This window comes from Paramormyrops kingsleyae, chromosome 19, assembly GCF_048594095.1.
Source record: "Paramormyrops kingsleyae isolate MSU_618 chromosome 19, PKINGS_0.4, whole genome shotgun sequence".
NCBI classification, from domain to species: Eukaryota; Metazoa; Chordata; class Actinopteri; order Osteoglossiformes; family Mormyridae; genus Paramormyrops; species Paramormyrops kingsleyae.
The window spans coordinates 3,447,721-3,591,899 of NC_132815.1; the positions used below are offsets into that span (position 1 = coordinate 3,447,721).

At 45.8% G+C, this 144,179-nt stretch overlaps 1 protein-coding gene and 2 long non-coding RNA genes across 4 annotated transcripts; 1 reads left to right on the plus strand and 2 right to left on the minus strand.

Annotated features, from left to right (window-relative positions):
• Positions 1–39,199: 39,199 nt before the first annotated feature.
• On the minus strand, positions 39,200–101,244 carry epha7 (eph receptor A7). Of its 2 annotated transcripts, none has more exons than XM_023810188.2 (17): positions 101,060–101,244; positions 99,154–99,218; positions 96,646–97,315; positions 81,827–81,982; positions 75,745–76,080; positions 52,651–52,775; positions 51,564–51,732; positions 50,739–50,847; positions 49,411–49,466; positions 47,315–47,428; positions 46,551–46,736; positions 45,931–45,992; positions 45,520–45,729; positions 45,096–45,245; positions 43,842–44,035; positions 43,072–43,227; positions 39,200–42,578 (listed from the first exon to the last, which is right to left on the minus strand). In XM_023810188.2, the coding sequence occupies exons 1-17, from the start codon at positions 101,151–101,153 to the stop codon at positions 42,464–42,466; spliced, it is 2,967 nt and encodes a 988-aa protein (XP_023665956.1). In that variant the 5' UTR covers positions 101,154–101,244; the 3' UTR covers positions 39,200–42,463. The 2 variants fall into 2 exon arrangements, with proteins under 2 accessions (XP_023665956.1, XP_023665955.1); XM_023810187.2 differs by having other exon boundaries at positions 47,315–47,440.
• On the plus strand, positions 87,360–88,305 carry LOC111843014 (uncharacterized). Its single transcript, XR_002838043.2, has 2 exons — positions 87,360–87,684; positions 87,795–88,305. It is a non-coding gene; the product is annotated as an uncharacterized lncRNA (long non-coding RNA).
• A 13,313-nt stretch (positions 101,245–114,557) lies between the features above and the next one.
• LOC111843013 (uncharacterized) lies at positions 114,558–115,903 on the minus strand. Its single transcript, XR_002838042.2, has 3 exons — positions 115,436–115,903; positions 115,192–115,283; positions 114,558–114,989 (listed from the first exon to the last, which is right to left on the minus strand). It is a non-coding gene; the product is annotated as an uncharacterized lncRNA (long non-coding RNA).
• Between the last annotated feature and the right edge of the window lie 28,276 nt (positions 115,904–144,179).

Genomic DNA, 144,179 nt, shown 5'->3' on the forward strand with positions numbered 1-144,179 from the left:
ACTATGCGAATATTATTTTCACCCACAATTCGATAAGCAGATTATCTGCCTAAAATAGTAATGAGATTAATTTAGCAACCTGTATAAATGCAGTGCATGCTTATACTTATTAAATTCGGTTAACGGAGCATGCCACATGCTACTGTTTTGGTAAATCATGGACGTGATAACCACTGAAGTGGTGATGAAGAAACGGACAGCTCAGCAATAACAACTTTTAAAAGAGGAGATACTGTGGTTACACAAGGTAGAAGACGTTGGTGGCGTGGCAATACTTTTTGCAGATTAAAGTCTGTCACATTTTTTTTTCATTTCATTTTTATTTTACTTCACAAATTACTTTCTTTTACTTAGTGTCCGTTTGTTTCAGTTTTAGCTTACAATAACAACACTAGTTCCAACAAGCCCAACGCGCATGAACACACACACACATGCACACGCACATGTAGGGTAAACATACACACATACACACACTCGCAACGTCAATCAACATAGAATAAGCTCAGACATTTTCACAAACACTTAATCAATGGAAATTCTACATTAGGAGGCAGACAACTTTATGGCTTTAATAATGACTGTATTTAGCAGCTAGAAGGACAAAAGATATTTGAAAGCCTTTATCCAGGTCCATTATCCATAAAAGGGCCTGCATCATAACGCTAATGCTGTGATATGAAATGAATTGAAGCATTTTAGAAATCATAAAGTTAATCAATTTAAAATAATAATTTGAAAAAACGATGCATCGATTTAAAATATCAATGTCAGCCCATTTTCAGCATTGGCATTGTCGACTAGTCACAACAGCCCTACTGCATACACATGTACACTCATTTACATGTATGTAAGAATTTTATTGCCTTGTAAATAGTCTGTACGGTTAGCGAACTACCTCGATGCTTTTGATGTAGCTAATTTTAAGTTTCTAATGGAATAATATAGATTTGCTGTAAGATTTCTTGAGCGTGAGCGTGAAAGTCTGAATGCGTGAGTGTAATACTGGATTCATGAGAGCTGGCAAACTCTGAACTTGTTGGATTTAAGGTAGTCTGTGTTAAATGTAAGTGAACAAAGATAAAATCTATCTAGCCAGACTAACTTAAATCCGACAATTTATCCGCCTAAGCAAGAAATCCTGCTTTGCGAAACAGGCCCCCTGTCTAAATCCAGATGATTTTCCAAGAACCTGCGGCCGGGTTTTTGTCTCCATGTCACACACCCAAGTTTGCTTTTCTCCACCCTCACTGAAACTGCAGATTTATTTTAAGGCGGCGTTAGTCGTGTCCCTGATAAATCGCAGCAAACCTACTGCCCCCCCCCCCCCCAGGTCACGTTTCTGTGTGCTGTCTTCTCCCGACATGCTATAACTATGACATATATTATTATTATTAATAATAATAATAATAATAATAAAACATCAACAGCAACGACAACAATAATAATAATGACAACAAAACACCAACAATACTGCTACTAATAATTATAATAATGATGACAACATCAACAAAAAACATTAGCAACAAGGAAAGTAATAATGAAAACAACAACAATAATGACAATATCAAAACAACAATATTCATACTACTACTACTACTACTAATAATAATAATAATAATAATAATAAAGTCATTACCTCAGTCTACAAATCACAGCAGTAAACCGGACTAGAAAGACACTTATCTGAAGCAGAATACAGGAGTTATTTTCACCTTATTCTTAACTTAGGGAAAATTATTCAGGCGTCATAAGCATAGCAAAATAATTCCTTCTCTGTCTTGAGGAACTTCCCGGTTTTCCGAATATTCCGATTCTCCATGTGTGATCTTGAAAGCATCCTGGCCCATGGACTGACAGGTCTCCCCCAATGGCTCCTGTCTGTTAGTTCTGCATCGCTGCCCCCCCCCCCCCCCCCCACCCGCGTGGGGCCCCGTGCTTCACAGGGAACTGCACTAATTTTTGAGTTCAGCCCTGTTCCACCTCCAGTTCGCCCGATTAACACAACCTGGCCGTAACACGGCTGCAAAAGCTTCAGATTCGTAGAGTTCCAGGCCTCACTCGTACCTTGGTCCTCGCTATCATGTGGCGAGAGCTTTCACTGGCCACACGAGCAGCTCAGCATCGACGTGTGGAGGCCTGGTGTTTATACTCACGGTTTGTGCTGTAGAAAAATCCCCAGAAGCTGTTGCTGCTATTGAATATAAGCTCTACTGTCATTATTTCTGAGTAACGTCTAGTGAGTCATCAAAAATATGTGCAGCATTTACTCTACTGGTCTGAGAGACATTTTGCTGCTATATTAACTGATGTACAAATATACTCAGCTGAAATGTATTTAATAGTAAAATTCCATATATTGACAAAGAGACACAAAGGAGACAAATAACTAAAACCAAAATAAATATATTTATACTAACTGAATGCGTTCTTCCGTCATTGACCCAAATCCCAAATCACTATCTAATCAATCATTTAGCGGACACAAACATAACATTATGATCCATATTCTGACCTGGTTTGTGGCCTACTGTATTCCCCAGTGGTTTTTGGGAGGGGGGGGGGGTGGCTTGGATTTCCTCTTCAACCTGCTACCAGGCTGACCTACTTGAATGCACTCAAATGTCCGGCAAAATTCTAACGGTGGCCCGTTTACATCGATACCATCAGCATCCCATGCGATGTCGTCCCTCGAGGTACACAGGCCTCAATATTAGGTCTGAGCGAAACTTCCTCCTCTGCAAAGCTAAGAACGCAATTGCAATATGCAAGGGTATAACTATGGAGGGGAGGACAGGCTGTACTTGCGGATCTCAGTGTTACGGTTTGGTAGCTATAGAGGAGAGGACAGGCTGGACGTGCAGATTTCAGTGTTATGCTTTGGTAGCTATAGAGGGGAGGACAGGCTGTACGTGCGGATCTCAGTGTTACGGTTTGGTAGCTATAGAGGGGAGGACAGGCTGGACGTGCAGATCTCAGTGTTACGTTTTGGTAGCTATAGAGGGGAGGACAGGCTGGACGTGCAGATCTCAGTGTTACGCTTTGGTAGCTATTGAGGGGAGGACAGGCTGTATGTGTGGATCTCAGAGTTACGGTTTGGTAGCTATAGAGGGGAGGACAGGCTGTACGTGCGGATCTCAGTGTTACGCTTTGGTAGCTATAGAGGGGAGGACAGGCTGTACGTGCGGATCTCAGTGTTACGTTTTGGTAGCTATAGAGGGGAGGACAGGCTGTACGTGCAGATCTCAGAGTTACGTTTTGGTAGCTATAGAGGGGAGGACAGGCTGTACGTGCGGATCTCAGAGTTACGGTTTGGTAGCTATAGAGGGGAGGACAGGCTGGACGTGCGGATCTCAGTGTTACGTTTTGGTAGCTATAGAGGGGAGGACAGGCTGTACGTGCGGATCTCAGTGTTACGGTTTGGTAGCTATAGAGGGGAGGACAGGCTGGACGTGCGGATCTCAGTGTTACGGTTTGGTAGCTATAGAGGGGAGGACAGGCTGGACGTGTGGATCTCAGTTTTGCGGTTTGGAATAGTAGCAACTGCAGTGTCTCGATAATAATCAACATATAAGCTAATTTAAAACCAAGAAGAAAACTCTTTATTTGTTTCTCCCAAAAAGGAACCATGAAGGAACATATCAACATGTTCATGTTAGACGGCTGCTTTTCTCATCTGAAGAACATATACTTGTTTATAAAAACATGATACAATGTGCACCTTAGCTGCTGACTAGTTCGTCTTGGTTTATTTAGAGCCAGATACTTTAAGTGCAGATCTGAATGGTTACGGATTAATATCACTTACACGCCTATAAAATCATAACCAATCGCAGCCTTTTTGAAATCTCAGTTCTCTTTATTTAAGAAATTGCCGGGAGACACGAATGATCATATCTAACATCTTTTTGACATATATTTTTTGAAGGACCATTGTAAGATGTTTTTAGCTAAAAACGCTAGAAAATATTTGCTATTTTACCTGTACATCTCATGCCTCTTATGTCCCAGATCTCATTGACATGTAACGGAAATCCCACACTTATTTTCTCGGTTTTTATGCTGTAATGTCAATGCGGGGTGTTGTTTTGATTAGGATCTCACTCTGAAATCAAAGAAGCTTTGCCCCTATCGCCTCCATATTTACATTTTCGGCTGTAGCAGTTACGCTGGTTGCCACTTTTACAACTTTCATGCACTTAACCTAGGAGTGTCCTTCTGGGTATCTGGAGCGGAAGAACGTGCATCACGACCCCATGTTCTGACAAAAGCTAGGAGTTCTGTAGCCCAGCTGCAGATGGCAACAGTAATTGCAGACCATAATAATAGTATAACTCCTAACTCATATGTCAGATCCTGCGAAGGAGAATTTAGCAAAATCACACTACATGTCTATCATATCTAATTGCTTAGATATTGCATCCTGTCTGGGTACCATGAGAAGAGAAAACCTCTAAATTCAGTTGTCTGTTGCTCGTTCACTTCACATGCATCATTTCTGCTTAGGTCACAGAGAAGTTAGAACAATGGAATAGTCACAACGCACCGGATCTGACAAACTCCAGCAGGACCAGTTACCTGAGGGATATCCAGGGGTGGGGATACAGAGGCAACCTGAAATCTGATTGGCTGCCGGAGTCCCTCCTCCCTGTCACTCACCGGTTAAAAACATACGATTGGCTAATGACAAGGTTGACAATGAGTTATGGTCTGTCTAATGGCCTTACATTGGTTTAAGGCACTTCATTCTTAGTACCCACTACCCATTCCAAGACCCCAAAAGCTTTACAGGAATTTCTATAAAATGATTTCTATAAAATCTTCCATTCATTTCAGATTATATACATATTTATAATGTCATCTTCCAAATGTTCTTCTTGTTTTTTTTATTATTACATTTTTAAATGTGTTTTGTAGTTTGGAGCAAGTATAGCTTCTAGAGTGCAGATGTGGATGATGATAACTATTATGGGATTTCAGACTCAGCTCAACACGAACTGCTTTTGATTTCAGTACCAAACCTTTTTATTTGCTGTATATTTTTTATATTTTTTGACTTTTAAGACATGCCAATATTTTGTTGATTTGTCAATTTTTTTTTATGATTATGGCAGATTAAAAATACACTGGAATTTCATGTGAAAATAGTTTAAAAATCACATAATTGAATGTAATGTCTTGTAAACAAATAATAAATTTTTATTACATATGTATATATATTTATCTCCTCTCTTCACTAATCCTGGTCAGGGTCACAAGGTAAGAAAAATGTATAAATGCTATAAATACTATTCTACTAAATTATGATGTTTCTTTTTAATTATGTCATTCATTATCAGTTTAGCTATAGAAAATTTTAAATCCAACACAACAGCTGCACTGAAATCAGCTGTTGTGATTGTGTAGAATCGGGCTGAACTCAAGAAGTGCAAATAAGATTCAGTTACAAATTGTAGCCACAAGTCAGGATCTCTTTGTCAATCAGTTCCGTGAAGGTGTATGTTCATATCTGTCCTGGCAACTCATAGAAACCAGCGTGAAATTCTTTGCGAAACATAATCTGCGTTAGCTTTGCTGTTCACTCAGCAGTATTTATGTCATATGGTGACCTACATTCTAAATGCTTTGTTCTAACATTTTTCAATATTTGTCAGTTAGGTGCAACGCAATCCATGGCGAGGTTTTCATCACCTAATTACACATGTAGATTGCGACACACTTAATTCATAAACTGTGAAATTAACCTCCTGCACAACATGTGATATTCATTTTAAGTACACTTTATCTCATGCACTTGAACCAATCAAAGTTACAATTGATGATTGTTGGGTCTACTGAATTAGATGCACTTGATAGCAGACAGAAGATGTAATTGAGCTCAAGAGCAAATTCCTTCTCCTCATTTATGGAAGTGTACCCTCTTAAGAACATTTTTGAAATAGCTCCAAAAAGGATTTTAAAGGAAACAAGAGTCATTCCTTGCGGCAAGCTTCGGGTTCTGAGTCAACTAGTGAAGTGATAGGTGTTGTCTAATTGTTCAGGATCACACAGCACTGAAAAGCTTTGTCTCTGGGATATTTGCTTTATTTTCTCCTGACTCAATGGCTCTTCTGTTTTTGATGATGCTGTGTAATAATAAAGTCAGATTGAATGTCAACATCTTTCTTTTTGCGGGGGAATAATCACATCGCTGGAAGCTATGGCTTCATAAAGCGCAGTAAGGCTAGATCTGTGAGACAGACTGAAGTGGAAGTGCAGTACGTCTCCTGTATATCTGTAGTAAAGCACACACAGGTCTATACCATTACTGCGTAAAAACAAAAGCAAACATTAACCACATCAGAGTGAAATGACTTTCAGATTGAAATTTTAATAAAAACGGTACATATTTTTTCCCAGTCTGATAGGATAGTAAGATATCACTACATTATATAAAAAAAAAAAAGATTGGAAGACCTTACGCTATATTCTGTAGAGCTACAGAATACATTACAGCTTACATTCAGCAAAAGTAACAAAAACACATCTTGAGGTTACAGGTTATATACAACTGCTTATTTGCAAGTTGCACCTCATTAGTTTGTACTGTGTACATTTAGTAGCTAAACAAATCAGAGACAGAAAATTTGGTGAGTGATCAAAATCAAAGGAGACACTTTGCTAATTGTGTCACAGGTTCAGCTAAACTATTAAAACGAAAACCTCCACACTTATATAATTATGGCGATTAGGAACAAGTCCAGGTGAAATTAACTAATGTCGCTCCGCTGACGCAGTTTCAAATCCGCTCCTCAAGTTCCTCTTAATTGTTTTTGTAAAAGCTGATGATTGTGGATTTACCTGCAGTACAGTAAGGAGTAAAAGACTGATATTAAGCATCGCTGGCATTCAGAGTTAAGACGTACCTCGTGCGGGAGGATCAGAACGCTCCGGTAGTGTTATAAATTTTGCAATTCAGGCATGGGGTGGAATAATGATCAGAGCATCAGGCTCCAGCTCCAGAAAAATGGGTGTGACTGTGACATATGCAAATAATTCCGTTTTTACCGAGAAACATCAGAACGTTTCAGTTGCCAGCACAGATCCCTGGCCTCAACATCTCCGAGATGAAGTAGAATGCAGAATTAGGGCAAGGCCAAGACGGCTCCATCAGCGGTGGAGCTCGATAATGCTTTAAAGGGGAAGTGGAATACAATGCCGGCAGCCTTTCTGGAATGAGCCGGCAGGCTCATGTGACACTTTGAAGCAAGGCCAAGCGCAGGCCAACATGCAATACATTTTTACTCATAACTGTCTCCTTGGACTTTGGGTGAGCTGGTGCACATTAAAATACAGATGCCTGATTTATTCAGATTGTACACACAAAACCGCTAACCTCGCTGCATTAATGTTGCTACAAACAGGCTTGGAGGTATATTATTCATACCGTATCACCCTGGAATGGCACTGAGTGGGCAGCAATGCTGCCGTGTTTCTGGTGGGGGGGGGTTTGGACCCCACATACAAGCCTGCATGTCCCCCCCTGACTTGTGTGGGTTTCCTCCTCTACTCTAATTGGGGTCTATGAATTCCCTATACGGAGTCTTTGTGCGTGTAAGTGCCGCCCTACAGACTGGCACGCCATTCTTGTTGTGTCTGCCTGTGATGGGCTGCAGGCTGTCATGACGCTGTCCAGCATAAGCCATTGGAAGATGGATGGATATCGACTCAAAAAAAGTTAAGCACCCAGACAGAGCGGTGGAAATGAAATTAATCTGCACGTGGTCAAAGGTCATGTGATGGTATTACAATGATTATAATATGAGATCAAACTAACAACAGAGTTGGCAGTATGGGCACACTGCTGGTCCCAGGTCAGTAGGGTATGGCACCTCCCCGGGCCTGGATACATGCGGCGATACGGTGCGTAAAGGACCCTGGACATCCTGCAGATTGGCACTGGGTCTGAGTTAATGTCTGAGCAGATCCCACACATGTTCGATTGGAGAAAGATCGGGGGACCTGGCTGGCCGCAGGAGGACCTCAACATGACACAGGCAGCCCATAGACACACATGCCATGTGTGGACGGGCGTTGTCTTGTTGAAAGACTGTACCAGGGTGCTGTCTCAGGAGGGGTAAGACAAGTTACTATCAAAAAGTAGCTAGCTTTTGATTTTTTTGAACAACGTATATTATAAATAACTGAATAAGTGTCTGAGGAATGTTTTAAGTAAAATATTTAGTGTTTAAAACAATGCAATACAATTATGATTTCAAAGAGTATTGTTTTATTACACACAACACTCAAATATCTGACTGTTTGTCAAAAGTGCAAAATTGCAACAAATACAACATTGCAAGAACAAAATATACATCCAACGTAAATTGCATGTAGAACATTTTCTCAAAAATACCGATTGTGAGATGGTTGCATTTTGGCAAGAAAATACATTGAACAACCGCTCACATGTGGCACTGGCAGGGAAAGAACTATCTGGTGTAGTTGCAGTAGACTGAAACCTCATCCAAAACATTAACTCCAAAGGGTCAAAATGTTATAATTTGTAATGTTACAAAAGCCTCAACTGAAGAGTAAGAACGCTTGGAAAATGTTAAGTATTTTAGTTGAACTGGCATAGTTAGTCACTGTTATTGTTATACCACTCAAGCAAAACAGGAATGGTTTCACACCATCAGTCGAGAATTGAGGTGCAGTGTCCTTCTAATAAGAGCAGGCAATAACAAAATGTATAGGCAACTCAATTTGTTCTCTTAACTAAACTGAAGCAGAAGTGCCTGACCTGTTAATTCGACACAAGAGAAGTTTCTCAAAACGACTGTCGGAAAGACGGTTGCGTTTTGCCACTTCTGTACGTCAGTGAACCGTTAGCCGCAAGATGCGTGATTAAAAAACAGGTGGCGGTAATGGCAAAAAATGAGTTTGTAATCTAACAAGAAGAATATCCTTGCATCGCGCTGATTCGCGCAGCTACACCGCTACTTGCTGCAAAGAGTAGTTAGCTACTGGAAAAGCTACACTGTTTAAAAAGCAACTGAGCTACTGCCAAGCTACTGAAAAATGTAGTTAAGTTAGTAGCGGCGCTACTTGTAGTTATAACTACTCCCCAACACTGGACACCACTCGTCATCAGTCCAACGCAGCCTACATATGGCATGGTGAACCCATAGTCGGGCTGATGCCAGTTGTCGAGACACGGTGCATGATGACATGGGGTGATGTAGAGAGTCCAATACCTGTGTCCGAATGGCAGGTGCAGATGTCATGGGGTTCTGTAATGCTTGCCGCACAATACGACGATCCTCCCTTGGTGTGGTCCGTCTTGGGCGACCGGAACCTTCACAATGTCTGTGGGTGCCCTCACATGCCCATTGGTTACAACATCGGGCAACTGTGACATCTGCCCCACATACTGGGCAATTGCGTGATGCGACCACCCGGCCTCATGCAAACCCACAATGCAACCCCTGTCAAACTCCGTCAAGTGCAGGTGATGCTGTCTAAGGCATCCTCGAGGCATCCTCTGTGTCTGGTGATTAGACGTAGTAGCTTCTTGCAAATCAAATCATCACTGGACTGCATGCGTACCAAATAACATCCAAATCATTACTTCTGGGGGCTTAATTTATTTTTTGGCACTGAGTGTATTTCACAGCATTAATTTCTTTGCTGTACTTGCTTTGTACAATGACATTAAAGGCTTTCTGGTTAGTGTCAGTATGAGCAGCTCTCTCCATTTCCAGTTCTGTGAAGTTCATAACCACCAACAATTGATTAATCTTGCATTCGATTATGTCTCGGAAGTCGGAAATTCCGAGGTGCATGACATCACATCCGACAATCTCCCGTTCGAGCTACCACGCTGTTGTGTGCTGTTGCTTTATATTTTAGCAGATTTGGAGTGAGATTCTTTTTTCTGAGAGACATACAAACAAGAAACACGAACTAGTCAAACCACATTAAAAGCTTTATAAAGTATTTTAGTAGATCCATAGCGATATTCTTTTTTCGAGAGGCAAACTACAAACAAAAGACACTAACAAGTCTGGTAAAAATCTGATATTGCATGCTAGGGTACTGTTTACAGTCATGATATGGTATTATCTAAATTGACCACGTGCAATTACATTTATAGCTATTAATACATTTAACAAAATAAGGGTTTTAAAATATTTCTAAAATAGAATTACTAGTGTTGACTGTGTAAGCCGCCATGTTGAAATGACGTCAGAGAAGAATCTCCGACAACAAAATTCTGTCCGACATCAACCTCAGAAAGGAGGCGTGTTTCCGTCGGGAAGTGACGTGTTTTGTGATGTTTTTATCCGAGTTCCGACTCGGAGAGAGATAATCGAAGGCAGGATTAATATCCCCCCTCCGAGCGATGGCAACGGGCAGAAGGTGCCACCCAGTTATGATGAAGTTCTGGCCAGCGACAGTATTTTTGTTCCCCTATTTCTGCTAAATCATGTGATTTCAGCTGCACAAAAGTAATGCTTGTCATCTTACATACGTAAGGTCTGCCATCCAGTTGTACTATAACAATCCAATGTTTTCCTTCAGTTATTACTACTATTTCAGACATGCAGCAACAACCGAAAAATACTGAGCTCTTGCGAGCAGAAGAGAAGGCAGGAACGCAGCCCTGCATCAGTCAGATGTTAAGCCAGGGAAACGACACATGTACATATTTCTGGATGAGACAGATGACAGACGCAGGATTTCTCTAATGATTACAGAATTTATGCTGTGAGTCACTAACAATCTTCTACTTACGGTCTTTTTACCCAAATCGTTTCTGGAGCAGACTTTAAACGCCTCAAACCCGATCCTGCCAACCTCATTACTGTCCTGTGATCGTACCCCGATATTAACTGGCGTGTTTTCTACATGCACTCCAAAGGGCTTGTGAAATCAGCCTGAGGTACAGTATGTGCTGATGGACTCGCTTTCGGAGAAGGGATGCGAGAGTTCCGTTTCAGATGCCGCTGATGGGCGCCTGCATTCGTCCTGTGAACTGAGCAAACCGTGGCATCAAATGCGAGCAGTAAGAAGGAGAGTTCCATGGTGTCCTTTCTGAAGATGTGTGTAAATGATTGACACATAACTCTTACTCACCATGAACCGAAAGGTGCGTCTTTTAAAGACAGGCCACGGCCCAGCGTCTGAGGTGATGGTACTGTTCAGAATGCGATGCAATAGCATGCCAGAGATGCTGCTATATTTTCCACAGATGCATGATTTTTCCTTTTGCAGCTGGTATGGGCATAATCATAGAGACAGTCTGATATCCCCAGGCAATCCCAATAGCAATTTTCAAACTGATACAGTAGGTCATTAACAGCCTCGTCCACAGGGTCTGTCGCATGCACATTACCGTGACTTACTGCAAAGCCCCAAATCCAGACCATTGACATTCAGGCCCTCACTCTTTGCCTTTGTTGCACACAAAAACTCATTCTGATTCATTTTAGCTTCTTGATCTAGGGCTGTGTTTGTGTCATATTGTGAAATTAATAATTAATACAAAATAGCCCTGTGATTCACTTATCAGATGGAAAGCGTACACAGTCTCTGGGCTGGATGAATAGAACCTGAGCTCTCCTTTGGGAATCCAGCTGGTACAAGCAGAAGGTGAAGAAAGAAATTAATTGTAATTTTCCCTGAAATTATTCCATGTGCACCTTTATGCTCTTGAATTACACAATAATATTTTTCAACCAAAACATGGGCTGCGCGAGCATTAACAAAGGCATTGTGAACCCATTATTGTTGCTGTATTTCTATGTTACACTGGGGCTTCTTGTTGTCCAGATTAATCACAGGTGTTTTGAAAAGAATTGCTGGTTTTATCTATTTTTTTGGGGAAAAATAAATAGTTTGGCTTGAGGACGCCAGTGGCCCCTCGGAGACGCTGCGCACCACTTAACGATTTGTGGCATCCCACTCAGCCGGCCCCTTCCGTTTCAGCAGGTGTGTCTGGGTGCAGCGCGAACTTCTTGTCATATGACTAGTGATGGCGAGTGTGTCCCTAAATGGCCATGCCTTCTCCTGGACCCGACGGGGCGTGCGATCATCGGGCGTGCCAGCGATGACGCCGTGAGCAGGCAATCCGCACGCCAAACGGCGTCTCCAGGCAGCCGCTGTCACGGGCCTCGTGCGGACTGGGCACCACTCCTAGCTGCCAGTTTGACATCCCCACCATAAATGATTGGCTTTCCTAAAAGATACGAGGCATGTGTCGGGCTACCAAGGTGGGGGGGGGGGGGGGGGCACGGAGCCTGGCGATGGAGCAGCAGCGAGCGTGTACACGTCCTCACCAGGATCATCCGCTTCCTTTCCTCATCCTCCATCAATAAAGATGTTAGAACGGACTTCATATCTGCTATTATGTGATAAGTGAATGGGAAGTTAGGTAAAGGGATCACAAACTCCAGTTGCGATGTACGTTTGGAGCAGGTCTTCGCCACACGGTAATGTTTCCTACCACATGGACTGACCACATGGTAATGTATCTTAGATGGATACATTTTATGTAAGTGCTGAATGCTGATCTTTGGATGAGTCTGACTTTAATCAGTCTAAATGAAACGGTGCTTTATTTTCCATGTGCATAACCCTCCTTTTCGCATATCCCATCATGCTCTCCTTTGAGACGTGCGCATGCAGGCTAGTGCAATGGCGGCTCCAGGCAAGGGCAAAGTGGGTGGCATCTTCTGAGGGGGCCAACCCAAGCCCCCCCCCCGGTTTTACCGCTGCCACCAGCTGCCATTTAACAGTTTTTGGGGTTGGTGTGTCTGCCTCTGTAGGATGCCGACTGGGCTATGACCACGAGAGCAACATTTAGAGTATGAACACAGGGATGTGACACCTCCTGGGATGTGAGTATTCCGCCGAGGCTGGGACCCGAACCAGCAACCTTCCGATCACAGGCACTAACCTGATGAGCAACACCAGGAGCCGCCATTAGCTTGTAGCACCATAATGCTATTTTATTTTTCTGCATGCATTATTATATTTAAAATATAGTTATTCTTTACAGTCATTCATTGGTATTGTAGTCTGAAGAAAATGTCCGACTAAGAATTGCATCGTACTCTGTAGACCAGGCAATAAAACTTAGAAACTTTCTACTTCCATCAGCATTTGAACCCATAGAGAAATAATTATTCAGACTAGTCTAATATTTATACCCAGACAATGTTTAGCAGCACCAAAGCACAGCTTTGCAAAACACATAATTGGTAAAATAATTAAGGTATTATACTTAACATCACAAATCTGCTCCTGACATACCAATGAGCTAAAAATGCAACTATTACACTTTATGTTAATCCATAAAACTAATAAACATGTATTAAAACACATTTGGAAACTGACTAGGGTGATAATAGGATTAATGCAGCTGAAATGTATTAATGTTCAACTTTCCAGACCATAGTACCATAAACTAGATTAGATTGAAATGTGCCAAGAAACAATAAATATAGAAAATGTACATGCAGAATGTAAATCAGTGTGTGACATATACATACAGTTATATATATATATATATGAATGGTGTGTATTGGCAGTCAAAGACTTAAAAGGCATATTCAAGAGGCTCTGGGTATCTGACCACTAGCTTTCATTTTACGGCTGATTATTTTTACTTCCAGCCAACTTATAATCCGCAGATATGGCATCCGGTGATGCCTAAGCATTTGGCTAACCTCTTCATGGCCTAAGAATCTCAGCCAATCCTGATTCAGTTGGCAGGGTATCTTGTGCAACTGGTCGTCTCAAATGACAAACAACTGGATTTGTTTACCGATGCTGAAAGTAGTGTTTGTCAGTACAAAATTGGGCTACTTGAAAATGTTTTGCAATATGCTAAAATGAAGTAATAACAGCAACTTGACATTTATATGCTCTCTATAGCTATAGTTACACTTTTTCGAACTGACATTTTTTGATCATCGTTCAAGATTTGCTCGCCTTGATTGAGCAGCTAAAACTCCTGACTCATGTATGTTCTGCAACGGAATGTTCCAGACTCCAGCACATTAATATATTTGCATTTGTGGGGGGTCGTCCCTGAAACCAAACGGAATACTGATGAAGCCTAATTCAACATTTAAAACATGAAATTTGAGACTACGTTTAGTTCATTTCCACTTCACAACGAATGCAAATTATATCTAAGGTTGTTCTGTGCTAGAACTGGTTTACGAAAAACTGCAAGCAAATCAAAATAGCTAGCTGTGGTTGGGTTCCCGTCCGGGTATGCTGCTCACTACCTGCCGAGGAGATACTCGTGACGGCGAAGAGGCTCGTCTTCCTGAAGTCGGCTCACGGGCGTCCAATGGGCTGTGATTCTCGCCTTCTGGGGCCAGAACGGGCCTGAAGTCATAATTCACTTTTATGGCCCGTTTTAGAGTGTGCATTTCTGGATCTGCAAAGTGATTCGGGTCCATTCTTGGGTCCAAGACAATTACAACAGCAAGCCATGCATATCAGTTGCGCTCACATCATAGAAAATTTAGCCATGAAATTATAAGTAATCTTCAATGGTTATATATATATTTTTTTGATATCTTACAAATAACATACTGAGAACCGTTAAATGAAGCATCTGTAGCTCTTTATATTTACCGATTAACGTGTGTTTTTATTGATATTTATGTTTCCATTTATTTTAAAGGCTCAAATCAAGGAGGTTAAAAAATAAATGCCGGCGTTTTTAATTTGACTTTAAGTGGATGCAGCACGTTCCTTTCATGTAGCTCACCATCGAATGTGGCATCGCCGTGCAAAACAGCCCTATTGTGTTGGCCATTGTTCAGCTCCGTTTCCACCCAAAATTAACAGCGACTCTGAAAGCCTCCGTGTTTCCATGACAAAGATGTGAGATCTACCATTTGGTGCCACACAACATTATATTGAAATAGAGCGACCGTTGAGTCCCACTCATTTTAAAAAAGCAACACTTAAAGGGGCGAGCTAATTATCACATATTATTCAGAGTGAATCAAAGACTTTGAAAACCCATGTCGTGAGTCATAAATAATTTTTCTGAGCTAATAAATCTGAGAGCTGAAGCCCATTCTTGCACAGTTGGGTTTCTGCTTTGATTTTCTTGAAAAAGTTAAAAATAATAATAATAATAAAATTAAATAAATAATTGACATCTCACCTTTCACACAAATATCCCATCAAGACTTTTGCCGCACTGCAAGGTAAATTTTTTGTTTGCCTCATAAAGTAAAACAATCTGCTTAAATAGGTTATACTGCAAGGTGACGTTTCGTGCTTTTGTCTGATTCTTACATTCAGTTCAGAAGATCGAGAAGGAAAAGTGAACATTCAGTTGATTTGATAGATTAGCCGTTACGTATTCAACTCATTTGCAAATCTGGAGGTAGTTTGCTACTTTGTGCATCATTTGATCGTAAAAAAAAAAAAATTATACAAAGAAAAACAAAAACACCCCATAATCGTTCTGCTGGAGTAACAAGTGACTATCTGAGCTTTAACAGCGATACCTTGAGCCATGCATTGCAGTGCTCTTTAATTTCACTTCCCCAACAACTACATTCATTCATGTGGAGGACACTCCCTGCAGATGTAATTGGGCTCAAGGAGATTCTCGGACTGAGACACCATGGATGCGGCAGAAACAGAGGCAGTCTCAAGGTCTGCATTGCCCCGGTCAATGGAAACATAAGTACTGCCTAATTAGGATTAATATCTCACTCATAGGAGCGTAAAATGAAAACATCAACTCCCCAGGGGCATGAACTGGATTTGAAAAGTAAAGAAAGCTGTCTGACTCTTTGAAGCTAACCCAGAAGAATTAAAAAAAAAACGATAAACACTAAGTGCCATTGCTATCATAGCCAGTGGTGGACGCCAATCGCTGACTAGGAGAGAGACATCTGTACCGGTAATTAGTAGCAATTGATATTCTACATAATGAGGTAGATCAGAAGAATAATAATCTCTTCCCATGGTGAGGTACAGTCCAGGGCCGCTGGAGGAGCTGGCCATCCGTGCCAAGCTCGCCGTACCGTGCCCTCGCCCATCTGACCGGATCCCCGGGCTGCCGTGCCGAGATGCCGGGCGACCGCCGTGGCTGCGGGTGGCGACAGCAGGCGAGAGCAAACAAACAGGCAGAGCGGGCGGCCGCACCCCGACCCCTTCAGCCGATTCCAGCCTCCGTTTGTACAGCCGCGCGTAACCTGGGAGACGGGCCTGGCACGGGCTACGTGGCGGCTGGGCAAGGCGCCGGCCCCCTTGCCCGTCGGCCACAGGGCCGCCGCCTGCCTGTCCTCGCTGCTGTGGCGCGGGTACCCATCCAGGTGGAGAAACGCCAGGGCCTCGTTCAAAAAAAAATGAAAATAAACGAGAAGCGGCTTAATGACATTTTCGAGCGAACTTCAGACTGCGAGAAGCAAAAACTAAGCTTTTTCCTGTAAAATGGCCACGACATCACAATCGGAGATGGATTATTCTCAATTTATATTTACTCGCTCTCATTAGCGGAGGATGCAGAAAAGCTCCTCTTACGGCTTTAAAGGTGCGCCCAGGCTCGCTCAGGGCCTCTGCTAAAGAGAGATTTCATCTGAGCGCGTGCAGCAGTCCTGTCAGGAGCAGCGGTGCTTCACCGCAAGGCAATGCTGGGAACTGACAGCAGAGAGACGGGGCTGCCTCGCCGCAAGGCAGTGCTGGGAACTGACAGCAGGTGGGCGGTGCCTCGCCTCGAGGCAGTCCTGGGAACTGACAGCAGGTGGGCGGTGCCTCGCCGCGAGGCAGTGCTGGGAACTGACAGCAGGTGGGCGGTGCCTCGCCGCGAGGCAGTGCTGGGAACTGACAGCAGGTGGGCGGTGCTTCGCCGCGAGGCAGTGCTGGGAACTGACAGCAGAGAGACGGGGCTGCCTCGCCGCGAGGCAGTGCTGGGAACTGACAGCAGGTGGGCGGTGCCTCGCCTCGAGGCAGTGCTGGGAACTGACAGCAGGTGGGCGGTGCCTCGCCTCGAGGCAGTGCTGGGAACTGACAGCAGGTGGGCGGTGCTTCGCCGCGAGGCAGTGCTGGGAACTGACAGCAGGTGGGCGGTGCCTCGCCGCGAGGGAGTGCTGGGAACTGACAGCAGGTGGGCGGTGCCTCGCCGCGAGGCAGTGCTGGGAAATGACAGCAGGTGGGCGGTGCTTCGCCGCGAGGCAGTGCTGGGAACTGACAGCAGAGAGACGGGGCTGCCTCGCCGCGAGGCAGTGCTGGGAACTGACAGCAGGTGGGCGGTGCCTCTGCAGCTGACACAGAGAGACGGGGCTGCCTCGCTCTCCACCACGCACCTCTGGGGGCGGCTGCACTGGAATGTTAGCTGGGCCATCAGCCACACGGCGCCGAATTAATCGCCGTCGCCCGGTGCAGAAGTTAATTGTGGCAGCGTGACAGAGGCATAAGCAGCCCTCTCGGCCTCCTCATGGGGGGGCATCTTCCATTTCAACACTACAAAGGTTTAAATACGACCAGCACTCGCTGTCGTTTCGACTCTGCATCACTGTCGCTCCATAGCAGTCTGACGCAGGGGATGAAGTCTGATGTTAGGTTGGTTATTTATTAGGGTGATTAAGAAGTGTTTACTTTCAGCAATTGCAGTGAATGCAAAAGATACACTAGGCTTGGCTTTTTGGGATCCCTGTTAAGGGAGAGGGTCTCAGCGAGGGTCTCAGTGTGGATATTAAATGTTGTCAATATGAGGACGCCGGCTAATTGGCTACAGGGCATTTCCTGTTCGACTAATGGTGACGGAAAGTCCCTCCTCATCCTTAGGTCACAAAAAAAAAAAAACAAATGGAGGAAGTGTACAGCAGCTTCAGTTGCTGTTTTCATGGATTCTAGTTATTTCCTTTAACATGTTAGTTACATCTTGCAGACTTTGATTTTATTGCGCTTTTATTTTTTATGCAATTTGCATTTCTGTTCCAAAAACAGACAAAGTGTAATAGTTTAATGAATGACTGTAGCGTGACTTATCCGAGTGCAAAGGCATTTCTTCATTCCGACATATAATCAGGATTGGTGTTCAGTCCGCGGCTGGGTTGCCATGGCCGAAGAAAGAGACCTTGGGGCCTGCAAAAATAATTTAATTGTATATTGTGCATTTGATACAGCGGCATTAGTCTTAATTACAAATGGAATCAGTTGAATAACAGCCAAGAAAATATGTATGAGGTTGTGCCTGATAAGTTTGTATCTTCAGAAATAGTCAGAAGTTTTTCCGGAGTTTTCTGTACACCGTGCCCGGTACCACAATCCGCACTCGCATCCTGTGCAATCATCTGCATCCCATCATGCACCGCTCCCCCCTGCCGGCAGGCGTGTCCGTCACCACGACAATGTGCTGGCCCATGGGGCACAGGTCTGGAGTGCAGAGATAAAGTTATCCATCTTCCTTGGCCTTTCCAGTCACAGGAGCCGAACCCCGCAGAGCATTTGAGGGGGTGTCCGGGGAGGGGCCCCAGTAACAGCACTTACCCGCCGTGCATGGAAGCACATTCATTTGAGTAGCTCCGTGGGAAGGAGTTAAGGAGCAGTAGTGCAACCTATTAGAAATCAGTGAAGCGGACGTATGTTGTGGGCAAACAGCCTTGCTACGTGTTGAGGCACGGTGAGTGTCAGTCAGAAATGCTGCGCTGATTTGCTGTTTTCCTGTCTGCTCTTGAGTTTTCAGGTGTAATTAGGAGCTTAATTATAATCCTAAGTAGGCAACTATAATATTTAATTCATGTAATGACGCTGGGACAACAAGTGACGAGGCGCCGCGTATCTAACACTGTACGAAGCACGCTTGTATTTAGGCTGCAACTATATTTGCAAAAGGAGTTTATGTACAAAACAGAGAATTGGGAACTCATAGACACATTAGAAATGGGTTCCTGTGGAGGGTGTCGGAGTAGCTTCCTGCAGTGAGCTACACAGGCATGCCGACTGAAAACAGTCACCTTCAAAGAATTCGAGTATATCTTCTGTGATAATTAGGACAGAAATTTGTAAAAATCAGCCCTGGACGGACGCATTTCCTGCTGGAGCTTCTGTGAAACAGCATTAGCATCACCTGGCTTCCATTGCTGAGGAGAGTATTGATGTGTCATTTCCAGGTAGAAAACATACCCGTCGCTTTAAATTTTAAGTAGTATGTGGTAAAACCTCAGCATCTTATCGTCACGTGGGGTAACTTGCCCGGCAGTGATTCAGATTATATTCACGTTTCCATTCACTTATTTAGCAGATGCTTTTACCCAAAGCGACGTGCCAGTGGGGATGATCGCCAGCGTAAAGCTGTCAAGCTGTAACAGCAGCTGGGCTCCACTCCAGCAAGTGACCAGTGACAAGTGGAGGTCGACATCGGAGCAAGAGCTATTCCATATGTTAGAAAACATGGTAAGAGCAGTTCAGATCCAGGCCACATGGTTTCTGGGTACTTACAAGACAAGTGTAAACTACAAGAGCATCCAGTGTTGCTAAGAGACCACAGCCAGTGACGATGGAGGAGCTCAGTGGTTGGATGAGTTGCTTGAGGTATTCCCTCAAGATGGGTCTTGAGGCATTTCTTGAAGGAGTGAGACGGACTCTGCTGACCGACCGTGGACGTGTATCTCCTTCCACCATGGAGGAACCACACACAAGTAACGTCTGCAGTGGGACGTACTTTCACATGGGGGTTCATGAGGCTTGCTGGCCGACGAGGGAGAGACGGAATATCGGCCTGAGTGACTCACTCGGTGTAGGTAGGTGCTATTCTATTAACGGCAAGGACTTGGAGCAAGTACCTACGGGAGGCCAGTGTAGGGAGACAAGAAGGACTGCAACATGAGAGCAGTTCCTGTAGTCTAGTGGCGAGATGACAAGTGCCTGGACCAGGAGCCGAGTCTGGTGTAAGCCTGTGCTTAAAGCTCTTGTTTCTGGTGGTGACATCCATGCTCAGATTACCTTAAAGACCTGAAAGAGCAAAAATATTTGCAGGTAACCTGTACAAATAAGTAACGTCTAACAAGACGTATGGAGCCGAGACAAGTGACATTCTTGTTATGCTGTGTCACATACCCCAGAGGAACATGCCGATTCCGTCCCCAGAAAGTAAAGCAGATCGGTGGTTTATTTTTACTAATTTCCTGAAGCAGGGGTCATGCGTGCTGGATGTGTGTTACCGTGGAGACAGGCAGAGGTCAGGGAATCAGATCTGAGGAGGGAAGCGTAACACGTCAAACAGCCATAGCCAGGGGGCAAGTGTGAAGTGAAAGGCATTAATCACAGTACGTGGATAATATTTCAGGCCTTTTCTAATGTCTAACATCTGTGCTGGCTTAGGATCTTCAAGCGTATAACACAATTCCACTGCTTTCTCTCCATGAAAATAGATGACATCACCTGCGCATCAGCACGAGCCAAAGATTATAGGTGAGATCAGGCATCCCAATGAAATATTTCCAGAAGGGAGATCCGCATTGATTAGCGCATTTTTGCGACACGCAGATCAGTGGTCGATAGTCGTCTTTGCGTTGTTATTCAGCTCGAATAATTGCGACTCCTGCTCACTCATAATGGTTTGCTGGGTAATGCATTGGGTGATGTTTCTTTGAAGGAAGAAATATGTTGTTTTACTGAGCAAAATCCTGCACCTGCAGTGCTGCAAGTCTGCTGGAGCCATCCTTGCGTCCTCCGTGAGACGGACCAGGCCCGGGCTGGGCCTGCAGGCACCTGCCTCCGCCCCGCGTATCCTTGAGTGCCCCCGCTTTCCTCCGATTCCAAAGGCCCCCGCACTCGCCTGTCTGGGAAGGGAATCAGGCAGATCCAGGGCAGCCCTTTAAAAGGCCCTACCTCAGCATCACTAGAGGGTCGCTTTATAGAAAACAGCAGCCCGATATAAGATAGGCAGCCTTTGTTTTATTCAGGGGACGCGCTTATCACTGAGGGTCGGTCTTCCTTTCTGAGATACGGGCCCCCGCACACAGACACACGTTGGCAGGCGTCCACCCCCCACTGGGACACAGCCGACCTGGAGTCAGCGATACGGCTGTTATCCTGAGATAAGTGCGGGATGCTTTTTGGGGAGGTGCGGCCCGGCAGCGGGACACGGGCGGCAGCGGGAGATGCGGGCGTCCCTGAGGGCCTCGCCCGTGTGGCGGCGGCTCCTAGTGGAGCCGTCAGCGGCTGCAGTGGAGGCAGCAGAGGCCGTGGGAGTTGCTGGCTGACCCACTTTTTCTGCGTGGCAGTCGAACTGGTGATGCTTTCCTCGACCCCCCCGCCTAAGCCCAGAGCCCTGCTGAGAGAGCCCCCCCTCCCCAACTGAGAGAGAGAGAGAGAGAGAAAGAGAGAGAGAGGCGGCAATGTCAGGTAGATGATAGACAGGGCACCTGGAACCTTCTGGAAGCCGCTGGAGGATGTTGTCTCCACCCACAGCTGGATGCTAGTGGAGTCAGTGCAGCCATGGCAGCCGGCTGCGTGGTGAGGCCCGGCTGCGTGGTGAGGCCCAGCTGCATGGTGCAGCCGACTGTGTGGTGAGGCCCGGCTGCGTGGTGAGGCCCGGCTGCGTGGTGAGGTCCAGCTGCGTGGTGAGGCCCGGCTGCGTGGTGAGGCCCAGCTGCATGGTGCAGCCGGCTGCGTGGTGAGGCCCGGCTGCGTGGTGAGGCCCGGCTGCGTGGTGAGGCCCAGCTGCGTGGTGAGGCCCAGCTGCATGGTGCTGCCGGCTGCGTGGTGAGGCCCGGCTGCGTGGTGAGGCCCGGCTGCGTGGTGAAGCCCGGCTGCATGGTGCTGCCGGCTGCGTGGTGAGGCCCGGCTGCATGATGAGGCCCAGCTGCATGGTGCAGCCGGCTGCATGGTGAGGCCCGGCTGCGTGGGCGGACAGACGCGATCGAATTCACAGAGCCGCTCACTCCTGCGTGAGGCGCCTCTGGGTCCAGCCAGAGAAAAGTGATAATTAATGATACTACATGTTTCTCATTTAAATTCTAATTCAACAGATATGGCGGAAAACAAAACTGCCTAATTGAAAATCTAAAAGCAATAAGGAAGCGTCATGTTATCCTAATGGCTATTTTGCTCGTTAAGAAAAGAAAGAAGCAGTGCTTCTGAGAACAAAGGCTCGCTTTCTGAGTGAGGCAGAGCCCGCAAACATGCACACATACAGCGTCTCCCAAGTCGTGTCTGAGGAACAAGCAGCAGCGCGCCGGCCTGCAGGAGGATGGGACGCTTAAATAAAACAGTCCAGCGCAATAAATACACAGCATGAGACATGAATCACTGCTTCGTGAGGACGCATGGGTCCCATCAGTCTCTGAGTACGCATACAGGGGAAATGTGAATGTCGTGTGTATTTCTCAGTATCTAAAATTACATTTCATGATATATAGCTATAAAATATTGATATTTCTATTCTGAGTGTGTCTGTGTATATATATATATATATATATATATATATATATATATATATATATATATATATACACAATGTAAATATATCAAATAAATGTGTGTGTGTGTTAGGTTTATATTATATAAACCTGTTATTTTAACATTGTGGGGCCCCGAAGAATGCAATCAAAAAGTGAAAATGCCAAAATTCTCGTCTTTTGTTTGGTTACTTATGGTTAAGCTTAGGGCTGGGTTGGGGTTAAGGTCGTCATGTTGTGATTAGAGTTTTCCCCATAGAAATGAATGGAGAGTCCCCACAAAGATATAATTACAAACCTGTGTGTGAGTGTGTATAAAGCACTATTTAGAGGTGTATATATTTTAAGATGTTTTTTTATTAAATCATCGTTTTGAATTTGGCCTTAGTGAAGTAATTAGCAGCAAAAAACAAAACAATGATGCAAAACAGAAAAAAACAATCCTAGAATGGCAACAGAGAGAGGAGAGAAGGAATGGATCTAGTTCACTGTGGCTTAACACGCTGATTTTAATCATCCCAAAGTCTCCACCGAGACCAGGAGCCCCACAGGGGAAGTGAAGTGGCACAATTACCAGCTCCTTGAAGAGCCAAAACCTCCACCTGCGCCGCTCTGCACCTCCAGGAACCCATTCAGATCCAGTCAATATCAACTTTCTGAGAGAGGTGAAGGTGTGCTTCACTAAAAAGCGTGCAGGCTTGTTATCCTGGGACCAGGCGCTCCCCGGGCCTCCCTACCGGCCGCCGGCACCTGGGCTCCTTTGGTGACCTCACCTGATGTCAGGAGGAGACCTGCGGGGGGAGGGGCTGGGCTTTATCCGCATGTGAATGAAGAGATCTGCGATGGGGAGCACGGCAAGGGGGGGCCTGTCAGCAGGCACCTATTGTCCCCGTCTTTTATCTGGAGGGGTGGAGAGAGAGGAGGCCTTCTTTGAAATGCGGGCCAGTCCCGCAAAGTGGCTCGCAGAGGAATGTGGCTGCGATCCAGCCTAAGCCTTTGATGTGTTCATTCAAAAGCCCCCCCACCCCCTCCCCGAAGGTCCCAACCCAACACCATACTACACACAAACAGGCGCAGTCAGTCAGTCCTTAGGATGGGGTGCGGTCCCAGCACTCGGGCCCGTAACGCCCCCCCCCCCATAATGAGCTGGGATCCCATTCTGTCACATTAACACTCTTTTATTGCCACGGTGCAGCTAATAGAGCTGTGATGACGCCACACCTGCCGCAGTCGGGTGGGGGGGGCGGGGGGTGAAAAAGCCCCTATGAAATCTCCCAGAGGGCCCTGGGCTGTCTGTGGGCAAGAGTGTGCCTGACAGATAAAGCATGTGACAATGACACATTGCTGTGGGACAACAATAAAAAATGACTAGAATTTTAAAGCATAATCTCTCTCTTCCTCACTCTTTCTCACTTGTTCCTCACTCTTGAATTTTACATAAGAGGCTGAGAGGGAGAGCTGGTGCGATGCTGGGGGAGTCAGAGAGACACCCTGGGCATTATTCTCGTACTATTGTTTTTGTTTTTAACACCAAGAAGCAGTAATGCTGTTTGTTATGTACTGTACGTCCCGGGACATTGCCTGACCCCTCCCCCAGAAATGTCACGGCTGATCTGCCTTACTTCACATTCTTCACTGTCTCTACTGTATGGGATCTACCCGGAGTCATCCGCTAGGATCCACCAATCATCCGCTAGGATCCACCAATCATCCGCAAGGATCCACCAATCATCCGCGAGGATCCGCCGCTCGACCAAAGGTCAATCCACTGTCTCTGTTGCTCAGAATTACGATGTTACTCCGAAAAAAAGTTTTCTTCACTTACCCGTTGCACTTGAAAATAAAGAACCAATTAAAAAAAACCTTCATCCTTAATTGTCCCTTAAATTTCAGGCAGCTTATTTAAGTAAGTCATAATTTAAGTGTTGCAAGATGCATAAGGGAATAAAAACTCAATTTGACGGGGCATTTTAAGTGTATTTCAACCTTCTTGTCTGTTTAATGTTGATATATATATATATGTGTGTGTGTGTGTGTGTGTGTAAAACTCTTTTTATTTCATTCTTCAAAGAAGTAATCAATTTGGAATTTATGTAATCCCAGACTCACACTGTGAGCAGAAATGTCAACTTGCATAATTATTGTGACTGAAGCAGAGATAGCAAAGGCACATTGTTTCACTTTGCCGGCTTAATATGTGTGCTTTGCAAATCTTTCCATTTGCCGCACATCACGGAAGATGTGAACGCACAGAATATTTAAGACTGATTGAGCATTTGGGAACGTGAGCGGCTTGAGCTGTAATACTCTAATTCTGTTAAAAAAGGACGCCTCAAAAATCGACAACTAAAGAGGTAGATTTAAATAAAAATTCAATACATTATCTTGACTTGAAGAGTTTTTGGGTTTGTATTTTTTTAATCTGTGTTTCCATTTGGCTTGGTACACCACAGTATTGTAAGCTCTAGCTCTGAATATGATTTGTGCAATGACTTAATTTGATTTCCCAGTCATGCTGGCTGACTTGCTTAAGTAGGCCGGTATGGAAGCTATTGAACCACATTATATGTTTCTGGGAAATCTATATTTTCTCTTCATGAGCCCTGTTATTGGGCCACACTGACACATCTGTTCTGCCTCGAACAAGTGGCAGCTCCCCCCATTTGACGACTGTTTGCTTTTCAACAATAAACAGAAATTTCATATGGGAAGAACATACATCATGCAGATTCTAAAATAGCTACCAAGACGTGATCTAAAAATACACAATGTAATTTGCTCATTGATGAGAATGCGAGGCACACGCTGCTTAACTTTGGGGTCAGTTCCCACCTTAAGTAATGTTTTGCTCATTTATTTAAATTTGCTCGACACAAAGATGATGATATAGTTTGTGGCCTTTGCAGATTTCTGTAATTAAAAGTATATATTATATATTTATATACACACCTATTTAGAAAGATGTTTGCTGCACTGTAGCGCAATTGGGTATGCGTGTTTCTTTGTGTAAGGTATATTTAATGTTTTTTTGTGGTGTGTTTGTATGTGCATGATGTGTTCAAGGCGCTGCTGCATGCCTTTGAGTGCAGCTGTACAGTGTATTTCTGTGTGAGTGAACATGTGTCTCATGTTTAAGATATTTTTGTATGTGTGTATATATGGTGTGTTTGAGGAATTGTATGTTTGTGCGGGTGTGTTCATGGTGTGTTTAGGGTATTTTGCGGGTGTCTGCGTGCTGTGTTTGGGGTATTCCTCCTTACTTGTGCGGGTGTCTGCGTGCTGTGTTTGGGCTATTCCTCCTTATTTGTGCGGGTGTCTGTGTGCTGTGTTTGGGCTATTCCTCCTTATTTGTGCGGGTGTCTGTGTGCTGTGTTTGGGCTATTCCTCCTTATTTGTGCGGGTGTCTGTGTGCTGTGTTTGGGCTATTCCTCCTTATTTGTGCGGGTGTCTGTGTGCTGTGTTTGGGGTATTCCTCCTTATTTGTGCGGGTGTCTGTGTGCTGTGTTTGGGCTATTCCTCCTTATTTGTGCGGGTGTCTGTGTGCTGTGTTTGGGGTATTCCTCCTTATTTGTGCGGGTTTCTGTGTGCTGTGTTTGGGCTATTCCTCCTTATTTGTGCGGGTGTCTGTGTGCTGTGTTTGGGGTATTCCTCCTTATTTGTGCGGGTTTCTGTGTGCTGTGTTTGGGCTATTCCTCCTTATTTGTGTGGGTTTCTGTGTGCTGTGTTTGGGCTATTCCTCCTTATTTGTGCGGGTGTCTGTGTGCTGTGTTTGGGGTATTCCTCCTTATTTGTGCGGGTGTCTGTGTGCTGTGTTTGGGGTATTCCTCCTTATTTGTGCGGGTGTCTGTGTGCTGTGTTTGGGGTATTCCTCCTTATTTGTGCGGGTGTCTGTGTGCTGTGTTTGGGGTATTCCTCCTTATTTGTGCGGGTGTCTGTGTGCTGTGTTTGGGGTATTCCTCCTTATTTGTGCGGGTGTCTGTGTGCTGTGTTTGGGGTATTCCTCCTTATTTGTGCGGGTTTCTGTGTGCTGTGTTTGGGCTATTCCTCCTTATTTGTGCGGGTGTCTGTGTGCTGTGTTTGGGGTATTCCTCCTTATTTGTGCGGGTTTCTGTGTGCTGTGTTTGGGCTATTCCTCCTTATTTGTGCGGGTTTCTGTGTGCTGTGTTTGAGGTATTCCTCCTTATTTGTGCGGGTTTCTGTGTGCTGTGTTTGGGCTATTCTTCCTTATTTGTGTGGGTTTCTGTGTGCTGTGTTTGGGCTATTCCTCCTTATTTGTGCGGGTGTCTGTGTGCTGTGTTTGGGGTATCCCACCTCATGACAGCCTTGCTGTTTACCCGTGTTGTCCCGCGACGCCGCACTGCAGAGAGAGCTCTCGACTTTTCCGAGACCCGGATTATAAGCCTAGGGGGCCTTTAAATCTCTAAACCCCAATTACACTGCTACCAGTTGATTTATGGCTTTATATTTAATGACACATTAAAATGCAATTAGCATCTGTATCCAGAACAAACTGTGCCCATCCCTGAAAGGTTCCCCCAGTACAAATGACAGGCTTCCCTCTCATAACCACTACCTGGTGATGGCACAGCTCAGTGAAACAAGCATACATTTAATGCATACTCATATATTTACATGCATTCAATTATGCTTAAAAAACTAAGCAAAAAAACTTAAAAAAAATATGTTATACATCAATTTCTTATACAACACACAAATAATACAAAAAGGACTACTTTTACGCTGTTTGTTTTCGCAGCTGTTGTGTTTCCATTTCACGTCCATAACATACACAGAGGTAAAAACAAGCTGTGTATTAAAACGATATCCACAGCTGACCTGTAGTCAGCAAACAAAAGATTCCTTCCCCTCAAAATGATTGTAATCTCCACACACTGGGAATACAGTAATAGCACGGTGACCTCGCACCGCCTGCACGGTGAGGCGCCGTTCCGCATACTAATTAAGGGCCGCTGTATTTCCTTTTAACAGCCTGGCGAATCGGCTACATCAGGGGCACGTGCGCGCTTGTTAATTCTGGGTCCTGCGGCGGAGTTTAACAGTTCTTAGAAGATGGCAGAAAAATCCATCGGCCTATCAGAGATGATGGTTCTTCCAGCAGAGGGCCAGTCCTGGAGAGTGCGGAAGGCGGCCCTGGAAACACAGCACACACAGGCACACGTCAAGGGCAAATTAGCAAATTCTATCTGCATGTCTTTGGGTTCTGGAAGGAGAGCCGCACAAACACAGAGCGAGCATGCAAATTCCATGCAGACAGTGTTGGGGACAGATTGGAATAGAACAGTGATACTTAAATTAATCCCCATGGGGAAATTCTCTTTTCACACACCTTACGCTCCATGAGACACATATGCAGGTGAGAGCAAACTTAGGGGGCTCCAGCCAGCACGGGGGACCCCTGGAGTTGGGGGTTAGGGGCCTAGAGCAAGGGTCCACAGACATGTGACTATTTCAACGAGGCCAGGGCTTGAACCAGCAACCTTCCAATCAGAGGCACAGACGCTTAGCCCGCTTAGCCACATATGCGATGCCATCCCATAATACCGGAGTGAGGCCTCATTGTCAGGCACTTAGCCATGGTGCCATCCAGTGATCAGGCGGTTTCCGGTTGCACAATCTTTTCAGGGGGGTTGGGTTTGTGTCATCAGACGGCGTAGTCAATAGGACAGAAGGGCTGATTAGTCTTTGGTTGCTCATCAGTACACGTCTAGCCTGGGAATGAATGAATGAGTGACCAGATTGATTGGCCTGTGCTCTCTTTCACTGTGGGGGATGGTGTCCTGATTAAAGGAATGATTACGCCAGAAACGTCGTTCCGATGACGGGGGAACGTTCATAATAAATTAGACGATGAACCGTTTCAGTCTTTTGCATTTATAAGACTAGGAAATAATCTGTCACTAGTAAATTTTAGTTTGCAAACTAATATTTTAAAACATACAAGTATATTCAATATTATATTATACACAATATTATGTCTATAGTAAACAGCTTCCTTGTGGGCAAAAATGCTAGTTGATGCATATAAAGGATCCCACTGTACAGCATAATCTGCACTTTGCGCTGTAACATTTTAACATTCCTTTAGAGCTTTTGGAAATGCTGTAGATGTCACATATTGGAAAATGTTAGATATCAGCAACCCCTGTAAAACTCAAGGGGACTTTGTGGAGGCCGATTGAACACAACGTCCAGCAACTTGTCCGACAAACACCCGAGCAGCGCAGCCCACACAAGGAACGCCTGCTGCCAACACCTGCGTTTAACCAATGAACACCACAGCTGATCAGTGGCAATTCATCGGTTAGCAATTAAGCCTTTGAACTGGAAGCAGCAAAAACATTCTACAATGACTGAAAATGAAAATGTAAACATGATTCCTGTGGGTGCCTTTGCACAACAAGATATAATGCATTCTAGATTTGAAGGGTGTCCTTACAAAGAAGTACTGTGAATTTGGGGCTTAATTGTCTATATGCATTTCATTGCTACAGACCCATTGCTATGTGACCCAGCCGGTTCTAAGATCTTGAGGCCCACTGCATGGTTCTCCAGTTTGGTACTGTGCTACAATACTCAGTTTGTGCGTGCTTCTGTCCTGTGGAAATGCGGAACGCATGAGGTGCAATGGTAACGCATCACAAATCAAAAGCAGCCATGGGATACAGATCAGGAAGAATGAGGGCATCAGAGTGGAAGCGCTGGAACCGTCCACAGTGTCTGTCTGGCCGCACAGGACGACCCGCATTGGGACGGAGGCATCAGCTGAAGTGACACGCGGGAGCCAATTGATCTCACTCCCGCGGCCACTGTGATCTCCCTCGTGGAACTTGACAAAAGGTCACCGGTGTCTTCCGTCTGGAGCGTCACGCCCAATGATTTGCTGCTTGAGTCAGGAACATGGTGGTGGGGGGGGGAGGGGGGTCACTTCACATCAGAGGATGCGCTCGTGAAGCCAGGAAACATTCCATTGATAATCAATTTGCTTTCTGGAGTTTCTATCGATTCCTTCGGCACCATAAACCAATTAACACAGGTAGGGCATATGAGTGCTGGGGAATACCGACTGCATGCAAATTTCAGAGATGTATTTCAGCATGATGCAATTTGTCTGGACCATATGTCACAGAGCTGTCAAGCCTTCGTAACATACAAGGAGGGATATTATTCCAGTTGTGGAGTTTGCACTGTTCGCAAAACAACAAAAACCGAAAGGGTACCGCCTCCCTATGCATATTTTAATGATCCATGAAGAAAATGACCTAGAAATCAGCTAAGAGGGGAGCATCCTTTCGCGCACATCGACGCCATCGAGGCGGACAAACAAATTAGATTCTGAGTGGAGAATGTGGTGCCAGCGAAGGCAGAATCCCGTCTCGAGAAATGCTTATTTTTTCTGAGGCACCATTTTTAGCAAATAAATCACAGAGCCTTTCTGCAGTTTAAACTACTTTTTGAAAAAGACGAGGTGTAGGAAGAGCAGCTCCCTCATTTCTCCCTCCACTGTTTCATTTGTTTGCTCCACTCTTTATGGTTCATTTAGGAATTTCCAGGCTGTTTGTTATTAATATGTGACAATAGTCTGTGTAAATGTGTGCTCTCTTCACTCCACCGATAACATTAAGCTCCCGCGATAATATCATGAGAAACTTCTTGCCATTACAAAACCCACTCATCAGTTACACAAATTGCCTCTTGCCTGATGATGTATATGACAGAGCTACTCGCGACCTGCTCCACTTCATGCGAAATGCCACTGAGGAGCAGCGCAGAGTGTTTACCTTTTACATTAGTGTCACACATAAATCACGCCAGACCGCCTTCCTTTCCCACACGGAGGGTACGATCTATGTCACGTTGTGCTAATATGTCCGATCATCTTCTATAAGGCCCTCAGACGCTTCATAGCAAACAAATTGCTCTACCCTAATGATGTAAGCTGACTTATAAGCCGTGTTGGCTGTCGACTCTTTATAAACAAATGTTTGAAACTCTCAAGCCACAATTTAAAACCTGTTTTAAACAGTTTAAGTCTGTTAAAAGTCTGTTAAATTAAAAGGGTTGGGAGAAAAAAAAAAATCGTTTACATCCACTAAAGTGAGCAACCAGACTTTGGTCCATACATTTTTTAAGATGACCCTTTGTGTAAACATACCTGACAACTTCCAGAGCGATCTCCATGTTCTGGAAAGCTGTTAGCTATATTTCAAGAGCCGCTATGAACTGCATAATGATTTAATATTAATATTGGGGTATTATGCGGAGTGCTGAGTATTTGTTCATAGCTGGGGAGGAGCTGCTTCTCCTTCAGCATTCTGTGACTGTAGGACAGGCCCTCGCTGATGGGACTCTTAGACAGGTGTAATATTTACAGCTTTAATGCTGATTATCCAGGCCAATAACGGCTGGTCATAGAGCTGTGCTCACGCCTTCATTGTTGGGCATCGTGTTAATATTTCATGCCTATAATCTTTTTCACTTTATAATACATATCAATTCATCTTACAGATCTGAAGTGTCGCCGTGAAAATTGTCATTAACCAGTGCTCCCATTCTAACCCAGACTCCAGTCCAAATAGTATGAAACAGCTTGAAATTAAAAGTCTATTCCCTTTATTCAAATTCCTCTCAGTACAGAGCTTCCGGTCATGTTAACTGATGGATAAAGATATTTTATAAGACAACTGGATTCATTTTGATGGCTAAAATGCATCTTGTACTCTCTGCCCACACACACACACACACACACACACACATACAGAGTCATGTAATCTTTTTGTGGATCACTCATTCACACACACACACGCACACACACACACACACACACACACACACACACACACGGTTTATCAACAGATGTGGCCTACAGCTGACAGCTGCATTAGTCGTTAAAATAAAGCAGGCGCTTACGAAGACGGCTACATATCTAGTAAACAATTACACGATGAATTAATTCCGGAGACTAATTTAATAATCAGCTTTTCTTGGCAGCTACATATATTCACAAAACTAATCATGGTCACGTTCGAAAATGGGAAATTAATTCATTCATATATTTATATATAGAACAAAATCGGCAAAGAAATAGAACAAACATTTAAATCATATTAAGCATAAACTGTCACTTCGAGCCTCAGAGCACCGACTAAAACGTGCATAAATCTTGGGCATATCTGCATTGAATAGAATTAAACAGGAATGTTAGGAGGCATTAAAAGGCACATTTAAGAGAAATGAGATGCATTAGATGTTAAGTCTTTTGCTATTTCACTGTACAGTTAGCATTCTTGGTTTACGTAGTTAACCCTTCGAGGCAGACAGCTCGGGACACTGGATCATGCTTTGCCTTTTCACGCGGCCTTATTTTCAGACGATCCAGTTTAGTGTCTTTCCCTTGGGCCCAATAGCGAGCCACCCCCGTTGGGATTTTCAGTTACAGTCCCACCCCCTAACAAGCGTAAGCTCAGCAGAACCGAGCAGCCTTCGGTGGGGGGGCTGTGCCATGCCAGGATCGCCATGCCGCGTAGCGCCTGCCGTGCCCTGTGTCTGGTCAGCTTCTGCCCATTCCTGCCTTTCTTTTAAGACCATGATGAATGTCCCCCAGTGGAAGATTTAGCCTGACCTGCGGTAGAGACCTAGCTCCTTACCGCCATGTAATACTCTGAAGGTCATGGTTAGCTAACCCAGTTAGCTGTGAATACACCTCAAGGTTGAGAGGGAACACGTGCCCCCATACATCACGGTGGCTGTGCTGCTTCCTCGAAGGCAGAGACGCCGGTGCGACAGCAGCGATTCGCATAAAACAATGCACTACAACAATCGATCGCTCACTAGGGGAAGAGCGAAAGCTCTCGCAACACCATGACCGGATAAAACCCGAGTCGCCAGGCGTCCCTGCTAATTTGCTCATAGGAAAATCACCAGAGCCATAACAGACGGAAGCACATAGCGAACCTGCCGTCTGAATTATCAGAACGCTGTGTTTCGTTTTCCATCCCTCCTGGGACTTTTCGTTTCCTTTTTTTGTTCCCATAATGCAGCGACGCTGCCATTAGAGATCCATCAGCGGAGCGCTGTGCCGAAATCGATACGGCTCCATTAGAGGCGTCCTCGCAGGGTGGGCTCTGGGCCGGCATTCGCTCATCCCGTCTGGTGGCAGCGGTCCCGGGTGCAGCGCCCCTAATTCATCAGCTCCAGAGCCGCGGGGACTCGCCAGGTGTGCCCCCCTGCGCACCCCCGCCCGCGGGTACCTCGTTTATTTCGGCGGGCGGGAGCTTCTGCAGACGTGGGTCTCGCTGACGCCAGGAGAGGTCAGAATCGCCAGCTTCTCTGGAGTCACGCGTTTGGTAAGAGGCCAATTAATCCGTCGTCAGTACAAGAACGCCGCAATGATTCTGGCTCACCGAACTGCAATTTAATTTAACGTGTTTTTCATGGTGGCCGCTGTCTGCCTTGGCTTTTAATTTAGGGAGTCGATAGGTTCATAAAACATAATCATATTATCCCAGGTAATCAATGAAGGGGGGACTTCCACTGAAATCAGGAGACATGACATTTTGTAACAGTGTTTAGTGCTACGCTGGAACAATTTGGAATAAAATGACTGAGCTGAAGAGCTCAAAATGCCTACCAGAAAGAGCGGGATTCGTCTGCTTTTATGTAGCGCTGGATAAATCAGGTACCGGGGTGCGTGGCGTGTTTGTGCGGACGCCTGCCCCCCCCCAAGCCTCCCCGGCCTTCCAGCTGTTCATTTTCATGAAGAATGCCCCACGTCAGTGGCGAGAGCCGCAGATAATAGCGTCGTGAGGCCTGCACATATTTCCTCCTCATGCACACTGTACTGCATCCTCTCATTCCCAAACCTCCCCCAGCTCCAAACCCACCTGTGGTCAGGGGCTTAAGGCGTCTCTGACATACTTCAAGCCTGCTCTCCGCTCACACCTTCAGCGCCCTGGCAACCCACTCAGCCTTAAATACTCCAGCCTTCAGTACATTGCAGGGGCAGGTCTGGACAGGATTTAATGTTTTGTGTCATTTTCTCCCATTTTCTCTGGAAGTGAGTCATCTTGTAAGCAGACAAGCTGTTTTGGACATCTGTTTGTATCTCAGGTTTCCCAAAATGCTGTTTTTTCTTCTCACTGGACCTTCTTTGCGAAATGAAAACATTCTAATTAAATCAGCAAATAATGTTCAATCCATATCGAAAGTCACCTACTGTTTGATTGCCTTGCTCTCCAAGTGGGGATTGTTCTTGTTCCATAGCTGTAAATGCTCTTACAAAATGCTATACTAAACTGCAAAACCAAATCTGAGACAAACAAATCAAAATTTACTATATCTTTTAGAGGTGACTTTGGAAAAAAAAAAGAGCTGAAAAGCATTTCCATCCATCATTTTTTCAATCACCCTTCCAGGTCAAGGGTGTGGCTAGGCGGTGGGAGGGGGTGGCTAGGCGGTGGGAGGGGGTGGAGCCTCACAAATTTGGGAGCACAAATTTGCCCAATTACAACTGTTATTTGACTGCAGAGGGAAACCCTGAACGAACCCCTGCGACATGGGGAGGATAGTGGGAATTACATAAAATTGTTCTGAGGGCAGAAGGGTTTTCCCTTGATTGGTTCAGAGATATTACCATTCAGAGTGCAGAGGAGGTGGGTCCAAGCAAGTTGAGGACATCTGATTGGTGGGTCCTGATTGTTGAGGAGTCCCACCTCCTCAACAATCTGATTATTTTTCCTTCTGCCCTCAGAAAGTTTTTGTGCAAGCAAAACTCCCAGGGGCCCTGGGGAGAACATGCAAACTCGATACATGCAGCACCAGGATTCAAAGCCCTAACCCAGGATGTGTGCATCAATAATGCTACCCACACAACCATCATACTTCACACCAAAACTTTTTCATCAAAGTACTGCTATCCATACAGTGTTTCATGTTACAACATCAGGTCTCAGAAAATACCAGTATGCTGGTGTAGAGAAATGATACACTGATACATATCGCTGAGTTAATGGCTTCGTGTGTGTAGATATTGATATTCTAGTCAATATTCAAACTTATAGGAACTGGAAAAATACAATGGATTGGCCAAGAGACAGCCTGCAGCTCATTATTCATGTTGTCTTCAAAACTTTAATTCAGAGTTTAACATATCCTCACAAGCTCAAAGTTGAAAGCACAGTGCATTTTCATTCCCAGAAACACCTTCTGGGTATTTCATGCGCACTAATCTCAGTTTAGTATCCGTGTTCGAATGAGGAAAAGGGCTTGATATAAATTCTTATATAAACCTGACCTGACCCAGTAGGTGCTGGTGAATTATATCAATAACCAAAATTCAATTTTGTTACACCGGTTTTCAAAGGCCCACATGTGCACAGTGACTGGTTTTCTGCTATTTAAACACGGGATTGTGTTACAGTTAAAGAGCAGGAATGCAGATGCCTGGAGGCGGAAACGTGCACGCCCGCTTATCGTAAGGTCGAGCGTGCAACGCTGCAGCTCAGCCGGGCGTGAGCTTGGCAACATTCCTTAAAGGTGTAGCCCAAATCGAGAACCTGCGACAAGAGCTGACAAGAGAACATGACAACGGCTTGCTGTTAACTCCCTTTGTTTTCCCCATTTCTGTTTTCTATTGGAGGATCACAGCCCATCGTCTGTGAAATAACGCCGCGATTACCGATGTCTGTATAAGCGTGGATGATGGCGGCCATTTGCAGCGGCAGGTAGCCTGTGGGCGCTTCATTAGCAGTGCGGCACATGGACAATTTGCCGCGGTATTTGGCTGGGCTCCCGTTACACCGACCCATCGCTTGTTCTCTGGGGGCAGGGAGGCCGAGATTCAGCTCACCACAGTGTGTCTTCGCCGAAAAACCATCAGCGTCCCCCGAAGAGACATTTTCCAGGCTGTGAAAATGATCACCTGTCCGGGGGAGGGGACCCTGCAGAGGAGGACAGATGCTTTACAGCCACCTTGACGCTTAATGTCGGAAGGCAGCAGTACTTTGGTCATAAAATGGCTCAATGTCACTCTAAGACAATAAAAACTAAGCCAATATCCAAAAGTGTCAAGTATGATAAAGATGATATATGTTGAAATAGTACAAAATAGGGGAGGCCGCTGCAGACTGTGATCTTGTGTGACATGTACTACGTGACATACAGCCCACACACATGTGACTGGCAGGTGGGATATGGAAATTCCTCCCCATTTATAGTCTTATCACATGGACCACATGTATGTGTGGAAACTGGCCCTGATAAGTCGACTGGGGACGGCTGTTCAGTGGCCATTGCAGCTCATGTATAATGTAATGTGGGGAAATAGTTCCCAAGTCAGAGCTTCCTCAATGTAAATCCACAGCTAGTGGTTCCGTAATGATGTGCGTTCCCCGCGTGTCTGACTTCACCCCCCCCGCCCCCCCCCCCCACTCCTTTATATAGGTGAACTTCCTGTCTGGGTGCTTTCTCATTATCAGCAAGACCACTAATCTGTACGGTGTAAGGCGATTTCTCCGCGCAGAGAGCGTGACGTCCGGGGCCCGATCACAGGACTCTCCTGGGCGCCATCTTGTCACCCTGTAGGCTGAAAACCATGACGTTTCTAACCCTTCTCACCTCTTCATGCCGACTTGCAGATTATTCGCCAAACTGAGAGGCAGGAAGTTCCCTGCGAAATGGATTTTGGGAGCTGGACGGCGTTTCTGCGCGATGCTGGAACATTCCAGCAAGGCTTCTCGGCGGTTTTTCGATCCGTATGCTGCAGCGCTCGACGCAGCCGCCCCACAACCAACTGAGCGGCTAAGCTTTAATAATTCAGACATCAAACATCTGACTTAGGTCCTGTGTGCCTTTCATCAAAAAGAGATTTTTTTAAATGAAGAAGTCGAAGAAGGAAAAATGAAATATTGCACAAGGTGTCAATATAGATTTGAGCGACAAATGTGAGCCTTCATTATTTATGAATTTCCCTCGTGCAAACGAGCTCAGTTATTCTGTTAAAAAGGTTATTTCCCCTTTTCCGAGATAAACCAATGATTCTTATTTAAAACATGTTTGCTAAACCAGAAATAATTGGAACAAAAAAAGAAAAAAAAAACTTTCCATATTTTCACTGAGCTGGCAGAATCTCTAAAATTGTAAACCAATAGCAGTTCCCTCAGCTATTCATTTGTTCACTATCCAGAAACATGACATCACCTTTGAAAACTATGAACAGTCCTTTTCTAAGGCAGTTTGGAGTTACTGAAAACCTTTTATTGAAATCCATTAAGCAAAGAATATAAATCTGAAGTCTACAAATTTATTTTGCACATAAAACGCATACCTTCGACATTTATAATCTTTGTCATCAGCTGTGTTTTACTGCATGGATTTTTTTTATGGATGAATAAAATTAATTTTTACCCCTGCAAACATTGTATTTAACTGCTGGATTTAAATATAAATCTTTGCATATATTTGATTCAAGAATAATGTAATAAATAGTGAGAGAAACAGGTATAAGTGGGAATCTGGGGGCACACGCATACTTGACAGAGGCAGCGCATTAACACATCTGCTTTGGACGTTTATAGAGCGTGTGCCTAACATAGACAGAAAGCAGATGTTTTCAAGCTGCCTTTTTTGACAAATGCATGAAACGAGAGGGGATATTATGACCAGTGTTCTCTGCCACCTGCAGTAATGCTGCTGACATTGTAGGCGTGTCTATTAATACCGGCATCCACAGGCATTACCCTGCGACGTGCTCTTCGGCTTTTCTTCCATGAAGTCCTACATCTTCTCGGTGTGCCGATCGCACAGGCTCGGGTACACTACACGCGCACACACACACGCGCACACACACACTCACACACAGGCCTCTGTCATTACTCTTGGAATCGGTGGTGACACACGGCGCGTAACACAAATGTTTACTTTCCTACGCCTGCCTTTGATTTAGTCCAGACCGGCGCGATGAGCTCCGCAAGCTCCCACACTCCATAGTGCTTTTTCAGGGCTGAGAACTGCAGCCGTATTTTTGGAAATAACAAGGCTTTATCGGATTGGTGTAGATCATTATTATTGTCCTGCTTCCTCTTCCTCTTCTTATTAATTATATCCTGCATAAATTGATACAAATTGAATCTCACAAGTTACAGACTCTGCTATTTACCTGAGACCCACACTTGGTTGCCCTGTATAGTACCGTAAGTGTAACAGGATGTGATTACAAACTCACCTAAACATAAAGACGCACTGTGATGTTTTGATTCTGACAGCTATGCCGTAGGACTCTTTTTATTCCGCTAGTCTGCATTGCTTCCTCAAAAGGCTACAAATCATTGGTCATTCTGTTTTTTCTCTTCCTTTTTTTAAGATGCAGAGGTTAGGATAATGAGAGGGGAATCCCGCACAGGATTACTATACGATTACTACATAATCACCTCTCCTGATCTTCTCTGTCGCCAGCGCAGCCTGGGAAACGTAAGCAAGTACATGTTAGAAGCAGCTGGTCTTAACTTGCTCCAGTGAGTAGAACTGCGCTATTGGAGTGTGATTATGAACAAAGTGCTCTAATTGGAGATATTTTTAAACACTGCCTCCCTTTTCCCTGAGTGTGGGGGGCATATGGTCATATATAATTTTGTGTATTCTAATGTATATATATATATATATATATATATAGTGCAGCAGGAAAAAAACTTGTGATTATTGAAATATGTAACACAAAATACCCTGTGACAATGTGAATACATAATTTCACATATGGTTACACTGCAAACTAACAATTATATTATGAATTTATTATATATATACATATTTTATGTTGTGGGCAATAATAATAATAATAATAATGATTATGATGATGCATTCAATTACTTACTTATGAGCAAATCCACAGGACGGTTTTGGCTGTACAGGTCAGTCCAGGTCCGTACCCATTATTGTGTCCACTGCCGTATTTTTAGGACACCTTTCCTCACGTCGAACGGCGCCGCAGCCCGACGGCTTCCTCCCTGTTCCATTTCTGCATGAACGGAAGTGCCGGCGACATGAGGACCCGTTAGAAAAGGGTCACCTCTCTCCTTCTCTGACATCCTGTCCCCGTGCCACCTACTACAGCTGCTTTTCCTCCTAATCCCCCATGTGTTGCCTTCTTCCCACCTGCGATAAGCTCTTTGTGGAACCTCAATCACCTCGGATTAAAAGAGAAGGTGACAAGCAAACTGTTTCATTCTAGACGTGGGATGCTACTTAGTCCCACTGCGGAGCTCAGACAGGCCGCCATTTTAGTGTCATATATATTATTATTATTCTCATTTAATTTTATTGGCACTGGAATGAGACTGTTGAGATTAATAACATAAATATTAGAATATCTGGAGAGTTATAGCCTCTATAAATCCATTAAATCTACCCAAGTTTTTTGTTTAATTCCCAGATGATGTAACTTAATTAGATACATTTAAGTTGATAATATCTGATAATGTCTTTTTAATGACACCCATCCTGTCCCTCTTATTTTCTCAGTCCACACACAACTGAAGTATGTATGACTCTTTTTTTCCAGAATAACTCTGCTATTTTAGTGACATGCTATTGAGTGATTTACCAGCAAGCAAACCTGTTTACCAGAATTAGACTATAATGATTCAAATCGGCAAAAATGCAGCTCACAAGAGTCCAATGAGAAGCGAAAGGCATCGTCACCACTTCCCAAATCATACATTTATAGCATTATTTGAGTGACAGACTCCAGTGAAAAAACAATGTTTCTGTAGAGTTTGTATTATATTTTCAAAAATATATGTACAGTCTATTACAAAGATTACAAAGCAAAAAAGAAAAAAAATGTCTATGTAACACGAAATTGTCTAGGTAAAGGATTTTACAGTTCAGCTGTTGGGGAAAAATACTTTTGACCAGTGAATATCTCAATACTCTCGTCACAGTAAAAATAAATAATAAATTGACAATTCATATTACTGTACATAAACTAAATGAGACAATGAACTGAAATACATATTTGAATGGAAAACCTATAAGCCATCTTTGGTCCTAAATGAGAAATTATGTACAACTGAAATCAGTGGGGTGATATAATCTTCTGCAAGTGAGATAGAAAAATATAGTGCATTTTCAATGTATTCAGAGCTCACTACAGAGTAATGTGTGTAAAAAACAGACAATATAAATAAAATGTACAAGTTTTACAATGGAACATATACAAAGTATTTCTCTGATCGCAAGGATCTTTCTCACACAATCAACAGTGCTTTACTCTTTGGAATCACCAGCCACTATTGTAAGGGGATGTCCACATCTCTCATTTTTAGTAGTTTTACTTGTCTTGGGGGGGGGAGGGGGGGGAGAGTTCACCTTATTTTTTGTGGCCTGTCTCTACCTTCTGTCAAAACCCAAACCCTGGAGGGCAGTTGGCGTCCCGCCCGGGCCTGTTTAAGGATCCATCCCTTTTTGAGGCGTGCAGAGGGATGGAGACGACTGGCTGCAGCACCTCGTCCGTAACGTTTGTGCTGACCGGGGTGTTTATGCTGGTATTCAATTTAGAAGGCTGGCAGAGCACCAGATGGTAAGGTTTAAGGCAAGGACAGAAGGAGAGGATCTACAGCCGGCTCCACGTTCCAGAGCATGGCGGCACGCAGGCACCCAGCTGGCCGGTGGGTCGGCGGCGCCACACGCAGCGTGCGCGGGCTGCTGTGGTTCAGAGATTATGCCCGGCCACGGGTCACATTCGGAGCTCATCGTCACACGGGGCGAATACAAACAAACACGCTGGCTTCAGCTACCTCAAAGCCAGCGACGGTCTAACGCGCCGATACAAAGCGGATGGGAGGCACCTCACGCTAAGACATTTTCGGAGATTCTGGAGGTCGACTCGGGAAGCAGATATTTGTTAGCATGAAACCACGATAGATTTATGAGGTAGTCAGTTGGATTACTTCAGGGCAGACTACCTCTCTATTCTGAGCTGTTCGACATCGAGACTGTTAGATGACAGTCTCAGTCCCATACAACAGACGTAACAATGCACCACTGCCTCAACAGTGTTGGTGTCTTCCGCAATTGGAGAGGAATGTCTCACTTCATCATAACCCCCTTAAACCACTCCAACTGGAAAGACCTTTTTTAATAATGAAGAGCAAAGCAAAGAAAAAAAAAAAAGAGCTGAAGAGGGTTCAACACGGTAACACATTCATTGGTTGCAGGAAACCAGAGGATGGCAGCGCCAATGGATTGTCGGTGAACACCTGGTTGCAGAGTCTGTTTTTCATGTTGCCCTGTTATGCATAAGTTCGGGTGGTGGTGGGGGGGTGGGCTTAAAATATTTATGTATGTTGTAAAATGCAAATGCCTGGGTAGATTGAGCAGATACACTTAAATAAACAATCAAAAGTATCTCTCCAGGCGGTCCGCTGCTTGAGAAAGGTCATCGTGCATTCTCTCTCTCATCAGTGGCTGAGACTTTTCACCCAAACACCAGCAACGTTTCTATAAAACCTAGAACCTAGAACCTTGACATTTCAAAGATGACATATTTTATCTGGAGATATTATTGCTCTGTTTGGTCGAGTGACCCGCTAGTATACAAACAATGTTTATCACTACAACCTCTAGATGAAAGTACATATTTATTTTTATTATTTTATTCAAGTTCTAGGAAGGATACCACAATAACAGAGGAGAAACCCAGCATACTGTCGTATCAGTCCGTCAAAGTAAGACATCAGGCACATTCAACCGCAAAGAGTTTACTTATAGTGATACCGAAAAAAGACCATTTAAGGCGTTACAGCTTCCGACAAAACCTACACAACATTTTCCACGTATCAGAACTGAGACAGAATGGAAAAATGTCATGAAGGAAATAACAAAACGTATGACTGCTTTATTTACTGTTCACCTTGCTTTTTTTAAGGGTATCACCATCTCTAAAGCCTTTGCGTTAGATTGAATCACCCCTATTTGCCTTAGTACAATCTTTCCATAGTGCTATCTGAGGATCCTTATCATTTATTAAAATTCAGGATGTAAAATATCCTGTAGACAAAATAAATATAAGTAGTAAATGAAGTTTTACGAATGTCTTAATCTCTATGTTTGATATTCATAAATCAAATTTGTCATTTTCGGCATGTTTTCATTTTTTTTTTTTCAGTCGTTAGGTTTAATCATTGTTTTGCTCTTGGCACGTGAACATTAAAAAAAAAAAAAAGATGATTTCATCAAAACTATGACCATCAAATAAACCCACTATAAAACACTTCCATAAAGCAGGAAACGGCTCTGTGAACTTTATTCCTAACACAGCTGAACTGTGGTGCAAAAATATCACCCTTAAGTGAAACCGGGGCAGCAGCACCAAGCTGCACGTCATGTGCCCCCCCGCGGGAGGGGGGTGGGGGGCATCCCTACACACCGCCCATAGTACCTACATCACTAGGCTGCTCAAGCGCCACGTTTAGCCCGGATCCGTATTGGATGGTAGACTTTACCCTGTCGTCAGTTCCAAATTAAGAGGAAACAAAAAAAAAAGACTCAAGGGGAAGAAGGAAAAAAGACAAGAGATTATGGTTTCATACCATTTAACCGTGGTGGAAATACGAAGAAAACGAAAATGAATATAGCAGTGAAATCACCACTGTAGGGAAAACTAGAGTTTCTTCATGGAGGGAAAAAATAAGGTTTTAGTGAAATCCATACTGGTGGCAACCAGAAAAAATAAAAATTACAAAGTTAATAAATGAACAATGTAAAAGCCATAAAATCATTTCCATTGCTCTGCCTCTTTTCTGAAATACAAGGAAGAGTTCTTCAGAGCTCTGAAAAAAATGAAGCGTCCAGGTAGTATCTTCTCAGGCCGTAACCGACAGAAAGTTATACCCTTCTCGTCGACAGCCGTGAGACATGACCGTGTTATTCCGCAAATCCAAGAGTGACAGGAAATGACATGTTTTGGATGACTGTCCGCAGGTAGACCCAGGCATTGTTCTGGATGGGGGGAGGGGGGGTCTATGTCACACCTGGACCCCGGTGCCGTGGAGGTGCAGCATCTGTGCCCGCATAGTCTGTATGCTGCTCATGATCTTCTTTTGATGGCCCACTAAGGTGATTCCCAAGCTCATCACATCCCTAGCAGAGACAGAAACAGCCATAAATCACGGCACTGGACCATGGAGAGCCAAAGCAACGAGGAGTTACAGCCAGGGGCATTTTCATTACATGAAAAAAGGAAGGGAAATAAAACCAGTAGCAAATACTTATTAAATTCACTACTAGTAGCTATAGTTATGCAATATGAGGTAACAGACAGCTATGCTGAACTCCCGTGGGAAAAGTTGTTTTTTTGTCTTTGTTTGTTTTTGTTTTTTTTTTTTTTTTTTAGTGACTGAATTTAAACTACTGAAATTAATTGTCAGACTAAACAACTATTGCAATGGTTTGACACAGTAAATTGCATCAACAAAACCTCTGACATGACATTTCGATATGATGCTTAAATAGCACCTTTGTCGAATCAAAGGGGAGCCGCTAATTAGCACTAATTAGCGGAATGTCTGCTGTTGTTACCAAGAGCCCGACCTCTGCATGGCGGAGAGGGCGGGGACTCGGCCGGCTTTCTTACTCGATACTCATCCTCGCTACGGACTCCAGCGAGCTGTAGCCAGCCGCTGTGAAGCTGTCTTTGTATCTCTCCATCTTGATGGCCTCCAGCCAATCCCCCACCGAGCGGAAAGTGGTGAAGTCTGGTGTGCTCTGATCTAAAAGGGGACTAATCGGTCTGGAAGACAGGGGGGGGGTGAATGTCATTGCCGTGAAAGATATGACCAGGAAAAATGTCCGTGCTAAATCAAATTGAGCTCACAATAAAAAAATTGCAAGTTAGTCTGTCTATTTAAAAGGTTAGTCACACTGTCAATGTGTGCGAAACAATGGTGCAACTCAACAATCACAATGCCAATACCTAGCTGAACCAAATGTAATGCAAAAAATAATACAGCATTTTCTGTCTTATACATGCATTTGTGATAAGGCACAGTTTTATCGACGCTGCCTTGTTTTTGTGTTAACTGCTAGAGCAACCACGCGGCTTTCGGATGAGGCCCGAAATCTCTCGCACGCATTGTACTGTGATCCACTCCAACAGATTTCATCTGATGGATGTCACAGTAGAGTCCCGAGTTCCTCCAGAACTTTGAAGTCATGGGAACTCATTATATAGATTGATTTTTAAGCCTAGAAATTGACTATAAAACTGTGGAAGATGTTTAAATATGTATAAAGATGCATAAATGATGAGCAGCTGCCGTGGACAAAAGTACAGGAGCGGTTGTGGGCCCCCGCTCTCCGGCGTGAGGTTACAGCGAGGTGTTCCTGTGCCGGAACAGCCCTTACCTTGTGCAGGTTCCCACAGGGGTTTTTAGCGTGTTGGGGTTCCGGATCATTTTATCCAGGATGCCCACTATCTGGTCAAACTTGGGCCGCTCGTTTCGGTCTTTCTGCCAGCAGTCCAGCATCAGCTGGTGAAGCCCTGGGGGGCAGTCCATGGGGGCAGGCAGGCGATAGCCTTCCTCAATTGCCTTTATTACCTGGGGGGCCGGGAGGCGAAGGAGCACCAGTCAGTATAAATCACCCCCGGCTCTCTTTAGCCCTTCTTTTCATCCCCCCCACCTCGCCACCCCTAAAGCAGGTTCGCAGTTCGACTATTGCCCTTTTAGTATTTTGATTGCAGTCAAAGATTTTTATATAAAATGGTCCCCACAATGTCAAAATAACAGGTTTTTATCACAGTGTAGGGACCCTTGGTAATATACACACAAAAAAATTCAAATCTCATGAATTTTCTTATTGGAAGGAGGTTCTAAGGAGGGTTGGTATTGCACAGGAGATGTTAGTAATTCCTCCAGCATCCCGCGGATTACAGAGCACCTCCTTCTCTCACTACGAGCTCATCGGATATTCCTGTCAAGCAACAGCAAATACGCGTCGCTGTGAGGGGGGGCAGCCAAAACACAACTATTCAGGAAGTGTAAATATTTCCTTTCCCGCATCCCCAAAGGCAAATGACTGCCCACCATCACAGAGGGCGAAAAAATGTCCGACTTTGACGCCTGTCAAGAAGTAGAACATGTTCTGCACGCTGCTGAGGTCACGTGGCCTCGAGTTTTTTTGCATTTGGCACATGCAATCACGTAAGTGTGTCTCGCTGAGGCACTAATCATAAATCTGAGTCTATGTACGCCCATCTGTATGCGTGTGTGTGTGCCAGTATAATAATGTGCAGATGCACTAAGCTGGTTTCCCTCCCAGCTTGCCATTCCGCCGGTGAAATTCCACTTTTATTATCAACATGATGAACAGCTTTGTCATGTTCATCTGTTCCAATTTTGCCAAAACAAAAAACAGCTCCTACTACTGTGTCAGGATATATTTGACTGAGTGAAAATTTCAAGCTGAAGTGAAGATAAATTTGGTCAACTTTTTCATAACTCACTGCTTTAAAACTATAATTTAACCGAATAATTATTTATTCCCAGAGCAACAGTTCCCTAAATTATTAAAATCCTTTCATATGACTTTCATATGTTTTTGTACCAAACCAAAACCAAAACAAAAAGCAAAACAAAAAAACACAAATCAGCTACTCACATCCTGATTGGACATGTCCCAGTAAGGTCTCTCCCCATAGGACATGACTTCCCACATGACAATCCCATAACTCCAGACATCACTAGCGGATGTGAATTTGCGGTACTGGATAGCTTCTGTCGCTGTCCACCGGACTGGTATTTTTCCACCCTGTTCAGTAAAATTCAGGTCAGTTGCTGAAGTAACTCTCAAATTCATTATATCCGGATTCGTCCCTTAAAATAACTAGATTTCTATAATAAGAAAGACTTAAAATATTAAAAACACAATAATCAGTTTTAAATAAGAAACAGAAGTACTAATTGAAATTGCATCGACTGGGTTCAGGTGTGTATAGAACTAAAGGTCCATTTAGCATGAAATCCCGTAGCTGTACTTTTATTAGTGGCAGCTGAAATACTTTGTCTGGATGTGTCTCGCTCACCGTAGTCGTGTATACGGCTTCAGGATCATCGTCGATCACTCTCGACAGTCCGAAGTCAGATACTTTGCATACAAGATTACTGTTGACGAGGATGTTGCGTGCAGCCAGATCGCGATGCACGTATCCCATGTCGGAGAGGTAGCGCATGCCAGCGGCGATGCCCCTCAGCATGCCCACCAGCTGGATGACCGTGAACTGGCCGTCGTGTTTCTGTGGGGTGGGGCACGACAGTTCAGGCAGGTTGACGTCATCGGGGGGAACTGAGGGGGAGCTTGGCCGAATCGGCCGCCACGTTCCCCGCCACGTGTGGCCAAGAAACATGTCCTTCAGCGAGGCGACACGCTCCAGTCCAACGATATTATTCACAGAATCACTCACACAAAGAAAGGGAAGAAAGAAAGAGACACTCACCCTAAGAAATGCATCTAATGAACCATTCTCCATATATTCAATCACAATCATCACGGGTTTTCCTGGGAAAAAGAGAGAGAGAGAGAGAGAGAGAGAGAGACGACAGATTTTATGAAACGGCACATAAATATTCATAAGGCAGATTTTTATGTTTGTCGGAATGTTGCATCATTTCCCTGCGTCGCATGTCTGTCTGCCACATGCATGTGCACACGCGTGTAACCTGCACCACGGTGCCAGAAAAGCGCAAACATAATGCTGTTAAGCTACCATGCATGCAGTCCCCCGTATTTCCTGTGGCGCTGAGAAACAATGAGCTCTTAACACAAACGATTATAGAAAAAAGCTGCACTGAGGCTCTTTCATGTTTTACCCTTTTCTAATCCAAGTTTTAAAAATCAGACCAAAGTTTCCACTTTGCCCCCTGCGGGTGCGTGACCTCAGATGGCTGCTGCGTTTCCCGAGGCCCTGATGCATGTGAGCTTTGCGCCGTGGTCGTAAATAAGCGAAGAAGAGGGAGGGGAAAAAATTAGGAGGGAGACCTTTGGGCTCTCGGCTAGGGGTCCTGTGGAGATCGATGGCGTCTTTGTTATTTCCCGGCGGGGGAGGTGGATGCTCACCGCGGGTCACGACGCCCTCCAGGTGCACTACGTTGGGATGGTCAAACTGGCCCATGATGCTGGCCTCGCACAGGAAGTCCCGCCTCTGCTTCTCAGTGTAGCCCACTTTCAAGGTCTTAATGGCCACGGCCGTATCGCGCTTTCCCGGCAGCTTCAGCCGGCCGCTGCAGACCTCTCCGAACTCGCCTGGAAGAAACAGCGTCCTCGGTGACCCAGAGCAGAGCCACTGCTCCGCCGCGAACAAATAGCACGCTGTCTAGCATGATGTTTCAGCTGTGATCCGTAAGAGGATACAGGGCTGGTGAGTGGCTAACGGGCTCACATAGAGGGGAGCCCACCTCAGTAGGCTTCCCTTCCAGTTTATAGATACAACGACAAGCTCTTTCACTACCCATGATTATACAACAGGCATTTACCAGACAGCTTTTTTTCTTTCAGAACATATCAACTGAAAGCCCCACCCTCTATGTGACAGAACCACTGGAACATCCATCCATCCATCCATCCATTTTCTGTAACCGTTTATCTTTTTCAAGGTTGTGGGGGGGGGGAGCCAATCCCGGAAGCTACTGGCGCAAGGCAAGGAATAACCCAGGATGGGGGGCCAACCCACTGCATTGAATCATCCATAAATAAACAAGGATGCAGGGTCTGCATTACTGCCATTCGCTGTGATGCACACGACTATATATACTGTATATATATATTTATATTTATATTATATATTTGTATATACAGAATATATAGCGGACTTGGGGCTTTACCTGCTCCGATCACCCGCTCGATCTTGATGCAGGAAGCATCCAGCTCCTTGGCGAATTGATGGACGGCTCGGTTCGGGTCCTCGTAGGTCTCGGGGTCGATGTAAGTTTTGGTGCCTGGAAATTTAACTGTAGAAGGGTAAGAGGATTACTGTTGCGATTAGGTATGCACACAAAGCGGGGGGAGCTAGAGGGGCAGGCAGGATTACCGACGCTGGCTACTGGGAAGGCATTACTAAACAGCAGGAGCGATAAAACGGCACCCGGGCGCGGGGAAGAAAAAAGAAAGAGACACTTCTTTAAAAAACCGAGGCGAACGTACGATACCGCTTCCCTTTGCCTTGTAAGTGAGTTGATAGAGTTACCGTCAGCTTGAAGCGGCCCGTATCGGCAGCCACAGAATACAGCTTTTATGAAGACCACTTAACAAATAAAGGAACACTCTCCACACGCTGGTGAATCAGGGCCGTGAGAAAACAGAGGCTGTCGGAGGCCTCGTGTCTCGAAATGGGGATCGCACGTTCGTGCGCTGACTCAGACACGCCGGCTCATTTATCTGTCCCATCTGCGTTTGCGGGCGTGACGTCAGGTCATGTCACTGTCACACTGTCCTTCAGTTACAGCTGAGAGCGCTGTGACGGAATGTTCACTTCTGAATACTTACAGTTTTTGAAACCACTAACTACAATTATTGGGCAAAATTATATGAAAATATATAATTTCAGAACGATTAATAGTTTTTTTTCCCTCTGAAACTAACAGAAAGATAATCCTGTACCCAGATGTATTTGCACTTAAGTCACCACTATTAAGAATTATATCATGCTTTGGAATTGGTCTTCTAGTGACCTAATCTGTCTATATTTTACTAATTATAAAACTGGAGTCAAAATCATGTATGTGGTATTAATGACTTTAAACATACCAAAAATACGAATTTATGAGATTAAATCATTAATCTGCCCCAGGGCAAATGGTGCTGATGGAGCTGCATCGAGGCCCAATTGGGGCCCGGATGAGGCCTGCTTTGGGCCCGGATGAGGCCTGCTTTGGGCCCGGATGAGACCTGCTTTGGGCCTGGATGAGGCCAGGTTGGGGCCTGGATGAGGCCCTGATGAGGCCTGCTTTGGTCCTGGATGAGGCCAGGTTGGGGCCTGGATGAGGCCTGCTTTGGGCCCGGATGAGGCCCGGATGAGGCCTGCTTTGGGCCCGGATGAGACCTGCTTTGGGCCTGGATGAGGCCAGGTTGGGGCCTGCTTTGGGCCCAAATGAGGCCTGCTTTGGGCCCGGATGAGGCCTGCTTTGGGCCCGGATGAGGCCCTGATGGGGCCTGCTTTGGGCCCGGATGAGGCCTGCTTTGGGCCCGAATGGGGCCTGCTTTGAGCCCGGATGAGGCCAGGTTGGGGCCTGGATGAGGTCCATCTGGCAGTAGGAACACAAATGCCTGGAGTTTTCCTCTCCCCATCTCCATAACCACCTCGTCTGTCTGAGCCGTCACCGGATCCGACAACCGCTGGCTTACTGGCTCCTTCACTGGGCCTATGGGTTGCATTTACGTCTCGGGGGTGAGGGGGGGGGGTGCTGTGCAATTCCCCCTGCCAGGCCCCTCTCTCGCCCGTCATCCAGCCTTGTCTCCAAGCGCCAGGCCTGGTTTGGCCGATGACCCCTCCCTTCCACAGCGGCACCGTGCCCGTGGCGTGGATCGTTGAGGGCTCGCCAGGAAAGTGCCCGCCAGGGTATCTCAGGGGGCATCATTAAGGCCGACGTGAGACACTTAATGGTGACGGGGCAGAGGTGGGAAAGGCCACAGGGCTAGTGATCCCCGTCACCTCCACCCAGAGCCTCCGGAGGGGGCTTGGCCCCCCCCACAGTATACCTGCCCTCCATGGACACGGCTATTTAAAAAAAAAAAAAATACTCCCCCTTTTTAACCTAAATAGATGATTTACTAAATGGGATATTTCTATTTATTTGATTTTTTTTATCGATCTGTCTGACTGTGTTTATGTCCCTCCCGCTTAAGAGGCGAATGGCTTCTCAGCAAAAGACGCGTCAAAGTAACCAGATGGGGGGGGGGGGGGAGGCACAGCGACACTCACACTGGAAGTAAAGCTCTTCGTCCCCCTCCTGGTCGGCCTTGCTGTACCCGCAGTGCCTGCACAGGGAGACATGGGCCACTCAGCCATACACGCTTTTTTGACAGGAAGAACAACAACATGAATTAAAAGGTAAGCAGAAGGAGATGTTTGGTATAGGGACGTCTGATAGTTATCCGGGGAGCGAGGGGTTCGCCAGTCCTAGCACTGCGGCCTGCCCACATAGGTCCACTAGCAGGCAGTGGTGTGCTGGTGGCTTGGGGGGGTATACTGCTATACCATATAACTGTGTATACGCACTTATCCTGTGAAGGATACGCATTTCTGCCAATTTTTAGGTTGGTTGGTGTTCAGTAAATCCATTTTTTTAGAGCTGGGAATATTCTGTATACCTGCATACATCCACCACTACACCTCTGCCAGCAACACCACAGTCGCATGTTTTTGTCGTTTTTGTTTGTTTGTTTTCTTCCTTTTTAAATGACGGTTTGTCCGAAATGGCTCAGAAGTCAGAAATGTTCTGGACCCCGGGGCAAACCATTTACTACGCACAGCTGTTCCCGGTTACTAAGTAGCGACCCCAGATGCCATCTTTGGGGGGATAGCGGGCAGGGAGGAGGAGCAAGCGAGGTGCAGGCGGGCATGCAGATGCGGCATGGAGGGGGGGTGAAGCGGCTCGTGCCGGCAGATGAATTGCACATATGGACATACATCAACATGCTGGGGTCCCCCTTTCATAAAGACTTTGCAGGAACCATGCTGTTTCTAGGACGATTCTAGAATTTTTTAAGGTAGGGGGCATAACAGGGGCAATAATTCATATGGAGGTGCCAACCTTATCATTACCCAATGATATGCTTTGAATCGGTGAGTGACAGGGTAATGGCACTCCGGTGGCCAATCAGCTTTCAGCTGGGGGCAGTACCCCTGTGGCCACACCCCCTGTGCAGTTTATGCTAATAGCTACCCTTGGAAGGACAATTCTTGAGGAAATAGTCCATGGCGGATGAAAGATATGGATATTATGGTCCATAAGGAAAAAGATTTTTTTATCCAAATGTGAGCCTTTTAGAGCTTTATAGGCTCCCAGGTAGCACAAAATCCACACATAAGCAAACCTGTGGAGCGCAAAATGCTCTCAAAAGTGCACATGCAAAAGTGAGTCTGACCCCTAGGTGTGAAACAAGTGTGATGCATCATGGCGGCATGCCACAGACGAATGGTGTGCGTGCGGACTCCACGGCTATGGAAGCCTGTGGGTGACAATAAAGGCTAATTGACAAACAGCGACTCACAGGAGCGGAGAGTCAACAGGGCCCGCGAGAGCGTACCTTCTCCCAATGATGAAGCCAAAGACCATGAAAACCAGGATGATAGTCCCGGCCACGGCCACCACAGCAATGATGATGACCGGGTTCTGTTCGCTGGAGACAACAGTGGCTGCAGGGAGGGACACAGCAAGAGGACACGGCGTGATTCTGATTGGCTCAGCTAGACTAGGTCCTCCCACCAGATCCGTCCAGCTAGCACCAATATGAAGGCTACGTGCGGATGAAAAATAAGTGATGCTGCACTTGACTACGGAGCAATAACTCGTTTTTTGTCCTTCCAGCGAGGACGGGTGGTCTATTTTTATGGTAAGGACCTCTGCGTGTATCGTTCCGCAGTGTTAAAATGTAGGCTTAATAGTCCCAGGTGAAAATGCCGGTGCCCTTCATTTGAAACAATGACACATTTAGGTTAGTCTTTTTTCCTGCTCATTTTATGCTTATTTAGCAGTGAAAATTATTAGCCTTGGCACAACTTCTAGAGCTGCAGCAATAAAAATGTCCGCTTTCTTAAGTCAATAAAGGAACGGCTGTTGTATTAGCACAAGCTCGGTCCCTCGATGCTGTTTTAACTACAAGAATGTCAAATAGTGGTTGGCGTCACGACAATGCCGGCACCACTTCCTTACCGGAGGTATTGTTTTTACAACAATAAAACTGCCGACAACCGATTTCGATACAACTGCTTGTTACCTTTGGTCCAGGGTGGTTATCTTCGCTTTACAGAGCGGTTAAACGGCCTCATCGAGTGCTGAGAGGACTCAAAGCCAACGCCATTGATCACCAGGTAAAAGACTAAAAAGAGCCCCCCCTCCCTGCTGATGGTACCTGTGGCCTCCTCCTTTGTGGTGACCTCCAGCCTTGGGCCGTACGTGCCGTAGCCCGCAGCCGTGAAGGCCCGGATCTGAAACACGTACGCCGTGCTGGGCTTCAGGTTGTTAACCGTGGCGGACGTCGACTTCGATTTCACCGTTGAGTAAATGCGATCCTTCTGATCCTTAACGCAGCGAAAACACATACAAGAAACGTTAACAGATCATCAAGTCTGTATAAATGGAGAGAAATGTCAAATCTTAAGGTCACTTTTTCTCCAGTGAAGAAGAATGGTCTGCGGGCTCGACAGCGGACCGTCAAATGCACAGCTGCCTGTGAACGCGAATGCTGCACTGCAACAGCAGCAAGGATGCGACCACTGCGGGCGGCTCTGAATGCGTTTGGGTCCCGCGTGCCTCGCGCCACGTTGGCGATCTCTAATGGAATGCCAAAGCTTGTTTGGGGGAAAGTCAGGTTCGTTCCCAATTTTACGGCTTGACAGGACCCACGCGGAATGTGACGTACCGCCGGGAACTACCTGGGGGGAGGGGGGGTGTCTCGGAACTTGTAGCTGATAAGAATCTGTGCGTGGGCCCCCACAGTGCAGGGTTCAATTTTGTGCGCTAATCCACTTTCCCGCCTCCGTGCTCAAACCAGGGAGCAACCGCTGGGAGACACAGAGGAGCTCTTAGGGGTCACGGCCGTGGGGGGGGGCGGGGGGCTGCTGAGCTACTGAGGTCCCGTGGGTGTGATGCTCCATCGAAACGAGATGCACGTCTTACGCTATAGGGCCTAAGCAGAAGGCCAGTGGCATAGAACCTGTCATAGACGCTCATTTTGCCAAGATTTCATATCAGCTCATTTTCAGCCTTTCTCTCACACCTGCATGCTGTTGGAATCTTTTATTTATTGGCAAGAACTTACGTACGAGTACTTTACATATGAGGAATTTTCATGCAAAACAATCAAGGGCAATCAAGACAATCAATATAATATAATTACATGAGGAAATAAAAGGCATGTGCTGAGCGCTGAAAATGCGCTTAGTGCAATGCAGCCGCAGGTCGGTGGGGTGGGGATTCCTGGAAGAGCAGCCCCTCACCTTCTCGTAGTACTTGATCTCGTACTCGGTGATGACGCCGTTGGGCTGCTCAGGCTCCTGCCACGACAGCTGCACGCTGCGCTGCTGGACCCACTCCTTGATGACCTCGCTGACCTGCGAGGGCGCTGTGGAGCAGGACGAGTAGCCAAATAAGCCGACGGATGATGGAAGCCGGACGCTCAGCCGCGGGACAGGCTCCGCCCACACAGAACCTCCCAACGAATAATCACGCGCGGCCTCCCACATGTTTGTCTTCCATAATGGAAATTTCAATTACAGTGCAAACAGCGGAAGATGGCATTATCCAACTCGGTGTAACACCAGAATGGCTGGCTTATGAATGACAATTAGGCAAATTAATTTAAATTAAGTCAGTGGAACCAGCAGCACTTACACTCCTGGCGATAAAGGCAGCCAGAATGCTTTTATGAAGGGGTACCTGTAACTATAACATTAGCTTAGCATACACCAATTAGCCATCACCCTTAACGGTCACATTAAAAAAAGACTCTGCTGCACTCTCCACCATACATGTGTATGGTGTAGAGAGAACCGCTTCTCCCCAGCAGGCTGACACAGGATGGCAGGAACAGTAATTAATCTTGCGGCTTTCATTGTTAAATTAAACACAACATCCACGACGCTCTAAGCGCCCGACCGGAGTCTCGCAGCGTGCCGTCACGTGCACGCTCTTCGTCGCGATCCCTTCTAAAATAAGCGACGCATTCGAGTCGGAGAAAGCATCTGCTCGCAATGGAATGTGCATGATATGAATGGAGAGCTCATGGAGGAGCCCCACGCATTCCTGGGGAATGCGACGAGTAATCAAGGTGTTTGCCGCTGCCTCCATCTCTAAATGTTTCTGTTCTCTCTCATTAGGGGAGTTTAAAATGAATATTAAAAGCACTCTGATGCCAAAGGAAGCCTTTTCCCGGCGTATGGGATGTAATCACTGTGTGAAAGCAAACTGAGAGATCCCACCCCAGGGAGAACAATATTACTCAGGAAATATTTTTTGAGTGGGATGTGGGGGGGCATATGAATATTAAACATGTGTTGTTTGGGGAAATTAAATATTCATATATGCCAGAATGCATGTAGCCAAAAAAGCGAAGCCATTTCATTAAACCAAACATTTGAAACTGATTAACATTTACAATGAAGATATATGGAGGATTTATTTACACCCACCAGTCAAAAGTTTTTGCACACATTGCGATTTTCTACATTTCCGTTACTCACTTAACGTTTACTAAAAATACACTCCATATTCTTTGCCAACAAATAAATTTACAGTATGTTCACAGTTTGAGTTCCTTTAATTAGCAAAGAAATGTCGTATCTTTGATTCATCAAAGTGTCCTCCTCTAGAAGTGATAACAGCAGATAAAATGTGAGGCATTCTGTCTACAAGGGACATTAACTGCTGTGATTCATGGGATGAAACAGATAACTAACGCATTTAAAGTTAAAGGACGGCCTAGACTGTCACTCTGCCAGTTATCTGAGTGTCAGACATGCACTCTTACACATTCTTTCCATCTTATACGGGAAACTTGCTTAATTTGACTTACATTTTCATTTATAATTGTTCACTCAACTTTCCAAAGCTTAACAAGAATAAAAATCTGCAGTTTATGAAATAAATAGAAAAATCGTGAAAACCCATAGTGTGCCTCAGCTTTTGACTGGTAGTGTGTGTGTGCATCTTTATGCTTCTAGCAGAGCCTGGCTTCAGCTGCACACGTCCAAAGGAGCGGCACAGGGAAATGGGAAACCGGCCCCCACAAGAACGCCCATCTGACCAGCTCCAAGGGTCTCTGTCTGAAAGAAAATAATTCACCCCACCCCCCAAACTCCAAGACCCCACCCCCTCAACCCCCACGCTGTAATCCTGCAAAAAACTGGAAACTGAAGAACTGCATTCTCCTGGAACATTAGGAAAACAGAACCCACCCAGCCCCCGGCCCCTGAATTTGATGTTGAATCGCTCCAAATGCAGACCCCACGCTAACGACTCGCCGTGGATTAGCGTGCCACCAGCAGCTGCCCCCGGTGCCCCACGCTCATATGAGTGTCAGGGCACCGCGGCGAGTACGAGACAAACCGCGGTTTTTTAAATGTCCCCCCCTACGGTAATCCAGCTAAAAGGACCTTAAAGGGAAGCCCCCCCGGCTCCAGCGGGCCGATACCCCTTCGGTCACGCTCGATGGTCCAGGGCGCTGATCCCACCAAGTAACTCAATCAGCCCAGAACCTTCCTCCCCGATTTAAGGGCCACATCGCCTCAGGGTCTCGCCCGCTCTGCCACAGCTGTCTCTCTCCAGCGCCGCCAACAGTTTAGGGACCTGACAGTGAATTGTGACTCAATAAAACTGTCACAAAACTGTCATCGAACTAATGCTAATGAGCTAAGTGTCACCTTTTTTTTTTATTACTCTGAAGCCATTGCTCATTTTCCGGAATTTGTCAAGTGTCACTACCTTACATAAATGCAGATATCAAGTTAAATACGTGGAGCACCGGGCGGGCGGTAAACAGAGAGGCCATCGGACCGGCTCTGGGCCGGCTTCCTCTTCCTGGTCCTCGTCTGGCGTCTGCTTAAGCCTGCTCAGGCTGGGCCGGGCCGTGCGGCGAGTGTCAATTACCCGCCGGAGATTCCTGCGATGCATGTGCCGAGTTGCAATTTAAAGTGGCATTTGTACATATGAAAACACTTGTAGGACGGTAATTGGATCCTTTTGCGGCTTCGCTGTCAGTCACTCGGCCACATTGGCAGTTTGTTTGTGGAGTCAAATGTCTCCCTGAAGGTATCAAAGCCTTCGGAGGGAAGAAGAACAATAATGTGTGTGGGGACCCCCCCCCCCCCAGGAATAAAAATAAGGAGGGAGAATGACACGAGCGGGCTGGAAATGCCTCATGCGAGCGTCTCTGCCGTGCAATTACCCGCCTCTGTTTGCAGGACGTCCCCCCGCCTTGCCGCCTGCGGGCCCCCCCCGACTCGTGCCAGCCGCCTGTCCGCCCCGTGACGCCCCCTCACCTGCCTCCCGCTCCCTCTCTCGCTCATGTCCGCCTGACGCCCCTCCCTGAGCACGCCGGGCCACTCGGCCACGGCGACGGAGCCGTACGCTTTGACTCCGCCTCCCCGGCTCCATCTCGGCCCCCCCCCCCCCAGTGGATTGTTCAGCGAGCGGCTGGTAACAGCCATTAATGACGCACTTAACAACGCGAAGGCCAGCCCTGACCAGCCACTTAAAGACTTTTAGCATACCTGAGGGGCTTAGCGTAGCAGAAAATTGCGTAATTGTTATGGCTTTCTCAAAGTGACTGTTTGGGAACACATTTAACAATCATTGCACAATATTAAAGAGCGTATTAGTGACCTTAATGCCATCTCCCACAAAGTTTATTCTTTCTGAAGCCTCTCTCGATCAACGCCAACATGTGAAAGCAACACGAATCCATAATGGATACAGGGATTCTTAAACCATTGTCCTCCTTGCTCGTTTGGGTGGATCCAACTCCACACTGACCTGATCTGGAAAAAAATGCAGGTCCATCTTTAAGGTCCCACATCCATCCGTCCATCGCATTAATTACATTAAACACCCTCTTATAGAGGGGGCCTTAGATTGACTTTGTTTGTCATTTAGAAATGTAATGTGTGTATGGCTCAGAAATACAAGACATATTATTTACTTCTTTGTGAAATTTTGAGACAAGATGGTCAGTAGGAAAGTGCTGCTAAATTCTGACAAAAAAAACTGGAAAGCGATATTTCACTAGCACAATACAACTGGAACTCTTGAAGACAACAACTTTACTTATTATTTCCTCCTGACAGATTTTCCATTTCTTCTTCTGTTGCAACCAGAACCCGAATTTACGATCGATTACTCTGGGACCTGCTGGTTTTTAATATGTATTCTTAACAGCTTTTCCAGCACGATATAAAACAAACATCCGGCGGAGCACTAATGACTCATTGCGTAACGGAAATTCCCAGATCTGACATCATGTTAAAAATCCCGCTCCGTCGCAGAGGGGTGAGGTGTCATCCGCAGCGGGTTCGGATGCTGCCGTTCACTCCGAGCTCTGCTGCCGTAGCTGTCCATTCCTAGTGTGGGTCTGGGTCTGGGGGGGCAGAGAGATGGTCGGGGCCACTTCAGGCCCCGCATGGAGGAGAAGGTTTATTCAATCACCTCGCTGGCAAATGGGAAGCCTGTGTGCCGCAGGCGGGGGCCAAGTGACTCAGAAAATAACAGAGCGATCGATGATGGCTCCGGACTCTCAGGAACGGGTGGAGGTGGGGGGGGAGGGGGGGTGTTCGGCTGTGACAGGGGCCTCGCTCATCCGATGACGGCCTCCTCACGAGATGTGCCCCCCCCCCCCCGAAGGCATTGGCACCTCCGGTTAAATTCAGCCGGAGCGAGTCCGAAAGCAGCCGCGGCAGGCATAAACGGCCCAGGCAGATAAATAATGCCTTTATCTTTAAGAGGATCAAAGCCGCTGATTTAATATGGATGAAGCAGCCGTGAGGTTCTTGCTCAGAAAGTTATCTTTTGTGGAGACGGTCTCCAGCTCCCTGCCACAATCTCACACAGGATGGTGGGTGTGTCTGCACCTTGGCAAGAGTTCTCACCAGTATCTCCTAATAAAAATACCAAACAAAGACAAATAGCTAATTCAGGTATACAAACATGCAATTATCATATCTACCTGAATCTCATATATATATATATATAGGGCTCTGAAAACCTTCACAGGGCGCGGAAAGGGGTCAAAAAGTCACAACTTGAAAGCAATTAGCTGGGAATTGTTTGGAGGAACGACGGGCCTTTCATGTTCCAGCTGCGGGCCAGAAGCGTCTGCGCTGACAGCAGGAATACTAACAACTGCCTGACAGCCAGAGACTGGCAGCTCGTCTCTGTGCCCAAAACGACAATTTCATATCATTGTCTCGCCCCTCAAAGTCCTCGTAAAAACTCCACATCATGCATGCACTCCAATTCTCTGAATCAACACCATGATATCAAAACCAATTTCCTGTGCCTTGAATGTGCTGTCACTGGTGTAACCTACGGAGCTAAATAAAGGACATTATTACATTAAAATGTATTCAATTTCCAAAAAAAAGTCTACATTTACTTTTGCTCCCTCATTTCACCCCCGCCATAGAAATATCCATATTATGAAAAAACGCGAAGAAAAAACACACAATATAATCCAGCGGTGCTTCGAGCAGATCTAGAAGAGTGACTCTGCTGGTGTCTGCCATTCACTTGGGGGGGGGGGGGGCTCCTGCACATCTCACGGGGGTCATACACTGTGTACGTCTTTATCGCATCCAGACACGGCAATTCGATTTGAACCCGTGTCTGCACATGCACCAGGAGCCCTCAGTGATCTGCTTAAGGCATCCCCCAAGGGCCGTGAGACTCCATTACATAATTGCCCCGTCAGTAGGGTTCCCATGTATGACTGATCGCTTGACTGCTCTGAGTTGGTGTCCAGATCTGGCCCCCCTGGGCGGAAAGCCATCATCCATGAGCGGCTCTGTACCCACGCCGTGCACCTTGCGGATGGGCCTAAACAGACACGTGCGGTTCACCAGGTCACATGATGCATTCTCCACATGCCATGCTTGCCCTGTTACCCTGGAAACCTGTGATGACCACACTGTATTTACAGCTATATCTGTATAATGTAACACCAGTATGGCAATCAGCAAAACAACAGATAAGAAGGGATCGGAAATGACTTCTTCATACAAAGTGATTTTTCTAACTTTTTGTCTTTTTCTTACCATCATAACCTGTCCAACAGAATCTGAAAGATGTTCTTTGGCCATAACATTCAAGCTGCTGCCAGGTTAATTGGATCCAAGTCTGCATCAGTAAAAGTGACGTCGCCAAACTATATCAAGGAGTCCCTTTCTTCATCACGCTGTCTTGTCAAATTGAGGGATCGCAATTATCTGCCTCGCTGATAAACAGCAATGCTGGCTCATAGAATGGGTCTGCAGAGAATGGCAGACGTGGTGCCTGCGATGTGCTGGAACGCCAGACAGGAGTACTGAACATATAAGCTTCTTTTTCAGCAGAACGTGGTGTCATGCTCAGCTTGTACCCGCAGTGTTACCATTTTCTAGCTTTAATATAACAACAACAACAACAAACAAAAAAATAAATGACGCAGTAATTATCGGTGCTTGTGAAAGCCTGGTGTGTCCCGCATGGACTTAATTTACACCAGGCCGCAGATTTTGTCCTTTGCTGATATCAAAGCCAATACATAATAAGGGTCTATATCCTTAAACAGCTACTATACTATACAGGGTTTGGAAAAATCTAAGTAGAGCTTCGGGGTGGTCCTTAGAAATGGGGCTAGATCTTTCTGGCTTGGCAAATAAGCCCAGCAGACCTGCCCAGCCTGCATTAGCCAGGACACACTTCACCAAGATAAACCCGGGGACCTGTCTGTCTCGTAGGCGTGCCTTGCAGCCCTTGAGCTCTTAATTGCAAAGTTCCCGAGATCCAAAAGTCAAGCGGACGGCAAACATGACTCATCCTTGAAATATGTTCCCTGTCCGAGACCCTTTCTTGTAAGCCGTTTAATAAAGATGGTTCTAACTACCTCTTGACACGGTTAATGTCACCGAAAATACACCCTCCTGAAAAGAAACAGTGTCCAGACGATGAGTAAAGACGTCTTCCATAAATAGCCAGTTGCTTATTAGCCTGCTGAAACAGCCCTTCCGGTATAGAGGGGCTATGAGGCATGTCTGTTTGAGTAGAGGAGCAGCTTAGCCAGAAACGTCTCGGGTTAGCGGGGATGCTAACCAGCCCAGAGGACAACAACCGTCTAATTACGGCAAATACGGCTGGCGTGCTGCATTTTAAGCACTGGATGGCTATCTCTACGGCAGAGGTACTGAAAATCACACAGTGAGGTGCGCTCTGCAATCACGGAGCGGTCTGGTGAAAAGAGCACTTTTTAGCACTTGGGGCCACTTATCTGCTAAGCCAGTTCACCCGGCGAGAGCCCCCGATTTCTTATCAGCAGCCAATAAATTGTGCGTTCGGCTACTCCGGGGAGTATCATAATTTCAAATGAATACTCCACAGCTGTTTCACCGGAAGAGGGGGGACGTGCAAATGGCTGAGACTTGGAATGGCTAACAGCCGCCTATTAGAGAAATATCTCTGTCATCAGGGGGATGATCATATAAATCAGTGTTCATGTGCTCTTCCATCACAATATTGGATGAAGTCCACCACAGGAAAGGTATTTCCAGGGGGCACCACAATTCCATTCGCCTGTCTGTGCAGATTCCTCGTCGCATGAATCCTGCTCGTTGGGGACCGATGCAGTTTCCTCCTCGCCTGCGGACCTTGGTCCTGAACATGCACTGGATCCCCGTGGGCCAGTGGAAGCTGACCCTCCGTTGACTCATATGTTTCCAGGCTGCTGTACGCCTGGTCCAGGATCCCAGAGTGACCTTCAGCATTTGGAGATCATTATGGGATTCCTGCGTCTCGGGGCAGACTCAGTGAGTGTACGGGCGCATGGCGCACGCCTCGGTGCACCGGCTTCCTTTGGTCTGTGCGGAGGGAGGGGGCCCACTCGACCTCACTGCGGACATGGGTCGCCGTAGCCAAACTAGCAGAACTTCAAAGTGGAAGAAGAGAAGTGGAGGGGAGGAGACCAACGGAAGCGTGACCCGGGATTCTTCGGCAAAACACGAGATTCAGTCGGCGCCAGACAAAACAAGAAATGAAAAACAGCTTAATAACACCCAACCCCCCCCCCAGAAAAAAAAAACAAATATGGAGAATAGAGTTTCCTTTGATTAGGAAAAGTGCGGTTTCATTTGGGGCTGTGACCTCTCGGTTCAAATATCTCCTTGGTATGTCCCAGGTGAGGCCCAGCCTATATTCCTGTGTTCCCATGGCAACCATGGTCGCCACTGAGCGACACGGCGGAGCACGCTTATATCAAACGCATCACATGATTGTCCAGCACCGCCATGATTCCAGTCCAAACTTAGGCCCTTTAATTAGGGTCCGTTTGTGTCCAGCGACGACACACCAAACATGGGGACTCCTGGTTCAGCGATTATGTTCTCAGTGCCTGGGGGTGGGGGGGTTCAGGGGGGGGCAGGGGGTCAGAGCCTCATTCCAGTGCGACAGCAGACCATACTTAACCACACATGAAAGCAGCAGCTTGTTTGTGCCGAGCCCTGGAAGACCTAACTTGCTCGTCGCGTCACCACAGACGAGACACAACGCCCCCATTACTCATCAGCAACCAACCGCCGCAATGGCAGAATTGCTACCAGAGGTCGTGGTGACTAAGACCATCCCAGACAGCCAGAGGAGCTCAGTCCTCCCCCAAGCACACTGTGAGATTGCACAAGCAGACCTTACACCCGCGCCTTTGTTTTCCTGCTCATCTGTCATCGGTGAGTGTCATGGATTTGCTACTGTTTAGATTTTCAAAACCAAATGAATGCGGCCTCAAGGAAAACAGATTTACACATTGGGTTGTTTAAGACTGTCTGCAAACTATCATTACTTCACTGAAACTGGTTGGAACTGCCCATGCACTGCGACTGGGATTTCTAAGCTCTGGGCCACTGTGATTTAGGAGTCTCAAATGCTGGAGTGATAGTTAAATCGATTAGGCTCAGTGTTATTTTGCTTTGCACACCCTTTGACGGCCATTAATAACATACCGTCACTGCTGTATGTTAGGACAATGTGTCCCTAACTTAGGTACAGAAAGCCCCAAGTTTGCTTTAAGTTGGTCTTTCCTGGATCAAAACATTGAAAAATTATATGAAGCTTTCCAACCCAAATCTGATCCCAACCCCCAACCTAGCATGAGCCCGTTCTACTGACCCCCGAGGAAGCTAAGTCACAATTCTTCTGATATTGTCTGATTCCACCTGGGGCCTGTAGACTGAACCTAGCAGGCGGCGAAAAGCCCCGATTATCCCTGAACCAGGCGACGGAGCTCTTAACCCTGCCAGGGAGTCAGTTGGCGATTTGATCCATCTCCAAGACTCCGCTGAGCGATTTGCTACCTGCTAAGACAATGGTCTCTCACAGATAATTTCGGCCAAACCCAAAGCCACAAAGATTTCACCAGGCTGGGGGTGGCTGACGGCCCCCGACAGCTCCGAGCCTTGGATTGGCCGCCTCTGAACCACGTTCAGCCCCAGTCTGCCTGTTAGCAATCTTTAGCTACCCCACTAATAATTATCAGATTTTTAAAAAAGCCTCCTTCATTTTGCTGCGAGGCCAGTCTTAATCCTCCTCTTAAAACAAAATAATGTGCATGATAATAATGGAGAGGAATGCTTCGGCTTGACAGCAGGCTCTGCCACTCGTCACGTGTGACCCGCGACCTCTGAATTTTCACCACCTAATAGGTACATTCTTGCACAAATCTCTTGAGCTGCTGAAAGGCAGACCCATCCTCCCTGTCTGCCCAGCACAGATTATTTGGAGTAACTGTCATCCATCAACAATAGAGTTCTAACTGTTTATTATGGTAAGTGACAAAATAATGGATACAGTTTGTTTAGGGGCCCCAGTTTTACATTGAAATGCTTCTCAGAGCAGAGAGCGCTAAAGCATGCGAGATGTGAGGCCTTTTCGAATATTCTGATTCACTGCAAGAGCACAGCTTGTCTATTATGACAAATGACAATGTTATCATTATCTTATGATAATTATTACACTTGAAAGGGATTTGGCAGCTTGCACAGTACATCAATTTTTTCCTCCACGAAAGCGTAAATATGGCCACGTGTGCGAGCAAACTAATGATATTAAAAATATGAAATACCGAACTCATATCAAAGCACAAACCGACCGAAATGGACTTTGGTCTCAGGAAGAGCACATTAAGGTTTAAGTGAACTGCTGAACTGACCATATTAACACTTAGCTGTTTCAAGGTGTTTAATGAACAATGGAGATTATCTATTTGTATACCATACATAACTTATAAGCTGTCTGTCAGTGTTAATACCTAACCAATTAACTTTTGTAACTGCAAAGCAAATTGGATATAAAGTCTTAAAGAAATTAGAGTGGTTATAGGAAAAAACGGCATCAAGATAGACAGCAAAGTGCTCACATCTTTAGGGCTGGAGGTGTAATGTTACGCTGGCAGTGTGTGTGTGTGTGTGTGTGTGTGTGTGAGCGGGTTTACCTATCCTTAGGGGACATAATGTCCCCATAACGTGATAAATAATATTTTTCCCCTTTTTCCCCATAAGGGAAAACTCTATTTTATAAAAATCGGTGACTGCTATGAAAAAACTAAAAATACAAAAACTCTTGTATTTTGTTAGGTTACTTATGGTTATGGTTAGGGCAGGGTAGGGGTTAAGGTTGTCATAGTTAGCGTTAGCATTTTTCCCATTGAAATGAATGAGCGGTCCCCATAAGGATATGTTTACCCTACATGTGCGTGTGTGTGTGACCAAATGTCCTGACAATGTGATAAAAACCAGCCATTTTGACATTGTGGGGACCATTTTTTCAGTCCTCACAAAGGGGAAATACAAATTAAAAAAAATCTGTGACTGCAAAATTAAAAATGCTAGAAGGCCTATATTTTGTTTGGTTACTTATGGTTAAGGTTACAGCTGGATAGGGTTAAGGATGTCATTGTTGGGATTAGGGTTTTACCCATAGAAATGAATGGATGGTCCCCACAAAGATATGGGTATAAGTCTGTATGTGTGTGCATGTCTATGTGTGTGTGTGTGTATGTATGTGCTTTCATGTTCTCCCCGCATTATTGAGGGTCTGCTCAAAACACTACGGTTCTCCTCCTCTAGACCACCTCAAACACATGCAGTTTGTGTGGATTGGAGTCTCTAAATTGGCCTCAGTGTGTGATTTTGTGTGTGAGGTGAGTGCATCCTGCCTTGCGCCTGCTGGTTCCTGGGACGGGCTCCAGACATGCTGGGAAGCTGCACTGGATGAGCAATTATGGAAAATAGATGAGGAGGTTATTCCAGAAGCGTAACTAGGAGACAGGTGACACAGCCGTAAAAATGCCGGTCGGACCAAACACAGTCTTCCATTAAACAACGAAAGAAGCATGGCTTAAGGGGACACATTGAGATGCACATCGGCAGAATACCGATTAAAATAACACCGATTTTTAGCTTGCTCAGTAATTCGAGTTTTCTGGCGCTTCCAACATAATAAGCAGGTCCGTTATAAAAAAAAAAAGATGCAGAACTGCTCTTCATGTGCATGAAGAACCTGCAGAGGCCAGGCTCCCACCCAAACACAAATCTCCGTCTCCATGTGGAACTAATCAGTAGGCAGGCCCCCGAGTTGCATGTAATTGTGGTGTCTCTTAAAACGCCCGTCCCAACGTAAGCGCCGTTAATCAAACAGCACAATTAACAAGCTTCCCCGGCCTGTTCTTTGTTTATCTGGCTGAATTGCCGTAATCCCTGCCATTACGGCAAAGCCCGGTCAGCGCCGTCATTCATATCCGTAACACCCTCCTTTTTTGGCGTGAGAAGCGAGTCCGGGGCTCGCTGCCCGTGCGACCGGCGAGCCTCCGTGATGATGCGGTGAAGACAGGAGAGAGTGATCCGTTAGCCTTTAACCCACGATCTGTGTGATTATGTAGGGAAATACAGGCATAAAGCAGAGGTCAAGCTAATGCGGAGCACAGGAGAATCCTGTAAGTCGATAATTGAGGAGCGGCAGTGTGGGAATGCGTGTGTGCAGGCGCGCTTGCATGTTCACACGCATGGGCTGGTGCATCCTGTGAACTGATGGGAATTTCACTTACACAAAAATTTTCTGAGGCCAGAACGAAAAATGACTGGTTCAGAGAGATAACCAATCAGACTGTGGAGGAGGTGGGTCTAAGCAACTAGAGGAGGGCGGATTGGTCGGTCCCACTTCTTCTAGTTGCTCTAGAACATTTTTGTGCAAGTCAAACTCCCACGAGCATCCTGTGAAGTGGCTTAACAGGCAGCGCAGCTCATGGCTGGCTGTGCTCGTCCCCAAAGCCTGCTCCCAATTAACAGAGCCGTGCACTGAGAGCGGAGAGCCTCGCTGCCGTCTTTGTTTGGCCGCAGTGTTTTCTCCGGAAATCCCCAGACCGCTCCGTCACCCCTTAATTGGGGAACGCTGCCTTATTGTCATGCAAACATACGGGATGTTGAGTTTAGCGTGACCTGCCGGCGACCATCACGCGGTGGCGGGAGTGACTAACGTGGCGCCTGGCACCTAAACCGCGCGAATGGCAAGTTACCGCTTACCGAAAACAGCGCTGCTGATCGAGCGGCCAGGTTTCACCAGGAGGGCCCAGTCGGCCGCTGTATCAGCAGCTCTGTTTTTGGTGAGCTAACTGAGATGGTTTATGTGCTTATTTTAAGATTCTTATTTCGAGGTGGCACAGCGGGTGGCTATGTCACGCCACACCTCCGGGGGGGGTCGGGTTCGAGTCCCGTCAGCACCCAGTGCGTGTAGAGTTTGTGCCAGTGAGCTCCATGTTCTCCAGTTTCTGTCTGCCATCCAAAAACGTCTCTCCAAATTGCCGATGGCATGCAAGTGTGTGGCCTGAGACATTCTGCCTAATGCACACTCTCAACACAAGTTAGGACTGGGGTGTAATCAGAAGATTTTCCAGAAATACTGGGGGGGGGGGTGCCTTTTGAGCTTAATTGCTATCATTTGACAAACAGGGAATCCGCAAGAATCATTTTTCGTAATTAACTATTGCTGTCTTCATGTTTCCAAACTTGCCTCACATTTACTTATGCCCATTTAATCTTCTTTTTTGTGTTTTGTCTACCTGTTAGTCCCTGACCTGAACTTCATTTTGATATTTTATAACTATGATGTGCACTGCTAAAACACAAATATATCGTCATATTTCCCGCCATTTCTTTGTGGTCTGATACCGATATCAATCCGATATTTATTCACCTTTATCAACTACTAAGCATGAAATAAGATACTATCAATACATTTAAATTAACATGGCGATCTCTTTGCACGTAGTGTACGCTAAGAACAGGGAAATGTAATGGTCATGTTTCTCAAAGCTATGCTACGCTCCATGGCCAACATGATTTACACAAGTCTGCTTCTTTGCTTTATTCAGTAGAGGTTAGGAGCAGCACTGATTACAGCGCGTTACCACCCCCACCACACGACCGACCACCTCAGGGATGAGAACCTGAGCGCAGCCGTGCATTGGGCGATGCCTCAGCACCACACGAGTCCGAATGGACCAGTGCGGTGGCTGGAGTGCCAATCCTACTTCAGTAACAACGTTCACAAAAACGAACAGAATTGTTTCTTAAAGTGCAAATTGTGCAATCTGTTCCCAAATGAAATATAATACAGAAATCAATCATAAAAATAAAACTGTATACCCCAACTAGCCATTTCTAGTCAGAAAGTACTCATAAGTCTCCAGTACAATATATGCGATGGAGCACAGATAAAACTTTTAAGAAGCAGTTATCCACTTCTGTTCACGGTATGTTGCGCTGAGGCTACAACATTTTCCAAATTTTTCAGCCTAGACTAAATCTCTGATAGAAAATCAGATTAAATTATGACTCCCCCGCCGATATCCGATCCAGCATTTCTTGCTACCGATACTGATGGTGGGTATCGGATCGGTGCCATCTCCATTATTATTACTATTATTGCTATTATTATTATTATTATTATTATTATTATTATTATTATTGGCAGAACATCAGGTGAATGCAGTTGCTTATCACCTGACCACATCCCTGTCCTTCTTTGGAGAATCATAGTAAAACAAGGCCTCCAAATACTCGTGGCACAAATAGTATAGTATTATACTATTACTTACGTATTAAATAACCACAAACTAAGTCTTAGTTACATACTGATTTTGTGTTAATTCATCATTAATGAATCGTGATGCATCTTTTATCTCAAGCGGTTACTGCATTTGTTACTATATCTGTTAATTCTATAAACCTTTGTGAGCTACTGAAGGAACAAGTCATGAATAACACAAGTGAAACGCTGATCTGTTTGTTATTCACTAATGAATGGTGATGCATCTTTTATCGCAAGGAGCAACTACATTCGTTCATGATTCCTTTATAATTTGTACTTCAGCAGTAACTGAGTTAAGTATTTGTGGCCCGTCAAGTAAAGTATTCCCATTATTATCACTATTGTTATAATAATAATAATAATAATAATTTGGACTGAAATTAAGACTTACAATTGATTAACTGTGTATCATTCCAAATAAAGCTAATCCATGCAGATTTAACATGTTTTTCCCATGAGTTCGGCAGGTCAGACTGAGGTCAAAAGTTCAGGTTCACCGTAACCATGCTGAGGTACGTAAGCAGAGTCACTCTGTGTGTAATGATATCAAAACAAATACGGGCTAAAAACCTGGCAACGTCAATACCCATCAAAGAGAAGCGTTTCACCCAAAGGCGGCCGACAGGAGATCAGGATTCATGGTTTGGTAGCAGGAGCCGCAAAAGCGAGTGTTTCTGCTGATAAAGGCACTTGGATCCAAAGCTTAAATATCCCCCCGTGCAAATTAATCAAAGCCAGGGAAAAAATTGTGAACACAGGCATCCTGGGCTCCTACCGCACTGCATTCGCCACAATTCTTGGCAGTGCTATCGTATTTGATGGTGATGCCGTGAAAAACAGCGATTTTAGAGGAATCTAAAAATTCAGTTACGGCGGTCTCCGAGGACATAAGTGAGTCCAGGTTTAATTTTAATGTAATTTTTTTGTTTTGCATCAGAGAATTATCTTGTATTTAAGCGACAGGATTCCGCTACAGGTACAACGTCTGACGAGTCCTCGCAAACACGCTGTGAAACGTGACGGTTGAAATTCGGAATTGGATCGTGATGGCAGGACGAGACGCGCGGGGAACATGGAACATGGCGTCACAAAGTTCTCGCCCTGATCCCGCTCGGACTGACCTGGCGCCACGTTGTCATGTCATTCACACACTTCACATTCACTTTTCATGTCTCTGCTATAAAGCCACGGCTAAAGACTTTCACTGGGGGCAGTGTGGGGCTCATCGGGTCAGGACGCTCTGTCTGTGATCGGAAGGTCGCCAGTTCAAATCCCACCCAGAATGATGTCATCACTGGGTCCCGGAGCAAGGCTCTTAAGCCCCAGTTGCTCCAGTGACTGTCTGACCATGACTACACTCAAAAGTATATGTTGCTCTGCATAAATGCCCCTGCCAAATAAAGAAAAATGCACAAAATTGCAAAATACAAAGAGCCTTTCCTGTTGGCAGATCCCTGCTAACACGGGTGTCTCAGTGATGCACGTGTCCGCACAGAAACACTGGCAGGGTATCAGCACTTTTTAAGAGAGGTTTCAGTCATGAGAATTAACGGGAAAAAAATCAATTAAACCTGCTGCTATCCCCACTCCCCCACACACCTCAGGGAGCGTGCAGTTGGAGAGTGGCGGGGGGGGGGGGTAGAAGCTACCTCATGGGGTGGTCCGTCCGTGGGCTTTTGTCAGGGAGGGGACCAAAATAATAATGAGTTAACGTTAAAGACGGCGAGGACTGCGTACGGCTGGCGCGCCGCGCGAGCGGGAGACACACACGTCTGTCCGCGACCTTGCGGCCTCGTGCTGCCCTTACCGACACCCCCCAGGCCAGCTGGGTCTCCCATCTGTCCCAGTGCAAATTCTCACAATCCCACTGCAGCAGCTGTAATCTTTTCACTGTTCTTTTACACCGAACCATTAAAAGAGTCATCGCAGATGTGTGTCATATATCCGCCCCACTTTGGTAAAAGGTATTAGCATGGCGCTTATGTACTGGGGGGGGGGAGGGGAGAGTGAATGAGGGATCCAGCAGGTGCACGGGACAGACCTGAGTTTACACTCCGCTATGGAGCTTTCTGTGGCAGGTTGGGGCCAGCGAAGGCGGGAGGGGGGGGGTGGGTGTCATGGGGTCATGTGTAATTATTCGCTTTCGTTCACGGAGGTGTCAACTGCGAATTTTCCAGCAAGACCTGCTTTTTTCCACAGCAGAAATAGTCTGAGTGAAAGTCATTATGGTTTTCAAATGTGATGGTCTGAATAAGGTGGCGGCGGTGGGGGGAGGGGGGACGCTCAACACATAATTAGTTCTTCTCACTACAGGAGACGGCTTGCCAGTGAGACAATGACAGGCACAAAGCAGCCTGTCAGTCTTTTGTCTTCGCTTGTGTACTGAGACGCCTCGGAAGCTGAAGCGTGTGCTCCGAAAGCAGCGCTAACGTCACCGGGGCTAAGCTAACGGCACCGCTGACACCGGCCTCTTTCTAAATGGCCCTGTTTAGAAATAAAAACACATTTAAAGCCTCCCACGCACTATGCTGGACCTCGGTATCCAAACCCCTCCAAATCTGTCAGCGAGCGGGCGGGGGCCCGGCTGTGTCTTCGCTTCCCGGTAACTGACGGCTTGATCTGACCTGTCAGGCTGCTTCTGTACTGTCAGGCTGCGACGGAGACGGCCCTGTGCCGAGCGTGGAGATGCTCCCTTTGAGCGGCGCCAGGCGATCGGCGGCTCGCGAGCCAGCGGGGGTGCGGGGGGAACGTCTCAATCCCGACGGCCACATGCAGGTGTCTGAAATCCTGCTGCATTTATTGGACACCTGTGACATGCACCTATATTCAGAGTTACTGCCTCTCTCTCTCTCTCTATTCCCTCCGGTTCTACGACAGGAAATGAAACACTTTACCACCTCGACCAGGACTGACCCGCAGGTCCTCGGGCTCGGGGGGGGGGTCATCTACACCGCGAGCATTTGCTACTCATAAACGGGGACTGCAAGGGCCCCAGGGCCACACAAGGGCAGTAAAGGGAGACTGGGGCCCCCCGCTGTCCGTGTGGTGACCGCTGTCACCACGTAAGGACGCGTAAACACACACCAGTGCCACGATGGCTCCGAATGCACAGCTCCGGCCAGGTCTCCCCAAATCCCACCAATAAGAATGCAAAGATCTTTCCGGACCGTGTGTAAGATTGAATTTGGCTGGGACAGTAACCAGATCCACATGGAACTGAGATGGGAGACTGAATGGTAACCTTCTTAGTGCTCTAGATGTCAACAAACACAGTGGATTCTTCTTCTTCTTCTTCTTATTATTATTATTATTATTATTATTGACAGAACTTCTGCTTATTAACTGACCAAGGACTCCAATATATATTTTTTTAATTATATGAATGCTTTTTTCAGTACTGCATCCAACAAAATTTTAACAGATGACGCCATAATAAAATTAAAGAGCAAGATTTTGGCTTCGTTTGGTTTACGATCCACCTTTAGCTCACAGAACACCCTTCCATCCTGACCAACAGCACTTTAATCATTATGCTGTAACACCGAACCCAAATTCTAAATAATTCTTACCGCCGGCTCATTGTTCTGAGTTTATAACACCCTTATTTATCATCTGTCTCGTCTGAGAGATGAGACCGCTATCCTTAGAGACCACTTCAATTAGTACCTGTCATTCAAAAGAAACTCATTAATACAAGTTTAGTGAATCTGAAATTAACATTAAGACTATTAATTTATGGTTTAAAAATAGTGTTTCATTTTCATTCTCCACGACACTTTCTCCAGAGAGCCTTCACGTTGCAGCGGAATGCCATCCACTATGCTCTCACAGCTGTCGCAGCTTAAAAGCTTTTCACAAGGCAGGAAGCTTCTCCGTAGGGCACAACTTTGGCGTTTTTTTTTTTCCATGTTAGTATAATGGAATCCCAAAATGTTTTTTTTTTCTACCCCTGTTAAGTGTCAAATGCCTTAAACACACTCCAAAGGTGAGGTTTCCATATTAAAGTTCATTTTGGCTTTTTGTTACTGTAAACAATAGCCAGACTGTCATAGACATACACTCAAAACTCTGCTGGCTCACTCGAATCCGAATATTTAAAGTGCACCTTGATCTGCGCCCCCCTGCCCTCTTTTAACCCTGTGAGACCCCCTACAGAGCAGAGGCACAGCCATCATACAGAGCTGCACGCTTCTTACAAGCATATTCCTAATCAGCCTCATAAATAACACCCGTTCTGGAAAACGCACATTAAACTGTTACATGTCTGCAGAGAAATACAAAAACACAATAAAAGAAACTTTGCCGATGTAATCCATCCATTGTCAGCAAAGAGAGAAGAGCTTACACACACGGGTGAGGTTCGAGATTTTGGGCCCCATCCCAGACCAACCCAATTATGATTCAGATTCTTAGGGCCCCTGTCACTGGGGGGCCCTTGGGGTTCTAATTAAATAGGTGCACAAGCCCCCGTGCTTATGTAGTACAGGCAGAGTCAGCATCAAGCCTTCCTGAGCAAGAGCAGGGCACAGTGGCTTATTAATATTAAATAATAATAATAATAATAATAATATGACGATGACGACAGTGAGACAGTGCGGGGAAAATGGCCGCAGAGCAGCAGCACTAAGGGATCTGGAACAGCCCCCCCCCCCCCGCACCCCCCCAGTATCCTTCCCAGAGAGACACAGCACCTCGCGGTTCCCAGGGTCCGAGGCCGGCAGAGGGCCGACCGGAGGGCAAAGGCAGGGGGGGCCTCACTGTGAGCAGGGGCGCTCATTCAGCCACACGGGATTCTGGGTGGGGGGCGGGGGGATTTAGGGGGCTCGTCTGCCCGCAATAAAAGGCTGAAACAGGATACTTGGGGAGATTAATTACCTAGATAGGGCACGATAATGCCATTTAAATGGGAAAGTAATTAAAGTGCACCTTCCATGAAAATTATTCATTGCTGACGGATTGGGTGGCAGACGAATCGGGAGGCTTTTGCGGGAAGCCGGGGGTTAAGTGCCGGGAGCCCCCGCCCTGAGAGACCACCGCCGCTCTGCTACAGCTGTCGAAGCCCGCCGCCCTGCCCAGGGCTCATCGAATTACTGCGAGGAAGGAGGTAAAGAAAAGGATGTATGTGTGTTAGAGAGGGAGAGAGAGGGAGAGAGAGAGGGAGAAAGAGGGAGAGAGAGAGAGAGGGGGGAGTCAGGGGAGAGAGGGGGAGATAGAGAGGGTGAGTCGGGGAGAGGGAGAGAGAGAGATGGGGCAGTCGGGGAGAGAGAGAGGGTGAGAAGGAAGGAGAGAGACAGAAAGAGAGAGCGATAGAGAAGGAGAGACAGAGGGGGAGAGGGAGAGGGGCGGGACAATGGGTTGCCAGGTAATGCAAAACTGCAGACAAACACCACAGTGGCGGATCCACTTAACTAGAAAATGACACCGGCTGAGTCTGGTTATATGGGACAAGCGTGGATCAATCCGCCGGAACTCAGGCGCAGGCGCTGCGTCGATGGCCTTATCACTCCCACCGGCCGCTGTCTACTAATACACCCAGCCGCATCGCTTACAAAGTTAGCCGGCGACGGCGATCGCATTAGCACCTCCGCGGCTAGCTCATGCAGGCACTCGAGCGCGTCGCTCCACCCGACGGCCATTCGTTCTCTCGCAACGCCCGTCTTCACCGTCAAGACTGAGGAGAGTGGTTATATAAGTTACTCTTAATGACCGGGCGAAGCGCAGACTATGGGCAAGTCTTCTGGGGGGAGATTAGCATCACAAACATAGCTTATGACTAATCTGGGGCCCCGGCAGTGAGCCGTCGAGCTGCCGATTTCCCACAGAAAGGCTTACGTGTCTGGCTCTGCTCTTCTCCTTACCAGTGGGAGAAGCAGTGGGATAAACAACTGCATGTTTGCTGGAAAAAAAAAATAAAACTTCTCATCCTGGTGAGTTACTGCCTCATCTTTGTGATTAAAACGGATCTGTCCTAAAGATTCTCCATCCCAGTCTCGAAAGCTGCAGCGCAGCTCATGACGACTCTCTGCTTGAGCAATAAAGATTTATTCATTCGGTTTCCTTAAGAGGCTCAGGTTTATATCTAGTAATTATCCTGAACTGCTTCCAGGCAGTGGGGACCCAGTGGGCAGCCCTGTTGCCTGATGCCCCCAGATTCGCAGGTTTGAGTTGCGTCCCGCTCTCTGCGTGTGGAGTCTGCATATGCTCCCCATGTTATGTGTGTTTCCTGCATGCTCTCTGGTTTCCTGCCACAGCCCCACGAATGCACTTGGCAAACTGGCATCTCCAAATTGCCCGGTGTGTGTGTCTGTGTGTGTGTGCCCTGTGAGGGACTGGCATCCTGGGCTGGGTATTCCCTGGGTATTCCCTGCTACATTACCAGGGGTACCAGGAATAGTGTACTGTGGCGTTTCCCAATCTGGTTGAGGACCCATGTTTTCGCTTCCTCTCAGCTCCTTGCCAGACAGTCCAAGGTTTTTGCTCCCTCCCAGTTCCCAGGAGGGAGCAAAAACATGGACTGTCTGTGGGTCCCGAGGACCACACTGGTGTACTGGATATGTGGCTGAAACGTATACATGTGTGCTTCCAAAGATTCCAAATGAGGGAATGAAGAGAAAAAGAGGGCACTGTTAAGGGTTTCGTATGCATTTGGGCAATAACAATAAGTCAATAAGTCAATGAATAGCAGCTTAAACACTGATGAGACAAGCCCCCCCCCCAATCCCAGCATGCCTCACTGCAAAAGGCCGCTGGACTCTGCAGTACACACTGCATCTGAATGCGTATAAATGTACAATGGATTCTAGCTGACACCTGCATTAAAATCAATTTAAACGGCTCCCCCCGCCCCCCGATCACGCTGTCTACGCCCCTTGCCGCCTGCGCACTTGTTTCTGCGCATTCCCTACTGCTGAGTCGGATTCTGATCCGTTCTCTATGCTATTTTCCACAGCGCATTTTCTTCCTGAGATGCGATGTCCCTCGAAGTGCATATTAATGGCTATTTAAGAAACTACAGCGACGCGTTTGACCAGTGCGTCCTGTTTACAAGCCAGTTGTGACACTGGAACCGGGGCCTCGGAGTGAGGCCTTCATTAAATCCGAGTCCCCCTCACATTTCATAATTATACGTTTGGACCCCCCCACATTTAACATAAAATATTAGTTTTATACCAGTGTGTCCCCCCCACATTCAAAATGCTTCTGACGCCCCTGCCTTTTTTAGCTAGTAGCTGAGAGGCTGATATTTATATCGCATATATACTGTAACTACTCCAAATATCACAATAACAAATTTGCATATACTTCGGTGAAGCGTCATTATTTAAGTCCGGGAAAGACAAACCTGAATCGCAATTAGACTTCAAGGAACAATAGGCACTCAACACCTTCAACGATAGATGTGTTACCCCAGACAGTGTCTTCAGTATAATTAGGGGAGATGTGCGACCCTCATCAGCACTGCCACCTGCCCTCACGCAATCACATCCTCCCCGTGTCCGTTTCGCCATTGGCTGCAGAAAGACCCGACCGCGCGGGTTACAGGAAGGCGTCCCAAGAAGGCCGACGCCCTCTTTAGCACTTCTCCCGCGATAGGATTCCTGCGTCGGTCTGGCAAAGGTTAACAGCTTCCAGAATTCTCGGTAATAAAGTCGCCCTCCTGAGCCGGGCCGGCGCCGGCCACCGGTTCCAGAAGCGGAGTCGCTCAGGCGGGCACCGCAAGCGGCTGGCACTCACGAGGTCACGGAGACAGGTTAATATCCAGCGTGCGAGAAAGTGAGACTGCCCACATACATCACTAACGCGGGGATCCCCACGGACAGAGCGCGACGTAATCATCTATTAGGCAAACTCTGATTTAAAGTGGCGCTACTTAAATGTAATACATACCCTTCGTGTTGCATAAGCAAACTCATTTTTTTATCAATTAACACCCGGTACCACTCGACGGCAGCGGCACGGACGTGGCGGAGCTGGTTGGTTGGCGCGGTAATTGTTAGCTGTCGGCGTGCTGAGCGTAATGATGAAAGGCTCATGCTGAGGCTGTGTTAATTGTTTTTCACAGGTCTCCTTCCTACGACCTTGCGTCCTTGCCAAGGCTACCCACGGCACATGCCTGCGTGCGCCTCTGTCACAGGCCCTGTCACCCAGCATACATCATACCCCTTCTCCGCATCACACATTCATTCTGCTGCCTGGCAACAATTACCATCTCTTTTCCGTCTGACCTCCTGGCAAATTGAGAAGGAGATGGCTCTCGTAAGACCCATTCTGTCTCCTTGTCTTCTGTGTGTTTTTTCTACTCCATTTTCAGATTATATACACAGATACACATAGTCCAATTACATGCAGAAAGACAACTGCCGGAATCTAGCAGTATCCACGTGTAGTACAGTGAGACCAAACACCGGCATCACCAACAAAGAATTTTGCTTCTTCTGCTGATTGGATGCTTCAGCTTATTGAGATATATATTTTTTTTGATCCTCGATTAACAGTGTTTGGCCGCTTTACAGTAAACACAGTCCGCGACAGGAGAGTCTACAAGCTTCCACGACAGCAGACTGGGATGCCATTAATGCCAATCGTACCAGCCCACCCTCGGCCTACCCCCAGATCCCTTCTAAGGCACTAAAACGGTGACAGCAAGCCCTCTTTAGCACAGGAAGCGTGCAACGCGCACACTTAGCCAGAAAACTGGAGCCCCATTTGGTGGATCTGTGGAAATAATTACAGAGTTCAGTGCAGTCCGGTGTGCGTTCTCAGGCTGTCAAAGGCCGAGCGTTTTAATTACTGTAGATCACCAGAAGAATATATGACATCGTTCCGTGTGCTAGCGCTGGCAGAGAGGCTTAACGATGCATGTTATCATAAATACTACAGATCTGCGACTACTGGAGCGTATTTAATTGCCGAAGCGTCAGACCCACACTGGCAAACTGCGTACACGTTTCTCAGATGTAACCGCTGACGTTGTCGCTACGGCAACGTGGTTCTGTGCTGCGAAACACAAACATCGCAAATCGCTTAACGGGTTTAAGACGCGGCTAAATGCAAGCAGGAATAATGGATGGCAAAGAAGCGGCGCGTGCATACGCGACACGGAGGTCATCACTCAGCATTTCTCGGTCTCGGATGACAGATGCCGTGAAAAGGCGTACGCGTGGCGACGGCGGCCGACTCGGCGTCGCCCTCTGCTGGTGCTCACCGGCATCTCTTACCTGCCTGGCTGGTGGCGATGCTGACGGCGGCAAAGAGCCGCTGCGTGCGGCTGAGGTCCGAGACGCCATTCACCGCCTCCACCTCAAAGGTGTAGTTGGCGTGCGGCAGCAGCTCGGAGATGGTGACATAGGTGTCGGTGAGGCCGGCCTGCTGTGGGGCGTACACTGCGTTGCTGCCGCACTGCACGCATTCCTCAGGGTCCCAGGTACAGCGGCGGCACACCACCCGGTAGGTGACATCACTGCGGCCTCCCGTGTCTGCCGGGGGGGTCCACTCCAGGGTCACTGTGGTCTGGTTGATGTTAAAGACCAGATTCTGCGGCGCTGAAGGGGGCCCTGTGAATGGGGGGGGGGGGAGGGGGCACAAAATAAAGGGGAGGTGAGTCAGAGGCCTGCCGGCGCGAGAGGGGAACCAGCAGGACTGTGAGGCTGATGTTAAGGCCCAAGAGCAAAGTGCTTTTTCCAGTGCTGTGGGACGTTAGCCGTGTATTAGCATGGCGCTATTGCCGGCGGCGCTCGGGAAGATGATGGTGATGGTGATGGTGATGATGGCTGTGAAGAGCCTCACGGCTCTTTGTGCATAATGACGCATGCCGTTCGCATTTCATTACGCATATGTAAAAAAAAAAAAAGAAACAGAGCCTGCGACCTGCTAAGATGACCGCAGAGGCTGCCGCGATACAGATGACGGTGGAGACGGTCCGACTTTACGATTTCGGGCCAGAATGCATGTTCCTGCCCCAGCGATTTATGGGTCAGATTTAAACTCAAGTTATTGGCCCATTTCGGACTGCAGACAGAACGCAGTGTTGTGATAAGGCCTAATTTAGCTCAGCGTGGTGTGCAGACACAATGCGGCACGCTGAAGGATCGTGTCATTACCCCATAAAGCCCTGATTTATAAACAGCATTTGGGCTTTAAATATTACGAAGTCCAGGCCTAATCTGACAGTAACAATCTCTACCTCAATTAAACTGCATTTTTTATGAGCCAGATGTAAAAAATTTTGTGTAAAGGTTCTTCTAAAACAATGCGGAAAGTTTTGAAGTGATGTAACCTGGCAATGGGAGAAACGCTACCTTTAAAACACCTTTTTTTTTATTCCCAGGAACTAAGGAGGGGCAGATGAGGAGAAAGAATTACTCAATACTATCTGGAATTAGTACAGCTGCAAAGTGAAATACAAGCACATGCAAGTCGGAGTTTAGCCTAAAAGGTCGGGGGAGGTTCATGAAAACAGCAATTAGCTACTATGCTGAAGAAGATCTGGAATGTTATGAAAGGACAAAGCCTGGGACAGCGGTCTGGTCACAGGTGGGACAGCATGGAGAGACACGCTGCCGTTTGTCTTTATGAGTGTCTGTTGGGCCTCAGTATGAGTATGCGCTTTTATTCCTCCCCTCCTGGCGGTGGCGCTAGCCTTTCCAAAGGTGAACACAGGGGCTGCTAATGGCCAGGAGTTGCTAATGGATTTAGCCTGGACTCCACACCACAGCGGCAGCAGCTATGCACTTTGTGCCGAGCAGTTTATTGTTGCCATGCCTCAGTGTCGGGGGGCAGTTCTGACCTTCTGAGGTTTTTCATTCTCCTATAAGTATTATAAAGGGTTTTGATTCCATTCCACTGATTTGTTTTTTTCCCCCCTATGATTTTTTACTACAGTGCAATATTAACAGTTATGTAAATATATGCTGTTATTCTTGTTAGATCTGTTAAGCGCTCTGGGGCAAATATGTTGTGAGTATAAAGATTCTGAACGACACGGCAAATGCATATGTAACCATCTGATTAAATTCAGACAGTAAAACATCACTCTGTCTTATCCTGAATTTCTTTCTAAATAATCTTAGCCTCTCTACAAATACAATGCATCCATCAGGTATAGACCATATACCTTTTTCTGGCATGTATATAGTGCTTGCTGGACTGCACAGTGGCTTGCTAGTGGAGCTGAAAGGCCAGGGACAGGAAGTGATGTAAATGAGTGTGTCGATACAGGCAGCAGGTGCAACTGCAATCCCACTGGCTGATGCTAATCCCGCCCACAAGCCCCTCAGCGACACATGCACGGCTCAGTCTAATGAGATATCTCAGTGCCCCTTTTGTTTGCCCACAATCACCTTGGCAACATTTACTATTAATTAGCCCAAAGATTCTGAAATTACTCTGAACCGCAATTTGAGAAGCAAAAAAAAAAAATCAAAGCGTTTTCCTCCATTGTGAAAAATGTAAGACACGGCACAAGGGGGGGTCGCAACTCGTGCTCGGCTAATGTAAAAACAACGTTATAACGCAAATTGTCGTCATGGATACGCCTGCTTCAGATGTGGGCCGGTATTCTTATAAATCACTTAACTGCACACCTGTGGAAAGGCTCGGGGAGACTTCCCTAACCCCCAGCCCTGACCTCCCCACCTCAGCCCTGCTCAGCAGACTGTAATCAATAACGCATTACGGACCAAAATTGCAACAGAAACCACAGAGGCGGGCTAAAGGTTTGAGTAAAGGGCAGCCGCTTCCCCAAGGCATTAGAGAATAATTACTGAAAAAAACGACGCATTTTGCTAGCAACTAAAAAAATGTACATATATAACGGTAACAGGAACTTGTGAATGTTGTCTTAATAATGTCCAATAAAATGTAATTTTTGTTGGTTTTATTTAAAAAGCTATTTGCAAATATTTCAGATATTCCATCCATCCATCTTCTAAACCATTGTTTCCCAGTCCGGTCCTCTGGGACCCACAGTCGTTCCACATTTTTGCTCTCTCCCTGCTCCTTGTCAGACTGTCCACATTTTTGCTCCCTCCCTGCTCCTTGTCAGACTGTCCACATTTTTGCTCCCTCCCTGCTCCTTGTCAGACTGTCCACATTTTTGCTTCCTCAAAGCTGGGGTCTGTGAGTCTCCTGGACCGGATTTGGAAACACTGTTCTAATGGCGTATCCGGTATGGGGTCACTGTGACCTTGTGTCTGTCCCAGGCAGGACGAGGCACAAGTGCCCCCTGGAGGGGATGTTTATCGACCCCGGGGGCGTGCAAGTCACACACCGCGGGAGCAAAGCCAGTGTTCCTAACTGCATGCCTCTGGCCTGCGGGGGCAGGCTGGAGCCCCCAGAGGACATCAGCGTGATGCAGAGAGAGCTTGCAAGCCCCCCCCCCCCCCCCCGACAGAACATGAATGAGACTCGAACCCCCAACTCTGGAAGTATGCGGCTACCCACTGAGCCACCAGCTTCATTTTAAAAATAATTTTTACTAAAAGCATCACATGCTGAGCATTATAAATACATGCTGGGGAGGCGCCCTGAACACGGCGCTCGCTGTCTGCACCCCCCCGCGTGTGCCCGGCTCCCACCCCCCCCGGACGGCTTCCTTTCCGGCCCGCTGTACCTGCGGCGCACAGCACCGACATCCTCAGCCTCTGCCTGTCTGCCGCTCCTCTCAGCTCAGGGGCTTGTGCCTCTGTCCGCCGTATCGGCCCGCGTTCCTCCCCGCTCGCTCTCTGCCTTAGACGGAAGCTTCATTTCATGGATTTGCACAGATTGGGACGTCTCAATCGAGCAGCGGCGGTGGCGGGGGGGGGGGCCTCTGCTCCCCGCGCACCTTTGTCTGTCTGCCCTGTCAGCCACTTCTGACGGCACAATGCCACAGAGCCGCTGGTCCGCCGATTCTGCTGTCCTTCCGTTCCGCTTTTGAATAAGCGCCCCCCGGTGACTAATTCTCACGCCGCGCCGCCTGCCCCCCTCTCTGGCGGACTCCAGACGCGCTGCCCTCCCCCGAACCCCGGTGCTGCCGCCAAAATCTCTCGCTTCCACTTGGCCTTTGAAATGACTTTTTCACGGCCAGCCGGTGCTGCTGGGAAGGACGCCGGGAAAAACGACAGAGCGCGGTAAAGGTCTTTAATAAATTAAACTAATTTGTCGGCTGTCTTCATAAAACAGTGTTGACGCCTCTTTATTGAACTACTAAATGTCCTTAAATAAAGCTCTTCCCTTAAGCTTGTTTTTATTATCCTGCACAGAGTTTTAAAGACCTCCGTGAGTCGGGGCTTAGGACAAGCGAATCTGAAGCTTAGCTGCTTAGAAAACGACTCTTGGGCGTTGCGGACATACCACTGCCTATTATGGATCTAAGGACTCAATGGAGAGTCGCTTCTGCTTAAGTCAGGCTGAGGAGGGGAGGGGGGGGTCGCCCAAGCATGGTAATTACATCACCCACCAGCTCTAAATCCTAATCGGCAAACGTGTGCCCTGACCTTTGACCCCTGCGCCAACATGGAGGGGGCCGGCACATTCTTGGCAGAAAATGGCAGACGAGCGCAGAGCGCACATGACAGGCGGACGGACGGGGGGCCCTTACGACTCTCTGTCCTACAGCCCCCGCCTCGTCCCCTAGCAACTGCTGACAGGATGGAAGCTTTGAGAGATGTCAGCCCAGAGAGGTGGCGGACACGGGGGGGGGGGGGGGGGGGCACTCAGTGCTGCCCTTTTCAGACCCCACTAGCCTCGGCGCTGCTCACAGCTGTCGCCTGATTGATGGGGAATCCAAAATCTGTCACCATCTCATGTCTCCCCTCTGTGCTAACAGAAATATCCCCAGCAAAGGCCCTTCAGCGTATCTCATTATCGCATCAGTTTGCATCTGAATGAGACGACTCCTTTTATGCTCCTGTAGCCTGGGTGCCACTGGGCACATACACTAAAGCATGGCACCCCATAATATACATTTTAGCTTCATGTCCTTTTAAAAAAAATATTTCCATTCATTGACTATTAGGAGTATGATTTCCGTTTATATATATAATTTCCGTAACTGGAATTTCAAGAAGATGTCCCTAATCCATGTTCTATAGGGATATGTCACACTGTTTGTCTTGAGCCTACGATTATGTCCGAGCGCTCATTTAAAAACCTGCCAATCAAGCGCTTCATTCAAAGCATGTAAATTCACATCCAATTACCTTTCAATTTAATGACATTCTAAATCCCAGCAAGTAAATCTCCTTCCTTGTCAATTTGTGTGGCCAAAATAACTTAATCCAGATATAATTGAGATAAAACAGACAGACAAAAAGCATTGTTAACCATGGCGGATGGTCATGCTGTACGACAAGAGGCCCATTAGGTATGAGGAGAGCTGCTCAGAGACAGACAGACAGACAGACACAAACATACATACAGACCGACAGACACAAACATACATACAGACAGACACAGACAGACAGACACAAAGCACTTTTCCTCTTTTCCTGCTTAAGTATTTTACCCTCAGCTCATGTGGAACACAAATGTAGAACAGGAAAGTTAAGCAATCCGCTCGCAGACGGTAAAAGCAGAGCTCAGACGTGAGAGGAGGGTAATGGATCTGTCATTCATAAAATGGACTAAGCGGTTGGGGGGGGGGGCAGTTTGACTTCTCTTTTTGCCCGGTTTACCAATGGGGAGGCTTTACGTGGCGACTGGGTCGACCCGGCCATCTGCACCCGCTCTGCCACTGATTGGGTCGCGGAATTAAGACCGGGAAGAGAGGTGCCCAATTTGATTCAATTTTCAGCTAATGTGTAAAGTATAAATCAGCATGTCAGAGGAGGACCCTCATTTTCCCTGATCCGTCGTTAATGGAGTCCTTCTCCGCCCCTGGAACGCTGTTCGTTAAATTTAATTTTCAGCCCCCCCCCCCATCTGACTCCGGCGAGCTGGCCGTCGGCTCCCTGGGGGAGAGAGGGTACAAAGGCAGCACGGCCTGGCTCCTGGAGGAGCGCCGCCGAGGGGGAGGAAAGCCTGCCCCCCCCCCCCACTACGGGCTCTCAGCGCCCACGCCAACACGCCAGCGACGTTCCTCCCATAAGGGTAACCTTCACCAGGACAAATGGAGACATGAGGGGCGTCCGGCCGTAATTGCGATCTTTCCGACAGGAAGTGGCAAATTGCTCTTCTGATCATTACAAAAAACAATGAAAAAAGGAAAAGCAGGCACTGAGACATAATTATAAAAAGACAATGCAGGAGTAGGGGGGTGGGGGTTTAACGAGCACTGGCCAAAGAGAGCAGCACATGCTCTCCAGACGCTGAGGGACTTACGCGTGCAGGCCGCGGAAGGCGGGTCGGACAGCGCGCGGTAGTAGCCGTCCTCGCAGTCGCAACGCCAGGAGCCTTCGCGGTCGTTGTAGCTGCGTGCTGGACAGCGTGAGCACTGCAGGTCCTGGGAGGATGCCTTGTAGAAGCCACGACCACAGGCTGCAGGAATTGAGGGAGGGAGAGAGGGACGGGTCAAGAGGGCTGCGTACAGGATGCGACATAGGAGTCCATGTTGAGCAGGAAACAAACCCACGTGGCCATCGGCAAGGAGAAGGACGTAGAGGCCCATGTGCGCAACCAAACAGCCCTTCTATGAGTGCACAGCTCAGCTAAGGAACACATTCCTCGACAGAGAAGACAGCTAGGCATGACATCATCTGTTGCTATGTTACGCATTACGTCGTACTAAGCAAAAATTTGGTGTATTTAGAGTAACAAAAAAATTGGTGAATGTGTGTCAGGGGTGTTGCGATCTGGGTCTGGTCACCATAACAGAAACAGTGTATTCCAGCATTTCACCTTCAAAGTTAAAGGTAACATGAAATGACTTGTCAGCTTAGGATCAAAGACAATTCATAAATTATTTAGAAATCGCCGGTGGCTACAGGCATGGATGGTTAGATTTATCCGAACTCTGCGTTCATAAATAATGTAGGCACTTATTTTATCTCACCATATGGTCACAATGTTCTAGTGAAGAACCATGAAAGGTGATATTTAGAAACAGGAAGTAAGCAATGTGTGTCGGAATGAGCTCATTCACTTCATTTGCCAATGGACAGATAAACCAGAAAGAAATCCTTCAGAAAATGTGGATTTATGCCTGATTTTCAACATGCTAAACATACACAAAGTGTTTGCTTACACTCTCTGGGAAATAAGAGGTCAGTATTAACTTCCAGGAATTTAATTTTGCTAAAAATTAAATACCAGAGCATAGATATGTAGGAAATTTTTTACAGCATGGAGCTTATATAAACCTTACAGAGACAATCTGTTTTGTCCACTTCTTGTCAAAGGAGAAACAGACTGCGGCAATTTAATGTTACTAAATTCAGTCCTTTCTGTGACACATCCCAAATAAGCTGTTACCTCATATAAAGGTTATTTTGGTGGGGATGACATTGTGGGTGGGCAATTAAAACAATCAGCCGATGGATAATGCCTGAGTTCGACATTTTAACACGTCTGGACCATAATTACTCAGCTACATCTGCTTGGCACGCACAGAAGCCATAATGTTGCGTTTCAGACTTCACAAAATAAGACAACTGGCAACGTATGTAAAAGATCCAATTTCATCGGTATTGTTTCCTTACCCTTAGGACTGGGAATGAAAATAGGAATTCCAGTGCTTTGTGGTTTCAATACTTTGTGGTTAACTTCCTAACAGGAAACACAGCCCCATTAACAATACTGTTAAACTAATTTTCTATGCTATACTGTTTATTTTTTTTGTGACTAGGTCATAAATATACAACAGAATAAATCTGTATTGCATTACGAGATTAACTCATAGTTTTTGTGTGTTTCAGTTTCACCCGTGTTAATGGTAAAACGACAGGCCCGTTGTTGCACTGGGATAATCACAGACATACTGCGTTCCTTGTTTAAATGTTTCCAACTATACGGCTGTTTAAACATTCTGATAAGTCGCCCCGTCTGTTTGCCGTTTCTTATCTGAGAGCCGTAAGCCGGAGGGCCGGCAGGTCCGTGGCCCAGCCAGGATACGCACCGACCGTATGGCTGAAATGGCTAAACTGTCTACCAGCCCAAAATTAGCGGTTATCTGCACTAGTGCGACGTAAACGGAGACCCTGAAAGTAAACAGCCCTCAAAAGCTACAGATTTTGCGCTATCATGTTTATTTTACGTTTTTTTTCCCGATCACTCTCTGTTTATCGATGTCTCCGAATAGCTGAAATGTTTGTATAATACAGGGCAAGTAAAAGGCCTGCAAATTGGTCCTGAAATCAAACAGTACTGAGACGCGAGTGACCGTGTGCACGCCCTCGTGCACGCCCTCGCACTGCTTCTGCCTCCGCCTCACTTTCCGTGACATGCATTAACACGACGGCCCAGGGCGGGCATTCTTAGCCTGGCAGCGAGTGCTGTGGGCTGGCAAACTTCCTCTGCTCGGCAAACCCTGTGCCAGAATCTCCTTTCATGAGCACATAACTGTACGTTCGGGATTAATTTTACGTGACACTTCCTCCATCACAACTCGAGGACGGGAAAAAAATTCTATTGAGTCATAATTCTCTTGTTCTGTGTTTTTTTTTTTCCATAATGTAATGGCGCCATTATAATACAGACCTATTCTGAACGGATAGAATAAATCTATTTGTTTTTTTTTCCCCTATCAATTTAACCTGATGACTATAAGCAGGCATCACTTCCTGCATCTCGCACAGCAATAGGGCTTTAGCATGCAGAGAAAATTCCACAAATATTATTCAAGTGTCTGGGGAAAAAAAAGGGGAAAAGGAGGCTTTTTTTAGACTAGGTTTGACTGACTGACTGTCCTCATTGGCGATGAAGACATACGGCAAACAAGGGAAGGAAATTAAACAAACAAAGGCAGGACGAATAACATATTAGCGGATTTGTGACCCTATTCTGTCAGGCCCCCGCTGCAACTCAACACAGCGGCAGGTTGACACAAACTAAAGGAGGTCCGGGAGAAACGCAGCACTCCATTACTACGTGGGGGAATTAGGCACGCCTTAAGAATAAGGCTGATGTTAAGCAACGAAAAAAAAAACGGTGGGGGGGGGGGGGGGGGGGGGGGTTTAGATTAAAACCATCTGACATTCTAGCGAGCTCCTTGGCAAACTGCACATAGCCTGCATCTGTAATTTTGCCTTCCAGTGGTCAAGCTGTCGCATTCAGAGCAGGAGACAAACCGCCACACTCAGCATTTCTTTATATATGGCGGTGGTGGCTCCGGAGGGGGAATAAGACCCGGCGCATTCTGCGAGGGGGGGGGGGGATGTCTCAATCACAGGCTGCCGTCCCACATGCCAGACAGCGGCGCTCGACACGGACACGCTAAAACACAGCAAAGGGCAGCTAAAACTGGTCAGGTTAACGTGCTTCAAGCACCCTGCAGGTTACATGAAAAAGACCAGGACAGCAGTGACAAGGCGGCCATAGATGGATGAGACGTCAAACTCAGGGGCGACATTTTAATGTAAGAGATCTACATTCTTTCATCCACACCAGCTACTAGTCACCAACAAATATTAATGTACCAGAGTCATTTTCAGTTACTAGTCACCGACAAATATTAATGCACCAGAGTCATTTTCAGTTACTGGTCACCGACAAATATTAATGTACCAGACTCATTTTCAGATACTAGTCACCGACAAATATTAATGTACCAGATTCATTTCAGTTATCCAGTCACTGACAAATATTAATGTACCAGATTCATTTCAGTTATCCAGTCACCGACAAATATTAACGTACCAGATTCATTTTCAGTTACTGGTCACCGACAAATATTAACGTCCCAGACTCATTTTCAGTTATTAGTCACCGACAAATATTAATGTACCAGATTCATTTTCAGATACTAGTCACTGCCGGTGTATTAACGTACCAGATTAATTTTCAGTTACTGGTCACCGACAAATATTAACGTACCAGATTCATTTTCAGTTACTAGTCACCGACAAATATTAATGTATCAGAGTCATTTTCAGATACTAGTCACCGACAAATATTAATGTACTAGACTCATTTTCAGTTACTGGTCACCGACAAATATTAACGTACCAGACTAATTTTCAGTTACTGGTCACCGACAAATATTAACGTACCAGACTCATTTTCAGTTACTGGTCACCAACAAATATTAACGTTCCAGACTGATTTTCCGTTATTAGTCACCGACAAATATTAATGTACCAGATTCATTTTCAGTTACTGGTCACCGACAAATATTAACGTACCAGATTCATTTTCAGTTATTAGTCACCGACAAATATTAATGTACCAGATTCATTTTCAGTTACTGGTCAACGACAAATATTAATGTACCAGATTCATTTTCAGTTATTAGTCACCGACAAATATTAATGTACCAGATTCATTTTCAGTTACTGGTCAACGACAAATATTAATGTACCAGCTTCATTTTCAGATACTAGTCACTGCCAGTGTATTAACATACCAGATTAATTTTCAGTTACCAGTCACCGACAAATATTAATGTACCAGACACATTTTCAGTTACTAGTCACCGACAAATATTAATGGACCAAACTCATTTTCATATACTAGTCACAGCTAGTGTATTAATGTACCATACTCATTTTCAAACACCTAGTTACTGCCGGGGTATTAATTTACCAGACTCATTTCCAGATATTAATCACTGCCGGTCTATTTAGGTACTAGAATCATTTTCAACTACTAGTTACTGCTGGTCTATCAATGTACCAGACTCATTTTCAGATACTAGCTGCTGCCAGTTTATTTATGTGCTGGACTCATTTTCAGACACTAGTTACTGCCGGGGTAATAACGTATCAGACTCATTTTCAGACACTAGTTACTGCCTGGGTAATAACGTATCAGACTCATTTTCAGACACTAGTTACTGCCGGGGTAATAACGTATCAGACTCATTTTCAGACACTAGTTACTGCCGGGGTAATAACGTATCAGACTCATTTTCAGACACTAGTTACTGCCGGGGTAATAACGTATCAGACTCATTTTCAGACACTAGTTACTGCCGGGGTAATAACGTATCAGACTCATTTTCAGACACTAGTTACTGCCGGGGTAATAACGTATCAGACTCATTTTCAGACACTAGTTACTGCCGGGGTAATAACGTATCAGACTCATTTTCAGACACTAGTTACTGCCGGGGTAATAACGTATCAGACTCATTTTCAGACACTAGTTACTGCCGGGGTAATAACGTATCAGACTCATTTTCAGACACTAGTTACTGCCGGGGTAATAACGTATCAGACTCATTTTCAGACACTAGTTACTGCCGGGGTAATAACGTATCAGACTCATTTTCAGACACTAGTTACTGCCGGGGTAATAATGTATCAGACTCATTTTCAGACACTAGTTACTGCCGGGGTAATAATGACTCATTTTCAGACACTAGTCACCACCAGCGTATTAATGTACCCGACTCATTTTCAGATACTAGTCACTGCACTTTCTTCTCGTTGGCTAGTTGTCTTATTTGGTTCTTACTTTGGAAGATGTCGTGTATCTCCTGCTCCAGTCCTGCTTACACTCATACCTGGGCTTTCACTGGAGGCTCAGCCAGGCTGCACTTACACCTAGAAAGCACACTTACACTTAGCTGGCTTGAAAGTAAGTATGGTTGCTATGTGCTACTTGGCTTACTTGTTTGGTATGTTGGGCTAAAGCTTCTGCTAAATAAAAATAACTAAATAAATTCCGAGCAACATTATTAAATGTCACATGCGTCCAGCCATGGGCTCGGTAATCACGTCTTTTCTGCAAAACAGCCACTTAGCGTAGCGCCCAAATTAAGCTGAGGCGGTTATCTCTGTCTTCCATCGAGAATGGCGGTGAGGTCGGCTCCACCAGGAAATGAAGGGCAGCCCCGAGTGTCTCACTTCCTGTTTCCCCGTGGCTTGGAGCGGACAGCGGTTCCGCGTCGGGTTGAGTGCCCAGCGACAGGCACGTGGCAGACGGTCTCCTTCCCCAGGACCCCGACTTCCCTCCCTGCCCAGGTCCGGTCATGTGTTGAATCTGCCCGGCTGTCGGGACGGATGTGGAAAGAATGCGGGGCGGCGGGGCGGCGGACGCGGAGAGCGGCCTGCAGATAGCACCCCATTAGAGTGATAAAGGAGGTAGAGGAAACGAGCGGACGACAGCAGCAACAGGCGACCCCTGCTACTGATGAATGCCAGGTGGAGCAGGTCAAGCCTGATAAAAGCCACGGTTTGTTTTCTTATTTCAGCCGCTGCTGCACTGACTGACGGCGAGGTTCTATTTAAACACCAACACAGAAACCAAGAGACGACAACACGCAGGCCAAGAGACGACAACACCACCCGCGCGCAAATCGCACCCTCCTATTTCCCTAATCTGCACCACTTCTTGTTGGTTTGCTGTTTTCTTCCCTTTCTCCATTTTGGTTTCATTTAAGTCTCGCCACCAGTCCGGAATACACAGGAAATTGAACATTTCATTGAAATTGAACTGCCTGCAATTCAGGTCTTCATTTTCAGTTGTTATTACCTCAGAAAGTCTCAACGTAATATTTAAGAAGCGAAAATGCAGAGCCTAATGTCTGCTACAAAACCGTGTTCCACTCCTGCCTGATACAGGTCATGTCTGAATTTGTTGAACGCTCAGAACTCAGAACTCCGTCTGGTCCCGGCTCTGGACAAACGGCACCTTGCCCGTGATATGAATGTTAATTGATGCCGCAAGGAAATGAAAAAAATAAAAATCTATTTTTACCATAACCACTTAAATACCCATTTGTGATAATTCGGGTTCCCACATTTTCTGCCTTGTTTTTCTCAAACATTAGTAAGGAATTAGTGACTTGTTTACGTTATCCCACAGAAAATCTCTGATAATTTAGTAATCCTTCATAACTTTGCTTTATGAACTTGTTTTTAAGTATAAAATTGTATTTATTATGCATTTATATATTGCATTTCTTATACAGGCATTAATTATATTTAGATAATAATTTAAAATTTCTTGTTTTAACTTGTTGTGATTTTTTTCTTTTCATATGGACACTTTGGGCCAACAGGTGCCCCGAGATCTTTTAACGAGACTGAAAACCTGCAGCTCTAATTAAATGTATAAAAATGTAAAAAAAAAAAAAAAAACACGCTCCCTAAAACCCACATAGTGGAGATAAAAGACACAGAAGCAGATTCTATATGCTGAACATATGGGCTTCACCCTCAGATGTTATAATCTTCTGCCTTAGAGAGAAAAAGGCGTCTCTATCCGGCGCCGGGCGACGGAGCCCATGCATACAGCACACAAAGGGGAGCGGAACCGAGCGGCCCGGCCCGGCCCGGCCCGGCTCAGCTGGAGGTGCCCCAGCCGCCGTGGATTGAGTTTCAGAGACCGCGCTTCCAAACGCAGCTCATTGCAAACACCTACATCCTGGCGGAAAAGGCTTATGGAGGGTAACAAAAGACGGCAAAACAGCAGATCAGAAATAACAGATTGGATGGGGGGGAAATCACATACTCACCCCAACTCACACATAACCCCACGCGTTATTGGGACAAAACTGGCAGACAACCACTCTATTCATCGCTGGTACCTGTGCCTGGATGGGGATAAGTAGCTTTCCATAAGAAACAAAGACAAGATTAGTGTTTCCTTACACCGTATTAAAGGGTTATCCTCCAAAAAAGGGGGGGTTAATCCTGAGGAAAGTGTTTGATTGGACATCAGACGGATTTCCTGATTATGTCCACCGTGTGTCCATGACAGGGATGTAAATGAAAATGCAATTAGGCTGCCAGAAAGCCACTATTCAAAATTCAACAGCCGTGCACTTTCCAGACTTGTTTCTCGAACTACCTAAACAAGCTGTCAATTAAAGAAGCAGCTGAATTTTATGAAAAAATTATGTGATTAATATGCTACGGGCCTACATTTGGAAGAACGTGGACATTAGCTACTGTCCATGTCACGCATTTCGGTCGTAAAGTCTTTATGTACCAGCACGAGCAGAGAGTCAGGATACAGTAGACTGATGTATCTGAGATTTAACAGAGAACAGTTCTTAGATGGCAATAGAAGGGAGTCCAACCACCTCACCCTGTGCTGTATAACATCAGCACAATAATGTGTGATTCCTTTTTGTGTGGCTAGATAAACACAGATGTGCAGGTATTAGCGTCCAGTGGATCTCTTTAATATAAAAAAAAAATCAACATAAAATGATTTGACAGCCAGGAAACAATTTCCATTGCCATTGAAGTGCATATTTTTGTTTAAAAATATGTATGTTTAAAGACTTTCCATTTATTGTAGCTATTTGCACTAAATAACAGTATTATTAAATAATATGACTCATAGATATATCAAAAACAGATGAACAAATACTTTCATCTGGATTATATTTTGTTATTGTTTGAAATCTTACACTAGACTTAAAAATTACATTGATCTCAGTTATATTAAACAGTGTAAATATATATCATGTACTACTACAAAATCACAGCTGAATATTACAAATTTGTGAATGAAATGTGAGCTTTTTTAAATTAAATTCATTTAACTGTAGTTATTGTTATGAAACCGTAAACTTTATTTCAAAGGACAGGGAACTTTTAAATTATCACCATGCTTTGATTATAATTCCTACAAAATAATGTCACAGATACTGCAATGCCCTTGGCCAACAGGACATTCCTAATGATGATAGTTAAATGGTCACAGAAAAACAACCCGGACAAAACAATCACAGAAAAACAACCCAGACAAAACAATCACAGAAAAACAACCCGGACAAAACAATCACAGAAGAACAGCTTGGACAAAATGATCGCAGAAAAACAGCCCGGACAAAACGATCACAGAAAAACAGCCCGGACAAAACGATCACAGAAAAACAGCCCCGAACACCTGCACAGCCTCATTCTCCCAGCCATGTTGTCAGACTGATTTATGCACTGAATCATCTAGTTACAAACACCGACGTTGCAACATGCGACGACTCTCTGCAAAGCTGTCCACAAACACCATCCACTATTTTCGAATTTACCTTCAGCTCCCAGTGAACCCCGTACTTTTATTTTCTGCATTTTATGTGTGTGAAATTGCCTTTAGTTTGGTGCATTTAAGGGGAAAAAAAACATATCAAAGCGGTCACTTCTGCTCGTGGTCATGGTCCACTCCCAGTGAAGTTCTTCAGGCTCGAGAAGACAAAAGGAAACCAGCTTTTATCAGACATGAAAGCAGGCAGCCTAAAGGTCTGCCTCATCTGGAGACCCCCACCACCACGACTAATCGAAGGCAAAAACATCCCAAAACCTCAGCACTCAGGCCCTCACTGCCTTTCTGTTTCTCTCTGACACACAAATCAGGATTTCAGATTGACCTACCAGTCTCGTCAGATGTCAAAGAGGCCACCTGACCTAACTGCGTGGCCCCTGGCCCCGGGGTGATGCACAAAGACAGTGCCGGTGCATCCGCAAGCAGCCCCCAGCAGGTCAAGCCAGGCAATCAATCTTCGCAAATGACAGCGTGCTGTTTACATTAACGATAATTATATGCTACGGATTACGATCATTAAGACAGCTTGTGCTGGAATTTCACCGCTGAGTTCTAACTTCTAACTCAATTTGCAACAGTCACCCAGGATATGCTGGATCAGGCTGGAACAAAGCGGCTTTATATTCTGAAAAGGCAAGGTATTGACAAAGAGAGGTCACTAAATTAAGGCTTTCCTACTGGTTTCTCCAAATTCCTGTTTTTTTTTTGTTTTGTTTTTTTATGAGAAGCAACGTTATTTTTTCTGTTGCTCATTAGACAACTGCATCTCAATCCACGAACAGAAAGAAATACCTAAGAGAGCCAATTCTGCTGCAACTTTGAGAGCCATAGCAAACAAGCCATCCATTTTAAGGTTGACCCCTCATGCTTGAGCCTTATAAATATGTACCCTGCTTCTAAATTAGAAATCACAAAAAATAAGAGGTTTCCTTGGATACAAAGCCGACGTTTCCCATTGAGCGCCAACACAATGTGCGGGACATTACGGAGGCGATGACGTGCATGGATCTTCAGGCTGTATATAAAAAATCTAAACGCTCATTTAAAACTTTCTCTGCAATGGGAGGCTCCCATTAAAAAGCTATAGTAATTAAGAGTCATCACCGAAAGCTGTGAGCTGTGCAGCATTCTTATTGGCTGTCACATACACCAATCACGCGTCACGAAGGGTCAGGTTGGAGGAGCAGAGGGAGATGAAGAGGCCTGTCTTAAAGTCATTTTATTCTTTCCCGTCTCCTCATTCACAAGCAGCATTTTCACACCGGGCCTCCGATGTGATGCAAGGAGTTTCAAGGTAGCAGAAAAGGGAAGTATGAACCACCTTAAAGTGACAACAAACGCCAAACAGGACCTGGGCCCCGGGCATCTGCGGAGCCGCGAGCGACGACAGGCGTCCACAAGCTGTCGGAAATAACTCATGTATATATGAATATAAATCAGCGGGTAATAAAAATAATCCATCTGATGGCTGAGGCTGTTTTCGGGGGACGGGGCCCCCACGGGGCCTTTGGCCCCCCGAACACGAGCGCTGCTCCGGAAAAAACGATTCATTGAATAATATATGCTGATAAACCTGCCTGGACGCATGGCGGGCGGCGCGTCCCCACATGTGCGGCACGGTCTGTGCCGCGATTGTCAGTCAGCACACACACAGATGCAGCTCCGATAAGATATGCACTGTATTGCGGCAGAAAGCAGAACACACACACACACACACACACACACACACACACGCTTCCTCACACACACACTGGCACGCAGCGTGAAGCCGTAGTGGAGCAGCTCCCGCGCTCGGCGTCAGGTGGCATTAGCGGCCGCGTGACACGCCTCTCCCTCATTGGCTATGCACAGGGTCAGCGAATATTAACTTCATTTACACTGGGCTGCTGTGCGGCGCGGAGGTCCTGCCCTGAGCTGCGGTGACGTGGGCGCAGGCCTGACAGGGCGCTGTCATGTCCGAAGATGGATGATCGCGCCGGCTGACCCCCGCTTCCTGAGGAGTCACCCCCCCCCCACCTCCACCCCCTTCCACCCCCCCCCCCAGCCAGGAACAAAAGCCTGGGCCGCTTCTCGAGCCTCATCTCCACCGGCGCTAACAGGTCCCGACGTTTCCATCGATCCCCGGTTCCAGCCCCTGATCCTCCTAAGCTGACTCTCCCCCTGCTATCCAAACCTTGGCACAGATGTCTATTTCGTAATTGCTCGCCGCCGTCTGCTGGGAGCGCTGGGATGGGACGGGCGGACGCGGTGTCAGCGGGGACGGCATCTGGCCGTTTAGCGCGATGCCCCCCCCCCCCCTGGCATTTAAGAGGGAGGGAGACGCTGGCGGGTCAGTGTTCCCGCTGCCGGGGGTGTCCCACAAGGGGGCTTCTGCACTTCAATCTTCTCTTAGGAGAAAAATCGATAACTTATTACGTAACCCTGCCCCCCCCCCCCAACATCGTGAGCACGGTGAAAGGACTTTTTAAACGTGCTCAGAAGTGCCCTGTAGCGTGAAAACTCTCCTTTTCTTCCCGCTCGCTTGCTCCTCTTGTGTAAAACAAGCACATATTCCCGTGTTTGACTCTGCGCAGGGCATGTGTGTGCGTGTGCGTGTGCGTACTGTGCCGGCGACAGTGACAAGACCTCAATCCAGCGTCCAAATTGTTCTTATCCCGACTCGCTGGAGTCCCGAGCCCCCCCCCCCGGTGTTTTCCTGCCCCCCCACCCCATTTACGCAAACGAGCTCATTAGCACTTGTTACGGAGGGCCGTTCGGAGCACAAGCCCTCACCGTATCCATCAGGAAGCTGTCGGGAAGGGATGCAACTCCCCGGCCCTGAGGCACGTTTAAAATGCGACGTGCGGCCCTGCCTGCGCCTGGACCTGCCCCCCCCCCGCTGCCGTGACGCACCTTGGCTTTTGTGGCCCGACCTGAATAGGCGGTCCATCCCCTGGGGGGCTCCTGCCATTGATCACTCCCCAGCAAACTCCTGTCAGACTCTCTGACGGTCCTGAGACGGATGGCGTCTCCGTTTGCCTGACGTCGCCCGTCGTCACGCGGCGACTCATAGCCACCCATTACATTTACATTTATTTTATTTAGCAGACGTTTCTGTCCAAAGAGACGTACAAGTGAGGCAAACAGCACATTGCAAACAAACGGCTGCTGAGGAGGCGACTGGGCGTAAGTGCAGCCTGGCTGAGCTTCCAGTGAACGTCCAGGTACGAGTGTAAGCAGGACTGGAGCAGGAGATACACAACATCTACCAGCAAAGCAAGAACCTAATAAGACTACAGATGCTCTCCGGGTTACGATGGGTAAATGTTTTTCACTTTCAGTACATTACTCAAAAAATTACTTGAGATATTCAACACTTTATTGTAAAATAAGCTTTTTGTTAATGATTTTGCCCAACTGTAGGCTAATGTAAGTGTTATAAGCATGTTTAAGCTAGGCTAGGCTATGACTTTTGTTAGGTTAGGTGTACTGTATTAAAATGCATTTTCGCCCTCTGATATTTAACGACGGGTTTATTGGAACGTAACCCCATCGTAACCTGAGGAGTGCCTGTACTTACATTTACCGCTCTCCATACTGAGCAAAGTGATAAATGAGTGAAATGAGTAAGCAGGCCATCCATTGTCTGCGTACATCGGAGCAGGCCAGCGGTCAATCACGCACCGTAGGTCACTAATTAAGGCATAATTTTGCGATGTGTTAAATTACACAATCTGCATTCCTCAGAGCGCGCAACGTCTTCAGAAACAAAGACGCCAATGTCTGGAAACAGGCCTCCATTTTTGTTTGCCCTCGATAGTCACAATGTCTCCATTTCAGCAAGTGGGCACCGGTGGGGAGAGAAGGAGCAGAAGAAAAAGAACAAGAAAAAAAAAATGTAGAAAAAACGAGTGCCCGCTATTTTTACACAACGTATCTCTATGCAAATAAACCCTGTTGCTTGCGGCCGGACACTTCAGATGGCCTTTTTTCAACACCCATAACATTGATTCGACTCTTTTGGGGAAGGAGTGGGGGTGCGGGGGGAAGGGGGGGGGGATAGGGAGGAGGGGGGAGCATGGGAAGAAGAAGAAAAACGGCACTGACGGCTGCACAAAGAGAGACGTAGCGAGAGGCGAAAGACAAGCTGTCCCTCTCCGCTGGCGGTGATGAATGACTTGATCACAACAGGTTTCGCAGCGACCTCGTGCAAACATGGAAGGGGCTTCTACGATGACACCGCTGAAAGCTCATCCCCCCCCCCCCCCCCCCCAGTCAAGCTCTATCCTCCTTAATATTTTATATAGGCCATTTTCGACTTGTATTCAGATCGCTGGGGAGGGATAGTGTGGTTACGAGACATGGCGGGAAATAAAGAAAAAGGGGCGAGAGAGGGGAAGGCTCTGGGCCGTGAGCGAGGGGCAACGCGGTCGCCACGGAAGGCAGGTCCTGTTCCGGAAAAAAGCAGGGAATGACTTCCGTGTGGCAGCGGCCTTTGTCTCGGGACGACACCGGTGCAGAGTCGCGCTGACGCAACCTGCGTGGGCCGGCGTCGCTTTTCATGGCGGGATTTCACTCGGCGCGGGAGATACTGGTGCCGTCCTTGGAGCGATGGAGACTGACGGCTCTGATGATCGTCTCTGTCCTGCCAGGAACATTGTTTAATTGGCCGGAATGGCCGGCACCCCCTTCCTTGCGCTCCGAGCGCGTGGCTCAGCGCGCCGCGCCTGGCTTTTAGCAAAGCCCGGTGCAATTTGTCTACTTAGACGGTGACAAAAATGTCCCTGAGCCACGCGGATTTTATTTTCCCGCGAAGCTAAAAACACACACCGTGTTACGCGCATATTTATTTGGGAGTAATCCAAATAACCGCAAATCTTTTTTATGATTTTTTTGGACCATTACGGGTTCCAGGTTGCAGAATTGCCCCTTTGTCGTTAAATTATGTTTCCCCACATTAGGCGCCTCGGACTGGATGGGGCCCATTAGGGTTCTCCACGCTGTCATACATTTCACAAGCACCCTTCACACAGTAACTTGTGTATATTTGCGGCATAAAAGCTGGCAGCTAATTTGTCCTGAGAGGAAAAAGTGCTCAATTACTGCCGCGTCTACACATCATACACGTTTTTGTGCTGGCTGCCTATTTTGTACACAAAAGGTTGGGCTGACAGGATAAGGTATTTTAAACTGACATAACTGACTCTCCCTCTTTTAATCCGCGGGAAATTTCATCAAGGAATAACACTGGGTGCCACACGAGGGACCTGAAAACCACACTAATCAAGGGGGCCTAATTTTGCAATATGGCACACTCAGGCCCAGCTATGGCCGTAATGTCCTGGGACTGAACCACTGTGGTGCACTCTGGTTTTTTTTCTTTTTGGGGGGGGGGGGGCAAAGGAATACTGAAAGATTATTTGGATTTTTTCCAGACTTGTGTATTCGGAAAGTGATTGCTTTGGCCACGAGCCAGCAAAGGAACTGCTCTTACTGGGGGACATGAGCGGGGGGAGGGGGGGACGACGAGGTGCTAGTTATCATTTAATCCCAGCGTCAACAGCACTACGGCAATAAATTAAGAGCCTTGTAATCAAACAATTACCACGGATCCCAATTATAACACTGCAGATTTTCTTCACCTGCGTAATTTGCTGTTTATTACATGGCTGTCGAGCACGCATAGCAAACTACCCCTGCGATGCTTATCGCAATTTTCGGAGGTGACCTTATTTGTCATCGGCATTTTTTCCGGGTGCATTAAATCGATGGGAATTAACATGGCCAGCATGCGCAGGAAATAATGCACTGAAGAACGACATCAGAACTATTATGCGTGATCCAATTTTCAGATAAAACTCAAACAAACCAGGACGAGAAATGAGATATTTACAGAACTTCATTACCATTGTAATATATTTCAGCTTTACCTTTCCCTTATTCCCTGTTGAGTCTAAGGCTTTCTATAAAAACCCCTAAGTGGTTTCAGTCCATTAAGGACCTTCAGGTCTTCAGCACACATAATATAATTTAAGTTTAAAAAGCGGAACCTTCCATATGGATGTACTTACGTTCACAAGCGTCACCCTTCTGGTGGAATCCAGGCTTGCAGATACACTTCCCAATGGGAACAAGCCACTCCCCCTCAGCACTGCAGTGCATCTTGGGAGAGTTGTCGGCCTCCTCCTCCGCGTCGCTCACGCACATCCCTTCCACTTCGACAAGAGACGAGAACTCAGATCCGGTCACAGTGTCGGGGAAAGTGGCCAAATTCTCAATGATCGACCAGCACTTCTTGTAATACACTTTGACGGACACCAGAGCAATGCACGCCCCCACATCCTGGAAGGCCAGGTAGAACCCGCGTCTGGATAGGGGGCCGATAATGCGAACTTCAGTATTCAGCTTCATCTTCCTTTCTCCCAGATCCCCCTGGGTGAAGCTTTCATCAGCGGCAATAGTGTCAATTTTCACGTACTGGCTCTCCCGTATATTCCTGCCGACCTCCGAATCGGTCTCCTGGTAATACAAGTTGAACGTCTCCTTGCATGTGCCCACCACACCCGGTAAGCTGTTACAATCCCTCAATGTGAACTTCAGTTCCACAAAAATCCTCTGGGCATCGCCCTTCTCTATCCAGTTAGTCCGTAGCCAGTTGTTCTGATTGGGTTCCATCACTTGGCACACTTGGTACGTGCGGATGGGAGTGTAGTTTTCATCCAGGCCGCTGATCTCCTCCCACTGCAAGACAAGGACACAGCTTTGACATTTGACCGCGTTCTCCAACAAATACAGGTATTTCACTTATCAGATTGCCCACTCCGGTTCATGAATATGCATGAGCACGGGTGCAGCTTATCTCAATGATATTTAATGGCGATATCCAATTTGCCGGTTAGCGTCGGCACTAAGTGCGGCGTAGCTCAGTCGTCGATGCGAAAGCCATCCTTTTAAAGCAATTCAGCTCTTGATTTGAGAACATCAATAGGGCTAACTAACCATACAACGGTTTTGTTTATTTGTCCCAGGAAAGCCCATAAGAATATAAAACTCAGAATAAAGGCAAGTAAATTGGGTTGCACTAAAAGGAACTTTTTTTTGCTTTCATTTGAATTGATTACGATAAAAGGACGACTACAAATAACTAACCTTCAGTCAGCAGTTATTGGATCCTACTAAATATATCTGCTTTGATAAATAATAGATAGTACATGTAACGTTATATTACATGTGATTATCTCTCTACACACGAATCTATGTTTATGGAATGGATACTATAAATGAAAGCATTGAAATGCTTACTTGGAAACTAGCGCCGTTTATTAGCCACCATTTGTGAGAACAAACTTTTAAAATACAACACGATCTGTGCGCTGTGTAAACATTTTTTTTTCTTTTATGGTGGACAGTAAAAACCAACTGTACATCCCCAATAAAATGTATCTTATTTATTAAGAATAACACATTTTATTTTCTCCTTTTTGAAACATTTATTTTAAGACTGGGACCGCGATAACAACAAGTAAAGCTGTATAATGTGTGCACTGCGGAGTGCTATGCTGCCAAACTGGTTCAGGGCCCAAGTCAAGTCGGAAACACAAAAGTAGTATCAACCAAGCGGACAAAATGCCACCCACCGCTTGCACATTCGGAATGTCAGCCCCCTTTGATTTCATTTGCATAAACAAACATTCTAACACAAATGGCTTTCTCAGACCTGCAGTCCAAGTGCCTGCGTTTATTGCTCTGAGCTGCCAAATGCTGTCTAGGTGCCAGCTAAGTCACAGTCCTGAATCTGAAGAAAGTCTTGCCTATTAAATGAGTGAAGGAGACATATAGTTGAGAGGGTAATAACCACATTAAACTCTTTAAACAAACCCTGACAATATAACAGGCATGATCCATTTTGTCTTCTTTTTACTTGCCTCTATTGTTAATATTCTGGACCCCAGAAAATTGTGAAGATTTATGTTCACTACATTAACAACGTTCTTTGCATATTTCAGTAAGGATGCTAGTGTGCATCCCTAATTTTTATTCCTACTCCTATTGAACATTTCCCCCAAAGTGCCTATTAAATGTTCCAAATGAAAGAAACAAAACGCATTAACAAGACAACAGCTATTTCTTACCTGTCAGTTCAGTATTGGATTTAATTTTTTATAATGAAACCAAATTAGACCACTGAGACGCAGAAAAACTACGATTATATACACTCGAGCCAATAGCTACAACCGCATCTTTGTTCAACTACCAAACACTGTTGGGACCCGGGAGCCCTGTGCACGGTTTGTGGTTTGACATATTTCATTAGTGTTGCTAGAGTGGTATTATAAACAGGTTTTACAGCCAACACAATTATATGAATGACTCAATAAACATTTCTCATAAAATATTAAAATAAAAGACAACCAATCATTGTCCTGTTAAACTGCACCTGAAATAAAAACGAATCGACGCCAGGGTTTCCAGTCAACGGAATAATCCGCGGCAGCTCATGACGACGAAGCAAAATAAAAATGTGAGTGGGCCTAAATGATCTGGCTCACAAATATAAGGTGCGGTAATTTAGTACTTACCCCGCTAGGAGGTGAGGAAATCCACTCCAGCTCGGTTTGCTGCGCTTTAGAATCCAACAGGATCACTGACGGCGAAAAAAAAAATACATAAAAATAAAAAAGAAAAGCGTATTGACTTAAACACTTAATCTCCCCGTATGACATTCTGACATCAATGCTGCATGTAAACTATAGGTGAAATAAACTCACAGCATACGAGAGGGTTTTTTTTAATTATAAAAAATTTGACGCATGTAGAAGAATGGGAATAGAAGCGCAGATGAATATGAAAGGACGCACTTTTGCAGCAGCGCCTCACACCTGCTACTCAGCAAAGGGGCCGCGGCTCCGGCGGCGCACGTGCCTTTACGGGGACGCAGCGGAGCACGAGCACCGCGCCGATCTCGCTATGCTTTTCCTCTTTTTCTTTCCTTTTTTTTCCCTCCCCTGGCGACCTTTCACTACAAGATGTCATAATATTTATAATATCCCTTCACCCTACCGCTGAATTATTTCTTTCCACGTTTATCTCCGTGAACATCTGAGAAATTACGATAAGCGCGATTACAGAGAACAGAAACCGCCATAATCGCTTCCCAGTTTTGTCAAACCCCCCTTTTTTAAACCCAGAACCTTTCACGGGAGAAAGCACCTGCTACTGTATCTAATGAAGCATAGCATGAGGACTATTCCTAGGTGATTTTCTTAATATATTGTAGTTTTCTTATGGGTGATCATTTGCTAAAGCACGGTAACTTTGACCTCTCCGCAGCGGCAGTGTGACATTTTACGGTCTTAGCAAAACACAAACAAGTGAAGAAGTTAACAAGTGATCTAATGTCTGTTCCTGCGTTTCTTCGGAGACGGTGTCTGAATTCGGGCGGTTTGTCTCATCCCGAGCCGCCGAGATTTATCTTGCAAATTCATACCCGAAAACCCTCGACGCTCAATAGTTTTTGAGCCACCGATGCCTCGGTGTACATTTCAGTGCTCCGATTCACCTTTGTATTCTTGGAACACCGTGGCATAAATATTACGGCTACTAGACATAATATATGATAGCCTGTATATTGTTCGTTGTGTTATCTGTCCAAATGTAAGATAAAGGGGCAAAAAAAATCTGATTCTTTCGAAGTCTACAATAGGAAGGAAAAAACCAATAAAACAACTGGCAAAAGCCGTACATTTGCAACGCTAGAAGATTAAATTTAGATAGGAAAGATAATTATAAGTAAGCTGAATGCAAACAATGTCGATTTATACATAAGGCAGCCCTGAAACTGTCGAATATTTCACATGAAATACAGCGAGTCTTCTTAAGGTGAAACACTGAACGACTGTCTGTGTGCTTAATACCTTATTGCCAGTGTGACACACTTTCTTATTCACACTTTCTCTTTATATGCTTTTTAAATCAATTATTTAATTGTTTTGAAAAAACCCAGCTTATATTTTTCCGACCACCTTTTGTGATGGTGATGAAGCATTTCCAGTTAATTACAGGCTGATTATAGCTCTTGTTAACGTGTAGCTATTCAGTTATTTGATTATCAGTATATGCTCAAAATTAGACACATAAATGTATCTTAAAACCTTGTAAACTTTCCAATATTCGGCTTGATTTCCATTGTTACATATTTAGAACTGCTGTCATCAGTAAAACAGTATCAAAATGTAACGGTTTACTTACTAATATATTATAAAATGCATTGTGACAATGTAACATTCTGCCATCGCGTAGAATGATACAGTAATTAACCATTAAAGTTTACAGAACGTTTCATCGAGCGGTTCCGAGGAAAGCACTTGATTTTCGCTGCGCATATAGGTACTTCCAGCTCCTGTTTGTATATCACTTTACCACGGGGCCGCGACAATGCCCAGAATGACAGGACGCCAGAAGAGCAGAGGAAACTTTAGCGCTTACCTTCTTTTGCATTTTGTGCTACTCCAGTGTTCGTAAAATAGCATAAATGAAGGCATAGGGTAATCCACGGAAAACGAATCGTTGTGGAAACCATGGTGCGACTGGAAGTTAGCTAGTCGGTGTGCGCGCTTTGCCTCCACGACGCCCGATTTCCATTGACGATGCTAGACCAGCTCTGAATGTGCTTCTTTACAGTCTCTCACTCAAATAGCATCGGCAGCTGCGGGGCGGGGCCTGCGGTAGAGAGCGTGCCATTCAGCTTGATTGACGGGACGGCCAGCCACAAGATGTGCGAGGACGCCAGCATAATAGGAACCGTCTGACCAATGATCTTGCACTTTAGGGCGGGCCTCACATTGTGGCTGGCGAAGGATGTGCATGGAGGTATTTTTTAAGTTAGGAGTCTGTATTGTTAGGTTAGGCTGGTATTGCGTGGTCAAAATTAAAAAACAACGGTGTGCTATTATGGATACGTATCAAATTTTAAATAATCGCAATGGCGTGTGATAAGAAGAACAGCCACAGATAAGTTAAACTGTATTGTTTTGGAACGATTCAACTAGTAATTTTATATTATACTTTATTATATTCTATCTATCTATCTATCTATCTATCTATCTATCTATCTATCTATCTATCTATCTATCTATCATAATACTAATAATGATTAATAATAATAATAATAATACTTATTATTATTTTATTATTTTTACTCGTGTTGGTGTTGGCAGTAGTTAAAGTATTTTTTACATTATACATTACATTTACATTATACATTACATTTACCTTATACATAAGTAGGGTCTATCTAAATAAATATATTTCAGTTATGCACATTTGTAAAGTTTCTGTTCCATTATGTCAGAAACTGTTTTTGAAATAACAACAATCTCCTCTTAAGAGGCGAATATTGTTGCAAAATTAATAAATCTAGGTATAAATACATATGAATTTACTTTTTCAACTGAATGAATTTATTGAAAGTTTTTTTTTAGATAATTGAAAATTCAGGTATAATACATATATAGAAGTATACACTGTTTATTATCTATTTAGGACAATTTTGGAATGTACATATTTTTTTTTCTGTATATTTCAGTGGAGTCTGGTTTAATTTGATCTTTTTCTTTTTCAGAAAACAGGCAATGTACAGTAATAGAATTCTGCAATTTTTTGCCACAATGTAAAAAAAATCTGTATTCTGAAAAATACTGATACAGTGCAATGTTGGGTTAATATCAAGATTAACAACCTTTTTGTGCACATAATTAAAATTAAAATTGAAAAATCAGCTGAACTATTTATTTCATATGAACCTGGTTGTAAATCAGTCGGACCATGGTTCTCGGCTGTTGACCCATTTAAATTAGTTTTCAAAAGGCATCTGCTCTTGTCTCCTTCAGAAGGTGCCCTTAAGATTTATACAAACTGAAGAGAGTGTAACTCAAGACCCCACTTTCACCCATTTCTCTGTGTGTTGCTTCATGATTGTTTTGCATCGTAAGCCATTGACCTACTATGACTCTATTTCATGTGGAAAAATCAAGATAAACACACAATTAAAGATTTTAACGTTAATTTCCAGTTGTTCAGATGACTTGGTAAATCGCTGATAAATTAAAGCCCAAAGAAGAACTCATTACTTCTTTACATACGTCGCATTTGTTTCAGGTCACTAATTAATCTCCATTACTTCATAGAAGTAAAACAACTTTAATTATGGGCCACAAATATTGATTAATAAGCTGTCTACATCACAAATGGATGGATGAGTAGAAGGACTTTGGTTTAAGGTTTATTTTCCTCTGATTTCTTGTTGTCTTGCTTGCTCTTTATGCAAATCAATGTTAATCCTCTTTATGCTTGAAACCATTGAATTATTAGAATACTAAACTGTGTTATATTCATAAATAAACTGGTTGATATCTTCCTTTATTATATAATATTTTAAATAATTTACAGTTACTGCTCAATAAGGTGCATTTCAGTGTATGTATTAACAGATTCATTAGATTTAAATATTGTGACAGAATATTGCATATTACAGAATAATACACACAGTGAAATCCGTTTGCTTTTTGTTCCCATGTTCACAACTTCATTTTTTGTTTTTTCCTTTTATTAAACTTAATGGACTATTTAAGGTAGAAATATTTTGCTTAAATGTGTTATAATGCTTTGTGACAAGGTCAGCATTGTACTGCACATCCCCCTTCATCATGAAAGGCATTTGTATCGTCATACAGAAAAATGTAAGTGTGATATAATGTTACTTAGGCCAAAATACTGTTTGGAAGTTTTACTTATACGTACGAGAAATACGATGTATGTAAATGATAATGGCATTATGCATTTTCTCATGAAATAATTAAACGAAAGCCTTTATTAAGAGCTCCCAGAACATAATAACCTGCCACTAAACATTTGTTGGTGTGACATACAGATTACTGTGTCTGTCACCTTCTTTTGTTGGCTGCCTTTGAATCGCATGCTATAATCAACACTGCAGTTATGTAAAATTGACACTATGCACAAGAACAGGCATTCCCCATATTTCAGAATGGCTATCAGCCGCCCCGTGATGGCGCTCCTTGACGGATGAAACATCAGATGGTGTGAATGGCACAGTTTAAGCTTCAGGGAGCTTGCATATGTGAGTCCGTTTAAAGACAGTTTGCAAAGTTTTCAGATAGCAGCAAAAAAAAGCATATTCTATCAGGGACAAGGTTTTTCCCCCCTTCTCGGATTTTTGCTCCTGTTAAATGTTGGTTGTGTGCAGTGTTTATTGAGGCATGATGGGAAATAAATGCATGTGACGTCAGGCTCTTTGCGTTGCAGTGTAGAGTACATAATAGCCTAGAAAAATGTATATCTGGAAATTGTATGGCAGGTCCTCAAAGCTTGATTTGTGTATACATATATTAAAAGTGCTTTTTAAAATGCAAACCATAAATGACACCCCGAACTATAAACCAGAAATAAATGCCCATGTAATGTAAGACTTGAATTAATTTACTCTTCCTATTGTACGTACTGCTGATGTGTGTTAAATAAAGAATCGGATCCTCACTGCAGCTGCAGAGATACACACACATACACACACTTGTCAGTGAAGTAATCATAGTGGAAATCACAAGTACAGTACATTAGATTAGTGGGCGTATATCATAGCTCATTTCTGAGTTTTTCTCCACTTCATACTTTGCCTTAGTTAGCATCCTCAAAAAAAATCCACATTCATATTTGTCATAATCTAGGCCGGAGATGCAATTTATGCCGTCCCACTGCACACAGGTGCAATGTTATTACTCACCATCAATCCCCCCTGAAATCGGATTTGTATATTTAGATCATATGCGGCTTGTGATTGGCTAGATGTGGTTCACATCACGGGCATGTCTGCCAACTGATGAGCGCAATTTACACAATGAAATGGTGCTTATAAAGAAAATACCTTATTTTAATTTTTTTTATTTAAAATAAATATCATCTCCATATCTTATGTCTTAAATCTCCGGAAACAAATCCTTAAAAGTCAGTAAAGTAACATGCTCTGTCATCTAATGTTTATTTATGGAAAAAATACTGTAAAATACTGATGAAAAAACAGTGAACCGGTAGGTTTCTGTGTGATGCTGCAGTGGAAAACTCCAAATTACTGATGGATTCTGTGTGTGTGTGTGTGTGTGTGTTTATGAGCTGGTATACCTTACCTAATGGGGACACGATGTCCCCACAACGTGATGAATGCCCATTTTTTTTCCCTTATGGGGACCAGTTTCCTGGCCCTCATAAGTGAAAACTCAATTTAATAAAAATCTGTGACTGCAATGAAACAACAAAAAATGCAAAAACTCTTATATTCTGCTTGGTTACTTATAGTTATGGTTAGGGTTGGGTAGGGGTTAAGGTTGTCATAGTTAGCATTAGCAATTTTCCCATAGAAATTAATGAGCGGTCACCATATGTGTGTGTCTGTGTGTGTGTGTATATATATATATATATAAACAATATGTCAATCATTTTATTTGCTATTAAATTCAAATAAGAGAAATTGAAATCAAAGTGGAGAAAGTGATGAGAGAGAAGCCCTCCCCATCAGTAATAAACAGAGGTTACATGACAGATTCGCTTGCTTATTTTATCAGATAACACACTCATTTATCTTCTGGGCCCCTTCCAGTCAAATGAGGCCCGGCCTACACCAGCCAGATTTTCCTCGTCAGCACAACCTACTGCACCTCTTCCCTGTGCCTCTGGTGTCGGCCGATTCCCCGAGGACTGAATCAATCTGCTTTCATCCTGGTGGTCAATAAAATGCATATGTACAGAGGACAAAAAGGAAGCCCTTCTCTGTATGAAGCCCTCCCGAGTGTCAAAAAGTCAGAGCCTAAGTGGAAGGTTCAACACGGAGTAAGTGTCCAGGCCCAGGCCCAGGCCCAGCACCAGGACCAGGAGCAGGACCAGGATTTCAAACAGCAATCAAGAAAAGGAACCTAAAGCACATGCAAAACCATGTTCCAGGGGCCCCACAAGGCAACACGGAGCATCGTCCACAGCAAGACAGCGAGGCGGCGCTGTAGGTAGCTGAGTGCCAGCCCACACCAGCCTGCTCGGGGCAACCTTTTCATCACCGCGATTAGAATTTCCCAGGAACATCAGCCACATTCCGGTTGAGTGGAAAATGAAGACGCACACTCTCTCTGTCAGCTTCGGGATGGAACGCGAGCACGGAAGCAGGCGAATGAAGCCAAAAGGTCCAGTGAAGGGTTTATTCGAGGCAAAAGGACAGGTGCAGACAACGACGGACCATACAACGATGACAGATCTGGGGAATACAGACTGAGACTCGGACTAAATACACAAGACTAGGTAACAGAACGAGCTACAGGTGGGAACAATTAGGGCGAAACAGAAGGTAATGAGGTGGGCGTGGCACACATCGGGAGCGGACGGAGCGGGGCGTGACATAACCCCCCCCCAAAGGCGCGCACACCGGGCGCGCCAGGGAGGAGGCGACGGACGGGACGAGGGAACAGGACCTGAAAGATAAAACAGAACGTCAACCAAACCCAGGGAACAGGACGGAGACGCAAAAGACGAACAGGGACGAAACGAAGGACAGGACCTGACAGAGAACAGGGAAGGCGGAGAGACAGACCCAGAAGGGAGACACAGGGGGAACACCCACAGGCGACACGAAAGGGCCAGGGGTGCCAAAAGGAGGGACAAAGGGACCAGAGGGAGAAACAGGCGGGACGAACGGCAAGGGAGGAGGAACAAGGGGAGCACGAAAAGGCCCAGGCGGGCGACGGGCAGCGGCCGGAAGGGCCGCAGGGGAGAGGGAGAAGGGAGCAGGAGGGGACCACCCAGGGACCAAGGGGACGGGACGAGGGAGTGACGGAGGGGACCAGGAGGGAGCAGGAGGGAACACCAGGGAAGGCAGGCAGGAGGGGGAAGCCGCGGCAGGCGGAGGCGCAGCCGCAGCCGGCGAAGGCGCCGTCCGACGCCAAGCCGGAGCAGGGGGGCCCGGAGGCGGCCGACCGGGAGCCGGAGGCGGGACCGAGGACCGGCACCCAGGGACCAGGGGGGGGCCCGGCGGCGACCGCCGACCCCGAGGCGCAGGACCCGCAGGCAGCCACCGAGCCAGAGCTAGGGGCCGAACGGGCGAGCCAGGGGGCATGGCGGGCGGGACCCAGGCCCGACGCCTGTGTCCCCGTCCCTTACGGGACACTGACAGGCGGGGTCCTGGGCGGTGCTGGTCTGGCCGGGGTAAGGGCGAGGGAGTCTCAAGGGAGGTCAGGTCTGGACAAACAAGTGTCTTGGCCTCTAAAGAGGCAACAGGCGGGGCAGCCGGAGCCTCAGGTGTGGCCGCAGGCAGAGCGGCGGCCTCAGGCGGGGCCACGGGCAGGACCGGAACGGCGGCCTCAGGCGGCGCCGCGGGCAGGACTGGAACGAAGGCCGGCTGGACAGGCGAGCAGGGCTGGGCCGGCTGGACAGGCGAGACGAGCAGGTCAGGTGAATCGGGCTCGGGTGTGCGGCCCGCAGGGGGCGCTTCATTGCGCGCCACCAGCACGCGGGCAGCAGGGGGCGTAACCGCGGCAACCTGAGGCAGTTCAGGTGCCGGTAGGACAGGTAGGTCAGATGCCGGCAGGACAGGCAGTTCAGGTGCCGGCAGGACAAACAATTCAGATGCCGGCAGGACAGGCAGTTCAGATGCTGGCAGGTTGGGCGCTGCCCTCCCGTGGCCAGCAGGGGGCGCTGCCGCGGGGCAGAACCCCCCCCCAAAGGCGCGCACTCCGGGCGCGCCAGACAGGGACACCCCGGCGGGCGCCACCAGCACGCGGCCAGCAGGGGGCGCCTCGGCGGGCGCAGCCTCCACGCGGCCAGCAGGGGGCGCCTCGGCGGGCGCTGTCACCCCGTGGCTAGCCACCGGGACTGTAGGCAAGCCAGGCAGGGCAAGCGGGTCCAATGGGACAGACGGGTCAGGCAGGTCAGGAGGTGCCGCTGACAAGGCGGCGGAAGCTGCAACAGGCGGTGCCGCAGGCAGAGCGGCGGTAGCCGCAGCAGGGTAGACAGGCAGGACGGGCGGTGCCGCTGACGAAGCGGCGGAAGCTGCAACAGGCGGTGCCGCAGGCAGAGCGGCGGCAGCTGCAGCAGGGAAGACAGGCAGGACTGGCGGGTCGAGCGGTGCTGCCGGCATCGCGGCGGCTGCAGCAGGCGGGGCTGTAGGCAGCTCAGCCGCGGGCAGATCGGCGGCGGCAGCAGGCAGCGCAGCCGCGGGCGGATCGGCGGCGGCAGCAGGCAGCGCAGCCGCGGGCGGATCGGCGGCGGCAGCAGGCAGCGCAGCCGCGGGCGGATCGGCGGCGGCAGCAGGTAGCGCAGCCGCAGGCAGATCGGCGGCGGCAGCAGGCAGCGCAGCCGCAGGCAGATCGGCGGCGGCAGCAGGCAGCGCAGCCGCGGGCGGATCGGCGGAGGCAGCAGGCAGCGCAGCCGCAGGCGGATCGGCGGAGGCAGCAGGCAGCGCAGCCGCAGGCGGATCGACGGAGGCAGCAGACCGGAGAGGTTGTGCTGCTGGCTGATCGGCGGAAGCTGCAGCAAGCGGTGCCGCAGGCAGGGCGGCGGCAGCTGCAGCAGGCGACGTCGCTGGCAGAGAGGAGACGTCAGCAGCCGGCGGTGCCGCGGGCAGAGCGGCGGCATCAACCGCCGGCAGGTCCGGACCGAACCGGTCCGGTGCAGGAAGGAGGGGTGCTGAGCGCGTATGCGCCCTCCCTTTTCGCGCTTTAGGGACCCGGGGACTGGCGTCTCTAACAGCGCTGTTCCCTCTCCCAGGACAGCGCTCTGGCCAGGCATCCCCAGTCTCCAAAGCAGGCAGGTCCTCCGCGTCTTGGGGCCCACCTATCACCCAGGCCTCCTCCCAGGCGGGGCGAAGGGAGCACGCTCCCAAGAAGAGAGTTGGGGCGGCTTCTTCAGCCTTTCCCTTTCGCCTCTTCTTTCTCCTTCTGGATCCGGAAGGCAGCAGTGGGGTCGCATCAGCGGGTGGTGAGCGGTACATCAGCCCGCTGTCCCGCTCCACCTGCCTTTGCAGGGCTGCAGCCGCTACCTCCCGAAGCTGCTGGAGGCTTTCGCGCACCACGTCCGCGTGGTGCGCGTCGCCGGGGACAGATATCCTCTCCAGGATATCCCGGCTTCGGTGAGCTAACCGGAGTGCTGCGGGATCCTCTCGGATCTCGGGTTGGGCCAGCCAGTATAGGACCTCGTCTACCAAGCCGAGGTACTCTTCCTCGGCTAGGGGGGATCCTTTCTTGCGGAGATCTGTCATTCTGTCAGCTTCGGGATGGAACGCGAGCACGGAAGCAGGCGAATGAAGCCAAAAGGTCCAGTGAAGGGTTTATTCGAGGCAAAAGGACAGGTGCAGACAACGACGGACCATACAACGATGACAGATCTGGGGAATACAGACTGAGACTCGGACTAAATACACAAGACTAGGTAACAGAACGAGCTACAGGTGGGAACAATTAGGGCGAAACAGAAGGTAATGAGGTGGGCGTGGCACACATCGGGAGCGGACGGAGCGGGGCGTGACACTCTCGATGCTAATTTAGGTGCAATACAGTTCATATTCAAGCCTTGGGTCATAATTCATTTAATTAATTTAGCAAAAATAAAAGTATGGCCAAGAAATAGAACCGTGAGAAATTTAATAAGTGTTATCCAATTATTGAGCTGGTAGAGAGTCATTTATAAAGTTTTCTTAATGGTTTCCTATCAGGCTTGTTTTGGAGTGTTTTGGCTTTTGCTTAGACACATAAAAATGCATGAACACTGAAACAGAAATGAGAAACAAATGAAAATAAGATAATTTTTGTACTGCAGCTGTGTGTCAGAGGCATCTTACGTGTTTAATGGATACATGATGAGCCACTGATTATCTCTTTTTCTAAAAAGTAATTATAGACACATATTTGTATAAAACCATATAAAACCAAATGTTGTATGCTTGTAAAAATAACCTTAAAAATACCACGTACTGTGCAAAAGTCTTAGGCAGCCAAAGAGAATATTTTAAAAATATATGCATAGTAAAAAATGCAATTTACTATTATAATATTTCCAACTGAACCATAATGCCATAAAAATAATAGGAATTTAATTTGTTCTCTAAAAAGTTACTGATATCTTGTTGGACGGCTAGAAGAATATCACTTTCCCTCTGAATCCTCCCCCAAGGGGCACCACAACCACTGCGTTAATCTGTGAGATTTCACCTTCAGCTCACTTAATTGATTAATTAGTTAAATAATTTGATGAGGTATTGATTAACCAAACATGGTATGCTAGTAATTGAGTCAACAAACACTGGGTAAATTGGATGGTTGGTGCAAATACTGGGGTGACTTTAGGATTGGTTTTCAAATGGCTGAGCTAATGCACTTTGACAGACATGATCAATATCATCAGTTTTACACCTACATTACAGTCTCTCTCCCTCTCACTATCGCTCTCTCTCACTCACACACACACACACACACACACACAATTTTTTCCATTAAAATGTTTTAATTTTGTGATGTGTGATTCAGATTTATTGAGAGCAGCATTAACCGGCTTGCTCTTTTATTAAAATATCGCCTCAAAAACAATGAGCATCAAAGAATTTTAAATAGAGCACTTGTCATTGCAAAAGGACAAATGGATTCTTTTATGTGATGTGTGATTTACATTACTGCCAAGGTCTGACAAGCTAAACTAAGGAAGATGTTTCATTAATGTACATTAGCAGTAAATATCGTTACCTATTAAGGCTATAAAATGACTGGTTTTCAGACAAGAAGTCTCGCTCACAGTAGTTTAGAAATCAAGCGTCTTATATATTGGTATATCTTTTATAATTAAAAAGAAAAAATGCCTATTTTGGGTAACACTTCATTTGATGGGGCGCAAATATGTAGCAATAACTCAGTTACTACTCAAGTACAAATCATGAACAAATATAGTTGCTACTTCAGATAAAAGATGGATCACGATTAATTAATTAACAAACATGAGATCAGTGTTTCACTTGTGTTATTCATGACTTCAGTTCCTTCAGTAGGTCACAAAGGTTTACAGAATTAACAGATATAGTAACAAATACAGTAACCGCTTGAGATAAAACATGCGTCACGTTCATTAATGATGAATTAATATGCGATCAGTGTGTAACTAAGACTAAGACTAAAACTAGAGTTTGTGGTTAATTGATACAAAAGTAATAGCAAAATACTATATTTTCTGTTGCCCGTCAAGTAAAGCGTTACCGTCTTTTGCAAGAACTGAATGTTGGGAAGCTAAACACGGTGTAAGGTTTTTGCTACATTAAGAGGATGTTAGACGAATCATGATGGGATTTGGGAGCAGGCATTTCTTGGAGACTCCTATCTGGTCACACTAAGCCCTCAACGACCAACTGTAAACAAACTAAAAGCAGAAGCCAGAGCAGCTGCGGCCGTCTGCGTATCACCCCTGATGATCCGGCCATTCCAAGTGTCATTTGTCTTCCACCGGTTTCCGTGAAAGAGGCAAGTCCCCAGAGTGACGGTGAAGACAACCAAGGCGGGGCTGGTTTCCTCGGCAGGTTCCGCGCGGCCCGACGGCAGACTGTCACCCGTCAGCACGATGACCTCCTGTTTTTTGGTAGGTCATGGCCTGAAGTCTCCTGCCTGAAATTCATTCACACATACGCTTTGCCACTTTCAGTGTTTCACCGGGTTGTGCAAAACTAATAAAAGGTGAAACGACTTCGGAATTTGTTTTGTTGATTATTATGAGAGCTTTAATATTCATATGCAAATATGTTAATGGGGATTAACTGGAAAATGCCAGTATATTCTGGGCATTATGGGATTTGTATCCTTATATTCAATTTCCAGTGTGGCTCTTGCTGCCTCTGAACTAAAGATGAAAATGAATGAATCAAACAGATCATGCAATTGGCAGCAGGCAGACTGTCGAAATTCGCAAGGAATGTATTCAGTACATGCCATGTGATGAAACCGCTCGCTTTTGAGAAGACAGTACAGTTCAATCAAAGTGCAAGCTGAGTGAGAAGTGGGGGGGATTTATTTTTTTTTTCACTCAAAAAGAAACCGAGGTATTTTTAATTGCCACTGCTTTTCTGCTGTAGATTAAAACAGGATATTTAATCTCGGGTGGCGAATCACAGAACTCGTGTATCTTCTTCATCAGCTATCGCTTTAGGGGTTTATTCTTAGCTCATGTAAAACTCATAGACCGTACTTGTTTTGCAAGTGGAAGTTATGAAAGCTTTGCTCTTCATTAGGTTCCGGTCCTGTTGCTGAGGTTTAATGCTGTGCAAATCCTGACAAAAATACGAGAGGTTCGCGTATCAAAAATAAATGCCTTCCACTCAGGTACGGCGACTTTTAGCCGTGACTTTTCTGACTTACAGTGTGTCCAAATGTGCCGCCGCTATTGTGTTACTGCAGCGTCCTTATAAATCAATGGGCCGAGGATGAGTCCGCCAACTGGGTAGGATTTCCGTTGCGTGAAAGGGTAGAACCGTAGCCTGACATTGGATTGGCGTCCGGAGCAACAGTATGGAGTTCCACTGTTTCTTCAGCTGCACGTCCAAAAATGCTGAGTGCACCTAATGTGGCGGTCCGTGGGTCGCGCCTCTTCACTGCGCGCTCCGTGCAGAACAAGGACCCGGCCCAGACTGAAACACCCCTCTGCATTCCATGGTAACAGCCCCCCCCCCCCAACTTCTCTTCCAGTTCTTTGCACAAATCACCTGCAGGTTCCCAGACCAAGCAGCTTGCTTGACTATTAATTGCATCATATGTCCCTGATTACTTTTATGTATGGCATAAAAGATTTATATTTAGATATTTTATGTACAAGGTCTTGGGGGGGGGGGGGGGGGGCGGAGCCTATCCCAGGAACCGCAAGGCGGGGGCTCACCCTGGATATGATGCCAGTGCTTCACACTGCATATGCACATTTACCTCTATCTATCTTTAGTTATCTTTAGTAAAAAATGCTGCTGCTGCTATTGTTATTGTATGCAAAACTTTCAGTGCTATATTCATTAGTGGTCTGACAGAACAACAGCCCCTACTATAGGTGACTTCAGGTACTGCATAAAAGTGGTATAAATACAAAATGGTCAAACAATATGTGGTTTCCATACATAGAGTCCTGGCCTTTGAAATATGCAAATCTCCTGCCATCCATCCCCTTGTCGTTTGTATGTAAGCAGGCTGCTCCTGTTGTGCGGTTTAATGAGCCAGCAAGGCCACAGGAGAAGACGTCCACCGTTAGGAGCATAGAATCATGGCCACAGATTTGGCAGGCCGTCCCATGACAAAGGCTGCCGGGACTGGTGGCGTGTCGGCTGGCAGCAGACGCCGGCGAAACAGAAGCAGTCAGGTGAGAGCGGCACAGATCGTGTCACATGACTCGTGGTGGTTTGGCTCCCGGTGCTACGAATCAAATTTACTGGATTTGTTTAACAGAATCTGTGGCCTATTTGTAGTTGCACCGTATCTTACATTAGTATCCATTGATTGAACAATCTACGCCGGGGATAAAAGTAGAATTTCATTTGCTGGCATTCTTGATGCTGTGAAATGATGCTATCCTCTCCTGATTTAGCGGAACCCCTCATTCCCTGATAATTAATGAGCCGCCTTGGAAATATGTTGCCATCATTAAAACATCACTTGTCAGTGTTACAGTGTGAGTCTCTCTCCCTCCGTCTCTGCTCCAAATTCTGCTTCGCACCTGTTTCCTCGAAACATTTCTATCCATCCTTCTGGCATAAATACTCCGACTTAAATTTGGGTTGTTTAGCAAACGGACGCCTGACAGATTTTCAAGTCGTCACCTGTAACATCTGTGGCCATCGACAGGATGCTGCTGCTGGCCCAGAAGTTTCCGCTCATTGCTGTCATTAGTTTTCCTCCTGGACCCCCCCCCCCCCGACTACAGATTTAGTTAATTTTTCCTTAAGGGAAACACGGGGGATTATGTAAGCTTTAAAGAGATCCACACATACTCCCCAATTCCTCCCCCTCTTTTATGTCCTGATTCCTTTAACTCTGCACTGGAGTAATGGGGACAAGAAGAAGTGCTGAGCTGTTTGTAGCTTTGAAGGGCCCGCTGCCCGCCCCCCCACCGGTTAGCTTTGAGGGGGTGGGAAGGGTGAGGAGGGGGGTGTTGGGGGGGGGGGCGGCGCTCTCAGCCCCGGGTCGGAGGATGGAGAGGAGTCCCAGGGGGGTCCTCTCCGTGGCCAACAGCCATGCAGACCCCAAAGTCACACACAAGTTAACAAGTGGTATATTTTCACATGCTAATTCGGGATCCCTGGGAAGCGGAGGAAGGCAACAGCGACCTCTCCCTGAATGAACGTACGCTGCCGGAATATTAATACCAGTGAGACGCACTGCGAGGTGGGAGGGGCCGGCCAGCGGCTGCACTTTCATTAGGTCCAGGCACACATTTGACTTCATGTTATTTCCCTCTGCGTCTTTAGCCGGACAAAATCCAGCTCGTTACTGATGCAGTTAATTATCAACAGCTCCAGATATACGGACACCTGCCAATTTTATCCTCTTTTAGAAATTAAATAATCAAAGAATTTAATAATCTAAAAAAAAAAAAACTGAAGTGCTTCATATTAATTATGAATTCCAACTGAAGTGAATTTGTGTGTTTGTGAAAAACAGGAGTGTCGTCCCCCGGAGCAGTGTCCCCCGGAGCGCCGGTCCCCAGAGCCGTGTCGCGCTCGTGTGGCCCTCGGTGCCACCAGAGGTGTCAGTTTCCATGGCATTCTTTCATGGCGTAACGCTCACAGAGCTCAGACGGGCAGGCAGCGTATATTTCAGACACACTCACACTGTGTTCCTGGTGGCTGGCATTTCTGAGTAATGCTCCTCTGTTGGCGCATGCATGCTAAAAATCAAATGGATTAATAAAATCATACAGTCTGCAATAAAAGGAATAACTGTACTGTATTGCATGAAAGATAATCACACGCAGTAATTTGCTTCGTATAAAGATGCTTTACAAAATGTTACACATTTTAAGCCTCCTGAACAATTTTTTAACTGAAAGGTTTATGAAACTAGAACATCAACAGTGGTTGAGATTGTGTGATTCAAACAAACACCTATAGAACACGTCCATTTAATAAGAATTATTTACTTTGTGAATATACTTTATGCTTATACTTCCGTCGTTATAGTTAGTGAGGAAGGACATCCTCATCACTCAGTGAATCACCTTCCAGTGATCTGAAACATCAAATGCTATGAACAAAAGCAGCAGAGAAAAAAAGAACGATTGTATTTAACAAGAAAAAAAAAGCACTAAGCGCCAAAGATGGCAGATTTATATCTGCAAAACTGTATAATACTGAAGACTTCTGAAAAGGAAAAGGAAAGCAGGTTGGGTTTAGGATTGACAAGACCGGCTTAGAGACAAGAATTTAATTGGAAAAGCACACCTTGTACAATGTTATCAGATAATTAAATCTAGAAACAATTGTTCTTTACATCTTCTTAAATTTACGAATGAACGTATGAAATCTAAACCTGCACTTGGTGACATAAAGCACATGAACTCACTTTTCATTCTTAGGCAGGACTCTGCTTTAGGATGCTGCAGAAAACACGATTATCCATTTATCCCTCATTCCAGGTGCCTCGATGTATGATAGCTATGGAATAACAGAGAAGCCTCAAGAGCCCCTTATGACTTGAAATGCATACAGAGCTATATTTTGCCATTAGAGTGAAATCCTTTCCCCTTGACATACAACAGCTCCTCAGCTTCACCCAATAATATGAAAATTGCTCGTTGGACACTTACAGTAAGACCAGTGTTTCCCCAATCCGGTTCCGGTAGCAAAAGGGAGCAAAAATGTGGCCTGTCTGGCAGGGAGCGAAAACATGGACCGACTGGACTGGGAAACTCTAGTTTAGCATTGTCATTAAAGTAAGGAGAGGGGGCAGGATTAAAGTTAGGCATAAGGGTGGCATGGGGGTGCAGGCTGTGGTCAGGGTTAGTGTCAGGATTCACGCCAGGGTTAGGGCGGGGGTTGGCATTCGGCTATGGAATAAGGTTGAGGTTAAAATTATCCAGTCATCAGGGAGCCAGCCTGAATCTTCCAAGCAACCAGTTATCCTGGGCTGATCATGGTGCAGGTGGGAAAAGGAGACGATCCACAAGGCGACTCCAAGACAACGAGGATTATTAACACAAAACAGATCAAACTGACAAAAACCAAAGGGTCAGGAAGAGGCAAGGGGCCAGCGCTTCCAGCATACAGTGGCAGCACACAAGTCAACAACTCACTAAGGAACTAAACACAGGCAAGCACTTAAATACAGAGGAGCAGCAGGGCAAGCAAGGAACAGGTGTAAACCAAATAAACCAATCACATAAGGAGCAGCACAATGAGCAACAGGTGGAAACAATAAACAAGCACAGAACTGGGGAATAGTACAAACACTAAAACTAGAAAACACTAAGCGACACTCTGGGAATATAGCAGGATAATTAACAGAACCAAATAATATAAACAAGTCCAGAAGTGAAGAGGAAAGAAGCAGGGTAAACCTATAACCAGGAAAGCAGAACAGAACAAGAAACACTGGGGAACAAAATAATAAATACAAATGAACAGGGGAGACTGGGCCCTAGCCAGCCTCGAACCTATGGCCAGAGGGTCACAGTCTGTGAACTAAGCAGCAGTTCAGGAAACAGATAAAACACACTGGGGATTAGAGACAATGGGGCTGAAAAGCCAGAAACAGGGAGGGGGACAGGATGGCCAGCGACACCTGCTGGCCAAAGGGGGAGGAGACACGAAGGGCAGCGATGGATGGGCGCTGACCCTGACAGACCATACGCCCCTGATTACTGAAGACACCCGGTATGGTTAGCTGTAGAGTTGCCATTAGGGTTATGGCTATGGTAAGTGATGAGATGGCTATACATAGTACACTCAGAAGTACACTCCGTAGTGTATATACTATATAAACTCCGTAGTGTGCACTTTTAGTGTATACTATGTAGGGTACACTATGTAGGGTGCACTACCTAGTGCACACTTTATTCTGCACACTTTGTCCTAGGTTTGCACTAGGTCTGTGGTATATGTAGAACTAATACTGGATATATATGATTACAGCAGTATTTATTAAGTGTGCTACATTTTTCTGCTCATGGTGGACTCCGCATGAATCAGTATCAGATAGGGATTTCTATAGTATTGTTGAATTATATTGTTATAATCAGTTATGTTTACAAATCACACATGTTTTCTGCAACAGGTTTATTCAATATTGCATATATATTACTAACCTGGGCCAAAAAAAACATTGTTCATATACAGAATAATGTGACACAGTAGCCGAGAATACTAAATGGTAATAGCACTGCCAGACTGGTAAACAGTGAACATACTGCCACACAAAGATATAATGCTGTCAGATTCCTTAAATGGCTCTGTGAGTTTCAGCTGTTATTCTGGAGGACTGAGCAGACAGGCCTGCAGTGCAGCATCAGCATGCCCATCAAAGTGTCCGTCCTGGAGCTGCAAAGCTGTGAACATGCTCAGAATGAGTCTCTATCTAGGTCAGGCTTCTTGGGTGCCACAGTCCTGTGCAGCGTACGTGAGCACGAAGCCCCAAAGCTGGCACCAGACCGGCAGAATAAGACCAAGCACCAGCTGAAAAGTACTAAACACATCATCGTTCCTGGACACTGTACACTTTCTGCCGCAAAAAGGAACAGCATGTTATCTTCTCCTCATCTTGCAATTGGTTGTCTGATTTCAGATTGATATATTAATCTCTCTTCGTCACCAGTCACCCTGTCTCAGAAAGTAATGCGAAAATAGACTGCTTCCAGCTTTTCTCGCCCATGAAAGCAAGCAAGGGCAAACTCTACATTTCTGCATTTCTACCTTTCAGCCTTCCCGATCTCCATAAGAGCAGCGCATTTCCGTGAACACGAGGATAAAATATTTATTAGTGCGTGTCAATTCTGTAGGTCTCACACCTGAAAGTTATGAAAACAAAGTATATGTTTTTCGTCTGTGGAGGCGGAGATCTCAGTTACACAGAGTGTGGAGGATGGAAGGGGATCTTTATTAGTGAGACCCTATAACAGGATTTAAACAAAAAAAATGAGGAAAAACTACGACGGCCGCGACCCAGTTTACTGGCTCCCTCATAACAAATAATCAATTTGAGGTGAACAGAAAGGCTTTTCACCTGAGCTTCTCCTCCGAAAAACATACACCCCCTTCCACATGAAACACACACAGCAAGCTTGTAAATTCATACATATACAGGCTGGTGACCTGAACTACCACATACATGCATATACATCCACTTCCTGGTTCTTATTCCAATATCCATCCATCCATCCCTCCATCCATCCCTCTATCCATCCATCCACTGACTATCATAGGCAGCCTGTTCATACTCATGAGAGGGCCAGGATCCTAACCCAGGTGTCATGAGGCAGTGGTTTGTCCTGCCTTACATCCACAGGAACTTCTATGACATCCCATTCTAAATCCACAGGCATCAGTATGGAGCTGGTCCCCCCTTTGCAGATATAACAGCTGCCACTCTTCTGGGGAGGCTCTCCACAAGATTCTGGAGTGTGTCTGTGGGAATTTTTGAGGTCAGGCACTGATGTTGGACGTGAAGGCCTGGCTCACAATCTCCGTTCTAGTTCATCCCAAAGGTTTTTGATGGGGTTGAGGTCAGGGCTCTGTGTGGGCCAGTCAAGTTCTCCCCCACCAGACTCACCCAACCATGTGCATTGGGGCACAATTATGCTGGAACAGAAAAGGGCCTTCCCCAAACTATTCCCACAAAGTTATATAATTGTCCAAAATGTCTTGGTATGCATATGTCATAAAAGTTCCTGTGAGTGTCATGGTCAGTTGTCCTAATACTTGCACAATCTGGGTTTAAAAATGTACAGAATGCTGAAAAGCTCAGAGAAATCAGTGCACAGACATACAGTAGTTCTGTGTATCCACTGTGGGAATTGCTGTCAATTTGGTGTTGTTAGAGTGCTTGCAGCAACGACTCTGTGGGCCCTGTGCGCATGGCAGTGAGGCTGGTACAGGCCTCTGCCTGCACAGCCCAACACAGGCCACATACCAGGTGGTGACCTTGTGCAATGAGTCTAATGCCATGAAGCTCTCTGGCTTCTTGTTACGTTTGGAAGGCAGACAAGTAAATATGTGGCTTGAAAAAAAAACAACTAAATGAATACAAACCCCCCACAATCAAAATTACAATTATTCTCTCAAACCTCTTGTCATTTTGAAATCATAACTGTGAAATTTTTTATATATGACTGTAATTTCTGAAAAAAGGATATCAGGTGTTTATGTACAGTTAACATTTTTAATTTTTGGCAACAGAAACCTATTTCACACTGACTAAAGGATTACTCGAAGTTAAGATGAGATCAGATCCGGAGCTGAAATTGCAAGGGCACCATCTGTTGGAAAGTGATTTCATTATATATCATATAAAAATGGTTTCAGGGGGAAATTTATGTGTAATCTCACTCAAGAGTACGTTTGTAAACAATTACAATCTCTCCTTGTCAGTAGGTTTAAACACAGCTGGATAACCTTTATACATCTGAAATAATTCTGCGTTTCCCTGATTTTTTTGGAACGAGATCATATACATACAGTATAGAAGAGGCGAGTGTTACATGCCAAAAGCAGCTGTAGTGGTTTCTATATAAATCCCTTCATCTTCAGTGGACTCTGAGACAACCCTGAGCTTTAAGTCCCACCAGAGGTGCACTTAACATCGATACAATTAATGTTGCCCCAGGTTAATTAGAAATATCCTGATGTAATTGCGTCTCTTTGACTTATACCATATTGTGAATGATAATCGCTCATATGTCAATTATTCCTCTGGGAAAATTAATCTTTCAAGTCGCAATATTGAGCAGATTTTAATAATATTGCTGGATGGATGACTGTTTGACATTTTAATCAAAATCCCTTGAAAATCTTCCATATCGTGATGTTTGTCTGTTGGTATAAACAGAACAAAGGTGAGGGTTTTCGCAGGGCTGTGAACACAAAGGCAAGAAAAAGCCCAACCTATCATGTATACGAGTAAGGGCCCAGGCATGTGAGGCTGCCTCTGCAGTCACCGGCCGGTCTGGGGCCGCTTTTCAACACCTCCCCGCTTATCAGGCCCTAAAGTCGACAAAGGAGAGGCAGCCCACTGCCCCCGGGGGGCTTCTCGACAATCTGCCTCTCGTTTCAGTTCGGAAACACCCATCAGAATGGAGCAGGACTGTCTATAACACCGGCTGACAGGTCCTCCCTGACCAGTCTTCCCAGTAGATGCGAGCAGGTAAACTCACCACTCCTGTTGCCCTTGTTTGGCTCAGTGTCGCTCCTGCTTTCACTCGCCTTAACGGGGTGGGGGGGGGGGGGGGGGGTAACGCCCAACATTCACTCCATGTTGCAGCATATAACGCTTCAGGGTCTTGTGTCTGTCTGCTTGTTCCACACAAAGGGGAGACCACAGCTACCAGAAACGGGCCGTTACCGCAGATCTACACGAGGCTGATGAGTCAGCAGTCAGCTTGAGAAGTCTCACCTTTTCACCTGAGACATTTCTTTCTGCAGCAGAAAGAGAAACAAACAAACAAACAAACAAACAAAAACTTTCATAAACAGCATCCTAAATCTGCTGTTGTTAATAGTTCTCTTCTATATTGTACGTTGGATAGTGTTCATATCGTGTCTGAAATTCTTCATTAATCTTTTCTTAAATTCCAAACCATCTGTTTGTGCTTTGTGGTGATGGTTCTCCAGTAAAGCCGTAATTTTCATTTTGGGCACATCTGAGACCGCGGCACATGAATGTAATTTACTTTCAAATCTTCACATGACTCGGATGACTCCAAAAAAACCAGCGCTACCTTTTTTTAAATTAAACGTTAAATGATTCCCAGCTTTTAGGTGCAGCCGCGCTGCCGTCCTGTGAGCGCATTAGAAAGAATTCATTTATTCAAGCTCGCATAAGCATGTGTGATTCTGCACATGTGTGTCCTACTGATAAATACTGACATTTTCTTATCTAACAGATCCCTTTTAAACCAAATAGAAGGTGTAAAGGCACTTAGGAGGATCAGCATTATTCCAATATAATTTAACTCTTGGCATAAGACTTGTGGTGCTGTCAGAGATAACAGAGACTAAAGACAGAGCAGGTGCAGTGATAGTCGGAACACAATAAAGACACAACTAGGGTTATCGACTACGATCAAACATCTGCCTCTATGTATTTAAAAATCCTGACAGGTAAATGTGTCGCAGACTTCAACTCGTAGCCAGCTTGACCCTCCGTTGTGGACCTTCACAGTGCCATGAAGGTATGATAATGCTGCACAGATGTAATGCGTGGTGGAACTCTTACCTCACAATGGTCATGATATCCTGATGCCCTGGGTGAATGTTTCTGAAAGAAAATGAACTGCTGCATGATAGAGACTCATCATCATCATCATCATTATTTGGTGAGGGCCATGGTGGCTGAACGCCAACAAGTCTCCTCAGATGTTTGTCTTTAAGGTCTGTAGTTCTGTACCCCCAAACATTCTTAAACCAGCTGGAAGATGTCATCCACCCAAAGTCTTCTGATCGCAATAACAATGATAATAATGATAATTATTATTTTACCTCTGATTGCCTTGAACATAATGTATGTTTTGAAGTACAGAAAACTGTAAATAGTTCAGGGGAAAAAGCATTTAAAGTTAAAAAGTCAATAGATAAAGAAAAATAAAAAACAGCCTTATCTTCCTTAATGTAAGCTGTTTTTACAAGCAGAGAGATATATTCTGTAAAGGATTTGTGTGACCAGGGATTTGGTTTGCTTCACTGCTTTTGGATACAATTCACTTGATTAGGCTGTTGGTACTATCTTTCTTAGCTATTTGATATTTTCTTTGCAGCATACCTTTATAGACAATGTTATTATGAATAGATACATTTATTTTTCTTCATTCCTGATTTATTTTGCTGAACATTTCCCAAATGCCAGAATGTCAGATGCACGTTGCGGGCCACAGCAATGCTGGAATGAGGTCTTGCATTTCCCTGCATTGGTTTCAGCAGAAGGCTATTGGGCTCAGAGCCGTGCAGCCGGTCTCGACTGGAAACCGTTCGGGTGCGATTACAGACACGCCACAAGCGGCATTTCATGCCGGATCACTTTAAATGTTTTAAACAGCCAAAGCGAAAACGACTCAGAGCTAAGGTTAGATACGACTCATGGCGGCTCCCAGAAACCTCTTGAAAGATCCGTCACAGATTAAACCCACGGTTAATAAAACCAGTATGCTATTTGCGCCTGACCAGAATGGGTTTTTGCACCACAGTTGTGGATCATGGGAGATTTTGTGCCAAAGTTTTAACGTTTCCTAGAGAAAACAAGATATTTGCTTTTTTATGTATGTTTGTTTCTACAAAGCAAGTCCAAATGTAACAGCATGATTCTTTCTTTATGCTGGCTGAGTGCAGCTGATTCCAAACTGATTCTGACACATTCTTTACCAACTATTTCTTTGTATTAAAAACCAATGAATAAAAATCAGAAGTCATTTGTTGCCCAGTTCAGAACAGTGAGGAGATGGGAAGGTTCTTTTAATCCATGTAATAGGTTATTGACTTTGACCTCACGGGAACTGGGTCTGAAGATGTCAGCGAACCTATTTTACTTAAACCACAGTTCAACCTCTGGGACATTTTAAATACTTCAATTTATTTCAGTTTTCTGGCTTTTGATACCTCTGCTAAAAATGTGCAATATATATAGCAATGAGGCAGAACAAAAGGTTTAAATAATTTAATCCCAAGGTCTGCTGTACTTTATGTAATACCCAGCTAAGTGAAAGCCCTGTGTAGTGTTATATGAATTTCTAACTTTTCATTTAAATGGTTTCAGTTCACTCATATACTTGTTTCATTATACTGCCCATTACAAATGAAAAAAAAAGCATTAAACTTACAACTACTCCTCCAGGACTGGGTTATGGGTTTATAGAGGGGACCTTTCTCAGGCATCGCTGGGCACAAAACAGGCATGCATCCGGAACACATGCACTACAGACAATCTGGTAACGCAGATCAGCTTAAATGCGCGTTTTCGTGCTGCAGCAGGAGAGCCGCATGACATCAGGAGAGTATACAAGCTCCGCAGCCACAGAACTGAGTCAGGATTCGAACCACTTACCCTGGAGGTGAGACGTACACTGCCAACCCTACATTAGGCATGCACTCATCCATTTTCCAGGAACACTGATCTAGTCCAGAGTATATAGGGTATCCACGGGAACAGACAGCTCAAGGCCGGGGGCGTTGTGAATGGGGTGTGGGTTCATCGCGAGGTGTACATCCATGCAGTCAGTAGCGCACTTTGGGCAATTTCATCTAAAGCCAGTTCATCTAAAGTTCATGTTTTTGGACTGAGGGAGGAAAACCACAAAATGTCCTCAAAAAACACAGAGAGGACATACAACCTGCACTGTGCCACTGCAGGGGGCGGTAATCAAACCCAGAACTCCCAGTGGTGAGAGGCACCTGTGTCTCCCGCTGAGCCAGCATGTCACTGCAGGGATAAATATTGCTCAGGATGCCTTATTATATGTGAATATTTTCATTGGGTGCATTAGAGAGAGAGACACTGCATTATAATCTATGGACAACTTAAGGACACCAATTAACAGCATGTTGTTGGGCTGCAGCTGTACTGTACCTGTGTGATTCCGCTCGATCGCAGGGAGATCGCGCGAACTGCACACCCACGGTGCTGAGATTGGGAATCGAATCCACAGCCCTGGAAGTCTGAGGCTACAGTATTAACTGATGAACCACCATGTGCCCTTAATAACAATACGGACAAAGAGTAAATCGTTTGGTTTTCGAAGCCTAAAACAACAGCCCATAAACTGGGAAGAATTGTGAGATTCCTCTAGTTAATAAATTCCGTGATTGCTGGCAGGTAAGCTGGCATCGGCATGGAATATGTCATTTAAAAGGCAAACCCATCATAATCATGACAGCACATCATCGTGGACAAAATGGCTGCTGGCTAATTTTATATGCGGAATCAAATTAGCAATATAGCTTCACCTCTACTTTAAAAATATTTTTTAAATAAATCCAGGAAGTACATACGGGGATCGGTCGCACTGTAGACATTATCCAGCATTACCCAGAGCTGAACAGCATTTGCCATTATGATGATTGCTTTAGTCAAAATTCCATGTCAAAGTTTGTTTTAATTATGCCAAACAGGTGTTGCTAAGCCAGAGACCGATAACTGAATCATCAACCACATTTGCAAAACAATGAACATAATGCACCAGATTTGGCTGTCATTTAAACGACTTTGCATAATTATACTCCTATTGAATAATTCTACATAATTACTCATGCATTAATGCTCACCAAGAATAAAACACTATTCATTTAGGCAAGGAAGCTAAGTAGGTTGGTCTGTAATTGCTGTCCATTTTTGTAACCTCTGACTTGGTGGGTTAAATGCATCCAAAGCCTAATTTATTGCTTTGTCTTACTCCATTTTATTTATTAAATTACTGAAAAAAAATTGTGGAAAGACAAAGAAACGAGGTAATTCCTCTGCAAACTGTTGTAAGAGTAGATGCAGAGGTGATTATATTTCCTATGTAACGAATTTGTTATTTCCAGGGTCCAGGAGCAGAAGTTCATCTGGTCATGCTGAAGGGTTTTTAGCTGGCCGTCGGGTGGAGGAAGTGCACAAGCCAAACCCTGACGGTCCCCAAGGAGCCACTGGTGCTCAAAGAGCTGGAATCCCGCAGTTGTCAAGGTGCGATCTTGGTTTAGTAAGGAGACGCAAACCTTTTTTTCTCCTAGGTGCCAAATTCTGACGGTAAACAATGCGCCGAAGGGCGTCGAGGTCAGCGGTGCGTCTGGCCGGGCGGCTCCCCGAAGACAGAGGCTGTCAGGGGCCGCCTCGGCCCTGTCTGCGGACGGCGCGGCTACGAAGCCGCCGTGTCACCAAGGTTGACACCGCATCAAGCGCAGGGGCAGGGATCGCCACCGTGCAGCCCGGCCCCCTCCATCCCCCCGATGGTCATAGCGCGTCGGCCCCGTGCGGCCAGACACGCCCGTCGAGGTGAGCCGACTCCGACGGCTAACGGGGGAGATAGAGCAATCGATAACCTTCTGTCACGACATGAAATTAATCACTGCTGTAGAGTGGCTGGAAAAAAAAAAACGGCAACAACAAAAGCAGCAACCGCGACTCAGGAGCGGGATCAGACACGAATGTGTTTTTGGAGTTACTCTGATTTTTTTCTTCTGTAGTACAGTAACTTATCAAAGATCTCATCAGCGGCCAGCAGGTACAGCCTCTAGCGCTTCGCAGCCAAAAAGGCAATCAGTGATGGTGCCATACGGAAGGAACTGCAGCACATACATCTTTGAAAAGCCAAATCCCAGAGTGTTTCACCCTGAATTCGGGCAGCAACAAACTCATAGCGGTGGCCAATCGCACACTGTAACGGCCCAAACAACAGCTGGCTATGAAACGCCATTGATTAAAAACAAAACAGCTGTATCCCACAGAGTTGTGCAGCTACAGATCGGATAATTTGAACCGTGTTTGTGTGTGCGGGTGCACAGTGACGCAACAGAAGCTGCTCGAATCTGATGCCTGTTGTGTATTCCTTGTCGCTCTCATCCCTGTCGTCGCTGACGCTGGTTCACGTTAGTGAAAGGCTCTGCTTCTGCTAGACTCATGTCCAGTGGAAATATAGATTCTGTTCCTCGAGCCCTTGTATCTTTATCTGGGTTTACGAGACACAAAAAGCACACTATTCGCAGTGAGGAACCAACTGTAGAAAATATTTACTGCGCAAGGTGTGGCCTCAAAAATGTTCCGTGATTTATTCCGATAGTAGGCGTGTGTATTCCTCTGGGCTACCCTTAGGTATGCTGAGTATGCTGTCGGCCGTTTTTTATATCTTCACATATCACCACTGGGATTATGGTCAGTAAGATCCCCACTAGTGTGAAACTGTTAAACACATCATTTATTATGAAGTGCTTGAACTTTTGCCAAGCAGCAAATTATCTGTGACACCTATAATTCTAAAAAACCGTACAGAATGAGGGTGGGCTGCAGGGTGAATTATGTTAAGCAAACCAAATAATACTAAATTAGTTTTAATTATGGAGTGATCATTATATGAAAGGAATCATTCTCAAACTCTAATTGGTTACTAAATAGGCATTCAGGAGTTTCGTTTTGTGGGGATTAAGTTGCTTCTGAATGGGATTAGCGGCTAAACTGTCTTGCAGTGACCCTTATATTTCCTCGTTCTGCAAGTCACCAACGAGGAATGGAGTATGTAAGATGGGCACATACACAGGTGCATGATGGGAATGAAGCCCACGATCTTGGAGGTGTGAGACCACAGTGCCGACTGCTGTGGCACCCCACAGATAAATATCAGTGAATATTTTTTAAACTAATGAAATCCAATATAGGTTCACACATATGCAAACACAAAAATGGCACAACCTGCAGTGATAATGCAGTATCCTGTTTTGAATGCACAGAGATTCCAGTCTGATGCACCTGTGTTGTGGGAAGTAATCGAAGTTTCCTGACTGAGTGGCCAGTGCAGCCGGCCAGCCTGCAGAGCGGCGCCCAGGAGACATGCGGCACTGCTGCACATCACGCTGCAAGACGCATGGTATCCGCATGAGCGGCGCCCAGTAATGTGGAAGACCAGCTCCACTAGGTGGTAGATCATTTGGCGTTGGATGAAAAGCCATTTTTACTTCCCTGCAGTACAAAGTAATTAAAATGCATGCAAGCTGTGCTCATTTCTCTTCATAATTTATCCATAACTTTAGATAGTAAATAATAATTTGGCTTTAAAGGGATGTAACTTTGAATTATTCATGGTGGATTAATTAAAGGCATGTTTGTGTCTTATTCTATAAGCCTTTGGCACTGTTGTGCACTTTGGCCGAACTCTGTATGCACAAGCACTTTTACCAGGAGTTTGTACGATGGGTGACTAAAGGAACAAGAATCCGTAAAGTGTGTGTGTGTGTGTGTGTGTGTGTGTTTGCGCGCGTGCACATGCGCTAAAGTGTAGCATGCTTATCCAATATGTGTAAAGCTCATTTAAATACACTATAAAAAGGTCCACACGTGTTTCTGTGAAACCATCATAAATAATACATTACCTTCTTGGAATGCATTGTTTTTTTTTCCTCTCAGCTGTTAACATACTTAATAAAACTATGAGCGGAGACACAGCGCCCCCCCGTTCCAGTACGCAGTGTCCCTAACGTCGCTCAGAAAACAAAGGCAATTACGAGACAATGATAAAATCATGTTTTATCATTTTTTGAGAAGTACAAGGCTACACTCTATACCAGGGTTATTCAAATCACGGTCCTCGAGGTCCGAGCACTGCTGGTTTTCCAGCCTTCCTTTACCTGTCAGTCAGGTGTGAAGCCTCAGACCGATCAGAATCAGTAATTATTAAACAACTACCTGGGAGAATTGAAAACACGGCCTGGATTTGGAATCGAGGTCCAGAGTTGAAGAACCCTGCTCTATACCAACTCAAAAAAGGGGGCAATCAAATAATGCATTGTGCTTGTAACATACAATAACGTGTACTGTCATCTCAGTCGTTTCAGTAAACCTTTTAAATGCATGTAATGATATGAATGTATCTTTTGAATGTTACGCCAATCACGCTGCACGTTATATCAGTCAGAGAACTCACTTTCATTTACGTGTCATTCAGTCATTTTAACCAAAATGTAAGTCGTGGGAAATTCCCCAGGCTTAAAACAAGAGCGTTACACTAACACTGTAACATCCACTAACGAATCTGGTTAATTAGCTCCCTGCCATAGGCATGATTCCCTGTGGCCCATGCACAGCTCCGCACAGTCCGAACGGAGAACCACCCACACCTGCAATCAATGTATTCCGGCTCATTCCGTGAGGTGTCTTGTTTCTCAGTCTTGAGGTTTGTTTTTTTATGCTGAGTGTTGGTGGTCTGGTCTCTCTGTCTGGAGTTCATTTTTTTTTTTACAGAAATCTGTTTCAGATTTCTCATTTCTCTGGGTTTGAATGCTTCTGCCCATTTGGATTTGTCTGATTCGTTCTGGTTGAGACTTTTGGTTTCTTCTCTGATTTCACGCGTTGCTTTGCGTCTCTGTCCGTCGCCCGACCGTTTTCCTCGTCCTAACCCATCTGTCCCCGGCGCTTGGGTCCTACCCGGCGGCTTCAGCTGTGTGCCGCACAATCAGCGACCTGAGTCCTGTCAGTGCTGAGCACTTTCAGGCTGTCAAGGAGCTACAGACTGAGAAGCACAAAAACTGCTCGTATAAATGTATACAGTGCATCCAGGATGTGACCTTCCAAAGTGCGCCGTGACGAGGAGCTTGCAAATGCAGCTGCAGTTTCTGCGTTACAACGTAAACATTTATGTATATGTGTATAACGATTACTAAAGATGACAACGTCCTTGTGTCTGTTTCCCTTTAAAGTCAGTAAATAAAATTCTCCGGAAACCCTAAACAAGAAAGGGGATTCCTTAATTGTTAGCATATTGGTTCTGAATACATCCTGATCGGATTTGCATGTCACCTGCTGTCCCTTAATTATTTATATTCGTCCTGTGTCCCCTCCCGCCACCTCTGAACTAGCTGTGTGTCTCTGGCTTCCTGTCACCAGAGTGACAGCGAGGACTCCCCCAGTGCCGGGTTTGTTAGCGTACAGCATCTGTTCTGTGAGTCAGGGAGAGGGCGCCAGACAACCCCCCCCCACCTGCCTCTCCACCCCCACCTCCCCCGCCGCGGGGACGACTCTCTGCCACGGCCGGGCACTGTGACACAGCGCGCGAGTCACCTCTGCGCACGGAGCCGGCGGCGAGAGGGAAAACGTGCGGCAGGGCGACAGTGTGGCACGCTGTCTCCGAGCCACGGTGTCGCCGTGTTCGGCTGCTGGCCGTCGAATGATTCGCGGTTGCAGAATAAACTAGCTTGACGTGTCATTGATTACTGCTGCCGTGGAAGACAATGCTAACATATTGTGTGTGTGTGTGTTGTGTGTGTGTGTGTGTGTGTGTGTGTGCATATATTTGAAATACATATTCATAAATATTAGAAATGATTGTTTACAGAGGAAAAGGCAGGATCCTGTTAAAAATGCATGAATTATTTGTGTCTGGTGACTCATCCGCCAGGGGCCAGCTTGCCGGCCGCCATGACCTGTCCACTACTTTCATAGCCCAGGGACTGTGTGACGTTAAGCCTCCGTCACGGTCCAGCACATTTTCTTTAGCTGTTCTTCATTTCCCATTTTTGGACTGAGTGTTTGTGGCATAAGATGCGCCCCGTCTGGGGGTGGGGGACGATGGCCCCCACCCACGCAGCCAAGCGTCTGGTGGGGGCCAATCCTGCTGTTCCTCTCGCGGGAACTCAGACTTGTAACTTTGCAGACTTCCTGCTCCTCTCCCTCCATCATGCTCCGCCTCTCGCTTAGAGATCCCTGCAGCCTCCGTACGATCGAAAGCAGCGAAAAAGCGGCGAATATCCACTGGAGCTGTTTATGAAGGCTTTTATAAAGATGTTAATTTCATTGGAGGATAAACAAATTAGCAAAATATTTTCTGAATAACAATTAGTGAATCAACAGCTTACAGCAATTAAAAGAGAATCAGCTTTGCCGTGTTATTTTGAACGTTAGCGATGATTTCTCCGTTTCCATGGCTTTGGTGTTTAACTTGGAATATTAAAGTACTGGATTTGTCCTAGAGACAGCGAAGAAACAAGCGAAAGGAGCGGCGCCCAGTAAATAACATCAGAGATATTTGGTTTTATTTAATTAACGATAAGCCGATGTATTTGAAAGGAGACCGTTTAGTGATTTATCTTGCCTGGGAGGCGCAATCAAAGCAGCGCGAGGAATAAAACAGCAGCCAGAAGCGGAACGTGACAAGTGAGGGACACAGTCTCAGACGGGGGGGGGCAAAAAAAATCTTTAAAGGGTCTAGAGCCACCTAGAACCGCTTATGCCCACTGCTAATGCGGGTTTAACCGCCAGCCACTGACTTGACGCAAACCACAGTGGAGTGTGATTTCAGATGCTAAATGATTTTAGAAAAAATATGTTTCAGGGGGGCTGAGACAAAAAATGTGGAAGCACCCCTAAACAGGGTCTAGATCCACCTAGAATCTCCGATGTCCACAGTGAATGCATGGCTTAATCACCCGTCATTGGCTTCACCAGTAGCAGAGTGGTGCACAAATGAAATGAAATGAGAAGTAATGGGGCGCTTGCTGGAGTCGAGCCCTGTGTGGGGCATCGTTCATTCTCCTAGTGCCGCCAAAAATGAGTCGTTCTCCGAAAGGCTTAAAAGATACCTTGGCTTGTGACTTACATAGGTGCCCTAATTAGCAGGCCGGTGTACACATGGCCATGTTGGTGGGGGGGCATTGTGGCTGTGACTGGACCTGGCTGGTTCACATCGGCTCCCAGCGTGCCATAGATTGATTTACTCGCGAGGAAGCCTTCCTGTTCCGTCCTATAAATGTTTACGCTGTTGTTTGTGCGGCGTGGCGCTTTGCGGATCGATGGAAATCCACTTTGTCCTCACGCCGTGCCGTGTGCGAGCGAGGAAGCCCCGCTGGTTTCACACGCCGCAGTAGTCGATGTCATGTATTCATCCCCCGAACAAAAGTTCTTCTAGCGACAAAACATAGATTGTATGTATGTATTTAATGTGGGGTGGTGAAATGCCTTATGGAAAACCTATGGAAGTTGTTTGAAAGGGCCCACAGACCCAGATACTAATGTTCATTTGGAGGTGATTGCCACTTCATTTAAAATGGGCAGATTACAATCGCTTTATGCAACATCAGCTTTTATCTGGCGTACATTTCAGAAAGCATGGTCAGACTGTCCCTGGAGCAAATGGCTTAAGTGTCTGGCTCAATTGCCCAACAGTGAAATCACTCTGCCAACCCTGGGATTCAAACCGGCGACCATCTGATCAAAGGCACAGCGTCCTGACCCCCTGAGCTAGACACCGCCCTCAAACAGATCAATGTCTTTCTGCTTTTGAATCTGAAGATGCACCACAGCTGAGATCAGAGATGTTATTATACTGTAGGTGTCCGTGAACTGATTTCTACTTTGAAAGACAAAATCTATGACAGGCATCCAACAAAACCAGGAATATCATTCATCGATGTACTCGAGCCTCTCATACTGGCTTTGCTTGAAGTTTCCAGCTCAATGGATGCCGTGATCCGGTCAGTGTCGCTTAGAAACAGTTTGCCTCTGGGGATGATCACACAACCACCAGCGAGCAAAGGTACTGACACGGCAATTAATGCACCTGCAAAGGCAAGCGGGTCGACCGTCAATATGAGATCGGGGCAGGACATTTGGGTCGTGGTCCACACCGTGGCCACTAAAACAGGTCAGGTGACTAAGTGACACAAACCCCAGGAGATCAATGGACCCAGACTGGCATGCTCTGCCCTTACCAATGTCCTACAATCGGCCCTGTCCCAGACAGGCAGCTACTGGGGTTTAACAGCCTGTCTGCTTCAACATAATTTAGCCACCATCCCGTAAAAAATAATGCAGGAATTGTAGATTCTAGCATTTTTTTTAAATTTTGGTTGCACAGTTTAAGCCAGCAATGTTTCACTCTATACATAACTGTCCATCCTTAAAGTAAGAAACAGATGGTCTGGCAAATCCACAGAGGGGTATTATGTGTTTTTTGGCTTTTTGGTAAATTAATGCCTCATTAGAAACCTGCAGCTCTTGCTCGCTATTTGGGCCAACACAAGTCTAACACCAAACACGGCAGGTTACATCTACCTGCTAACAACATTTAACATTAACAACATTTAATTATATTGGCATGTGCTAGATGCATTCATTTCTATGTTTTTTTGTATTGTGTCTTTTTAATTATTAAAAATATTCCACGTATATAAAGCAGATACATTAAAAGTGCACACACTGCTTTCCCCTTAATATACACACCCTGTCACCTGATTATTGTAAGGATTTTACAGAATAAAAGAGGAAACCACATATTCTTTTGTCCCTAAAATGTTTGAATACAGTATTTAATTTCCTTGTTAAGTGATCTTCCCTAAAGAAACAATTAATACTTCATTTGATATACTGAGGTGACAGGTTCTTAAGTAAGTAAGGAATAGCATTAATAGAAGTAATTTAATTTCGGAAATGGAGACTATATGACTGTTTACTATGCTTTGTGTTGTCACAAATCTGAGACAATGAACTATTCCCAGTGCTTTCATACAAAAAAGAAAAAACTTTTCTGCTGGTGGACAATTCTGCCAGAATGAAGAATCTTTGCACACAATTATATCACTTTCCCAAAAGTATAGGGTGGCCATATTGTTAGCCCATGTTGGGCTGGTTGTCTTTGTGTAAGAAACGCCACATAATAAGCCAACATAACTCATGTCACTAATTCCACTTTAATTGATTATTGTTCCCTCTGTGACCTCCTGACCACTTCCTCCTCTTTCCTTAAGTGAAATCTAACCTTCCGCCCACATTATCCACTCCCCCCCCCCCCCCCCCCAAGACGCTTCACTTTTTTTGCCTTTTTCCCCCGGGTAAGACATTGCAGCTGTAAATTTTCAAGCGAGAGGGAACACGGGTGGATATGATCTCCAGCCTATGCGGTCGGCCATGATGTTTTTTAAAATTTTAATTCGAAAAAATCGGCGGATGTCATAAAATTTATAGGATGGGTTACTTGCGCATAAATCCGTTACAGCCTTAGATGAGGCGCCGAAGGGCCTGCATTCCACCTACGGTTCTTAGAATTCAGAATATGTAAATTCCCCTCAGATGCTGTGGTTTCTACGGTACCGCTCCTAAGCACCTGTCCGACTTTGCCAGAAAGACGCCTCTTAGGTATCGGAGAAGAAAAGAAGGTGAAGCATGACAGGAAGGAAGACAAATTAATCACGGTCGCCGTTTTGATGTCCATCACTCACTATAAGACAATTAATTCTGAACTAGCTGAAAATGTTAAATTAATGTGACGTGATTCCAGAACAACACATACTTAACATCACTCTGCATATATTTATTAAGATAAACATAATATATTTCCACGCCATCTTTCTGGTTAGTATGCAATGTGAAAATAAGTTCAATGTTTTTCCTTTTTTGCTGACTAAGATACTGTCCTTTTTTCTTCTGGGATGGTATGATTTACACGGAAAGTCCATTTCACCTGGTTGGATATGCATTATTAATCTGGGCTGCTCTCAGAGTGAGATGCAGACGCGTGCAGTGTTAAAATCTCTGTGCATTTCCGGACACAGTGTTATACCTTCGTGATGGGCTATTTCTTTATTTATTTTGACTCGCAGCTTTGCTCGAGTCCTGTCAGCCTCTCCAATTTGCAGGAGGGATGCGGTAAACATCTCCGCTGGCTGAGGTGCACATCGGACCTGTCAGTCCGCAGGCATTCCCCACACTGAGCTCTCCCTACAATCCCTGGGCCTCTAAAAATATTTCAGGGCCATTTGATGCTCAGCTCTTCTGCTTAGGCGTGCATGCACCATGCAGAGAGCCCCCACAAGAAACAAAAAAAACATTAGAGGGGTTTTTAGGACGAGCGGTCGAGCGCCAGGCGGGAGAAAGGTCACATGGCAGAGGGGTCGGGCTGGGAGAATGACGGCTATAAGGTTCGCCTGGCAGAGCATCTCTCTGCCAGGGACTGTCACCACAGACGGTTATTCAGAGGTGGGGGGGAGGGGAGGGGCGTTCACTCAAACGGAAAATGAGGGACAATTAATACGTGACTAGAAGCCGAGTGGGTAGGGAGTGGAGGGGGTGATCGGAGGCAGGGGGGCTGTTGGGGTTGAGACAGAGGGGGAGGGTGACGAGGGAGACTTAAACCGCTTATCGGGATCACAGAGAGATTTGGGGGGGAGGGGGGGGGGCAGGGCCAGCTTAACACATGGCGAGACACTCCGGCCTGGATCTGTGGTTTAATGATGAGTGTGAAGTCCTTCGGCTATTATCGCCAACTTCGGTAACTTTTGCTGAAAAATTTGGCTTGGGAATATGTTACAGAGTATATGGTTAAAGTCTTTTTAAAGAGCGACTCTCTACAGAATATGGGTGTTTCCCCTTCTAAATTAAAACAGCCCTGTGATGAATTGCCACCCCATCCTGGGTTATTCCCAGCCTTGCGGCCGTAGCCTCCGGGACAGGCTCCGCCCCCCCCCAGCCCTGAATAGGATAAACGGCTACAGAAAATGGATGGATGGATTGAAAATAAAATGCTATATGAAACCATTCCCAAGATAAACTCTTAATAATCATACTCGTACACACAATTATCTGTCTCACAGGTGAGGACGCGTTATCACTGGAGTGGGCTAGGGTTTCTTCACAGAACGTTACCATGGTATCATCATGTCAGTATGTATTTGTACTGGATTGTACTTCAGTGTTTTTCTATTATGTACATAGTTCATTCAATGTAATTATTATGTCTTATTTCAGTGCTGTACCATTACAATACTATGGTAAACATTACATAAACATTACGTAAAATTCAATTGAAAATAAGCTTGACATTGCCATAACATAACATTTAAAAAGATGTGCCACTTTGTATTAAGACCACCCTTATGAAGGGTTTATGATTGGTTTATAATCAGGTTAGTAAATAGGTTGTAACACTTTGTAAATCATTAATAGACAATAATAAGCAAGTTACAAATATTTTCTTTTTATTAATGAGACACTAGCATTTATATGTGGCAAAAGGGAGATTTATTCTAAAGTGGTATCAAAACATGTTATTACCGTGGTACAATTCAAAAATGCTTAACGGATTACCTTTATATATTAAGTGACTTTACATTGCAATATTATGTCATATACTATGGTAAGTAGCTGGCTAGATTACAGTGGTTTACCATAGTGGTACTTCTATGCTAATACCTCGATGAAGATTATTTTTTAAGGGTTTAATTTAAGTTTAATTGTTTACAGTGACGTGTTGTACATTAAGTGCTAAGGAAAGTGGAAGTCATTTCCACCACTCATCATCCGAACAGCGGGCACTGGTTCGCCTCTTTGGGGGAACTCCGGCCCGGTCTGGAACAGCATTTGTGTCCGGCCTGTCTGTGAGCCGTATTTCTGGGACGTGCGGCGCACTAAAAGGCAGCATCATTACAGGAACCTGTCATTTCTCTTTCAGGCTGGTTCATGGGTCAATTGCTTCTCTCCCGTTTTCTGTTCCGCCGCAGAGTTTGTGGGAGCAGGTCTTGTTCCCACACATTCCCCAGGCTCTCCGATCCTCTGGCCCGCCCTGGACGCACACTCCAGCCCTGTCTGCATTCTATCCTCTTTCACTGATTCTAACGAGGCCGCGGGTTGTGTCATTAGGATGGGTCCCTCTGTCGGCTTGCATTTATGTGCCCTGGGATTTAAACCCCCACTCCCCGTACTTATCCCTAAATCACCGTGGCCCCTAAAGGTCCCCCGGGGCTGAATAGCCCTCAGCTTGCTTTGACGGACAAAATAAGTTTGTTTGTTTACATCATGCCCCTTGTCGGACTTGGTTCAATCGCAGTGCACTGAGATCATGACCCTTAGTTTTTGTAAGAAAACACTACAGTTCAATGCCCAGTATTAATGAAAATTCCCTCCTGCATTTCATATATATATAATTACATGTAATGTTATGAATTAGCTTCATATATTTAAATAATACATATTAATTCCCCTATATTTCAAAATGGCTGTTTTAATATTTCTGTTTTTGAAGTTTTATTTTATTTTTTACAGGATTTGTGAACAATAAGTCTATTTGAAAATGTGAAAGGAAAGGAGGAGGAATTACTAAAGCTGAAGTACTAATCACGCTGCTCATTGCTCTCCAAAACAAAAGCTGTGCCTTGAATTGGAAATGTGGTTAGAATCTTCTGCACACACTTACCCAGCCAAGCTCAGAACGCAGCAGCTCTCTGTGGGGGATGCTTAAACATTTGGTCGGCTACATAAAATACACCTCTGCAGATTTCCGTTACCTCATCAGGCCCTACAAATTGCCCCGTCGATCAAAGGAACTCTCTGGGTGGGTTGCACTGGGTTCCGGGACAATCCACTGGATCCTATCCCCTCGCCGGCTTTCGTTCAAAGCGACTGCACTGCATTCAGCTGCTGCATCAAACTATAATCAGTGTAATTCATTTTACATCATGGGGTGAAATCCAAGAAGGACCCGGGACTTTGCCACACCTTAGACCATATCAAGCTATAAATCTCTGATTGAAAAGCCTGTTTTTGTTCTATGTAACCTACAGGACACGCAAAGCCCTATAATCCAACAGCAGAATGAGCACCTCTTTAGCGGTGCTTTCATGGTTGCCATGGAAGTACTTTGCCTTTAGCTTGCATTTTAAGGTGTATATTTAGATATTGGTCGGGCCGTCCATTCATTTTCCATAAACGCTTATCGAGTACCAGGTCAGGGTGACTCTAGCACCTATCCCAGAGGCTGGGGAACATTCCAGACTGGGCGTCAGTTATTAATGGATGATTTACCTCATTTCAGCCGAGAAAAATTATGATAACATAAATATATAAAGAGAATAATGGAAGCGACTGAGGATATGGTGACTGTCATTTTCAGTCCACGTGATATGCAGTGTGAAATGAGACCGGGAAAAATGAACAGGCCTTGCTGGATCTGCAATCGAGTCAGCTTATTGGGCAGCGCAGGGCACAGGTTCATGTAGTAATAATAATAATAATAATAATAATAATAATCTTTATTTATATAGCATTTTTCACATATGGGATTAAAATAAAACCACAGATAGAGAAGCGACTAACAAACAGGCCAATGAAATTATAGAAGGACGGAATAAATGTAAGTAAAATCAATAAGGGAGAATAAATAAAAGGTAAATAAACAATCAATAAATAAATTGCAATATAATAGAAAGGAATGTAGCTGCTGGGGACCCCACAAGCCTCCCCCCACATCTCAAACTTTTCAGGGTAACAGTGAGAGGTCAGATCCAGGCTCCCTGCCCCTCCAGCGCCCCCTCGCTGCACCCCGTCCCTGCGCCCCCTCGCCGAGCCCCGTCCCTGCGCCCGCTCGCTGACCCCGTTCTAGGCGCCCGTGTAAACACAGCTGCGTCGTTGACACTGAAGAACACTTTCTTTGAACTTCTTTGATATATCCGGGGCCCAGGTTTCCCCTGCTGGAATACACATGTACCCTTCAAAACAGAAACAAGGTATTAGTGTCACGTTAGTGTCCGGCAGAACGGCATGCTCTCGAGGTCCGCCGAGCCAAAAGTCGACTGCCTTCAGTGACCAATCGCGGCCGCTTTTTATCCACAAACGCAGCACCACGTGAGGCAACGTCGGCAGCAGCAAAGCTGTAATAATCCAAGAAGGGTGGAGATGCGATGCGACGCATACGATGCAATGCATGCGATGCTGCCTGCACGCTTCTGAGAAATGCATTATCATCTGTTTAACTGAGCAGTTTTGCATATGCAGGATTTAGGCAATGGATAAAAATGAGAGGGTGTTAGAGGAGGTAGGACGGAAAAATCTGTCATGTAACACAATACGGTGAATATTTATGGTCTGCGGTGCATGCCCCAGTGTAAAGTCTCTATGGACACTGTGTCTCATTAAAGTTATATTGATTAATAACATCCAAGGAGATCAAATACATTAAGCAAATTACTAGGCAAGGGACTCATATGATGTTTATAGTCTTACTCAGGACGGCGAAATCCTATCAATGGTTCACATAAAGGCACAGAAACGGATATGGAAGTTGGAAACAAAATGGTCCAATTTGCAGGCATTTTGTATGCTCATGTTTGGCTTGGCACAAGCCCAGAAGATTAATGCGGCCGCAGAGCTGACAGAAAGACACTCTGTGCTGTCGTGATGGTCTGTTTCACTTGATAATCAGGTAGAGGCCACGTGGTCCATTCTCCCTCCCTTTCGACATTCCTGCTCTTTGCCCAGCCCTACTGTCTCGCATTTTACCCACTTTGTCAGAAAACGCCTGCGAGTTGTTTTCCTTCTCCCTCTGTGTTTTTTAACGGCAAATTGTCTGCCTGCCACCACGTCTTTTCCCATCTGGAAAGTTTTATACTAGCCTTTTCTTTCCAGAACATTTCATATACATTACGTGGGAATAATGTATTTTTCAGAGCCCAGGAAAGGACCCCAGCCCCGCCCCCTCCCGCTGATTTCTTCTAAATCGTCTGCTTATGCCTGAGTGAGAGAACCCATTTTATGTATCTATTGCTTTATTTGTGTTTAGCAGCCAGTGGCCGTGGTTCTAGCAGAGCCTGCGTGATCTTCACCTTGCTGAACAATGCCGGAGATGGAGGTCTGACGTGTCCCACGGGGTGAGCCGGTCCGTGCAGCTGACCAAGGTTACTCTCTCATTCTGCCGCTGATTGAGCACCAGGGGGTAGACTAACCAGATAATCCATGTCAGGGAGGGCACTTTGAGCTCGGACAGGATTTGTAAACTGCCATTTCAATGAGCAGGACCTGGATTTCACTTAAGCATTGAGTTCTTGCTGTGTGCTGATTGGTCAGTGTCTTATAATCATGCATGTGTCAATAATATTAATGTGAAACAACTAAGAGTCTTTTAATCAAGAAAAGGACCAATCACAGCACAAGAACTGAAGTGTTCAGCCAAGGACAGGAGCCTTTCAGTTCTATAGTAGTTTGTAAAACCTGAAGTAGCTTGAAGTGTCTCCCCTGCCGTGGATTATCTGGTCAGCCTTCCAGTGCCATCCTGGTCATCGGGGCCTCCTCTCCAGCAGCACCAAGAGACGAGCTCTACGTCCCTCGTCCTCCTCCTCACGTGCCGTCTTGAGGTTCGCCAAGCTGGTTCAGGCTCGCCGGATGATGTTGCAAACTGCCCGCTCCAGCAGCGGCAGTCACATCGCTTCCGGCATCCCGCTTCTGACACCAATGCAGTGCCGGGCAGACTGAGGCGTCGCGAGTGCAGTGACGGACGGGGACACTTGCTTGCAGGAACAGAACACGCTCTTTACTGTAGTCCTGAACAGGACTGTAACAGGCACTGAAGGAGCACCGAACCCCAAATACGCACAACGGAAACACAAGGAGGTCATGTGCCGAACTATAAGGTGCACGCACGGTGGGAGATCGACACAAGCTAGGAACACGCGAGGATCGGGCAGGATACACACAAGACATGGGTAAACATACACGCCATGATCGGGAATGCAACTATAACCATAACAACAACAATACAAGGGCTATTTACAATTACACAGACACAGGGCTATGTACACGAGCGCTCGCGAGGCACGCTAGGATATGCAGAACTCACTGGTGCTACAATATATATTACTTCATTTCCTTGAGGGCTTTTATTATAACGTGATTAACACAGCAGAAGTAGAAAAAGATGCATCATAATTAGTTGAGTCCAAACTTTTGATTGGTGCTGTATCTGTGATGTATATTTAATTACAAGGTGACTGTTCAAAATCACCAAAGCCGTCCATTGTTTCAAAATGTCCAGTTTCATCATTAACCGCCATCCCCCCACCCAGCCAATCTCTGCAGTCTTTTGTGGCCCTGGAGCACGCTTGCACAGGGTTGGCCGCTGCCGTCCCAAAATCACAGAAAGGGAGACATTATATCCGATTGCATACTTCCATCAACTGATTAGATATAGTGTGAATCCCAGCTGGTGCACTCTGCCAGTCTGACTGAGTGAACCCGTCTCGATGGACCTGATGAATCCTCTTTCATAACGAGTGCTAACCAGGCTGAGAATTAGCACACATCTCAATCATTAAACCCTGCAGCCTTTTTGCTGCTATAATGAACTCGGAATATTTGAGATAGAGACGGTTGAGGAGATGGGAGCGGAGAGTGGGGAGGGGATCACAGGAAGTGGGGGGGTCACAGTCAGCATCCAATACGGGCTTTTTATAGCTGAAGTGGCAGAACAATTTTGGCTGTAGATGTCCACAGGTATCAAATTCCACTTAAAGCAGAAATCACAGGAGTTTCTATGTAAACTAATGATTTAATAAATCCGCTTAACGCATATGTGAATTTATGCATTCAGGTGCCGCTCTACAATACTGTAGCAGGAGTGTGTGTTTTTCTGCTCACAATCTGTAGTTTTTTGCTGGCATTGCTGTGAAACGAAGGGTGTAGATGTTTATAAAACTCAGCAATTGCCATGATTGGGTTACTAGTACAAATTAACTGGTTGGATGATGCTTTGTATCCTTGAGCTATAATAATCTAATGCCAAAGGCTAGTTGTTTTGATTCCCTACTATCCAATCACAGGGCAGTGAGTATGGACTAAGGCTCATGCTATCCAATCACAGGTCAGTGAATATGGATCAGGGCTCATGCTATCCAATCACAGGGCAGTGAGTATGGACCATGGCTCACGCTATTAAATCCCAGGGCAGCGAGTATGGACCAGGGCTCATGTTATCCAATCACAGGGCAGTGAATATGGACCAGGGCTCATGCTATCCAATCACAGGGCAGTGAGTATGGACCAGGGCTCATGCTATCCAATCGCAGGGCAGTGAACATAGACCAGGGCTCACGTTATCTAATCACAGGGCAGTGAATATGGACCATGGCTCACGCTATAAGATGTAATTACAAATCTGTGTGTGTGTGTGTGTGTGTGTGTGTGTGTGTGTGGTCCAGATATACCTTATCTTGTGGGGTCAAACGACCCCACAATGCGTTGAATACCCGCTTTTCATAGTTAGCATTTGCATTTTTCCATAGAAATTAATGGAAAGTCCCCACAAAGATATGATGACAGGTCTGTATGTGTAAATGTGTGCGTGCATTTCTTCTGAACATGCTGGGTGCCTCATATAGTCTGAGAACTTGGAGTCGGCCGGATTGATGTTTCCAAACTGCCATTTGTGTGTATGAATCTGTGCCCACTGATGGACTGGCATCCTGCCCAGAGTGTCCCCTGCCTTGTGCCCGCTGATGGACTGGCATCCTGCCCAGAGTGTCCCCTGCCTTGTGCCCACTGATGGACTGCCATCCTGCCCAGAGTGTCCCCTGCCTTGTGCCCGCTGATGGACTGCCATCCTGCCCAGAGTGTCCCCTGCCTTGTGCCCACTTGTGGACTGCCATCCTGCCCAGAGTGTCCCCTGCCTTGTGCCCACTGATGGACTGCCATCCTGTCCCCTGCCTTGTGCCCACTGATGGACTGCCATCCTGCCCAGAGTGTCCCCTGCCTTGTGCCCACTGATGGACTGCCATCCTGCCCAGAGTGTCCCCTGCCTTGTGCCCGCTGATGGACTGGCATCCTGCCCAGAGTGTCCCCTGCCTTGTGCCCGCTGATGGACTGGCATCCTGTCCAGAGTGTCCCCTGCCTTGTGCCCACTGATGGACTGGCATCCTGTCCAGAGTGTCCCCTGCCTTGTTTCTCTACATGTTATGGGACAAACAGCACAGTATACAATATACAATATAAATAACCTTATGTTTGGCACTAGCTACAGTTAATCTTAATAAAGGCAATTTTTAGGTGCATTTCCAGCTCAGAGGCTTATTTTTGTGTTAGTTACACAACATTCCTGATGGTGTCTTTCTTTCTAAACACTCACATATTTGATAACAATGGAGAATTTTGCTTTGCTCCGTATCTGTTTGTGTTTTGAATCCCCTAACATCCTTGTTCAACAAACATTACAGACAAAACTATTATTAATGAACAACAGGAAATGTGAATCACTTCTCACATGGGAGAAGTTTCCATTTTGCCGAAATAAGGACGGGAATGAAAAAAAAACAGCCGGCTATTAATTACCTGTGCCAGATCAGCAGAATTATAGCACGCAGGATGAAAGGCGTCTCCATAGCAATTGTTGCTTTGTTGAGGTTTTTTTCTCTGTTCCAACGTTGGCCCTTCTTCTAGAATCTATTGTTTTTGTTTGACTGCATGGTGGTTTTGGGGGGGGGGGGGATCTTTCAAGAATCACACCCACACATTGCTCGGCTGTAGTTTATAAGCACGGAGGGTTTGAGTCAGCAGTGCCAGGCCGGCCCCTGGCCGATTCCGCCCTTTCTCTCTACAAAGCAGCGCAACTCAAACGCATTGTCTTGCCAAACATACAAATAGAGGAAGAGACGCACTCAAGAGGTGGTCTTACTGCCTCCTCAGAGCAGCTCTCGCCTTCGCTTAATGCAGATATTCGCAGTAAATAGAGCAAGTGTTTATGGTCTGTGAAGTGATGCTGACGTTTCCTTTTGGGGCACAGTGGAAATCGCAGTCGGCTGAACGTCTCCCCTCGACACGTCACAATAACCGTTCCATCCATTTGCGAGCGTTAAACAGCCCTACTGCATAATTCCCTTTCTGTAAACAACATTTTCTGCGTGCAATGCAGAAAACTGCTGCTTGACCTCATTGTCAGTGCTTTATTATTTTGCCAATTTTTATTCTAATTTTTCCATTTCACACCACCGATTTATGAGAGGAGCAACAACGGTGGCCAGGCGGACTGACTGAAATTGCATCCGTCGGTCGCCCGCCCAGTTGGGACCCCCCCATAGTGATAATTTGAGGGTTCCATAGGCAATCCCACTGCCAACCCACGGTTTCCCTGCCCCCTTGTCTCCCACTCCCCCTCCACACTGGTGCGTTGGTGCTCCCCCCCCCCCCCCCCCATTCCAGCCAGTTGTTCTTGGCTGAATGAAAGCACTAAGAAAATAAAGAGATCTAAATGTCAGCAGGGAGCTGAGTGCATTCCTCTCACCATGTCCCAAGCCCGGTCACCCAGAACAACTTGTGATCCCGGGACAAAGCTGACACGGCAGGTGGCCGCACGGAGAACCTCTCCCCCCGGAATGAGATACCGTTCTGGGGAAACACCATTGAGTCCAGATAAAACCCGCATCCCGCTGGGTCCAGCAGGAATTTCATTTCAATTTCTTCACATGACAATACTTCTCATCTTCATCTGACTGCTATGACGGTTGTAAGGTCTGAAATAGACTGAACTGAACGAAAGGCTGAATTATCCCTTGAACCTGCACCATTTGGACGGGTTTCCTCCACCTCTCATCTCCCTGCCACGCAGAGAGAAGCTTTTCATACTCAAAGTCCCCGAAGAGGCCGATGCCATTACCTTCCTGCCCTTGCAGATTTCTCTGACTCAAAAAAACTGCTTTTATTACAGAAAAAATATTTTATTGCAATGCCTTTATAAACTATTGGTATTTGTTTATTTACCCGGTGAAAAAATTGCAAAACCACATCAGGATTTGTTACCGTTTAATCTTCCACTAGTGCTGTCTCAGAGCTGTGGAATGTATTAATGTATAATGAATGTATTTTGTTGTTTGTATAAGCAACTCCTGAGGAACATGTTTATCTAACTGCCTCCTTTCTAAGTGTTGCACTTGTCAAGCACCCAGTTAATCAAAACACTTTCCCATTTGAATACCAGAACATGTACCCAGAAAACTTTAAATAAACTTTGTCCTTGAGTGGGAAATTTATGGCAAGCGATAAGAGTACGATAGCTGTGTATCGTTTTTCAAGGAAGGTTAAAGTTTCTGTCAACACAATATTTATATGCGCTTATACTGTATTTTATGCCTGAAATAACGTGAACCAATTCTGATCCAGTGAAGGTGTCAACATCAGTTCTGGAATGTGGCGTAAATTTGCTCTGCCTTGGAGGCAATGGTAACAAGCAAAAAAGGCAGATCCCAGAAAAGGTGGATGGCATTATGAAAGACATGACTTCATTTTGGCCTAAGCTACATTTAAAACACAATTTTAAAAAATAACACATACAAGTTTGTACTCCTATGTTGGTGGGTACCGTCCATTCATTTCTATAGGCTTAAGGTCATCATGTTGAGATTAGAGTTTTCCCCATAGAAATGATATAATTACAAACCTGTGTTTGTTTGTGTGTGTCCCCAAAGTGTTAGTAAAACCTTAAACGTCCTTACTTTTGAGGCGGAAAAAAAACCCCAAAAATTCCAAAAGTCTTGTATTTTGTTTGGTTACTTAGGGCTGGGTAGGGGTTAAGGTTGTCATTGGTGAGATTAGGGTTAACCCCTACCCAGCCCTAACCTTAACAATAAGTAACCAAATAAAATATGACATTTGGAAATTTTAGTTTTATGATTGCTGTCACAGATCTTTGTGAGGACCTGAAAAACGGTCCCCACAGCATCAAAATATCAGGTTTTTATCACATTGTGGGGGACATTTGGTCCCCATAATGTAATATAAACTTATTCCACACACACACACACAGTTACTGCATGTGTTTGCAGAGGCACCGTTGTTGCTCTGTGGTTTGGCTAATGCAGGACAACCTTCACAGAAAGGCCTGTGATGGACGAAAGAGGATCACCACAAACCGTGCAGTTAAAAACATACCA

Bases quoted from the DNA above. Each gene is read 5' to 3' on its own strand.
- epha7 (XM_023810187.2), bottom strand. From the start codon at position 101,153: ATGGTTTCCACAACGATTCGTTTTCCGTGGATTACCCTATGCCTTCAT. The intron at 81,983-96,645 runs GTAAGTACATCC...CAATTCCTGCAG, and splicing joins GAAGGGTGACGCTTGTGAAC to CCTGTGGTCGTGGCTTCTAC. The intron at 44,036-45,095 runs GTGAGTAGCTGA...CCGGCCCCCCAG, and splicing joins GGGACATGTCCAATCAGGAT to GTAATAAAGGCAATTGAGGA.